The sequence below is a fragment of the Leptosomus discolor genome, chromosome Z (genome assembly GCF_034619465.1).
Source record: "Leptosomus discolor isolate bLepDis1 chromosome Z, bLepDis1.hap2, whole genome shotgun sequence".
Classification (NCBI taxonomy): domain Eukaryota; kingdom Metazoa; phylum Chordata; class Aves; order Leptosomiformes; family Leptosomidae; genus Leptosomus; species Leptosomus discolor.
In genome coordinates, this window is record NC_141419.1 from 77,968,200 (window position 1) to 78,103,910 (window position 135,711).

A 135,711-nucleotide genomic window follows, 5' to 3' on the forward strand; every position below is an offset into this window, starting at 1 on the left:
GACAACTGAAGGCATCCTGTTAGCACCCCTGTTTGAGCAGTACCCAGGCAGTCAGGCACAGAGCTGGTATGTAGCAGAAGTCACTAGTTCAACTGCAATCAGGAGAAGTCAGGGAAATCTCTGGACCAATCTGGTGCTCTGAAGAGTATTTCGTGGGTAATATAAGCACGTGCAAGTGAGAAGCTTTGAGATTATAAAGGGAATTTGCGCTTTGGCACATTTCTGTGGAAGAAAGAAAGTAGGCGTTTAGTGTTTAAAATGAAGTTTCTTACCTAGGAACACCAGTAAAAGGTGGCTAAGAGCTGCTGGGGTTAATTGTCACAGAAGGAGACGAAGTTAGTCGAGCAGGACCTACCTGCCTTTCATACACCCCTGCTGACTGGGCCCGATCACCTGCTTGTCCCGTACGTGCCGTGCGATGGCACTCAAGATGACCTTCCCCGGCCCCGAGGTCAGGCTGACAGGCTCCCTGGACTCCCTGGATCCTCCTTCCGGCCCTTCTTGTGGATGGGCGTCACATTTGCCTGCTTCCAGTCCACCGGGACCCCCTGGGACATCTGTAGCGAGCGTTGGTCCCCCCACCCTCACCCCCTGAACTCATGGCAACATTAGCCTGCTGGGAGACAGTCAGCACACGAGATATGACTCGGTCCCACCTCGTCGTTAGGCGTAAAATTAGTCTTTAGAATCCTCTGGTTTAGAGGAAGAGAATTTCAACTCTCTGCGTGGCTCAACGGGCCTGGACCTCTCTCCTCCCCAGGCAAGGACGCCTCTTTGGTAAGACTTGTGCCTCCGCCTCTGTCACGTTTTACCCAGGAACTACTAACTCGAGCTCGATTTTTGCAGTAAGTGTGTTTATCAAGGGCAATTCCAAACTTCTTCTTCTAACTGTTGACTTAATAACTTACCTATCTTTGCAACTTTGCGAACCTGCCTTACTGAAAGACCTAGGCAGGACTGTGAAACAGGCAAACGTTGACTCTGACGAGTGGCTACACACGTACAATCCTTACTCATAAACCATTGAGCAAGTCTGAGACTAGGACTGGATCTTCCTCTCGGAAGGCATTTGGACAGTAAGGAGGTCCTCTCTGAAGGTCGTGGCGCCACAGGAGGGCTTCCCTTACCCCTCTCCTTTCTCTGTATCCTTAATCATAAACCGTTGACCAGGCCTGGGGCTAAGGCTGAATCTAGGCATACCCAGGCACCTCTCTGAGAAGGAGTTTAGAGAGCAAGGGGGACCACTGTGAGCCTCGTGACTCAAAGGGAGCGTCTCCTTACTCCTTGTATTCCCAGACATGAACCACGGAGCAGTTCAACGGGAGGGCCTCCCTCAACCACCTGTCCAAGCGAGTTGCCCTTTTACGCGACAGGGCGGGAAGGGAGCCTCGTCCCGTCTCCCGCCGCCCTTCCTCTGCCCCACGGTGTTAACAGGACCCACAGTGGGTGCACCGCGTCCCTTGAGTCCCGCAGCCCAGGGCCGTGGCACTGCCACTGCTAGTACCAGACTGCAGGCCCTGTAGGGAGTTTGCAAGGCCTCTGGGTGGAGGAGGTAGTAGGGCCCAGTGGACCCGTGAGGTAACGGTGGGCGTAGCACCAGGAGAAGGGGGAGAAAGCAGCACGGGTGGGGACAGCGATGCCACCTGCATCGTTAGGAACGCTGGGCCTTTTTGTGCAGTTTTCCTGCCTTTCTTTTATTGCAAAATAATTAGATTTAGGGGGCCGGCCAGGATCTCCTGTGGGCCAGCCTGAGCCCCAGCTGCCGGCCTGGACGTGGTTTGGCCAGCCCCTGAGGCACCCTGCCAGTGTCACCGACAGCGGGGTGGCTTCTTGCGGTGCTGGGAGGGGTCCTCAGGGCTGCTGGCCCTCCTCTTCGGGGCTCGCCGGGTCCCGCCAGGGGACCGTGGACTGTCCCGGCTGGCAGTGGAAGGCCCGGGCACAGCCTCCTCCGGGTCCTGCTGTGGCTCTTCTGCCTCCCCACGGGTGGGAATGGGGGTGTTGGGGGGGCTCCTGCGACCTCGCTGGAGGGCTGGGCTGTGGGCAGGAGACCCCCTTTGGGAGGCAGCGGGGCCGGCAGCATCCTGGGGGCTGCCGTCCTGCCCCCCGGCCGCACCGGCGTCCTGGAGGCCCAGCCGACGTCGGGCCCGCCCGCTGCACCGGCGCACGATGGTGGCGACGAGCTGGTGGACAAAGCTCCTCGTGCGCCTGCCCAGGGTGTCCCGCAGCAGCTGGATCAGAGCCTCCTCATCCAGGCCAAAGTAGCGCAGCGTGGAAAGGACGAGGCTCTGCGCTGCCGCTGCTTCCTGGGCATCCTCGAAGAGCTGCCCCAGCTCCTGATGCAGCCAGGGCAGCAGGGGGTGGAGGACAGCGCGGTACGTGCGGAAGATGGACGCCCAGACGCACGCGTAGAAGCCGCCCACTGGAGCCATGGGCGGCGGCCCCGCAGCTGGTGGCCGGGCTGCAGCTGGCTGTCCCGGCGCTCCTCCTGTCGGCTGGACGACGACTGATGGTGCTGCAGGCGGTGGGATGTCACGCTCCTGAAAGTCGTCGTCCGCCCGCACCGAGTGCACGATGGAGCTCGCCCTCCTCTTGCAGAGGGGGCACTCGGGCTTGCTCTCAACCCACCGCGCGATGCACGGGTAGCAGAACGGGTGGAGGCAGGGCATCACGAAGCTGGCCTCCTCCCAGCTGTCCAGGCATATTGGACAGCGGTTGTCCAGCTCCGCGGCCATGCTCTCCACGTGCTGCGGTGGGCTGAGGGGAGCTGGGGATGTCGAGCTGCTCCCTCTCACCGGCGCTGCAGCAGCGGGGGTCACGCTAGAAAAGGAAGGGCGGCCACAGTCTTTGGCTGCTCCAGGGAGGGGTGGAAGAAACGTCCAGGCCCCTCAAGAAAGCAGCCCTCTCGGCTCCCCGGGGTGCGGTTTCCCCGCACGGAGCTCACCTCTGCTGCTGCGAGCGCGCCTCCGGAGTGCCCCGGCTGCCGGAAGCAGACGGGGCCGGGGAAAACCCTCCGATGGCTCTGGGGTCGGGCACTGAGAGTTGCCGTGAAGAACTCCCCGAGCACGACCTCAGCACCAGCACCAGCCTCGCTCGACACTCCAACCTCACGTACTCGCTCAGCTGGAGTGCGGGCACGAGCCAGCTGGGTGAGACTCGGCACCCGGCTATAAGCAGCGAGGGGTGTGTGGTCACAATGCGTCACCCGGCAATGTCGTCGTCCAGTGCATGGTGAACATAAAATCAAAGAATCATGGAACGGTTTGGCTTGGAAGGGACCTCAAAGATGATCTAGTTCCAAGCCCCCTGCCACGGCAGGGACACCTGCCACGAGAGCAGGTTGCTCACGGCTCCATCCAGCCTGGCCTTGAACACTTCCAGGGATGGAGCATCCCCAGCGTCCTTAGGCAACCTGTTCCAGCGTCTCACCACCCTCAGGGTGGAGATCTTCTTCCTCATATCTAGTCTGACCCTGCCCTCTCCCAGCTTCCTCGTCCGATCACTGCAGGCCCTGGTAAAAAGTCCCTGCCCCACCTTCTTGTGGGCCCCCTTCAGGTACTGGAAGGCCGCTAGAAGGTCTCCCCGGAGCCTTCTCTTTTCCAGGCTGAACAAGCCCAACTCTCTCAGCCTGTCCTCGTAGGAAAGGTGTTCCAACTCTCTGACCGCCTTGGTAGCCCTCCTCTGCACTCGCTCCAGCAGCTCCATGTCTTTCTTGTGTTGGGGGCTCCAGAGCTGGACGCACTATTCCAGGTGGGGTCTCACGAGGGGAGGGCAGGGCAGAGCAGAGGGGCAGAATCACCTCCCTCGGCCTGCTGGCCACACATCTTTTGATGCAGCCCAGGATACGGTTGGCTTTCCGCGCTGCTCACGTTCATGTCACGGTCCATCCCTGGGTGACATGAGAACCCATCGCTCGGGGACGTCACCGTCCATCGCTTGGGAACATGAAAATGGGCCGTCCTCACGTGCAGCACTCGCACATTTTCTCGGTTTGAGGCTGGGCCGGCCACTAACGAATGACAGACGCTCTCTACTAACCCCTCTCCCCTCCCAAAAGGGAAAAGGAAAGAGAACAAGAGGACAAGAGAGAGAGACTTTACGGTTTGGAAAAGAAAACGAAAACAGCTTTAATGAAACAATAACAATAAAAGAATAAGGAATAATAAGAATAAGGAAATATTGAAATATATACAATATGTACAAATATACGTAAAACCAATACCGAACCCAACTCCCCCCACCCTGATGACGATACGTCACCACCACGCTGCAGGGCTGGCACTGGGGCAGTCCCAGGCTGGACTCGGCAGCAGACAGGGACGGGATGCAGGAGCTGGACTCAGGCACTGGATTCAGGGATGCACGGATCGGGATCGACGACAGAAGAACAGGCAGAGTCCTCCTCAGATGTCGGCCATCGAAGAAGAGAGGAAGAGAGACCAAGAGAGCGAGACCCTCGTGATCTCTCAGCTTTATACTGAATATGACGTCTATGGGACGGAATACTCTGTTGGTCAGGTTTGGGTCACCTGTCCAGTTCGCTCCTCCCTGTAGGCGCGACCCTTTTCACTCCCGGCTCCCCGACACGGAGTACAAGATTTAGCAGTGACCTTGGTCGCCATAAGAACAAGTATAAGCAAGGGCCCCTCTGCACACCGTTCCTTGGTACGAGCTATAAACATCAGGCCTTATCACTGCTGGGAGCAGTCGCTGTCTGGAAATATGTGCTGCTGTTAGTTAGAGGAGACTTAGCTGAAAAGTTAAAGCACTAAACCAGAATTAGTTCTGATTTAGCCCAAACCAGAACACACATGTACCTGGCGTTGCTGCAACACCACTGCCCACTCCATCCCCCATCTCTCGTCTTGTGCTCGGCATCGGTGTTTCACAGCGGTCACTGGGGCCTCGGTCACGTCTTCCCGGAGCCCCGTCAGGTCGCTCTGGCGGTGGCTGACAGCTCCAGGCTTATGTGGCAGGAGGGTTCCTTTGGTAAGTGACACCTCGTGCCTCCCTGGGAGGCTGCAGGACAAAGGCCCACGGGCTCTCCCCACAGCCCGGCACTGCTGGCCAGCCCTCTGGGCTCCCCTGCTGCCTCCTCCCCCGGCGGCTCACAGGCAGCACGTGGCTCGCTCTTGGGGATCTTGTTCTACCCGGAGGGGAATCAAAGCGTATGGCTGCCTGCAGCCCCAAGCCCTGGGTGTCCCTTTGCTGCGAGCCCTGAGGAGCGTCCGCCAAGGTGTTCTGCAGGGAGAGGACAACTGAAGGCATCCTGTTAGCACCCCTGTTTGAGCAGTACCCAGGCAGTCAGGCACAGAGCTGGTATGTAGCAGAAGTCACTAGTTCAACTGCAATCAGGAGAAGTCAGGGAAATCTCTGGACCAATCTGGTGCTCTGAAGAGTATTTCGTGGGTAATATAAGCACGTGCAAGTGAGAAGCTTTGAGATTATAAAGGGAATTTGCGCTTTGGCACATTTCTGTGGAAGAAAGAAAGTAGGCGTTTAGTGTTTAAAATGAAGTTTCTTACCTAGGAACACCAGTAAAAGGTGGCTAAGAGCTGCTGGGGTTAATTGTCACAGAAGGAGACGAAGTTAGTCGAGCAGGACCTACCTGCCTTTCATACACCCCTGCTGACTGGGCCCGATCACCTGCTTGTCCCGTACGTGCCGTGCGATGGCACTCAAGATGACCTTCCCCGGCCCCGAGGTCAGGCTGACAGGCTCCCTGGACTCCCTGGATCCTCCTTCCGGCCCTTCTTGTGGATGGGCGTCACATTTGCCTGCTTCCAGTCCACCGGGACCCCCTGGGACATCTGTAGCGAGCGTTGGTCCCCCCACCCTCACCCCCTGAACTCATGGCAACATTAGCCTGCTGGGAGACAGTCAGCACACGAGATATGACTCGGTCCCACCTCGTCGTTAGGCGTAAAATTAGTCTTTAGAATCCTCTGGTTTAGAGGAAGAGAATTTCAACTCTCTGCGTGGCTCAACGGGCCTGGACCTCTCTCCTCCCCAGGCAGGGACGCCTCTTTGGTAAGACTTGTGCCTCCGCCTCTGTCACGTTTTACCCAGGAACTACTAACTCGAGCTCGATTTTTGCAGTAAGTGTGTTTATCAAGGGCAATTCCAAACTTCTTCTTCTAACTGTTGACTTAATAACTTACCTATCTTTGCAACTTTGCGAACCTGCCTTACTGAAAGACCTAGGCAGGACTGTGAAACAGGCAAACGTTGACTCTGACGAGTGGCTACACACGTACAATCCTTACTCATAAACCATTGAGCAAGTCTGAGACTAGGACTGGATCTTCCTCTCGGAAGGCATTTGGACAGTAAGGAGGTCCTCTCTGAAGGTCGTGGCGCCACAGGAGGGCTTCCCTTACCCCTCTCCTTTCTCTGTATCCTTAATCATAAACCGTTGACCAGGCCTGGGGCTAAGGCTGAATCTAGGCATACCCAGGCACCTCTCTGAGAAGGAGTTTAGAGAGCAAGGGGGACCACTGTGAGCCTCGTGACTCAAAGGGAGCGTCTCCTTACTCCTTGTATTCCCAGACATGAACCACGGAGCAGTTCAACGGGAGGGCCTCCCTCAACCACCTGTCCAAGCGAGTTGCCCTTTTACGCGACAGGGCGGGAAGGGAGCCTCGTCCCGTCTCCCGCCGCCCTTCCTCTGCCCCACGGTGTTAACAGGACCCACAGTGGGTGCACCGCGTCCCTTGAGTCCCGCAGCCCAGGGCCGTGGCACTGCCACTGCTAGTACCAGACTGCAGGCCCTGTAGGGAGTTTGCAAGGCCTCTGGGTGGAGGAGGTAGTAGGGCCCAGCGGACCCGTGAGGTAACGGTGGGCGTAGCACCAGGAGAAGGGGGAGAAAGCAGCACGGGTGGGGACAGCGATGCCACCTGCATCGTTAGGAACGCTGGGCCTTTTTGTGCAGTTTTCCTGCCTTTCTTTTATTGCAAAATAATTAGATTTAGGGGGCCGGCCAGGATCTCCTGGGGGCCAGCCTGAGCCCCAGCTGCCGGCCTGGACGTGGTTTGGCCAGCCCCTGAGGCACCCTGCCAGTGTCACCGACAGCGGGGTGGCTTCTTGCGGTGCTGGGAGGGGTCCTCAGGGCTGCTGGCCCTCCTCTTCGGGGCTCGCCGGGTCCCGCCAGGGGACCGTGGACTGTCCCGGCTGGCAGTGGAAGGCCCGGGCACAGCCTCCTCCGGGTCCTGCTGTGGCTCTTCTGCCTCCCCACGGGTGGGAATGGGGGTGTTGGGGGGGCTCCTGCGACCTCGCTGGAGGGCTGGGCTGTGGGCAGGAGACCCCCTTTGGGAGGCAGCGGGGCCGGCAGCATCCTGGGGGCTGCCGTCCTGCCCCCCGGCCGCACCGGCGTCCTGGAGGCCCAGCCGACGTCGGGCCCGCCCGCTGCACCGGCGCACGATGGTGGCGACGAGCTGGTGGACAAAGCTCCTCGTGCGCCTGCCCAGGGTGTCCCGCAGCAGCTGGATCAGAGCCTCCTCATCCAGGCCAAAGTAGCGCAGCGTGGAAAGGACGAGGCTCTGCGCTGCCGCTGCTTCCTGGGCATCCTCGAAGAGCTGCCCCAGCTCCTGATGCAGCCAGGGCAGCAGGGGGTGGAGGACAGCGCGGTACGTGCGGAAGATGGACGCCCAGACGCACGCGTAGAAGCCGCCCACTGGAGCCATGGGCGGCGGCCCCGCAGCTGGTGGCCGGGCTGCAGCTGGCTGTCCCGGCGCTCCTCCTGTCGGCTGGACGACGACTGATGGTGCTGCAGGCGGTGGGATGTCACGCTCCTGAAAGTCGTCGTCCGCCCGCACCGAGTGCACGATGGAGCTCGTCCTCCTCTTGCAGAGGGGGCACTCGGGCTTGCTCTCAACCCACCGCGCGATGCACGGGTAGCAGAACGGGTGGAGGCAGGGCATCACGAAGCTGGCCTCCTCCCAGCTGTCCAGGCATATTGGACAGCGGTTGTCCAGCTCCGCGGCCATGCTCTCCACGTGCTGCGGTGGGCTGAGGGGAGCTGGGGATGTCGAGCTGCTCCCTCTCACCGGCGCTGCAGCAGCGGGGGTCACGCTAGAAAAGGAAGGGCGGCCACAGTCTTTGGCTGCTCCAGGGAGGGGTGGAAGAAACGTCCAGGCCCCTCAAGAAAGCAGCCCTCTCGGCTCCCCGGGGTGCGGTTTCCCCGCACGGAGCTCACCTCTGCTGCTGCGAGCGCGCCTCCGGAGTGCCCCGGCTGCCGGAAGCAGACGGGGCCGGGGAAAACCCTCCGATGGCTCTGGGGTCGGGCACTGAGAGTTGCCGTGAAGAACTCCCCGAGCACGACCTCAGCACCAGCACCAGCCTCGCTCGACACTCCAACCTCACGTACTCGCTCAGCTGGAGTGCGGGCACGAGCCAGCTGGGTGAGACTCGGCACCCGGCTATAAGCAGCGAGGGGTGTGTGGTCACAATGCGTCACCCGGCAACGTCGTCGTCCAGTGCATGGTGAACATAAAATCAAAGAATCATGGAACGGTTTGGCTTGGAAGGGACCTCAAAGATGATCTAGTTCCAAGCCCCCTGCCACGGCAGGGACACCTGCCACGAGAGCAGGTTGCTCACGGCTCCATCCAGCCTGGCCTTGAACACTTCCAGGGATGGAGCATCCCCAGCGTCCTTAGGCAACCTGTTCCAGCGTCTCACCACCCTCAGGGTGGAGATCTTCTTCCTCATATCTAGTCTGACCCTGCCCTCTCCCAGCTTCCTCGTCCGATCACTGCAGGCCCTGGTAAAAAGTCCCTGCCCCACCTTCTTGTGGGCCCCCTTCAGGTACTGGAAGGCCGCTAGAAGGTCTCCCCGGAGCCTTCTCTTTTCCAGGCTGAACAAGCCCAACTCTCTCAGCCTGTCCTCGTAGGAAAGGTGTTCCAACTCTCTGACCGCCTTGGTAGCCCTCCTCTGCACTCGCTCCAGCAGCTCCATGTCTTTCTTGTGTTGGGGGCTCCAGAGCTGGACGCACTATTCCAGGTGGGGTCTCACGAGGGGAGGGCAGGGCAGAGCAGAGGGGCAGAATCACCTCCCTCGGCCTGCTGGCCACACATCTTTTGATGCAGCCCAGGATACGGTTGGCTTTCCGCGCTGCTCACGTTCATGTCACGGTCCATCCCTGGGTGACATGAGAACCCATCGCTCGGGGACGTCACCGTCCATCGCTTGGGAACATGAAAATGGGCCGTCCTCACGTGCAGCACTCGCACATTTTCTCGGTTTGAGGCTGGGCCGGCCACTAACGAATGACAGACGCTCTCTACTAACCCCTCTCCCCTCCCAAAAGGGAAAAGGAAAGAGAACAAGAGGACAAGAGAGAGAGACTTTACGGTTTGGAAAAGAAAACGAAAACAGCTTTAATGAAACAATAACAATAAAAGAATAAGGAATAATAAGAATAAGGAAATATTGAAATATATACAATATGTACAAATATACGTAAAACCAATACCGAACCCAACTCCCCCCACCCTGATGACGATACGTCACCACCACGCTGCAGGGCTGGCACTGGGGCAGTCCCAGGCTGGACTCGGCAGCAGACAGGGACGGGATGCAGGAGCTGGACTCAGGCACTGGATTCAGGGATGCACGGATCGGGATCGACGACAGAAGAACAGGCAGAGTCCTCCTCAGATGTCGGCCATCGAAGAAGAGAGGAAGAGAGACCAAGAGAGCGAGACCCTCGTGATCTCTCAGCTTTATACTGAATATGACGTCTATGGGACGGAATACTCTGTTGGTCAGGTTTGGGTCACCTGTCCAGTTCGCTCCTCCCTGTAGGCGCGACCCTTTTCACTCCCGGCTCCCCGACACGGAGTACAAGATTTAGCAGTGACCTTGGTCGCCATAAGAACAAGTATAAGCAAGGGCCCCTCTGCACACCGTTCCTTGGTACGAGCTATAAACATCAGGCCTTATCACTGCTGGGAGCAGTCGCTGTCTGGAAATATGTGCTGCTGTTAGTTAGAGGAGACTTAGCTGAAAAGTTAAAGCACTAAACCAGAATTAGTTCTGATTTAGCCCAAACCAGAACACACATGTACCTGGCGTTGCTGCAACACCACTGCCCACTCCATCCCCCATCTCTCGTCTTGTGCTCGGCATCGGTGTTTCACAGCGGTCACTGGGGCCTCGGTCACGTCTTCCCGGAGCCCCGTCAGGTCGCTCTGGCGGTGGCTGACAGCTCCAGGCTTATGTGGCAGGAGGGTTCCTTTGGTAAGTGACACCTCGTGCCTCCCTGGGAGGCTGCAGGACAAAGGCCCACGGGCTCTCCGCACAGCCCGGCACTGCTGGCCAGCCCTCTGGGCTCCCCTGCTGCCTCCTCCCCCGGCGGCTCACAGGCAGCACGTGGCTCGCTCTTGGGGATCTTGTTCTAACCCGGAGGGGAATCAAAGCGTATGGCTGCCTGCAGCCCCAAGCCCTGGGTGTCCCTTTGCTGCGAGCCCTGAGGAGCGTCCGCCAAGGTGTTCTGCAGGGAGAGGACAACTGAAGGCATCCTGTTAGCACCCCTGTTTGAGCAGTACCCAGGCAGTCAGGCACAGAGCTGGTATGTAGCAGAAGTCACTAGTTCAACTGCAATCAGGAGAAGTCAGGGAAATCTCTGGACCAATCTGGTGCTCTGAAGAGTATTTCGTGGGTAATATAAGCACGTGCAAGTGAGAAGCTTTGAGATTATAAAGGGAATTTGCGCTTTGGCACATTTCTGTGGAAGAAAGAAAGTAGGCGTTTAGTGTTTAAAATGAAGTTTCTTACCTAGGAACACCAGTAAAAGGTGGCTAAGAGCTGCTGGGGTTAATTGTCACAGAAGGAGACGAAGTTAGTCGAGCAGGACCTACCTGCCTTTCATACACCCCTGCTGACTGGGCCCGATCACCTGCTTGTCCCGTACGTGCCGTGCGATGGCACTCAAGATGACCTTCCCCGGCCCCGAGGTCAGGCTGACAGGCTCCCTGGACTCCCTGGATCCTCCTTCCGGCCCTTCTTGTGGATGGGCGTCACATTTGCCTGCTTCCAGTCCACCGGGACCCCCTGGGACATCTGTAGCGAGCGTTGGTCCCCCCACCCTCACCCCCTGAACTCATGGCAACATTAGCCTGCTGGGAGACAGTCAGCACACGAGATATGACTCGGTCCCACCTCGTCGTTAGGCGTAAAATTAGTCTTTAGAATCCTCTGGTTTAGAGGAAGAGAATTTCAACTCTCTGCGTGGCTCAACGGGCCTGGACCTCTCTCCTCCCCAGGCAGGGACGCCTCTTTGGTAAGACTTGTGCCTCCGCCTCTGTCACGTTTTACCCAGGAACTACTAACTCGAGCTCGATTTTTGCAGTAAGTGTGTTTATCAAGGGCAATTCCAAACTTCTTCTTCTAACTGTTGACTTAATAACTTACCTATCTTTGCAACTTTGCGAACCTGCCTTACTGAAAGACCTAGGCAGGACTGTGAAACAGGCAAACGTTGACTCTGACGAGTGGCTACACACGTACAATCCTTACTCATAAACCATTGAGCAAGTCTGAGACTAGGACTGGATCTTCCTCTCGGAAGGCATTTGGACAGTAAGGAGGTCCTCTCTGAAGGTCGTGGCGCCACAGGAGGGCTTCCCTTACCCCTCTCCTTTCTCTGTATCCTTAATCATAAACCGTTGACCAGGCCTGGGGCTAAGGCTGAATCTAGGCATACCCAGGCACCTCTCTGAGAAGGAGTTTAGAGAGCAAGGGGGACCACTGTGAGCCTCGTGACTCAAAGGGAGCGTCTCCTTACTCCTTGTATTCCCAGACATGAACCACGGAGCAGTTCAACGGGAGGGCCTCCCTCAACCACCTGTCCAAGCGAGTTGCCCTTTTACGCGACAGGGCGGGAAGGGAGCCTCGTCCCGTCTCCCGCCGCCCTTCCTCTGCCCCACGGTGTTAACAGGACCCACAGTGGGTGCACCGCGTCCCTTGAGTCCCGCAGCCCAGGGCCGTGGCACTGCCACTGCTAGTACCAGACTGCAGGCCCTGTAGGGAGTTTGCAAGGCCTCTGGGTGGAGGAGGTAGTAGGGCCCAGCGGACCCGTGAGGTAACGGTGGGCGTAGCACCAGGAGAAGGGGGAGAAAGCAGCACGGGTGGGGACAGCGATGCCACCTGCATCGTTAGGAACGCTGGGCCTTTTTGTGCAGTTTTCCTGCCTTTCTTTTATTGCAAAATAATTAGATTTAGGGGGCCGGCCAGGATCTCCTGGGGGCCAGCCTGAGCCCCAGCTGCCGGCCTGGACGTGGTTTGGCCAGCCCCTGAGGCACCCTGCCAGTGTCACCGACAGCGGGGTGGCTTCTTGCGGTGCTGGGAGGGGTCCTCAGGGCTGCTGGCCCTCCTCTTCGGGGCTCGCCGGGTCCCGCCAGGGGACCGTGGACTGTCCCGGCTGGCAGTGGAAGGCCCGGGCACAGCCTCCTCCGGGTCCTGCTGTGGCTCTTCTGCCTCCCCACGGGTGGGAATGGGGGTGTTGGGGGGGCTCCTGCGACCTCGCTGGAGGGCTGGGCTGTGGGCAGGAGACCCCCTTTGGGAGGCAGCGGGGCCGGCAGCATCCTGGGGGCTGCCGTCCTGCCCCCCGGCCGCACCGGCGTCCTGGAGGCCCAGCCGACGTCGGGCCCGCCCGCTGCACCGGCGCACGATGGTGGCGACGAGCTGGTGGACAAAGCTCCTCGTGCGCCTGCCCAGGGTGTCCCGCAGCAGCTGGATCAGAGCCTCCTCATCCAGGCCAAAGTAGCGCAGCGTGGAAAGGACGAGGCTCTGCGCTGCCGCTGCTTCCTGGGCATCCTCGAAGAGCTGCCCCAGCTCCTGATGCAGCCAGGGCAGCAGGGGGTGGAGGACAGCGCGGTACGTGCGGAAGATGGACGCCCAGACGCACGCGTAGAAGCCGCCCACTGGAGCCATGGGCGGCGGCCCCGCAGCTGGTGGCCGGGCTGCAGCTGGCTGTCCCGGCGCTCCTCCTGTCGGCTGGACGACGACTGATGGTGCTGCAGGCGGTGGGATGTCACGCTCCTGAAAGTCGTCGTCCGCCCGCACCGAGTGCACGATGGAGCTCGCCCTCCTCTTGCAGAGGGGGCACTCGGGCTTGCTCTCAACCCACCGCGCGATGCACGGGTAGCAGAACGGGTGGAGGCAGGGCATCACGAAGCTGGCCTCCTCCCAGCTGTCCAGGCATATTGGACAGCGGTTGTCCAGCTCCGCGGCCATGCTCTCCACGTGCTGCGGTGGGCTGAGGGGAGCTGGGGATGTCGAGCTGCTCCCTCTCACCGGCGCTGCAGCAGCGGGGGTCACGCTAGAAAAGGAAGGGCGGCCACAGTCTTTGGCTGCTCCAGGGAGGGGTGGAAGAAACGTCCAGGCCCCTCAAGAAAGCAGCCCTCTCGGCTCCCCGGGGTGCGGTTTCCCCGCACGGAGCTCACCTCTGCTGCTGCGAGCGCGCCTCCGGAGTGCCCCGGCTGCCGGAAGCAGACGGGGCCGGGGAAAACCCTCCGATGGCTCTGGGGTCGGGCACTGAGAGTTGCCGTGAAGAACTCCCCGAGCACGACCTCAGCACCAGCACCAGCCTCGCTCGACACTCCAACCTCACGTACTCGCTCAGCTGGAGTGCGGGCACGAGCCAGCTGGGTGAGACTCGGCACCCGGCTATAAGCAGCGAGGGGTGTGTGGTCACAATGCGTCACCCGGCAACGTCGTCGTCCAGTGCATGGTGAACATAAAATCAAAGAATCATGGAACGGTTTGGCTTGGAAGGGACCTCAAAGATGATCTAGTTCCAAGCCCCCTGCCACGGCAGGGACACCTGCCACGAGAGCAGGTTGCTCACGGCTCCATCCAGCCTGGCCTTGAACACTTCCAGGGATGGAGCATCCCCAGCGTCCTTAGGCAACCTGTTCCAGCGTCTCACCACCCTCAGGGTGGAGATCTTCTTCCTCATATCTAGTCTGACCCTGCCCTCTCCCAGCTTCCTCGTCCGATCACTGCAGGCCCTGGTAAAAAGTCCCTGCCCCACCTTCTTGTGGGCCCCCTTCAGGTACTGGAAGGCCGCTAGAAGGTCTCCCCGGAGCCTTCTCTTTTCCAGGCTGAACAAGCCCAACTCTCTCAGCCTGTCCTCGTAGGAAAGGTGTTCCAACTCTCTGACCGCCTTGGTAGCCCTCCTCTGCACTCGCTCCAGCAGCTCCATGTCTTTCTTGTGTTGGGGGCTCCAGAGCTGGACGCACTATTCCAGGTGGGGTCTCACGAGGGGAGGGCAGGGCAGAGCAGAGGGGCAGAATCACCTCCCTCGGCCTGCTGGCCACACATCTTTTGATGCAGCCCAGGATACGGTTGGCTTTCCGCGCTGCTCACGTTCATGTCACGGTCCATCCCTGGGTGACATGAGAACCCATCGCTCGGGGACGTCACCGTCCATCGCTTGGGAACATGAAAATGGGCCGTCCTCACGTGCAGCACTCGCACATTTTCTCGGTTTGAGGCTGGGCCGGCCACTAACGAATGACAGACGCTCTCTACTAACCCCTCTCCCCTCCCAAAAGGGAAAAGGAAAGAGAACAAGAGGACAAGAGAGAGAGACTTTACGGTTTGGAAAAGAAAACGAAAACAGCTTTAATGAAACAATAACAATAAAAGAATAAGGAATAATAAGAATAAGGAAATATTGAAATATATACAATATGTACAAATATACGTAAAACCAATACCGAACCCAACTCCCCCCACCCTGATGACGATACGTCACCACCACGCTGCAGGGCTGGCACTGGGGCAGTCCCAGGCTGGACTCGGCAGCAGACAGGGACGGGATGCAGGAGCTGGACTCAGGCACTGGATTCAGGAATGCACGGATCGGGATCGATGACAAAAGAACAGGCAGAGTCCTCCTCAGATGTCGGCCATCGAAGAAGAGAGGAAGAGAGACCAAGAGAGCGAGACCCTCGTGATCTCTCAGCTTTACACTGAATATGACGTCTATGGGACGGAATACTCTGTTGGTCAGGTTTGGGTCACCTGTCCAGTTCGCTCCTCCCTGTAGGCGCGACCCTTTTCACTCCCGGCTCCCCGACACGGAGTACAAGATTTAGCAGTGACCTTGGTCGCCATAAGAACAAGTATAAGCAAGGGCCCCTCTGCACACCGTTCCTTGGTACGAGCTATAAACATCAGGCCTTATCACTGCTGGGAGCAGTCGCTGTCTGGAAATATGTGCTGCTGTTAGTTAGAGGAGACTTAGCTGAAAAGTTAAAGCACTAAACCAGAATTAGTTCTGATTTAGCCCAAACCAGAACACACATGTACCTGGCGTTGCTGCAACACCACTGCCCACTCCATCCCCCATCTCTCGTCTTGTGCTCGGCATCGGTGTTTCACAGCGGTCACTGGGGCCTCGGTCACGTCTTCCCGGAGCCCCGTCAGGTCGCTCTGGCGGTGGCTGACAGCTCCAGGCTTATGTGGCAGGAGGGTTCCTTTGGTAAGTGACACCTCGTGCCTCCCTGGGAGGCTGCAGGACAAAGGCCCACGGGCTCTCCGCACAGCCCGGCACTGCTGGCCAGCCCTCTGGGCTCCCCTGCTGCCTCCTCCCCCGGCGGCTCACAGGCAGCACGTGGCTCGCTCTTGGGGATCTTGTTCTAACCCGGAGGGGAATCAAAGCGTATGGCTGCCTGCAGCCCCAAGCCCTGGGTGTCCCTTTGCTGCGAGCCCTGAGGAGCGTCCGCCAAGGTGTTCTGCAGGGAGAGGACAACTGAAGGCATCCTGTTAGCACCCCTGTTTGAGCAGTACCCAGGCAGTCAGGCACAGAGCTGGTATGTAGCAGAAGTCACTAGTTCAACTGCAATCAGGAGAAGTCAGGGAAATCTCTGGACCAATCTGGTGCTCTGAAGAGTATTTCGTGGGTAATATAAGCACGTGCAAGTGAGAAGCTTTGAGATTATAAAGGGAATTTGCGCTTTGGCACATTTCTGTGGAAGAAAGAAAGTAGGCGTTTAGTGTTTAAAATGAAGTTTCTTACCTAGGAACACCAGTAAAAGGTGGCTAAGAGCTGCTGGGGTTAATTGTCACAGAAGGAGACGAAGTTAGTCGAGCAGGACCTACCTGCCTTTCATACACCCCTGCTGACTGGGCCCGATCACCTGCTTGTCCCGTACGTGCCGTGCGATGGCACTCAAGATGACCTTCCCCGGCCCCGAGGTCAGGCTGACAGGCTCCCTGGACTCCCTGGATCCTCCTTCCGGCCCTTCTTGTGGATGGGCGTCACATTTGCCTGCTTCCAGTCCACCGGGACCCCCTGGGACATCTGTAGCGAGCGTTGGTCCCCCCACCCTCACCCCCTGAACTCATGGCAACATTAGCCTGCTGGGAGACAGTCAGCACACGAGATATGACTCGGTCCCACCTCGTCGTTAGGCGTAAAATTAGTCTTTAGAATCCTCTGGTTTAGAGGAAGAGAATTTCAACTCTCTGCGTGGCTCAACGGGCCTGGACCTCTCTCCTCCCCAGGCAGGGACGCCTCTTTGGTAAGACTTGTGCCTCCGCCTCTGTCACGTTTTACCCAGGAACTACTAACTCGAGCTCGATTTTTGCAGTAAGTGTGTTTATCAAGGGCAATTCCAAACTTCTTCTTCTAACTGTTGACTTAATAACTTACCTATCTTTGCAACTTTGCGAACCTGCCTTACTGAAAGACCTAGGCAGGACTGTGAAACAGGCAAACGTTGACTCTGACGAGTGGCTACACACGTACAATCCTTACTCATAAACCATTGAGCAAGTCTGAGACTAGGACTGGATCTTCCTCTCGGAAGGCATTTGGACAGTAAGGAGGTCCTCTCTGAAGGTCGTGGCGCCACAGGAGGGCTTCCCTTACCCCTCTCCTTTCTCTGTATCCTTAATCATAAACCGTTGACCAGGCCTGGGGCTAAGGCTGAATCTAGGCATACCCAGGCACCTCTCTGAGAAGGAGTTTAGAGAGCAAGGGGGACCACTGTGAGCCTCGTGACTCAAAGGGAGCGTCTCCTTACTCCTTGTATTCCCAGACATGAACCACGGAGCAGTTCAACGGGAGGGCCTCCCTCAACCACCTGTCCAAGCGAGTTGCCCTTTTACGCGACAGGGCGGGAAGGGAGCCTCGTCCCGTCTCCCGCCGCCCTTCCTCTGCCCCACGGTGTTAACAGGACCCACAGTGGGTGCACCGCGTCCCTTGAGTCCCGCAGCCCAGGGCCGTGGCACTGCCACTGCTAGTACCAGACTGCAGGCCCTGTAGGGAGTTTGCAAGGCCTCTGGGTGGAGGAGGTAGTAGGGCCCAGCGGACCCGTGAGGTAACGGTGGGCGTAGCACCAGGAGAAGGGGGAGAAAGCAGCACGGGTGGGGACAGCGATGCCACCTGCATCGTTAGGAACGCTGGGCCTTTTTGTGCAGTTTTCCTGCCTTTCTTTTATTGCAAAATAATTAGATTTAGGGGGCCGGCCAGGATCTCCTGTGGGCCAGCCTGAGCCCCAGCTGCCGGCCTGGACGTGGTTTGGCCAGCCCCTGAGGCACCCTGCCAGTGTCACCGACAGCGGGGTGGCTTCTTGCGGTGCTGGGAGGGGTCCTCAGGGCTGCTGGCCCTCCTCTTCGGGGCTCGCCGGGTCCCGCCAGGGGACCGTGGACTGTCCCGGCTGGCAGTGGAAGGCCCGGGCACAGCCTCCTCCGGGTCCTGCTGTGGCTCTTCTGCCTCCCCACGGGTGGGAATGGGGGTGTTGGGGGGGCTCCTGCGACCTCGCTGGAGGGCTGGGCTGTGGGCAGGAGACCCCCTTTGGGAGGCAGCGGGGCCGGCAGCATCCTGGGGGCTGCCGTCCTGCCCCCCGGCCGCACCGGCGTCCTGGAGGCCCAGCCGACGTCGGGCCCGCCCGCTGCACCGGCGCACGATGGTGGCGACGAGCTGGTGGACAAAGCTCCTCGTGCGCCTGCCCAGGGTGTCCCGCAGCAGCTGGATCAGAGCCTCCTCATCCAGGCCAAAGTAGCGCAGCGTGGAAAGGACGAGGCTCTGCGCTGCCGCTGCTTCCTGGGCATCCTCGAAGAGCTGCCCCAGCTCCTGATGCAGCCAGGGCAGCAGGGGGTGGAGGACAGCGCGGTACGTGCGGAAGATGGACGCCCAGACGCACGCGTAGAAGCCGCCCACTGGAGCCATGGGCGGCGGCCCCGCAGCTGGTGGCCGGGCTGCAGCTGGCTGTCCCGGCGCTCCTCCTGTCGGCTGGACGACGACTGATGGTGCTGCAGGCGGTGGGATGTCACGCTCCTGAAAGTCGTCGTCCGCCCGCACCGAGTGCACGATGGAGCTCGCCCTCCTCTTGCAGAGGGGGCACTCGGGCTTGCTCTCAACCCACCGCGCGATGCACGGGTAGCAGAACGGGTGGAGGCAGGGCATCACGAAGCTGGCCTCCTCCCAGCTGTCCAGGCATATTGGACAGCGGTTGTCCAGCTCCGCGGCCATGCTCTCCACGTGCTGCGGTGGGCTGAGGGGAGCTGGGGATGTCGAGCTGCTCCCTCTCACCGGCGCTGCAGCAGCGGGGGTCACGCTAGAAAAGGAAGGGCGGCCACAGTCTTTGGCTGCTCCAGGGAGGGGTGGAAGAAACGTCCAGGCCCCTCAAGAAAGCAGCCCTCTCGGCTCCCCGGGGTGCGGTTTCCCCGCACGGAGCTCACCTCTGCTGCTGCGAGCGCGCCTCCGGAGTGCCCCGGCTGCCGGAAGCAGACGGGGCCGGGGAAAACCCTCCGATGGCTCTGGGGTCGGGCACTGAGAGTTGCCGTGAAGAACTCCCCGAGCACGACCTCAGCACCAGCACCAGCCTCGCTCGACACTCCAACCTCACGTACTCGCTCAGCTGGAGTGCGGGCACGAGCCAGCTGGGTGAGACTCGGCACCCGGCTATAAGCAGCGAGGGGTGTGTGGTCACAATGCGTCACCCGGCAACGTCGTCGTCCAGTGCATGGTGAACATAAAATCAAAGAATCATGGAACGGTTTGGCTTGGAAGGGACCTCAAAGATGATCTAGTTCCAAGCCCCCTGCCACGGCAGGGACACCTGCCACGAGAGCAGGTTGCTCACGGCTCCATCCAGCCTGGCCTTGAACACTTCCAGGGATGGAGCATCCCCAGCGTCCTTAGGCAACCTGTTCCAGCGTCTCACCACCCTCAGGGTGGAGATCTTCTTCCTCATATCTAGTCTGACCCTGCCCTCTCCCAGCTTCCTCGTCCGATCACTGCAGGCCCTGGTAAAAAGTCCCTGCCCCACCTTCTTGTAGGCCCCCCTCAGGTACTGGAAGGCCGCTAGAAGGTCTCCCCGGAGCCTTCTCTTTTCCAGGCTGAACAAGCCCAACTCTCTCAGCCTGTCCTCGTAGGAAAGGTGTTCCAACTCTCTGACCACCTTGGTAGCCCTCCTCTGCACTCGCTCCAGCAGCTCCATGTCTTTCTTGTGTTGGGGGCTCCAGAGCTGGACGCACTATTCCAGGTGGGGTCTCACGAGGGGAGGGCAGGGCAGAGCAGAGGGGCAGAATCACCTCCCTCGGCCTGCTGGCCACACATCTTTTGATGCAGCCCAGGATACGGTTGGCTTTCCGCGCTGCTCACGTTCATGTCACGGTCCATCCCTGGGTGACATGAGAACCCATCGCTCGGGGACGTCACCGTCCATCGCTTGGGAACATGAAAATGGGCCGTCCTCACGTGCAGCACTCGCACATTTTCTCGGTTTGAGGCTGGGCCGGCCACTAACGAATGACAGACGCTCTCTACTAACCCCTCTCCCCTCCCAAAAGGGAAAAGGAAAGAGAACAAGAGGACAAGAGAGAGAGACTTTACGGTTTGGAAAAGAAAACGAAAACAGCTTTAATGAAACAATAACAATAAAAGAATAAGGAATAATAAGAATAAGGAAATATTGAAATATATACAATATGTACAAATATATGTAAAACCAATACCGAACCCAACTCCCCCCACCCTGATGACGATACGTCACCACCACGCTGCAGGGCTGGCACTGGGGCAGTCCCAGGCTGGACTCGGCAGCAGACAGGGACGGGATGCAGGAGCTGGACTCAGGCACTGGATTCAGGGATGCACGGATCGGGATCGATGACAGAAGAACAGGCAGAGTCCTCCTCAGATGTCGGCCATCGAAGAAGAGAGGAAGAGAGACCAAGAGAGCGAGACCCTCGTGATCTCTTAGCTTTACACTGAATATGACGTCTATGGGACGGAATACTCTGTTGGTCAGGTTTGGGTCACCTGTCCAGTTCGCTCCTCCGTGTAGGCGCGACCCTTTTCTCTCCCGGCTCCCCGACACGGAGTACAAGATTTAGCAGTGACCTTGGTCGCCATAAGAACAAGTATAAGCAAGGGCCCCTCTGCACACCGTTCCTTGGTACGAGCTATAAACATCAGGCCTTATCACTGCTGGGAGCAGTCGCTGTCTGGAAATATGTGCTGCTGTTAGTTAGAGGAGACTTAGCTGAAAAGTTAAAGCACTAAACCAGAATTAGTTCTGATTTAGCCCAAACCAGAACACACATGTACCTGGCGTTGCTGCAACACCACTGCCCACTCCATCCCCCATCTCTCGTCTTGTGCTCGGCATCGGTGTTTCACAGCGGTCACTGGGGCCTCGGTCACGTCTTCCCGGAGCCCCGTCAGGTCGCTCTGGCGGTGGCTGACAGCTCCAGGCTTATGTGGCAGGAGGGTTCCTTTGGTAAGTGACACCTCGTGCCTCCCTGGGAGGCTGCAGGACAAAGGCCCACGGGCTCTCCGCACAGCCCGGCACTGCTGGCCAGCCCTCTGGGCTCCCCTGCTGCCTCCTCCCCCGGCGGCTCACAGGCAGCACGTGGCTCGCTCTTGGGGATCTTGTTCTAACCCGGAGGGGAATCAAAGCGTATGGCTGCCTGCAGCCCCAAGCCCTGGGTGTCCCTTTGCTGCGAGCCCTGAGGAGCGTCCGCCAAGGTGTTCTGCAGGGAGAGGACAACTGAAGGCATCCTGTTAGCACCCCTGTTTGAGCAGTACCCAGGCAGTCAGGCACAGAGCTGGTATGTAGCAGAAGTCACTAGTTCAACTGCAATCAGGAGAAGTCAGGGAAATCTCTGGACCAATCTGGTGCTCTGAAGAGTATTTCGTGGGTAATATAAGCACGTGCAAGTGAGAAGCTTTGAGATTATAAAGGGAATTTGCGCTTTGGCACATTTCTGTGGAAGAAAGAAAGTAGGCGTTTAGTGTTTAAAATGAAGTTTCTTACCTAGGAACACCAGTAAAAGGTGGCTAAGAGCTGCTGGGGTTAATTGTCACAGAAGGAGACGAAGTTAGTCGAGCAGGACCTACCTGCCTTTCATACACCCCTGCTGACTGGGCCCGATCACCTGCTTGTCCCGTACGTGCCGTGCGATGGCACTCAAGATGACCTTCCCCGGCCCCGAGGTCAGGCTGACAGGCTCCCTGGACTCCCTGGATCCTCCTTCCGGCCCTTCTTGTGGATGGGCGTCACATTTGCCTGCTTCCAGTCCACCGGGACCCCCTGGGACATCTGTAGCGAGCGTTGGTCCCCCCACCCTCACCCCCTGAACTCATGGCAACATTAGCCTGCTGGGAGACAGTCAGCACACGAGATATGACTCGGTCCCACCTCGTCGTTAGGCGTAAAATTAGTCTTTAGAATCCTCTGGTTTAGAGGAAGAGAATTTCAACTCTCTGCGTGGCTCAACGGGCCTGGACCTCTCTCCTCCCCAGGCAGGGACGCCTCTTTGGGAAGACTTGTGCCTCCGCCTCTGTCACGTTTTACCCAGGAACTACTAACTCGAGCTCGATTTTTGCAGTAAGTGTGTTTATCAAGGGCAATTCCAAACTTCTTCTTCTAACTGTTGACTTAATAACTTACCTATCTTTGCAACTTTGCGAACCTGCCTTACTGAAAGACCTAGGCAGGACTGTGAAACAGGCAAACGTTGACTCTGACGAGTGGCTACACACGTACAATCCTTACTCATAAACCATTGAGCAAGTCTGAGACTAGGACTGGATCTTCCTCTCGGAAGGCATTTGGACAGTAAGGAGGTCCTCTCTGAAGGTCGTGGCGCCACAGGAGGGCTTCCCTTACCCCTCTCCTTTCTCTGTATCCTTAATCATAAACCGTTGACCAGGCCTGGGGCTAAGGCTGAATCTAGGCATACCCAGGCACCTCTCTGAGAAGGAGTTTAGAGAGCAAGGGGGACCACTGTGAGCCTCGTGACTCAAAGGGAGCGTCTCCTTACTCCTTGTATTCCCAGACATGAACCACGGAGCAGTTCAACGGGAGGGCCTCCCTCAACCACCTGTCCAAGCGAGTTGCCCTTTTACGCGACAGGGCGGGAAGGGAGCCTCGTCCCGTCTCCCGCCGCCCTTCCTCTGCCCCACGGTGTTAACAGGACCCACAGTGGGTGCACCGCGTCCCTTGAGTCCCGCAGCCCAGGGCCGTGGCACTGCCACTGCTAGTACCAGACTGCAGGCCCTGTAGGGAGTTTGCAAGGCCTCTGGGTGGAGGAGGTAGTAGGGCCCAGCGGACCCGTGAGGTAACGGTGGGCGTAGCACCAGGAGAAGGGGGAGAAAGCAGCACGGGTGGGGACAGCGATGCCACCTGCATCGTTAGGAACGCTGGGCCTTTTTGTGCAGTTTTCCTGCCTTTCTTTTATTGCAAAATAATTAGATTTAGGGGGCCGGCCAGGATCTCCTGTGGGCCAGCCTGAGCCCCAGCTGCCGGCCTGGACGTGGTTTGGCCAGCCCCTGAGGCACCCTGCCAGTGTCACCGACAGCGGGGTGGCTTCTTGCGGTGCTGGGAGGGGTCCTCAGGGCTGCTGGCCCTCCTCTTCGGGGCTCGCCGGGTCCCGCCAGGGGACCGTGGACTGTCCCGGCTGGCAGTGGAAGGCCCGGGCACAGCCTCCTCCGGGTCCTGCTGTGGCTCTTCTGCCTCCCCACGGGTGGGAATGGGGGTGTTGGGGGGGCTCCTGCGACCTCGCTGGAGGGCTGGGCTGTGGGCAGGAGACCCCCTTTGGGAGGCAGCGGGGCCGGCAGCATCCTGGGGGCTGCCGTCCTGCCCCCCGGCCGCACCGGCGTCCTGGAGGCCCAGCCGACGTCGGGCCCGCCCGCTGCACCGGCGCACGATGGTGGCGACGAGCTGGTGGACAAAGCTCCTCGTGCGCCTGCCCAGGGTGTCCCGCAGCAGCTGGATCAGAGCCTCCTCATCCAGGCCAAAGTAGCGCAGCGTGGAAAGGACGAGGCTCTGCGCTGCCGCTGCTTCCTGGGCATCCTCGAAGAGCTGCCCCAGCTCCTGATGCAGCCAGGGCAGCAGGGGGTGGAGGACAGCGCGGTACGTGCGGAAGATGGACGCCCAGACGCACGCGTAGAAGCCGCCCACTGGAGCCATGGGCGGCGGCCCCGCAGCTGGTGGCCGGGCTGCAGCTGGCTGTCCCGGTGCTCCTCCTGTCGGCTGGACGACGACTGATGGTGCTGCAGGCGGTGGGATGTCACGCTCCTGAAAGTCGTCGTCCGCCCGCACCGAGTGCACGATGGAGCTCGCCCTCCTCTTGCAGAGGGGGCACTCGGGCTTGCTCTCAACCCACCGCGCGATGCACGGGTAGCAGAACGGGTGGAGGCAGGGCATCACGAAGCTGGCCTCCTCCCAGCTGTCCAGGCATATTGGACAGCGGTTGTCCAGCTCCGCGGCCATGCTCTCCACGTGCTGCGGTGGGCTGAGGGGAGCTGGGGATGTCGAGCTGCTCCCTCTCACCGGCGCTGCAGCAGCGGGGGTCACGCTAGAAAAGGAAGGGCGGCCACAGTCTTTGGCTGCTCCAGGGAGGGGTGGAAGAAACGTCCAGGCCCCTCAAGAAAGCAGCCCTCTCGGCTCCCCGGGGTGCGGTTTCCCCGCACGGAGCTCACCTCTGCTGCTGCGAGCGCGCCTCCGGAGTGCCCCGGCTGCCGGAAGCAGACGGGGCCGGGGAAAACCCTCCGATGGCTCTGGGGTCGGGCACTGAGAGTTGCCGTGAAGAACTCCCCGAGCACGACCTCAGCACCAGCACCAGCCTCGCTCGACACTCCAACCTCACGTACTCGCTCAGCTGGAGTGCGGGCACGAGCCAGCTGGGTGAGACTCGGCACCCGGCTATAAGCAGCGAGGGGTGTGTGGTCACAATGCGTCACCCGGCAACGTCGTCGTCCAGTGCATGGTGAACATAAAATCAAAGAATCATGGAACGGTTTGGCTTGGAAGGGACCTCAAAGATGATCTAGTTCCAAGCCCCCTGCCACGGCAGGGACACCTGCCACGAGAGCAGGTTGCTCACGGCTCCATCCAGCCTGGCCTTGAACACTTCCAGGGATGGAGCATCCCCAGCGTCCTTAGGCAACCTGTTCCAGCGTCTCACCACCCTCAGGGTGGAGATCTTCTTCCTCATATCTAGTCTGACCCTGCCCTCTCCCAGCTTCCTCGTCCGATCACTGCAGGCCCTGGTAAAAAGTCCCTGCCCCACCTTCTTGTGGGCCCCCTTCAGGTACTGGAAGGCCGCTAGAAGGTCTCCCCGGAGCCTTCTCTTTTCCAGGCTGAACAAGCCCAACTCTCTCAGCCTGTCCTCGTAGGAAAGGTGTTCCAACTCTCTGACCGCCTTGGTAGCCCTCCTCTGCACTCGCTCCAGCAGCTCCATGTCTTTCTTGTGTTGGGGGCTCCAGAGCTGGACGCACTATTCCAGGTGGGGTCTCACGAGGGGAGGGCAGGGCAGAGCAGAGGGGCAGAATCACCTCCCTCGGCCTGCTGGCCACACATCTTTTGATGCAGCCCAGGATACGGTTGGCTTTCCGCGCTGCTCACGTTCATGTCACGGTCCATCCCTGGGTGACATGAGAACCCATCGCTCGGGGACGTCACCGTCCATCGCTTGGGAACATGAAAATGGGCCGTCCTCACGTGCAGCACTCGCACATTTTCTCGGTTTGAGGCTGGGCCGGCCACTAACGAATGACAGACGCTCTCTACTAACCCCTCTCCCCTCCCAAAAGGGAAAAGGAAAGAGAACAAGAGGACAAGAGAGAGAGACTTTACGGTTTGGAAAAGAAAACGAAAACAGCTTTAATGAAACAATAACAATAAAAGAATAAGGAATAATAAGAATAAGGAAATATTGAAATATATACAATATGTACAAATATATGTAAAACCAATACCGAACCCAACTCCCCCCACCCTGATGACGATACGTCACCACCACGCTGCAGGGCTGGCACTGGGGCAGTCCCAGGCTGGACTCGGCAGCAGACAGGGACGGGATGCAGGAGCTGGACTCAGGCACTGGATTCAGGGATGCACGGATCGGGATCGATGACAGAAGAACAGGCAGAGTCCTCCTCAGATGTCGGCCATCGAAGAAGAGAGGAAGAGAGACCAAGAGAGCGAGACCCTCGTGATCTCTCAGCTTTACACTGAATATGACGTCTATGGGACGGAATACTCTGTTGGTCAGGTTTGGGTCACCTGTCCAGTTCGCTCCTCCGTGTAGGCGCGACCCTTTTCTCTCCCGGCTCCCCGACACGGAGTACAAGATTTAGCAGTGACCTTGGTCGCCATAAGAACAAGTATAAGCAAGGGCCCCTCTGCACACCGTTCCTTGGTACGAGCTATAAACATCAGGCCTTATCACTGCTGGGAGCAGTCGCTGTCTGGAAATATGTGCTGCTGTTAGTTAGAGGAGACTTAGCTGAAAAGTTAAAGCACTAAACCAGAATTAGTTCTGATTTAGCCCAAACCAGAACACACATGTACCTGGCGTTGCTGCAACACCACTGCCCACTCCATCCCCCATCTCTCGTCTTGTGCTCGGCATCGGTGTTTCACAGCGGTCACTGGGGCCTCGGTCACGTCTTCCCGGAGCCCCGTCAGGTCGCTCTGGCGGTGGCTGACAGCTCCAGGCTTATGTGGCAGGAGGGTTCCTTTGGTAAGTGACACCTCGTGCCTCCCTGGGAGGCTGCAGGACAAAGGCCCACGGGCTCTCCGCACAGCCCGGCACTGCTGGCCAGCCCTCTGGGCTCCCCTGCTGCCTCCTCCCCCGGCGGCTCACAGGCAGCACGTGGCTCGCTCTTGGGGATCTTGTTCTAACCCGGAGGGGAATCAAAGCGTATGGCTGCCTGCAGCCCCAAGCCCTGGGTGTCCCTTTGCTGCGAGCCCTGAGGAGCGTCCGCCAAGGTGTTCTGCAGGGAGAGGACAACTGAAGGCATCCTGTTAGCACCCCTGTTTGAGCAGTACCCAGGCAGTCAGGCACAGAGCTGGTATGTAGCAGAAGTCACTAGTTCAACTGCAATCAGGAGAAGTCAGGGAAATCTCTGGACCAATCTGGTGCTCTGAAGAGTATTTCGTGGGTAATATAAGCACGTGCAAGTGAGAAGCTTTGAGATTATAAAGGGAATTTGCGCTTTGGCACATTTCTGTGGAAGAAAGAAAGTAGGCGTTTAGTGTTTAAAATGAAGTTTCTTACCTAGGAACACCAGTAAAAGGTGGCTAAGAGCTGCTGGGGTTAATTGTCACAGAAGGAGACGAAGTTAGTCGAGCAGGACCTACCTGCCTTTCATACACCCCTGCTGACTGGGCCCGATCACCTGCTTGTCCCGTACGTGCCGTGCGATGGCACTCAAGATGACCTTCCCCGGCCCCGAGGTCAGGCTGACAGGCTCCCTGGACTCCCTGGATCCTCCTTCCGGCCCTTCTTGTGGATGGGCGTCACATTTGCCTGCTTCCAGTCCACCGGGACCCCCTGGGACATCTGTAGCGAGCGTTGGTCCCCCCACCCTCACCCCCTGAACTCATGGCAACATTAGCCTGCTGGGAGACAGTCAGCACACGAGATATGACTCGGTCCCACCTCGTCGTTAGGCGTAAAATTAGTCTTTAGAATCCTCTGGTTTAGAGGAAGAGAATTTCAACTCTCTGCGTGGCTCAACGGGCCTGGACCTCTCTCCTCCCCAGGCAGGGACGCCTCTTTGGGAAGACTTGTGCCTCCGCCTCTGTCACGTTTTACCCAGGAACTACTAACTCGAGCTCGATTTTTGCAGTAAGTGTGTTTATCAAGGGCAATTCCAAACTTCTTCTTCTAACTGTTGACTTAATAACTTACCTATCTTTGCAACTTTGCGAACCTGCCTTACTGAAAGACCTAGGCAGGACTGTGAAACAGGCAAACGTTGACTCTGACGAGTGGCTACACACGTACAATCCTTACTCATAAACCATTGAGCAAGTCTGAGACTAGGACTGGATCTTCCTCTCGGAAGGCATTTGGACAGTAAGGAGGTCCTCTCTGAAGGTCGTGGCGCCACAGGAGGGCTTCCCTTACCCCTCTCCTTTCTCTGTATCCTTAATCATAAACCGTTGACCAGGCCTGGGGCTAAGGCTGAATCTAGGCATACCCAGGCACCTCTCTGAGAAGGAGTTTAGAGAGCAAGGGGGACCACTGTGAGCCTCGTGACTCAAAGGGAGCGTCTCCTTACTCCTTGTATTCCCAGACATGAACCACGGAGCAGTTCAACGGGAGGGCCTCCCTCAACCACCTGTCCAAGCGAGTTGCCCTTTTACGCGACAGGGCGGGAAGGGAGCCTCGTCCCGTCTCCCGCCGCCCTTCCTCTGCCCCACGGTGTTAACAGGACCCACAGTGGGTGCACCGCGTCCCTTGAGTCCCGCAGCCCAGGGCCGTGGCACTGCCACTGCTAGTACCAGACTGCAGGCCCTGTAGGGAGTTTGCAAGGCCTCTGGGTGGAGGAGGTAGTAGGGCCCAGCGGACCCGTGAGGTAACGGTGGGCGTAGCACCAGGAGAAGGGGGAGAAAGCAGCACGGGTGGGGACAGCGATGCCACCTGCATCGTTAGGAACGCTGGGCCTTTTTGTGCAGTTTTCCTGCCTTTCTTTTATTGCAAAATAATTAGATTTAGGGGGCCGGCCAGGATCTCCTGTGGGCCAGCCTGAGCCCCAGCTGCCGGCCTGGACGTGGTTTGGCCAGCCCCTGAGGCACCCTGCCAGTGTCACCGACAGCGGGGTGGCTTCTTGCGGTGCTGGGAGGGGTCCTCAGGGCTGCTGGCCCTCCTCTTCGGGGCTCGCCGGGTCCCGCCAGGGGACCGTGGACTGTCCCGGCTGGCAGTGGAAGGCCCGGGCACAGCCTCCTCCGGGTCCTGCTGTGGCTCTTCTGCCTCCCCACGGGTGGGAATGGGGGTGTTGGGGGGGCTCCTGCGACCTCGCTGGAGGGCTGGGCTGTGGGCAGGAGACCCCCTTTGGGAGGCAGCGGGGCCGGCAGCATCCTGGGGGCTGCCGTCCTGCCCCCCGGCCGCACCGGCGTCCTGGAGGCCCAGCCGACGTCGGGCCCGCCCGCTGCACCGGCGCACGATGGTGGCGACGAGCTGGTGGACAAAGCTCCTCGTGCGCCTGCCCAGGGTGTCCCGCAGCAGCTGGATCAGAGCCTCCTCATCCAGGCCAAAGTAGCGCAGCGTGGAAAGGACGAGGCTCTGCGCTGCCGCTGCTTCCTGGGCATCCTCGAAGAGCTGCCCCAGCTCCTGATGCAGCCAGGGCAGCAGGGGGTGGAGGACAGCGCGGTACGTGCGGAAGATGGACGCCCAGACGCACGCGTAGAAGCCGCCCACTGGAGCCATGGGCGGCGGCCCCGCAGCTGGTGGCCGGGCTGCAGCTGGCTGTCCCGGCGCTCCTCCTGTCGGCTGGACGACGACTGATGGTGCTGCAGGCGGTGGGATGTCACGCTCCTGAAAGTCGTCGTCCGCCCGCACCGAGTGCACGATGGAGCTCGCCCTCCTCTTGCAGAGGGGGCACTCGGGCTTGCTCTCAACCCACCGCGCGATGCACGGGTAGCAGAACGGGTGGAGGCAGGGCATCACGAAGCTGGCCTCCTCCCAGCTGTCCAGGCATATTGGACAGCGGTTGTCCAGCTCCGCGGCCATGCTCTCCACGTGCTGCGGTGGGCTGAGGGGAGCTGGGGATGTCGAGCTGCTCCCTCTCACCGGCGCTGCAGCAGCGGGGGTCACGCTAGAAAAGGAAGGGCGGCCACAGTCTTTGGCTGCTCCAGGGAGGGGTGGAAGAAACGTCCAGGCCCCTCAAGAAAGCAGCCCTCTCGGCTCCCCGGGGTGCGGTTTCCCTGCACGGAGCTCACCTCTGCTGCTGCGAGCGCGCCTCCGGAGTGCCCCGGCTGCCGGAAGCAGACGGGGCCGGGGAAAACCCTCCGATGGCTCTGGGGTCGGGCACTGAGAGTTGCCGTGAAGAACTCCCCGAGCACGACCTCAGCACCAGCACCAGCCTCGCTCGACACTCCAACCTCACGTACTCGCTCAGCTGGAGTGCGGGCACGAGCCAGCTGGGTGAGACTCGGCACCCGGCTATAAGCAGCGAGGGGTGTGTGGTCACAATGCGTCACCCGGCAACGTCGTCGTCCAGTGCATGGTGAACATAAAATCAAAGAATCATGGAACGGTTTGGCTTGGAAGGGACCTCAAAGATGATCTAGTTCCAAGCCCCCTGCCACGGCAGGGACACCTGCCACGAGAGCAGGTTGCTCACGGCTCCATCCAGCCTGGCCTTGAACACTTCCAGGGATGGAGCATCCCCAGCGTCCTTAGGCAACCTGTTCCAGCGTCTCACCACCCTCAGGGTGGAGATCTTCTTCCTCATATCTAGTCTGACCCTGCCCTCTCCCAGCTTCCTCGTCCGATCACTGCAGGCCCTGGTAAAAAGTCCCTGCCCCACCTTCTTGTGGGCCCCCTTCAGGTACTGGAAGGCCGCTAGAAGGTCTCCCCGGAGCCTTCTCTTTTCCAGGCTGAACAAGCCCAACTCTCTCAGCCTGTCCTCGTTGGAAAGGTGTTCCAACTCTCTGACCACCTTGGTAGCCCTCCTCTGCACTCGCTCCAGCAGCTCCATGTCTTTCTTGTGTTGGGGGCTCCAGAGCTGGACGCACTATTCCAGGTGGGGTCTCACGAGGGGAGGGCAGGGCAGAGCAGAGGGGCAGAATCACCTCCCTCGGCCTGCTGGCCACACATCTTTTGATGCAGCCCAGGATACGGTTGGCTTTCCGCGCTGCTCACGTTCATGTCACGGTCCATCCCTGGGTGACATGAGAACCCATCGCTCGGGGACGTCACCGTCCATCGCTTGGGAACATGAAAATGGGCCGTCCTCACGTGCAGCACTCGCACATTTTCTCGGTTTGAGGCTGGGCCGGCCACTAACGAATGACAGACGCTCTCTACTAACCCCTCTCCCCTCCCAAAAGGGAAAAGGAAAGAGAACAAGAGGACAAGAGAGAGAGACTTTACGGTTTGGAAAAGAAAACGAAAACAGCTTTAATGAAACAATAACAATAAAAGAATAAGGAATAATAAGAATAAGGAAATATTGAAATATATACAATATGTACAAATATATGTAAAACCAATACCGAACCCAACTCCCCCCACCCTGATGACGATACGTCACCACCACGCTGCAGGGCTGGCACTGGGGCAGTCCCAGGCTGGACTCGGCAGCAGACAGGGACGGGATGCAGGAGCTGGACTCAGGCACTGGATTCAGGGATGCACGGATCGGGATCGATGACAGAAGAACAGGCAGAGTCCTCCTCAGATGTCGGCCATCGAAGAAGAGAGGAAGAGAGACCAAGAGAGCGAGACCCTCGTGATCTCTCAGCTTTACACTGAATATGACGTCTATGGGACGGAATACTCTGTTGGTCAGGTTTGGGTCACCTGTCCAGTTCGCTCCTCCGTGTAGGCGCGACCCTTTTCTCTCCCGGCTCCCCGACACGGAGTACAAGATTTAGCAGTGACCTTGGTCGCCATAAGAACAAGTATAAGCAAGGGCCCCTCTGCACACCGTTCCTTGGTACGAGCTATAAACATCAGGCCTTATCACTGCTGGGAGCAGTCGCTGTCTGGAAATATGTGCTGCTGTTAGTTAGAGGAGACTTAGCTGAAAAGTTAAAGCACTAAACCAGAATTAGTTCTGATTTAGCCCAAACCAGAACACACATGTACCTGGCGTTGCTGCAACACCACTGCCCACTCCATCCCCCATCTCTCGTCTTGTGCTCGGCATCGGTGTTTCACAGCGGTCACTGGGGCCTCGGTCACGTCTTCCCGGAGCCCCGTCAGGTCGCTCTGGCGGTGGCTGACAGCTCCAGGCTTATGTGGCAGGAGGGTTCCTTTGGTAAGTGACACCTCGTGCCTCCCTGGGAGGCTGCAGGACAAAGGCCCACGGGCTCTCCGCACAGCCCGGCACTGCTGGCCAGCCCTCTGGGCTCCCCTGCTGCCTCCTCCCCCGGCGGCTCACAGGCAGCACGTGGCTCGCTCTTGGGGATCTTGTTCTAACCCGGAGGGGAATCAAAGCGTATGGCTGCCTGCAGCCCCAAGCCCTGGGTGTCCCTTTGCTGCGAGCCCTGAGGAGCGTCCGCCAAGGTGTTCTGCAGGGAGAGGACAACTGAAGGCATCCTGTTAACACCCCTGTTTGAGCAGTACCCAGGCAGTCAGGCACAGAGCTGGTATGTAGCAGAAGTCACTAGTTCAACTGCAATCAGGAGAAGTCAGGGAAATCTCTGGACTAATCTGGTGCTCTGAAGAGTATTTCGTGGGTAATATAAGCACGTGCAAGTGAGAAGCTTTGAGATTATAAAGGGAATTTGCGCTTTGGCACATTTCTGTGGAAGAAAGAAAGTAGGCGTTTAGTGTTTAAAATGAAGTTTCTTACCTAGGAACACCAGTAAAAGGTGGCTAAGAGCTGCTGGGGTTAATTGTCACAGAAGGAGACGAAGTTAGTCGAGCAGGACCTACCTGCCTTTCATACACCCCTGCTGACTGGGCCCGATCACCTGCTTGTCCCGTACGTGCCGTGCGATGGCACTCAAGATGACCTTCCCCGGCCCCGAGGTCAGGCTGACAGGCTCCCTGGACTCCCTGGATCCTCCTTCCGGCCCTTCTTGTGGATGGGCGTCACATTTGCCTGCTTCCAGTCCACCGGGACCCCCTGGGACATCTGTAGCGAGCGTTGGTCCCCCCACCCTCACCCCCTGAACTCATGGCAACATTAGCCTGCTGGGAGACAGTCAGCACACGAGATATGACTCGGTCCCACCTCGTCGTTAGGCGTAAAATTAGTCTTTAGAATCCTCTGGTTTAGAGGAAGAGAATTTCAACTCTCTGCGTGGCTCAACGGGCCTGGACCTCTCTCCTCCCCAGGCAGGGACGCCTCTTTGGTAAGACTTGTGCCTCCGCCTCTGTCACGTTTTACCCAGGAACTACTAACTCGAGCTCGATTTTTGCAGTAAGTGTGTTTATCAAGGGCAATTCCAAACTTCTTCTTCTAACTGTTGACTTAATAACTTACCTATCTTTGCAACTTTGCGAACCTGCCTTACTGAAAGACCTAGGCAGGACTGTGAAACAGGCAAACGTTGACTCTGACGAGTGGCTACACACGTACAATCCTTACTCATAAACCATTGAGCAAGTCTGAGACTAGGACTGGATCTTCCTCTCGGAAGGCATTTGGACAGTAAGGAGGTCCTCTCTGAAGGTCGTGGCGCCACAGGAGGGCTTCCCTTACCCCTCTCCTTTCTCTGTATCCTTAATCATAAACCGTTGACCAGGCCTGGGGCTAAGGCTGAATCTAGGCATACCCAGGCACCTCTCTGAGAAGGAGTTTAGAGAGCAAGGGGGACCACTGTGAGCCTCGTGACTCAAAGGGAGCGTCTCCTTACTCCTTGTATTCCCAGACATGAACCACGGAGCAGTTCAACGGGAGGGCCTCCCTCAACCACCTGTCCAAGCGAGTTGCCCTTTTACGCGACAGGGCGGGAAGGGAGCCTCGTCCCGTCTCCCGCCGCCCTTCCTCTGCCCCACGGTGTTAACAGGACCCACAGTGGGTGCACCGCGTCCCTTGAGTCCCGCAGCCCAGGGCCGTGGCACTGCCACTGCTAGTACCAGACTGCAGGCCCTGTAGGGAGTTTGCAAGGCCTCTGGGTGGAGGAGGTAGTAGGGCCCAGCGGACCCGTGAGGTAACGGTGGGCGTAGCACCAGGAGAAGGGGGAGAAAGCAGCACGGGTGGGGACAGCGATGCCACCTGCATCGTTAGGAACGCTGGGCCTTTTTGTGCAGTTTTCCTGCCTTTCTTTTATTGCAAAATAATTAGATTTAGGGGGCCGGCCAGGATCTCCTGTGGGCCAGCCTGAGCCCCAGCTGCCGGCCTGGACGTGGTTTGGCCAGCCCCTGAGGCACCCTGCCAGTGTCACCGACAGCGGGGTGGCTTCTTGCGGTGCTGGGAGGGGTCCTCAGGGCTGCTGGCCCTCCTCTTCGGGGCTCGCCGGGTCCCGCCAGGGGACCGTGGACTGTCCCGGCTGGCAGTGGAAGGCCCGGGCACAGCCTCCTCCGGGTCCTGCTGTGGCTCTTCTGCCTCCCCACGGGTGGGAATGGGGGTGTTGGGGGGGCTCCTGCGACCTCGCTGGAGGGCTGGGCTGTGGGCAGGAGACCCCCTTTGGGAGGCAGCGGGGCCGGCAGCATCCTGGGGGCTGCCGTCCTGCCCCCCGGCCGCACCGGCGTCCTGGAGGCCCAGCCGACGTCGGGCCCGCCCGCTGCACCGGCGCACGATGGTGGCGACGAGCTGGTGGACAAAGCTCCTCGTGCGCCTGCCCAGGGTGTCCCGCAGCAGCTGGATCAGAGCCTCCTCATCCAGGCCAAAGTAGCGCAGCGTGGAAAGGACGAGGCTCTGCGCTGCCGCTGCTTCCTGGGCATCCTCGAAGAGCTGCCCCAGCTCCTGATGCAGCCAGGGCAGCAGGGGGTGGAGGACAGCGCGGTACGTGCGGAAGATGGACGCCCAGACGCACGCGTAGAAGCCGCCCACTGGAGCCATGGGCGGCGGCCCCGCAGCTGGTGGCCGGGCTGCAGCTGGCTGTCCCGGCGCTCCTCCTGTCGGCTGGACGACGACTGATGGTGCTGCAGGCGGTGGGATGTCACGCTCCTGAAAGTCGTCGTCCGCCCGCACCGAGTGCACGATGGAGCTCGCCCTCCTCTTGCAGAGGGGGCACTCGGGCTTGCTCTCAACCCACCGCGCGATGCACGGGTAGCAGAACGGGTGGAGGCAGGGCATCACGAAGCTGGCCTCCTCCCAGCTGTCCAGGCATATTGGACAGCGGTTGTCCAGCTCCGCGGCCATGCTCTCCACGTGCTGCGGTGGGCTGAGGGGAGCTGGGGATGTCGAGCTGCTCCCTCTCACCGGCGCTGCAGCAGCGGGGGTCACGCTAGAAAAGGAAGGGTGGCCACAGTCTTTGGCTGCTCCAGGGAGGGGTGGAAGAAACGTCCAGGCCCCTCAAGAAAGCAGCCCTCTCGGCTCCCCGGGGTGCGGTTTCCCCGCACGGAGCTCACCTCTGCTGCTGCGAGCGCGCCTCCGGAGTGCCCCGGCTGCCGGAAGCAGACGGGGCCGGGGAAAACCCTCCGATGGCTCTGGGGTCGGGCACTGAGAGTTGCCGTGAAGAACTCCCCGAGCACGACCTCAGCACCAGCACCAGCCTCGCTCGACACTCCAACCTCACGTACTCGCTCAGCTGGAGTGCGGGCACGAGCCAGCTGGGTGAGACTCGGCACCCGGCTATAAGCAGCGAGGGGTGTGTGGTCACAATGCGTCACCCGGCAACGTCGTCGTCCAGTGCATGGTGAACATAAAATCAAAGAATCATGGAACGGTTTGGCTTGGAAGGGACCTCAAAGATGATCTAGTTCCAAGCCCCCTGCCACGGCAGGGACACCTGCCACGAGAGCAGGTTGCTCACGGCTCCATCCAGCCTGGCCTTGAACACTTCCAGGGATGGAGCATCCCCAGCGTCCTTAGGCAACCTGTTCCAGCGTCTCACCACCCTCAGGGTGGAGATCTTCTTCCTCATATCTAGTCTGACCCTGCCCTCTCCCAGCTTCCTCGTCCGATCACTGCAGGCCCTGGTAAAAAGTCCCTGCCCCACCTTCTTGTGGGCCCCCTTCAGGTACTGGAAGGCCGCTAGAAGGTCTCCCCGGAGCCTTCTCTTTTCCAGGCTGAACAAGCCCAACTCTCTCAGCCTGTCCTCGTTGGAAAGGTGTTCCAACTCTCTGACCGCCTTGGTAGCCCTCCTCTGCACTCGCTCCAGCAGCTCCATGTCTTTCTTGTGTTGGGGGCTCCAGAGCTGGACGCACTATTCCAGGTGGGGTCTCACGAGGGGAGGGCAGGGCAGAGCAGAGGGGCAGAATCACCTCCCTCGGCCTGCTGGCCACACATCTTTTGATGCAGCCCAGGATACGGTTGGCTTTCCGCGCTGCTCACGTTCATGTCACGGTCCATCCCTGGGTGACATGAGAACCCATCGCTCGGGGACGTCACCGTCCATCGCTTGGGAACATGAAAATGGGCCGTCCTCACGTGCAGCACTCGCACATTTTCTCGGTTTGAGGCTGGGCCGGCCACTAACGAATGACAGACGCTCTCTACTAACCCCTCTCCCCTCCCAAAAGGGAAAAGGAAAGAGAACAAGAGGACAAGAGAGAGAGACTTTACGGTTTGGAAAAGAAAACGAAAACAGCTTTAATGAAACAATAACAATAAAAGAATAAGGAATAATAAGAATAAGGAAATATTGAAATATATACAATATGTACAAATATATGTAAAACCAATACCGAACCCAACTCCCCCCACCCTGATGACGATACGTCACCACCACGCTGCAGGGCTGGCACTGGGGCAGTCCCAGGCTGGACTCGGCAGCAGACAGGGACGGGATGCAGGAGCTGGACTCAGGCACTGGATTCAGGGATGCACGGATCGGGATCGATGACAGAAGAACAGGCAGAGTCCTCCTCAGATGTCGGCCATCGAAGAAGAGAGGAAGAGAGACCAAGAGAGCGAGACCCTCGTGATCTCTCAGCTTTACACTGAATATGACGTCTATGGGACGGAATACTCTGTTGGTCAGGTTTGGGTCACCTGTCCAGTTCGCTCCTCCGTGTAGGCGCGACCCTTTTCTCTCCCGGCTCCCCGACACGGAGTACAAGATTTAGCAGTGACCTTGGTCGCCATAAGAACAAGTATAAGCAAGGGCCCCTCTGCACACCGTTCCTTGGTACGAGCTATAAACATCAGGCCTTATCACTGCTGGGAGCAGTCGCTGTCTGGAAATATGTGCTGCTGTTAGTTAGAGGAGACTTAGCTGAAAAGTTAAAGCACTAAACCAGAATTAGTTCTGATTTAGCCCAAACCAGAACACACATGTACCTGGCGTTGCTGCAACACCACTGCCCACTCCATCCCCCATCTCTCGTCTTGTGCTCGGCATCGGTGTTTCACAGCGGTCACTGGGGCCTCGGTCACGTCTTCCCGGAGCCCCGTCAGGTCGCTCTGGCGGTGGCTGACAGCTCCAGGCTTATGTGGCAGGAGGGTTCCTTTGGTAAGTGACACCTCGTGCCTCCCTGGGAGGCTGCAGGACAAAGGCCCACGGGCTCTCCGCACAGCCCGGCACTGCTGGCCAGCCCTCTGGGCTCCCCTGCTGCCTCCTCCCCCGGCGGCTCACAGGCAGCACGTGGCTCGCTCTTGGGGATCTTGTTCTAACCCGGAGGGGAATCAAAGCGTATGGCTGCCTGCAGCCCCAAGCCCTGGGTGTCCCTTTGCTGCGAGCCCTGAGGAGCGTCCGCCAAGGTGTTCTGCAGGGAGAGGACAACTGAAGGCATCCTGTTAGCACCCCTGTTTGAGCAGTACCCAGGCAGTCAGGCACAGAGCTGGTATGTAGCAGAAGTCACTAGTTCAACTGCAATCAGGAGAAGTCAGGGAAATCTCTGGACCAATCTGGTGCTCTGAAGAGTATTTCGTGGGTAATATAAGCACGTGCAAGTGAGAAGCTTTGAGATTATAAAGGGAATTTGCGCTTTGGCACATTTCTGTGGAAGAAAGAAAGTAGGCGTTTAGTGTTTAAAATGAAGTTTCTTACCTAGGAACACCAGTAAAAGGTGGCTAAGAGCTGCTGGGGTTAATTGTCACAGAAGGAGACGAAGTTAGTCGAGCAGGACCTACCTGCCTTTCATACACCCCTGCTGACTGGGCCCGATCACCTGCTTGTCCCGTACGTGCCGTGCGATGGCACTCAAGATGACCTTCCCCGGCCCCGAGGTCAGGCTGACAGGCTCCCTGGACTCCCTGGATCCTCCTTCCGGCCCTTCTTGTGGATGGGCGTCACATTTGCCTGCTTCCAGTCCACCGGGACCCCCTGGGACATCTGTAGCGAGCGTTGGTCCCCCCACCCTCACCCCCTGAACTCATGGCAACATTAGCCTGCTGGGAGACAGTCAGCACACGAGATATGACTCGGTCCCACCTCGTCGTTAGGCGTAAAATTAGTCTTTAGAATCCTCTGGTTTAGAGGAAGAGAATTTCAACTCTCTGCGTGGCTCAACGGGCCTGGACCTCTCTCCTCCCCAGGCAGGGACGCCTCTTTGGTAAGACTTGTGCCTCCGCCTCTGTCACGTTTTACCCAGGAACTACTAACTCGAGCTCGATTTTTGCAGTAAGTGTGTTTATCAAGGGCAATTCCAAACTTCTTCTTCTAACTGTTGACTTAATAACTTACCTATCTTTGCAACTTTGCGAACCTGCCTTACTGAAAGACCTAGGCAGGACTGTGAAACAGGCAAACGTTGACTCTGACGAGTGGCTACACACGTACAATCCTTACTCATAAACCATTGAGCAAGTCTGAGACTAGGACTGGATCTTCCTCTCGGAAGGCATTTGGACAGTAAGGAGGTCCTCTCTGAAGGTCGTGGCGCCACAGGAGGGCTTCCCTTACCCCTCTCCTTTCTCTGTATCCTTAATCATAAACCGTTGACCAGGCCTGGGGCTAAGGCTGAATCTAGGCATACCCAGGCACCTCTCTGAGAAGGAGTTTAGAGAGCAAGGGGGACCACTGTGAGCCTCGTGACTCAAAGGGAGCGTCTCCTTACTCCTTGTATTCCCAGACATGAACCACGGAGCAGTTCAACGGGAGGGCCTCCCTCAACCACCTGTCCAAGCGAGTTGCCCTTTTACGCGACAGGGCGGGAAGGGAGCCTCGTCCCGTCTCCCGCCGCCCTTCCTCTGCCCCACGGTGTTAACAGGACCCACAGTGGGTGCACCGCGTCCCTTGAGTCCCGCAGCCCAGGGCCGTGGCACTGCCACTGCTAGTACCAGACTGCAGGCCCTGTAGGGAGTTTGCAAGGCCTCTGGGTGGAGGAGGTAGTAGGGCCCAGCGGACCCGTGAGGTAACGGTGGGCGTAGCACCAGGAGAAGGGGGAGAAAGCAGCACGGGTGGGGACAGCGATGCCACCTGCATCGTTAGGAACGCTGGGCCTTTTTGTGCAGTTTTCCTGCCTTTCTTTTATTGCAAAATAATTAGATTTAGGGGGCCGGCCAGGATCTCCTGTGGGCCAGCCTGAGCCCCAGCTGCCGGCCTGGACGTGGTTTGGCCAGCCCCTGAGGCACCCTGCCAGTGTCACCGACAGCGGGGTGGCTTCTTGCGGTGCTGGGAGGGGTCCTCAGGGCTGCTGGCCCTCCTCTTCGGGGCTCGCCGGGTCCCGCCAGGGGACCGTGGACTGTCCCGGCTGGCAGTGGAAGGCCCGGGCACAGCCTCCTCCGGGTCCTGCTGTGGCTCTTCTGCCTCCCCACGGGTGGGAATGGGGGTGTTGGGGGGGCTCCTGCGACCTCGCTGGAGGGCTGGGCTGTGGGCAGGAGACCCCCTTTGGGAGGCAGCGGGGCCGGCAGCATCCTGGGGGCTGCCGTCCTGCCCCCCGGCCGCACCGGCGTCCTGGAGGCCCAGCCGACGTCGGGCCCGCCCGCTGCACCGGCGCACGATGGTGGCGACGAGCTGGTGGACAAAGCTCCTCGTGCGCCTGCCCAGGGTGTCCCGCAGCAGCTGGATCAGAGCCTCCTCATCCAGGCCAAAGTAGCGCAGCGTGGAAAGGACGAGGCTCTGCGCTGCCGCTGCTTCCTGGGCATCCTCGAAGAGCTGCCCCAGCTCCTGATGCAGCCAGGACAGCAGGGGGTGGAGGACAGCGCGGTACGTGCGGAAGATGGACGCCCAGACGCACGCGTAGAAGCCGCCCACTGGAGCCATGGGCGGCGGCCCCGCAGCTGGTGGCCGGGCTGCAGCTGGCTGTCCCGGCGCTCCTCCTGTCGGCTGGACGACGACTGATGGTGCTGCAGGCGGTGGGATGTCACGCTCCTGAAAGTCGTCGTCCGCCCGCACCGAGTGCACGATGGAGCTCGCCCTCCTCTTGCAGAGGGGGCACTCGGGCTTGCTCTCAACCCACCGCGCGATGCACGGGTAGCAGAACGGGTGGAGGCAGGGCATCACGAAGCTGGCCTCCTCCCAGCTGTCCAGGCATATTGGACAGCGGTTGTCCAGCTCCGCGGCCATGCTCTCCACGTGCTGCGGTGGGCTGAGGGGAGCTGGGGATGTCGAGCTGCTCCCTCTCACCGGCGCTGCAGCAGCGGGGGTCACGCTAGAAAAGGAAGGGTGGCCACAGTCTTTGGCTGCTCCAGGGAGGGGTGGAAGAAACGTCCAGGCCCCTCAAGAAAGCAGCCCTCTCGGCTCCCCGGGGTGCGGTTTCCCCGCACGGAGCTCACCTCTGCTGCTGCGAGCGCGCCTCCGGAGTGCCCCGGCTGCCGGAAGCAGACGGGGCCGGGGAAAACCCTCCGATGGCTCTGGGGTCGGGCACTGAGAGTTGCCGTGAAGAACTCCCCGAGCACGACCTCAGCACCAGCACCAGCCTCGCTCGACACTCCAACCTCACGTACTCGCTCAGCTGGAGTGCGGGCACGAGCCAGCTGGGTGAGACTCGGCACCCGGCTATAAGCAGCGAGGGGTGTGTGGTCACAATGCGTCACCCGGCAACGTCGTCGTCCAGTGCATGGTGAACATAAAATCAAAGAATCATGGAACGGTTTGGCTTGGAAGGGACCTCAAAGATGATCTAGTTCCAAGCCCCCTGCCACGGCAGGGACACCTGCCACGAGAGCAGGTTGCTCACGGCTCCATCCAGCCTGGCCTTGAACACTTCCAGGGATGGAGCATCCCCAGCGTCCTTAGGCAACCTGTTCCAGCGTCTCACCACCCTCAGGGTGGAGATCTTCTTCCTCATATCTAGTCTGACCCTGCCCTCTCCCAGCTTCCTCGTCCGATCACTGCAGGCCCTGGTAAAAAGTCCCTGCCCCACCTTCTTGTAGGCCCCCCTCAGGTACTGGAAGGCCGCTAGAAGTTCTCCCCGGAGCCTTCTCTTTTCCAGGCTGAACAAGCCCAACTCTCTCAGCCTGTCCTCGTAGGAAAGGTGTTCCAACTCTCTGACCACCTTGGTAGCCCTCCTCTGCACTCGCTCCAGCAGCTCCATGTCTTTCTTGTGTTGGGGGCTCCAGAGCTGGACGCACTATTCCAGGTGGGGTCTCACGAGGGGAGGGCAGGGCAGAGCAGAGGGGCAGAATCACCTCCCTCGGCCTGCTGGCCACACATCTTTTGATGCAGCCCAGGATACGGTTGGCTTTCCGCGCTGCTCACGTTCATGTCACGGTCCATCCCTGGGTGACATGAGAACCCATCGCTCGGGGACGTCACCGTCCATCGCTTGGGAACATGAAAATGGGCCGTCCTCACGTGCAGCACTCGCACATTTTCTCGGTTTGAGGCTGGGCCGGCCACTAACGAATGACAGACGCTCTCTACTAACCCCTCTCCCCTCCCAAAAGGGAAAAGGAAAGAGAACAAGAGGACAAGAGAGAGAGACTTTACGGTTTGGAAAAGAAAACGAAAACAGCTTTAATGAAACAATAACAATAAAAGAATAAGGAATAATAAGAATAAGGAAATATTGAAATATATACAATATGTACAAATATATGTAAAACCAATACCGAACCCAACTCCCCCCACCCTGATGACGATACGTCACCACCACGCTGCAGGGCTGGCACTGGGGCAGTCCCAGGCTGGACTCGGCAGCAGACAGGGACGGGATGCAGGAGCTGGACTCAGGCACTGGATTCAGGGATGCACGGATCGGGATCGACGACAGAAGAACAGGCAGAGTCCTCCTCAGATGTCGGCCATCGAAGAAGAGAGGAAGAGAGACCAAGAGAGCGAGACCCTCGTGATCTCTCAGCTTTACACTGAATATGACGTCTATGGGACGGAATACTCTGTTGGTCAGGTTTGGGTCACCTGTCCAGTTCGCTCCTCCGTGTAGGCGCGACCCTTTTCTCTCCCGGCTCCCCGACACGGAGTACAAGATTTAGCAGTGACCTTGGTCGCCATAAGAACAAGTATAAGCAAGGGCCCCTCTGCACACCGTTCCTTGGTACGAGCTATAAACATCAGGCCTTATCACTGCTGGGAGCAGTCGCTGTCTGGAAATATGTGCTGCTGTTAGTTAGAGGAGACTTAGCTGAAAAGTTAAAGCACTAAACCAGAATTAGTTCTGATTTAGCCCAAACCAGAACACACATGTACCTGGCGTTGCTGCAACACCACTGCCCACTCCATCCCCCATCTCTCGTCTTGTGCTCGGCATCGGTGTTTCACAGCGGTCACTGGGGCCTCGGTCACGTCTTCCCGGAGCCCCGTCAGGTCGCTCTGGCGGTGGCTGACAGCTCCAGGCTTATGTGGCAGGAGGGTTCCTTTGGTAAGTGACACCTCGTGCCTCCCTGGGAGGCTGCAGGACAAAGGCCCACGGGCTCTCCGCACAGCCCGGCACTGCTGGCCAGCCCTCTGGGCTCCCCTGCTGCCTCCTCCCCCGGCGGCTCACAGGCAGCACGTGGCTCGCTCTTGGGGATCTTGTTCTAACCCGGAGGGGAATCAAAGCGTATGGCTGCCTGCAGCCCCAAGCCCTGGGTGTCCCTTTGCTGCGAGCCCTGAGGAGCGTCCGCCAAGGTGTTCTGCAGGGAGAGGACAACTGAAGGCATCCTGTTAGCACCCCTGTTTGAGCAGTACCCAGGCAGTCAGGCACAGAGCTGGTATGTAGCAGAAGTCACTAGTTCAACTGCAATCAGGAGAAGTCAGGGAAATCTCTGGACCAATCTGGTGCTCTGAAGAGTATTTCGTGGGTAATATAAGCACGTGCAAGTGAGAAGCTTTGAGATTATAAAGGGAATTTGCGCTTTGGCACATTTCTGTGGAAGAAAGAAAGTAGGCGTTTAGTGTTTAAAATGAAGTTTCTTACCTAGGAACACCAGTAAAAGGTGGCTAAGAGCTGCTGGGGTTAATTGTCACAGAAGGAGACGAAGTTAGTCGAGCAGGACCTACCTGCCTTTCATACACCCCTGCTGACTGGGCCCGATCACCTGCTTGTCCCGTACGTGCCGTGCGATGGCACTCAAGATGACCTTCCCCGGCCCCGAGGTCAGGCTGACAGGCTCCCTGGACTCCCTGGATCCTCCTTCCGGCCCTTCTTGTGGATGGGCGTCACATTTGCCTGCTTCCAGTCCACCGGGACCCCCTGGGACATCTGTAGAGAGCGTTGGTCCCCCCACCCTCACCCCCTGAACTCATGGCAACATTAGCCTGCTGGGAGACAGTCAGCACACGAGATATGACTCGGTCCCACCTCGTCGTTAGGCGTAAAATTAGTCTTTAGAATCCTCTGGTTTAGAGGAAGAGAATTTCAACTCCCTGCGTGGCTCAACGGGCCTGGACCTCTCTCCTCCCCAGGCAGGGACGCCTCTTTGGTAAGACTTGTGCCTCCGCCTCTGTCACGTTTTACCCAGGAACTACTAACTCGAGCTCGATTTTTGCAGTAAGTGTGTTTATCAAGGGCAATTCCAAACTTCTTCTTCTAACTGTTGACTTAATAACTTACCTATCTTTGCAACTTTGCGAACCTGCCTTACTGAAAGACCTAGGCAGGACTGTGAAACAGGCAAACGTTGACTCTGACGAGTGGCTACACACGTACAATCCTTACTCATAAACCATTGAGCAAGTCTGAGACTAGGACTGGATCTTCCTCTCGGAAGGCATTTGGACAGTAAGGAGGTCCTCTCTGAAGGTCGTGGCGCCACAGGAGGGCTTCCCTTACCCCTCTCCTTTCTCTGTATCCTTAATCATAAACCGTTGACCAGGCCTGGGGCTAAGGCTGAATCTAGGCATACCCAGGCACCTCTCTGAGAAGGAGTTTAGAGAGCAAGGGGGACCACTGTGAGCCTCGTGACTCAAAGGGAGCGTCTCCTTACTCCTTGTATTCCCAGACATGAACCACGGAGCAGTTCAACGGGAGGGCCTCCCTCAACCACCTGTCCAAGCGAGTTGCCCTTTTACGCGACAGGGCGGGAAGGGAGCCTCGTCCCGTCTCCCGCCGCCCTTCCTCTGCCCCACGGTGTTAACAGGACCCACAGTGGGTGCACCGCGTCCCTTGAGTCCCGCAGCCCAGGGCCGTGGCACTGCCACTGCTAGTACCAGACTGCAGGCCCTGTAGGGAGTTTGCAAGGCCTCTGGGTGGAGGAGGTAGTAGGGCCCAGCGGACCCGTGAGGTAACGGTGGGCGTAGCACCAGGAGAAGGGGGAGAAAGCAGCACGGGTGGGGACAGCGATGCCACCTGCATCGTTAGGAACGCTGGGCCTTTTTGTGCAGTTTTCCTGCCTTTCTTTTATTGCAAAATAATTAGATTTAGGGGGCCGGCCAGGATCTCCTGTGGGCCAGCCTGAGCCCCAGCTGCCGGCCTGGACGTGGTTTGGCCAGCCCCTGAGGCACCCTGCCAGTGTCACCGACAGCGGGGTGGCTTCTTGCGGTGCTGGGAGGGGTCCTCAGGGCTGCTGGCCCTCCTCTTCGGGGCTCGCCGGGTCCCGCCAGGGGACCGTGGACTGTCCCGGCTGGCAGTGGAAGGCCCGGGCACAGCCTCCTCCGGGTCCTGCTGTGGCTCTTCTGCCTCCCCACGGGTGGGAATGGGGGTGTTGGGGGGGCTCCTGCGACCTCGCTGGAGGGCTGGGCTGTGGGCAGGAGACCCCCTTTGGGAGGCAGCGGGGCCGGCAGCATCCTGGGGGCTGCCGTCCTGCCCCCCGGCCGCACCGGCGTCCTGGAGGCCCAGCCGACGTCGGGCCCGCCCGCTGCACCGGCGCACGATGGTGGCGACGAGCTGGTGGACAAAGCTCCTCGTGCGCCTGCCCAGGGTGTCCCGCAGCAGCTGGATCAGAGCCTCCTCATCCAGGCCAAAGTAGCGCAGCGTGGAAAGGACGAGGCTCTGCGCTGCCGCTGCTTCCTGGGCATCCTCGAAGAGCTGCCCCAGCTCCTGATGCAGCCAGGGCAGCAGGGGGTGGAGGACAGCGCGGTACGTGCGGAAGATGGACGCCCAGACGCACGCGTAGAAGCCGCCCACTGGAGCCATGGGCGGCGGCCCCGCAGCTGGTGGCCGGGCTGCAGCTGGCTGTCCCGGCGCTCCTCCTGTCGGCTGGACGACGACTGATGGTGCTGCAGGCGGTGGGATGTCACGCTCCTGAAAGTCGTCGTCCGCCCGCACCGAGTGCACGATGGAGCTCGCCCTCCTCTTGCAGAGGGGGCACTCGGGCTTGCTCTCAACCCACCGCGCGATGCACGGGTAGCAGAACGGGTGGAGGCAGGGCATCACGAAGCTGGCCTCCTCCCAGCTGTCCAGGCATATTGGACAGCGGTTGTCCAGCTCCGCGGCCATGCTCTCCACGTGCTGCGGTGGGCTGAGGGGAGCTGGGGAAGTCGAGCTGCTCCCTCTCACCGGCGCTGCAGCAGCGGGGGTCACGCTAGAAAAGGAAGGGCGGCCACAGTCTTTGGCTGCTCCAGGGAGGGGTGGAAGAAACGTCCAGGCCCCTCAAGAAAGCAGCCCTCTCGGCTCCCCGGGGTGCGGTTTCCCCGCACGGAGCTCACCTCTGCTGCTGCGAGCGCGCCTCCGGAGTGCCCCGGCTGCCGGAAGCAGACGGGGCCAGGGAAAACCCTCCGATGGCTCTGGGGTCGGGCACTGAGAGTTGCCGTGAAGAACTCCCCGAGCACGACCTCAGCACCAGCACCAGCCTCGCTCGACACTCCAACCTCACGTACTCGCTCAGCTGGAGTGCGGGCACGAGCCAGCTGGGTGAGACTCGGCACCCGGCTATAAGCAGCGAGGGGTGTGTGGTCACAATGCGTCACCCGGCAACGTCGTCGTCCAGTGCATGGTGAACATAAAATCAAAGAATCATGGAACGGTTTGGCTTGGAAGGGACCTCAAAGATGATCTAGTTCCAAGCCCCCTGCCACGGCAGGGACACCTGCCACGAGAGCAGGTTGCTCACGGCTCCATCCAGCCTGGCCTTGAACACTTCCAGGGATGGAGCATCCCCAGCGTCCTTAGGCAACCTGTTCCAGCGTCTCACCACCCTCAGGGTGGAGATCTTCTTCCTCATATCTAGTCTGACCCTGCCCTCTCCCAGCTTCCTCGTCCGATCACTGCAGGCCCTGGTAAAAAGTCCCTGCCCCACCTTCTTGTAGGCCCCCCTCAGGTACTGGAAGGCCGCTAGAAGGTCTCCCCGGAGCCTTCTCTTTTCCAGGCTGAACAAGCCCAACTCTCTCAGCCTGTCCTCGTAGGAAAGGTGTTCCAACTCTCTGACCACCTTGGTAGCCCTCCTCTGCACTCGCTCCAGCAGCTCCATGTCTTTCTTGTGTTGGGGGCTCCAGAGCTGGACGCACTATTCCAGGTGGGGTCTCACGAGGGGAGGGCAGGGCAGAGCAGAGGGGCAGAATCACCTCCCTCGGCCTGCTGGCCACACATCTTTTGATGCAGCCCAGGATACGGTTGGCTTTCCGCGCTGCTCACGTTCATGTCACGGTCCATCCCTGGGTGACATGAGAACCCATCGCTCGGGGACGTCACCGTCCATCGCTTGGGAACATGAAAATGGGCCGTCCTCACGTGCAGCACTCGCACATTTTCTCGGTTTGAGGCTGGGCCGGCCACTAACGAATGACAGACGCTCTCTACTAACCCCTCTCCCCTCCCAAAAGGGAAAAGGAAAGAGAACAAGAGGACAAGAGAGAGAGACTTTACGGTTTGGAAAAGAAAACGAAAACAGCTTTAATGAAACAATAACAATAAAAGAATAAGGAATAATAAGAATAAGGAAATATTGAAATATATACAATATGTACAAATATACGTAAAACCAATACCGAACCCAACTCCCCCCACCCTGATGACGATACGTCACCACCACGCTGCAGGGCTGGCACTGGGGCAGTCCCAGGCTGGACTCGGCAGCAGACAGGGACGGGATGCAGGAGCTGGACTCAGGCACTGGATTCAGGGATGCACGGATCGGGATCGACGACAGAAGAACAGGCAGAGTCCTCCTCAGATGTCGGCCATCGAAGAAGAGAGGAAGAGAGACCAAGAGAGCGAGACCCTCGTGATCTCTCAGCTTTACACTGAATATGACGTCTATGGGACGGAATACTCTGTTGGTCAGGTTTGGGTCACCTGTCCAGTTCGCTCCTCCGTGTAGGCGCGACCCTTTTCTCTCCCGGCTCCCCGACACGGAGTACAAGATTTAGCAGTGACCTTGGTCGCCATAAGAACAAGTATAAGCAAGGGCCCCTCTGCACACCGTTCCTTGGTACGAGCTATAAACATCAGGCCTTATCACTGCTGGGAGCAGTCGCTGTCTGGAAATATGTGCTGCTGTTAGTTAGAGGAGACTTAGCTGAAAAGTTAAAGCACTAAACCAGAATTAGTTCTGATTTAGCCCAAACCAGAACACACATGTACCTGGCGTTGCTGCAACACCACTGCCCACTCCATCCCCCATCTCTCGTCTTGTGCTCGGCATCGGTGTTTCACAGCGGTCACTGGGGCCTCGGTCACGTCTTCCCGGAGCCCCGTCAGGTCGCTCTGGCGGTGGCTGACAGCTCCAGGCTTATGTGGCAGGAGGGTTCCTTTGGTAAGTGACACCTCGTGCCTCCCTGGGAGGCTGCAGGACAAAGGCCCACGGGCTCTCCGCACAGCCCGGCACTGCTGGCCAGCCCTCTGGGCTCCCCTGCTGCCTCCTCCCCCGGCGGCTCACAGGCAGCACGTGGCTCGCTCTTGGGGATCTTGTTCTAACCCGGAGGGGAATCAAAGCGTATGGCTGCCTGCAGCCCCAAGCCCTGGGTGTCCCTTTGCTGCGAGCCCTGAGGAGCGTCCGCCAAGGTGTTCTGCAGGGAGAGGACAACTGAAGGCATCCTGTTAGCACCCCTGTTTGAGCAGTACCCAGGCAGTCAGGCACAGAGCTGGTATGTAGCAGAAGTCACTAGTTCAACTGCAATCAGGAGAAGTCAGGGAAATCTCTGGACCAATCTGGTGCTCTGAAGAGTATTTCGTGGGTAATATAAGCACGTGCAAGTGAGAAGCTTTGAGATTATAAAGGGAATTTGCGCTTTGGCACATTTCTGTGGAAGAAAGAAAGTAGGCGTTTAGTGTTTAAAATGAAGTTTCTTACCTAGGAACACCAGTAAAAGGTGGCTAAGAGCTGCTGGGGTTAATTGTCACAGAAGGAGACGAAGTTAGTCGAGCAGGACCTACCTGCCTTTCATACACCCCTGCTGACTGGGCCCGATCACCTGCTTGTCCCGTACGTGCCGTGCGATGGCACTCAAGATGACCTTCCCCGGCCCCGAGGTCAGGCTGACAGGCTCCCTGGACTCCCTGGATCCTCCTTCCGGCCCTTCTTGTGGATGGGCGTCACATTTGCCTGCTTCCAGTCCACCGGGACCCCCTGGGACATCTGTAGCGAGCGTTGGTCCCCCCACCCTCACCCCCTGAACTCATGGCAACATTAGCCTGCTGGGAGACAGTCAGCACACGAGATATGACTCGGTCCCACCTCGTCGTTAGGCGTAAAATTAGTCTTTAGAATCCTCTGGTTTAGAGGAAGAGAATTTCAACTCTCTGCGTGGCTCAACGGGCCTGGACCTCTCTCCTCCCCAGGCAGGGACGCCTCTTTGGGAAGACTTGTGCCTCCGCCTCTGTCACGTTTTACCCAGGAACTACTAACTCGAGCTCGATTTTTGCAGTAAGTGTGTTTATCAAGGGCAATTCCAAACTTCTTCTTCTAACTGTTGACTTAATAACTTACCTATCTTTGCAACTTTGCGAACCTGCCTTACTGAAAGACCTAGGCAGGACTGTGAAACAGGCAAACGTTGACTCTGACGAGTGGCTACACACGTACAATCCTTACTCATAAACCATTGAGCAAGTCTGAGACTAGGACTGGATCTTCCTCTCGGAAGGCATTTGGACAGTAAGGAGGTCCTCTCTGAAGGTCGTGGCGCCACAGGAGGGCTTCCCTTACCCCTCTCCTTTCTCTGTATCCTTAATCATAAACCGTTGACCAGGCCTGGGGCTAAGGCTGAATCTAGGCATACCCAGGCACCTCTCTGAGAAGGAGTTTAGAGAGCAAGGGGGACCACTGTGAGCCTCGTGACTCAAAGGGAGCGTCTCCTTACTCCTTGTATTCCCAGACATGAACCACGGAGCAGTTCAACGGGAGGGCCTCCCTCAACCACCTGTCCAAGCGAGTTGCCCTTTTACGCGACAGGGCGGGAAGGGAGCCTCGTCCCGTCTCCCGCCGCCCTTCCTCTGCCCCACGGTGTTAACAGGACCCACAGTGGGTGCACCGCGTCCCTTGAGTCCCGCAGCCCAGGGCCGTGGCACTGCCACTGCTAGTACCAGACTGCAGGCCCTGTAGGGAGTTTGCAAGGCCTCTGGGTGGAGGAGGTAGTAGGGCCCAGCGGACCCGTGAGGTAACGGTGGGCGTAGCACCAGGAGAAGGGGGAGAAAGCAGCACGGGTGGGGACAGCGATGCCACCTGCATCGTTAGGAACGCTGGGCCTTTTTGTGCAGTTTTCCTGCCTTTCTTTTATTGCAAAATAATTAGATTTAGGGGGCCGGCCAGGATCTCCTGTGGGCCAGCCTGAGCCCCAGCTGCCGGCCTGGACGTGGTTTGGCCAGCCCCTGAGGCACCCTGCCAGTGTCACCGACAGCGGGGTGGCTTCTTGCGGTGCTGGGAGGGGTCCTCAGGGCTGCTGGCCCTCCTCTTCGGGGCTCGCCGGGTCCCGCCAGGGGACCGTGGACTGTCCCGGCTGGCAGTGGAAGGCCCGGGCACAGCCTCCTCCGGGTCCTGCTGTGGCTCTTCTGCCTCCCCACGGGTGGGAATGGGGGTGTTGGGGGGGCTCCTGCGACCTCGCTGGAGGGCTGGGCTGTGGGCAGGAGACCCCCTTTGGGAGGCAGCGGGGCCGGCAGCATCCTGGGGGCTGCCGTCCTGCCCCCCAGCCGCACCGGCGTCCTGGAGGCCCAGCCGACGTCGGGCCCGCCCGCTGCACCGGCGCACGATGGTGGCGACGAGCTGGTGGACAAAGCTCCTCGTGCGCCTGCCCAGGGTGTCCCGCAGCAGCTGGATCAGAGCCTCCTCATCCAGGCCAAAGTAGCGCAGCGTGGAAAGGACGAGGCTCTGCGCTGCCGCTGCTTCCTGGGCATCCTCGAAGAGCTGCCCCAGCTCCTGATGCAGCCAGGGCAGCAGGGGGTGGAGGACAGCGCGGTACGTGCGGAAGATGGACGCCCAGACGCACGCGTAGAAGCCGCCCACTGGAGCCATGGGCGGCGGCCCCGCAGCTGGTGGCCGGGCTGCAGCTGGCTGTCCCGGCGCTCCTCCTGTCGGCTGGACGACGACTGATGGTGCTGCAGGCGGTGGGATGTCACGCTCCTGAAAGTCGTCGTCCGCCCGCACCGAGTGCACGATGGAGCTCGCCCTCCTCTTGCAGAGGGGGCACTCGGGCTTGCTCTCAACCCACCGCGCGATGCACGGGTAGCAGAACGGGTGGAGGCAGGGCATCACGAAGCTGGCCTCCTCCCAGCTGTCCAGGCATATTGGACAGCGGTTGTCCAGCTCCGCGGCCATGCTCTCCACGTGCTGCGGTGGGCTGAGGGGAGCTGGGGATGTCGAGCTGCTCCCTCTCACCGGCGCTGCAGCAGCGGGGGTCACGCTAGAAAAGGAAGGGCGGCCACAGTCTTTGGCTGCTCCAGGGAGGGGTGGAAGAAACGTCCAGGCCCCTCAAGAAAGCAGCCCTCTCGGCTCCCCGGGGTGCGGTTTCCCCGCACGGAGCTCACCTCTGCTGCTGCGAGCGCGCCTCCGGAGTGCCCCGGCTGCCGGAAGCAGACGGGGCCGGGGAAAACCCTCCGATGGCTCTGGGGTCGGGCACTGAGAGTTGCCGTGAAGAACTCCCCGAGCACGACCTCAGCACCAGCACCAGCCTCGCTCGACACTCCAACCTCACGTACTCGCTCAGCTGGAGTGCGGGCACGAGCCAGCTGGGTGAGACTCGGCACCCGGCTATAAGCAGCGAGGGGTGTGTGGTCACAATGCGTCACCCGGCAACGTCGTCGTCCAGTGCTTGGTGAACATAAAATCAAAGAATCATGGAACGGTTTGGCTTGGAAGGGACCTCAAAGATGATCTAGTTCCAAGCCCCCTGCCACGGCAGGGACACCTGCCACGAGAGCAGGTTGCTCACGGCTCCATCCAGCCTGGCCTTGAACACTTCCAGGGATGGAGCATCCCCAGCGTCCTTAGGCAACCTGTTCCAGCGTCTCACCACCCTCAGGGTGGAGATCTTCTTCCTCATATCTAGTCTGACCCTGCCCTCTCCCAGCTTCCTCGTCCGATCACTGCAGGCCCTGGTAAAAAGTCCCTGCCCCACCTTCTTGTAGGCCCCCCTCAGGTACTGGAAGGCCGCTAGAAGGTCTCCCCGGAGCCTTCTCTTTTCCAGGCTGAACAAGCCCAACTCTCTCAGCCTGTCCTCGTAGGAAAGGTGTTCCAACTCTCTGACCACCTTGGTAGCCCTCCTCTGCACTCGCTCCAGCAGCTCCATGTCTTTCTTGTGTTGGGGGCTCCAGAGCTGGACGCACTATTCCAGGTGGGGTCTCACGAGGGGAGGGCAGGGCAGAGCAGAGGGGCAGAATCACCTCCCTCGGCCTGCTGGCCACACATCTTTTGATGCAGCCCAGGATACGGTTGGCTTTCCGCGCTGCTCACGTTCATGTCACGGTCCATCCCTGGGTGACATGAGAACCCATCGCTCGGGGACGTCACCGTCCATCGCTTGGGAACATGAAAATGGGCCGTCCTCACGTGCAGCACTCGCACATTTTCTCGGTTTGAGGCTGGGCCGGCCACTAACGAATGACAGACGCTCTCTACTAACCCCTCTCCCCTCCCAAAAGGGAAAAGGAAAGAGAACAAGAGGACAAGAGAGAGAGACTTTACGGTTTGGAAAAGAAAACGAAAACAGCTTTAATGAAACAATAACAATAAAAGAATAAGGAATAATAAGAATAAGGAAATATTGAAATATATACAATATGTACAAATATATGTAAAACCAATACCGAACCCAACTCCCCCCACCCTGATGACGATACGTCACCACCACGCTGCAGGGCTGGCACTGGGGCAGTCCCAGGCTGGACTCGGCAGCAGACAGGGACGGGATGCAGGAGCTGGACTCAGGCACTGGATTCAGGGATGCACGGATCGGGATCGATGACAGAAGAACAGGCAGAGTCCTCCTCAGATGTCGGCCATCGAAGAAGAGAGGAAGAGAGACCAAGAGAGCGAGACCCTCGTGATCTCTCAGCTTTACACTGAATATGACGTCTATGGGACGGAATACTCTGTTGGTCAGGTTTGGGTCACCTGTCCAGTTCGCTCCTCCGTGTAGGCGCGACCCTTTTCTCTCCCGGCTCCCCGACACGGAGTACAAGATTTAGCAGTGACCTTGGTCGCCATAAGAACAAGTATAAGCAAGGGCCCCTCTGCACACCGTTCCTTGGTACGAGCTATAAACATCAGGCCTTATCACTGCTGGGAGCAGTCGCTGTCTGGAAATATGTGCTGCTGTTAGTTAGAGGAGACTTAGCTGAAAAGTTAAAGCACTAAACCAGAATTAGTTCTGATTTAGCCCAAACCAGAACACACATGTACCTGGTGTTGCTGCAACACCACTGCCCACTCCATCCCCCATCTCTTGTCTTGTGCTCGGCATCGGTGTTTCACAGCGGTCACTGGGGCCTCGGTCACGTCTTCCCGGAGCCCCGTCAGGTCGCTCTGGCGGTGGCTGACAGCTCCAGGCTTATGTGGCAGGAGGGTTCCTTTGGTAAGTGACACCTCGTGCCTCCCTGGGAGGCTGCAGGACAAAGGCCCACGGGCTCTCCGCACAGCCCGGCACTGCTGGCCAGCCCTCTGGGCTCCCCTGCTGCCTCCTCCCCCGGCGGCTCACAGGCAGCACGTGGCTCGCTCTTGGGGATCTTGTTCTACCCGGAGGGGAATCAAAGCGTATGGCTGCCTGCAGCCCCAAGCCCTGGGTGTCCCTTTGCTGCGAGCCCTGAGGAGCGTCCGCCAAGGTGTTCTGCAGGGAGAGGACAACTGAAGGCATCCTGTTAGCACCCCTGTTTGAGCAGTACCCAGGCAGTCAGGCACAGAGCTGGTATGTAGCAGAAGTCACTAGTTCAACTGCAATCAGGAGAAGTCAGGGAAATCTCTGGACCAATCTGGTGCTCTGAAGAGTATTTCGTGGGTAATATAAGCACGTGCAAGTGAGAAGCTTTGAGATTATAAAGGGAATTTGCGCTTTGGCACATTTCTGTGGAAGAAAGAAAGTAGGCGTTTAGTGTTTAAAATGAAGTTTCTTACCTAGGAACACCAGTAAAAGGTGGCTAAGAGCTGCTGGGGTTAATTGTCACAGAAGGAGACGAAGTTAGTCGAGCAGGACCTACCTGCCTTTCATACACCCCTGCTGACTGGGCCCGATCACCTGCTTGTCCCGTACGTGCCGTGCGATGGCACTCAAGATGACCTTCCCCGGCCCCGAGGTCAGGCTGACAGGCTCCCTGGACTCCCTGGATCCTCCTTCCGGCCCTTCTTGTGGATGGGCGTCACATTTGCCTGCTTCCAGTCCACCGGGACCCCCTGGGACATCTGTAGCGAGCGTTGGTCCCCCCACCCTCACCCCCTGAACTCATGGCAACATTAGCCTGCTGGGAGACAGTCAGCACACGAGATATGACTCGGTCCCACCTCGTCGTTAGGCGTAAAATTAGTCTTTAGAATCCTCTGGTTTAGAGGAAGAGAATTTCAACTCTCTGCGTGGCTCAACGGGCCTGGACCTCTCTCCTCCCCAGGCAGGGACGCCTCTTTGGTAAGACTTGTGCCTCCGCCTCTGTCACGTTTTACCCAGGAACTACTAACTCGAGCTCGATTTTTGCAGTAAGTGTGTTTATCAAGGGCAATTCCAAACTTCTTCTTCTAACTGTTGACTTAATAACTTACCTATCTTTGCAACTTTGCGAACCTGCCTTACTGAAAGACCTAGGCAGGACTGTGAAACAGGCAAACGTTGACTCTGACGAGTGGCTACACACGTACAATCCTTACTCATAAACCATTGAGCAAGTCTGAGACTAGGACTGGATCTTCCTCTCGGAAGGCATTTGGACAGTAAGGAGGTCCTCTCTGAAGGTCGTGGCGCCACAGGAGGGCTTCCCTTACCCCTCTCCTTTCTCTGTATCCTTAATCATAAACCGTTGACCAGGCCTGGGGCTAAGGCTGAATCTAGGCATACCCAGGCACCTCTCTGAGAAGGAGTTTAGAGAGCAAGGGGGACCACTGTGAGCCTCGTGACTCAAAGGGAGCGTCTCCTTACTCCTTGTATTCCCAGACATGAACCACGGAGCAGTTCAACGGGAGGGCCTCCCTCAACCACCTGTCCAAGCGAGTTGCCCTTTTACGCGACAGGGCGGGAAGGGAGCCTCGTCCCGTCTCCCGCCGCCCTTCCTCTGCCCCACGGTGTTAACAGGACCCACAGTGGGTGCACCGCGTCCCTTGAGTCCCGCAGCCCAGGGCCGTGGCACTGCCACTGCTAGTACCAGACTGCAGGCCCTGTAGGGAGTTTGCAAGGCCTCTGGGTGGAGGAGGTAGTAGGGCCCAGCGGACCCGTGAGGTAACGGTGGGCGTAGCACCAGGAGAAGGGGGAGAAAGCAGCACGGGTGGGGACAGCGATGCCACCTGCATCGTTAGGAACGCTGGGCCTTTTTGTGCAGTTTTCCTGCCTTTCTTTTATTGCAAAATAATTAGATTTAGGGGGCCGGCCAGGATCTCCTGGGGGCCAGCCTGAGCCCCAGCTGCCGGCCTGGACGTGGTTTGGCCAGCCCCTGAGGCACCCTGCCAGTGTCACCGACAGCGGGGTGGCTTCTTGCGGTGCTGGGAGGGGTCCTCAGGGCTGCTGGCCCTCCTCTTCGGGGCTCGCCGGGTCCCGCCAGGGGACCGTGGACTGTCCCGGCTGGCAGTGGAAGGCCCGGGCACAGCCTCCTCCGGGTCCTGCTGTGGCTCTTCTGCCTCCCCACGGGTGGGAATGGGGGTGTTGGGGGGGCTCCTGCGACCTCGCTGGAGGGCTGGGCTGTGGGCAGGAGACCCCCTTTGGGAGGCAGCGGGGCCGGCAGCATCCTGGGGGCTGCCGTCCTGCCCCCCGGCCGCACCGGCGTCCTGGAGGCCCAGCCGACGTCGGGCCCGCCCGCTGCACCGGCGCATGATGGTGGCGACGAGCTGGTGGACAAAGCTCCTCGTGCGCCTGCCCAGGGTGTCCCGCAGCAGCTGGATCAGAGCCTCCTCATCCAGGCCAAAGTAGCGCAGCGTGGAAAGGACGAGGCTCTGCGCTGCCGCTGCTTCCTGGGCATCCTCGAAGAGCTGCCCCAGCTCCTGATGCAGCCAGGGCAGCAGGGGGTGGAGGACAGCGCGGTACGTGCGGAAGATGGACGCCCAGACGCAGGCGTAGAAGCCGCCCACTGGAGCCATGGGCGGCGGCCCCGCAGCTGGTGGCCGGGCTGCAGCTGGCTGTCCCGGCGCTCCTCCTGTCGGCTGGACGACGACTGATGGTGCTGCAGGCGGTGGGATGTCACGCTCCTGAAAGTCGTCGTCCGCCCGCACCGAGTGCACGATGGAGCTCGCCCTCCTCTTGCAGAGGGGGCACTCGGGCTTGCTCTCAACCCACCGCGCGATGCACGGGTAGCAGAACGGGTGGAGGCAGGGCATCACGAAGCTGGCCTCCTCCCAGCTGTCCAGGCATATTGGACAGCGGTTGTCCAGCTCCGCGGCCATGCTCTCCACGTGCTGCGGTGGGCTGAGGGGAGCTGGGGATGTCGAGCTGCTCCCTCTCACCGGCGCTGCAGCAGCGGGGGTCACGCTAGAAAAGGAAGGGCGGCCACAGTCTTTGGCTGCTCCAGGGAGGGGTGGAAGAAACGTCCAGGCCCCTCAAGAAAGCAGCCCTCTCGGCTCCCCGGGGTGCGGTTTCCCCGCACGGAGCTCACCTCTGCTGCTGCGAGCGCGCCTCCGGAGTGCCCCGGCTGCCGGAAGCAGACGGGGCCGGGGAAAACCCTCCGATGGCTCTGGGGTCGGGCACTGAGAGTTGCCGTGAAGAACTCCCCGAGCACGACCTCAGCACCAGCACCAGCCTCGCTCGACACTCCAACCTCACGTACTCGCTCAGCTGGAGTGCGGGCACGAGCCAGCTGGGTGAGACTCGGCACCCGGCTATAAGCAGCGAGGGGTGTGTGGTCACAATGCGTCACCCGGCAACGTCGTCGTCCAGTGCATGGTGAACATAAAATCAAAGAATCATGGAACGGTTTGGCTTGGAAGGGACCTCAAAGATGAACTAGTTCCAAGCCCCCTGCCACGGCAGGGACACCTGCCACGAGAGCAGGTTGCTCACGGCTCCATCCAGCCTGGCCTTGAACACTTCCAGGGATGGAGCATCCCCAGCGTCCTTAGGCAACCTGTTCCAGCGTCTCACCACCCTCAGGGTGGAGATCTTCTTCCTCATATCTAGTCTGACCCTGCCCTCTCCCAGCTTCCTCGTCCGATCACTGCAGGCCCTGGTAAAAAGTCCCTGCCCCACCTTCTTGTGGGCCCCCTTCAGGTACTGGAAGGCCGCTAGAAGGTCTCCCCGGAGCCTTCTCTTTTCCAGGCTGAACAAGCCCAACTCTCTCAGCCTGTCCTCGTAGGAAAGGTGTTCCAACTCTCTGACCGCCTTGGTAGCCCTCCTCTGCACTCGCTCCAGCAGCTCCATGTCTTTCTTGTGTTGGGGGCTCCAGAGCTGGACGCACTATTCCAGGTGGGGTCTCACGAGGGGAGGGCAGGGCAGAGCAGAGGGGCAGAATCACCTCCCTCGGCCTGCTGGCCACACATCTTTTGATGCAGCCCAGGATACGGTTGGCTTTCCGCGCTGCTCACGTTCATGTCACGGTCCATCCCTGGGTGACATGAGAACCCATCGCTCGGGGACGTCACCGTCCATCGCTTGGGAACATGAAAATGGGCCGTCCTCACGTGCAGCACTCGTACATTTTCTCGGTTTGAGGCTGGGCCGGCCACTAACGAATGACAGACGCTCTCTACTAACCCCTCTCCCCTCCCAAAAGGGAAAAGGAAAGAGAACAAGAGGACAAGAGAGAGAGACTTTACGGTTTGGAAAAGAAAACGAAAACAGCTTTAATGAAACAATAACAATAAAAGAATAAGGAATAATAAGAATAAGGAAATATTGAAATATATACAATATGTACAAATATATGTAAAACCAATACCGAACCCAACTCCCCCCACCCTGATGACAATACGTCACCACCACGCTGCAGGGCTGGCACTGGGGCAGTCCCAGGCTGGACTCGGCAGCAGACAGGGATAGGATGCAGGAGCTGGACTCAGGCACTGGATTCAGGGATGCACGGATCGGGATCGACGACAGAAGAACAGGCAGAGTCCTCCTCAGATGTCGGCCATCGAAGAAGAGAGGAAGAGAGACCAAGAGAGCGAGACCCTCGTGATCTCTCAGCTTTACACTGAATATGACGTCTATGGGACGGAATACTCTGTTGGTCAGGTTTGGGTCACCTGTCCAGTTCGCTCCTCCCTGTAGGCGCGACCCTTTTCACTCCCGGCTCCCCGACACGGAGTACAAGATTTAGCAGTGACCTTGGTCGCCATAAGAACAAGTATAAGCAAGGGCCCCTCTGCACACCGTTCCTTGGTACGAGCTATAAACATCAGGCCTTATCACTGCTGGGAGCAGTCGCTGTCTGGAAATATGTGCTGCTGTTAGTTAGAGGAGACTTAGCTGAAAAGTTAAAGCACTAAACCAGAATTAGTTCTGATTTAGCCCAAACCAGAACACACATGTACCTGGCGTTGCTGCAACACCACTGCCCACTCCATCCCCCATCTCTCGTCTTGTGCTCGGCATCGGTGTTTCACAGCGGTCACTGGGGCCTCGGTCACGTCTTCCCGGAGCCCCGTCAGGTCGCTCTGGCGGTGGCTGACAGCTCCAGGCTTATGTGGCAGGAGGGTTCCTTTGGTAAGTGACACCTCGTGCCTCCCTGGGAGGCTGCAGGACAAAGGCCCACGGGCTCTCCGCACAGCCCGGCACTGCTGGCCAGCCCTCTGGGCTCCCCTGCTGCCTCCTCCCCCGGCGGCTCACAGGCAGCACGTGGCTCGCTCTTGGGGATCTTGTTCTACCCGGAGGGGAATCAAAGCGTATGGCTGCCTGCAGCCCCAAGCCCTGGGTGTCCCTTTGCTGCGAGCCCTGAGGAGCGTCCGCCAAGGTGTTCTGCAGGGAGAGGACAACTGAAGGCATCCTGTTAGCACCCCTGTTTGAGCAGTACCCAGGCAGTCAGGCACAGAGCTGGTATGTAGCAGAAGTCACTAGTTCAACTGCAATCAGGAGAAGTCAGGGAAATCTCTGGACCAATCTGGTGCTCTGAAGAGTATTTCGTGGGTAATATAAGCACGTGCAAGTGAGAAGCTTTGAGATTATAAAGGGAATTTGCGCTTTGGCACATTTCTGTGGAAGAAAGAAAGTAGGCGTTTAGTGTTTAAAATGAAGTTTCTTACCTAGGAACACCAGTAAAAGGTGGCTAAGAGCTGCTGGGGTTAATTGTCACAGAAGGAGACGAAGTTAGTCGAGCAGGACCTACCTGCCTTTCATACACCCCTGCTGACTGGGCCCGATCACCTGCTTGTCCCGTACGTGCCGTGCGATGGCACTCAAGATGACCTTCCCCGGCCCCGAGGTCAGGCTGACAGGCTCCCTGGACTCCCTGGATCCTCCTTCCGGCCCTTCTTGTGGATGGGCGTCACATTTGCCTGCTTCCAGTCCACCGGGACCCCCTGGGACATCTGTAGCGAGCGTTGGTCCCCCCACCCTCACCCCCTGAACTCATGGCAACATTAGCCTGCTGGGAGACAGTCAGCACACGAGATATGACTCGGTCCCACCTCGTCGTTAGGCGTAAAATTAGTCTTTAGAATCCTCTGGTTTAGAGGAAGAGAATTTCAACTCTCTGCGTGGCTCAACGGGCCTGGACCTCTCTCCTCCCCAGGCAGGGACGCCTCTTTGGTAAGACTTGTGCCTCCGCCTCTGTCACGTTTTACCCAGGAACTACTAACTCGAGCTCGATTTTTGCAGTAAGTGTGTTTATCAAGGGCAATTCCAAACTTCTTCTTCTAACTGTTGACTTAATAACTTACCTATCTTTGCAACTTTGCGAACCTGCCTTACTGAAAGACCTAGGCAGGACTGTGAAACAGGCAAACGTTGACTCTGACGAGTGGCTACACACGTACAATCCTTACTCATAAACCATTGAGCAAGTCTGAGACTAGGACTGGATCTTCCTCTCGGAAGGCATTTGGACAGTAAGGAGGTCCTCTCTGAAGGTCGTGGCGCCACAGGAGGGCTTCCCTTACCCCTCTCCTTTCTCTGTATCCTTAATCATAAACCGTTGACCAGGCCTGGGGCTAAGGCTGAATCTAGGCATACCCAGGCACCTCTCTGAGAAGGAGTTTAGAGAGCAAGGGGGACCACTGTGAGCCTCGTGACTCAAAGGGAGCGTCTCCTTACTCCTTGTATTCCCAGACATGAACCACGGAGCAGTTCAACGGGAGGGCCTCCCTCAACCACCTGTCCAAGCGAGTTGCCCTTTTACGCGACAGGGCGGGAAGGGAGCCTCGTCCCGTCTCCCGCCGCCCTTCCTCTGCCCCACGGTGTTAACAGGACCCACAGTGGGTGCACCGCGTCCCTTGAGTCCCGCAGCCCAGGGCCGTGGCACTGCCACTGCTAGTACCAGACTGCAGGCCCTGTAGGGAGTTTGCAAGGCCTCTGGGTGGAGGAGGTAGTAGGGCCCAGCGGACCCGTGAGGTAACGGTGGGCGTAGCACCAGGAGAAGGGGGAGAAAGCAGCACGGGTGGGGACAGCGATGCCACCTGCATCGTTAGGAACGCTGGGCCTTTTTGTGCAGTTTTCCTGCCTTTCTTTTATTGCAAAATAATTAGATTTAGGGGGCCGGCCAGGATCTCCTGGGGGCCAGCCTGAGCCCCAGCTGCCGGCCTGGACGTGGTTTGGCCAGCCCCTGAGGCACCCTGCCAGTGTCACCGACAGCGGGGTGGCTTCTTGCGGTGCTGGGAGGGGTCCTCAGGGCTGCTGGCCCTCCTCTTCGGGGCTCGCCGGGTCCCGCCAGGGGACCGTGGACTGTCCCGGCTGGCAGTGGAAGGCCCGGGCACAGCCTCCTCCGGGTCCTGCTGTGGCTCTTCTGCCTCCCCACGGGTGGGAATGGGGGTGTTGGGGGGGCTCCTGCGACCTCGCTGGAGGGCTGGGCTGTGGGCAGGAGACCCCCTTTGGGAGGCAGCGGGGCCGGCAGCATCCTGGGGGCTGCCGTCCTGCCCCCCGGCCGCACCGGCGTCCTGGAGGCCCAGCCGACGTCGGGCCCGCCCGCTGCACCGGCGCACGATGGTGGCGACGAGCTGGTGGACAAAGCTCCTCGTGCGCCTGCCCAGGGTGTCCCGCAGCAGCTGGATCAGAGCCTCCTCATCCAGGCCAAAGTAGCGCAGCGTGGAAAGGACGAGGCTCTGCGCTGCCGCTGCTTCCTGGGCATCCTCGAAGAGCTGCCCCAGCTCCTGATGCAGCCAGGGCAGCAGGGGGTGGAGGACAGCGCGGTACGTGCGGAAGATGGACGCCCAGACGCACGCGTAGAAGCCGCCCACTGGAGCCATGGGCGGCGGCCCCGCAGCTGGTGGCCGGGCTGCAGCTGGCTGTCCCGGCGCTCCTCCTGTCGGCTGGACGACGACTGATGGTGCTGCAGGCGGTGGGATGTCACGCTCCTGAAAGTCGTCGTCCGCCCGCACCGAGTGCACGATGGAGCTCGCCCTCCTCTTGCAGAGGGGGCACTCGGGCTTGCTCTCAACCCACCGCGCGATGCACGGGTAGCAGAACGGGTGGAGGCAGGGCATCACGAAGCTGGCCTCCTCCCAGCTGTCCAGGCATATTGGACAGCGGTTGTCCAGCTCCGCGGCCATGCTCTCCACGTGCTGCGGTGGGCTGAGGGGAGCTGGGGATGTCGAGCTGCTCCCTCTCACCGGCGCTGCAGCAGCGGGGGTCACGCTAGAAAAGGAAGGGCGGCCACAGTCTTTGGCTGCTCCAGGGAGGGGTGGAAGAAACGTCCAGGCCCCTCAAGAAAGCAGCCCTCTCGGCTCCCCGGGGTGCGGTTTCCCCGCACGGAGCTCACCTCTGCTGCTGCGAGCGCGCCTCCGGAGTGCCCCGGCTGCCGGAAGCAGACGGGGCCGGGGAAAACCCTCCGATGGCTCTGGGGTCGGGCACTGAGAGTTGCCGTGAAGAACTCCCCGAGCACGACCTCAGCACCAGCACCAGCCTCGCTCAACACTCCAACCTCACGTACTCGCTCAGCTGGAGTGCGGGCACGAGCCAGCTGGGTGAGACTCGGCACCCGGCTATAAGCAGCGAGGGGTGTGTGGTCACAATGCGTCACCCGGCAACGTCGTCGTCCAGTGCATGGTGAACATAAAATCAAAGAATCATGGAACGGTTTGGCTTGGAAGGGACCTCAAAGATGATCTAGTTCCAAGCCCCCTGCCACGGCAGGGACACCTGCCACGAGAGCAGGTTGCTCACGGCTCCATCCAGCCTGGCCTTGAACACTTCCAGGGATGGAGCATCCCCAGCGTCCTTAGGCAACCTGTTCCAGCGTCTCACCACCCTCAGGGTGGAGATCTTCTTCCTCATATCTAGTCTGACCCTGCCCTCTCCCAGCTTCCTCGTCCGATCACTGCAGGCCCTGGTAAAAAGTCCCTGCCCCACCTTCTTGTAGGCCCCCCTCAGGTACTGGAAGGCCGCTAGAAGGTCTCCCCGGAGCCTTCTCTTTTCCAGGCTGAACAAGCCCAACTCTCTCAGCCTGTCCTCGTAGGAAAGGTGTTCCAACTCTCTGACCACCTTGGTAGCCCTCCTCTGCACTCGCTCCAGCAGCTCCATGTCTTTCTTGTGTTGGGGGCTCCAGAGCTGGACGCACTATTCCAGGTGGGGTCTCACGAGGGGAGGGCAGGGCAGAGCAGAGGGGCAGAATCACCTCCCTCGGCCTGCTGGCCACACATCTTTTGATGCAGCCCAGGATACGGTTGGCTTTCCGCGCTGCTCACGTTCATGTCACGGTCCATCCCTGGGTGACATGAGAACCCATCGCTCGGGGACGTCACCGTCCATCGCTTGGGAACATGAAAATGGGCCGTCCTCACGTGCAGCACTCGCACATTTTCTCGGTTTGAGGCTGGGCCGGCCACTAACGAATGACAGACGCTCTCTACTAACCCCTCTCCCCTCCCAAAAGGGAAAAGGAAAGAGAACAAGAGGACAAGAGAGAGAGACTTTACGGTTTGGAAAAGAAAACGAAAACAGCTTTAATGAAACAATAACAATAAAAGAATAAGGAATAATAAGAATAAGGAAATATTGAAATATATACAATATGTACAAATATACGTAAAACCAATACCGAACCCAACTCCCCCCACCCTGATGACGATACGTCACCACCACGCTGCAGGGCTGGCACTGGGGCAGTCCCAGGCTGGACTCGGCAGCAGACAGGGACGGGATGCAGGAGCTGGACTCAGGCACTGGATTCAGGGATGCACGGATCGGGATCGACGACAGAAGAACAGGCAGAGTCCTCCTCAGATGTCGGCCATCGAAGAAGAGAGGAAGAGAGACCAAGAGAGCGAGACCCTCGTGATCTCTCAGCTTTACACTGAATATGACGTCTATGGGACGGAATACTCTGTTGGTCAGGTTTGGGTCACCTGTCCAGTTCGCTCCTCCGTGTAGGCGCGACCCTTTTCTCTCCCGGCTCCCCGACACGGAGTACAAGATTTAGCAGTGACCTTGGTCGCCATAAGAACAAGTATAAGCAAGGGCCCCTCTGCACACCGTTCCTTGGTACGAGCTATAAACATCAGGCCTTATCACTGCTGGGAGCAGTCGCTGTCTGGAAATATGTGCTGCTGTTAGTTAGAGGAGACTTAGCTGAAAAGTTAAAGCACTAAACCAGAATTAGTTCTGATTTAGCCCAAACCAGAACACACATGTACCTGGCGTTGCTGCAACACCACTGCCCACTCCATCCCCCATCTCTCGTCTTGTGCTCGGCATCGGTGTTTCACAGCGGTCACTGGGGCCTCGGTCACGTCTTCCCGGAGCCCCGTCAGGTCGCTCTGGCGGTGGCTGACAGCTCCAGGCTTATGTGGCAGGAGGGTTCCTTTGGTAAGTGACACCTCGTGCCTCCCTGGGAGGCTGCAGGACAAAGGCCCACGGGCTCTCCGCACAGCCCGGCACTGCTGGCCAGCCCTCTGGGCTCCCCTGCTGCCTCCTCCCCCGGCGGCTCACAGGCAGCACGTGGCTCGCTCTTGGGGATCTTGTTCTAACCCGGAGGGGAATCAAAGCGTATGGCTGCCTGCAGCCCCAAGCCCTGGGTGTCCCTTTGCTGCGAGCCCTGAGGAGCGTCCGCCAAGGTGTTCTGCAGGGAGAGGACAACTGAAGGCATCCTGTTAGCACCCCTGTTTGAGCAGTACCCAGGCAGTCAGGCACAGAGCTGGTATGTAGCAGAAGTCACTAGTTCAACTGCAATCAGGAGAAGTCAGGGAAATCTCTGGACCAATCTGGTGCTCTGAAGAGTATTTCGTGGGTAATATAAGCACGTGCAAGTGAGAAGCTTTGAGATTATAAAGGGAATTTGCGCTTTGGCACATTTCTGTGGAAGAAAGAAAGTAGGCGTTTAGTGTTTAAAATGAAGTTTCTTACCTAGGAACACCAGTAAAAGGTGGCTAAGAGCTGCTGGGGTTAATTGTCACAGAAGGAGACGAAGTTAGTCGAGCAGGACCTACCTGCCTTTCATACACCCCTGCTGACTGGGCCCGATCACCTGCTTGTCCCGTACGTGCCGTGCGATGGCACTCAAGATGACCTTCCCCGGCCCCGAGGTCAGGCTGACAGGCTCCCTGGACTCCCTGGATCCTCCTTCCGGCCCTTCTTGTGGATGGGCGTCACATTTGCCTGCTTCCAGTCCACCGGGACCCCCTGGGACATCTGTAGCGAGCGTTGGTCCCCCCACCCTCACCCCCTGAACTCATGGCAACATTAGCCTGCTGGGAGACAGTCAGCACACGAGATATGACTCGGTCCCACCTCGTCGTTAGGCGTAAAATTAGTCTTTAGAATCCTCTGGTTTAGAGGAAGAGAATTTCAACTCTCTGCGTGGCTCAACGGGCCTGGACCTCTCTCCTCCCCAGGCAGGGACGCCTCTTTGGTAAGACTTGTGCCTCCGCCTCTGTCACGTTTTACCCAGGAACTACTAACTCGAGCTCGATTTTTGCAGTAAGTGTGTTTATCAAGGGCAATTCCAAACTTCTTCTTCTAACTGTTGACTTAATAACTTACCTATCTTTGCAACTTTGCGAACCTGCCTTACTGAAAGACCTAGGCAGGACTGTGAAACAGGCAAACGTTGACTCTGACGAGTGGCTACACACGTACAATCCTTACTCATAAACCATTGAGCAAGTCTGAGACTAGGACTGGATCTTCCTCTCGGAAGGCATTTGGACAGTAAGGAGGTCCTCTCTGAAGGTCGTGGCGCCACAGGAGGGCTTCCCTTACCCCTCTCCTTTCTCTGTATCCTTAATCATAAACCGTTGACCAGGCCTGGGGCTAAGGCTGAATCTAGGCATACCCAGGCACCTCTCTGAGAAGGAGTTTAGAGAGCAAGGGGGACCACTGTGAGCCTCGTGACTCAAAGGGAGCGTCTCCTTACTCCTTGTATTCCCAGACATGAACCACGGAGCAGTTCAACGGGAGGGCCTCCCTCAACCACCTGTCCAAGCGAGTTGCCCTTTTACGCGACAGGGCGGGAAGGGAGCCTCGTCCCGTCTCCCGCCGCCCTTCCTCTGCCCCACGGTGTTAACAGGACCCACAGTGGGTGCACCGCGTCCCTTGAGTCCCGCAGCCCAGGGCCGTGGCACTGCCACTGCTAGTACCAGACTGCAGGCCCTGTAGGGAGTTTGCAAGGCCTCTGGGTGGAGGAGGTAGTAGGGCCCAGCGGACCCGTGAGGTAACGGTGGGCGTAGCACCAGGAGAAGGGGGAGAAAGCAGCACGGGTGGGGACAGCGATGCCACCTGCATCGTTAGGAACGCTGGGCCTTTTTGTGCAGTTTTCCTGCCTTTCTTTTATTGCAAAATAATTAGATTTAGGGGGCCGGCCAGGATCTCCTGGGGGCCAGCCTGAGCCCCAGCTGCCGGCCTGGACGTGGTTTGGCCAGCCCCTGAGGCACCCTGCCAGTGTCACCGACAGCGGGGTGGCTTCTTGCGGTGCTGGGAGGGGTCCTCAGGGCTGCTGGCCCTCCTCTTCGGGGCTCGCCGGGTCCCGCCAGGGGACCGTGGACTGTCCCGGCTGGCAGTGGAAGGCCCGGGCACAGCCTCCTCCGGGTCCTGCTGTGGCTCTTCTGCCTCCCCACGGGTGGGAATGGGGGTGTTGGGGGGGCTCCTGCGACCTCGCTGGAGGGCTGGGCTGTGGGCAGGAGACCCCCTTTGGGAGGCAGCGGGGCCGGCAGCATCCTGGGGGCTGCCGTCCTGCCCCCCGGCCGCACCGGCGTCCTGGAGGCCCAGCCGACGTCGGGCCCGCCCGCTGCACCGGCGCACGATGGTGGCGACGAGCTGGTGGACAAAGCTCCTCGTGCGCCTGCCCAGGGTGTCCCGCAGCAGCTGGATCAGAGCCTCCTCATCCAGGCCAAAGTAGCGCAGCGTGGAAAGGACGAGGCTCTGCGCTGCCGCTGCTTCCTGGGCATCCTCGAAGAGCTGCCCCAGCTCCTGATGCAGCCAGGGCAGCAGGGGGTGGAGGACAGCGCGGTACGTGCGGAAGATGGACGCCCAGACGCACGCGTAGAAGCCGCCCACTGGAGCCATGGGCGGCGGCCCCGCAGCTGGTGGCCGGGCTGCAGCTGGCTGTCCCGGCGCTCCTCCTGTCGGCTGGACGACGACTGATGGTGCTGCAGGCGGTGGGATGTCACGCTCCTGAAAGTCGTCGTCCGCCCGCACCGAGTGCACGATGGAGCTCGCCCTCCTCTTGCAGAGGGGGCACTCGGGCTTGCTCTCAACCCACCGCGCGATGCACGGGTAGCAGAACGGGTGGAGGCAGGGCATCACGAAGCTGGCCTCCTCCCAGCTGTCCAGGCATATTGGACAGCGGTTGTCCAGCTCCGCGGCCATGCTCTCCACGTGCTGCGGTGGGCTGAGGGGAGCTGGGGATGTCGAGCTGCTCCCTCTCACCGGCGCTGCAGCAGCGGGGGTCACGCTAGAAAAGGAAGGGCGGCCACAGTCTTTGGCTGCTCCAGGGAGGGGTGGAAGAAACGTCCAGGCCCCTCAAGAAAGCAGCCCTCTCGGCTCCCCGGGGTGCGGTTTCCCCGCACGGAGCTCACCTCTGCTGCTGCGAGCGCGCCTCCGGAGTGCCCCGGCTGCCGGAAGCAGACGGGGCCGGGGAAAACCCTCCGATGGCTCTGGGGTCGGGCACTGAGAGTTGCCGTGAAGAACTCCCCGAGCACGACCTCAGCACCAGCACCAGCCTCGCTCGACACTCCAACCTCACGTACTCGCTCAGCTGGAGTGCGGGCACGAGCCAGCTGGGTGAGACTCGGCACCCGGCTATAAGCAGCGAGGGGTGTGTGGTCACAATGCGTCACCCGGCAACGTCGTCGTCCAGTGCATGGTGAACATAAAATCAAAGAATCATGGAACGGTTTGGCTTGGAAGGGACCTCAAAGATGATCTAGTTCCAAGCCCCCTGCCACGGCAGGGACACCTGCCACGAGAGCAGGTTGCTCACGGCTCCATCCAGCCTGGCCTTGAACACTTCCAGGGATGGAGCATCCCCAGCGTCCTTAGGCAACCTGTTCCAGCGTCTCACCACCCTCAGGGTGGAGATCTTCTTCCTCATATCTAGTCTGACCCTGCCCTCTCCCAGCTTCCTCGTCCGATCACTGCAGGCCCTGGTAAAAAGTCCCTGCCCCACCTTCTTGTAGGCCCCCCTCAGGTACTGGAAGGCCGCTAGAAGGTCTCCCCGGAGCCTTCTCTTTTCCAGGCTGAACAAGCCCAACTCTCTCAGCCTGTCCTCGTAGGAAAGGTGTTCCAACTCTCTGACCACCTTGGTAGCCCTCCTCTGCACTCGCTCCAGCAGCTCCATGTCTTTCTTGTGTTGGGGGCTCCAGAGCTGGACGCACTATTCCAGGTGGGGTCTCACGAGGGGAGGGCAGGGCAGAGCAGAGGGGCAGAATCACCTCCCTCGGCCTGCTGGCCACACATCTTTTGATGCAGCCCAGGATACGGTTGGCTTTCCGCGCTGCTCACGTTCATGTCACGGTCCATCCCTGGGTGACATGAGAACCCATCGCTCGGGGACGTCACCGTCCATCGCTTGGGAACATGAAAATGGGCCGTCCTCACGTGCAGCACTCGCACATTTTCTCGGTTTGAGGCTGGGCCGGCCACTAACGAATGACAGACGCTCTCTACTAACCCCTCTCCCCTCCCAAAAGGGAAAAGGAAAGAGAACAAGAGGACAAGAGAGAGAGACTTTACGGTTTGGAAAAGAAAACGAAAACAGCTTTAATGAAACAATAACAATAAAAGAATAAGGAATAATAAGAATAAGGAAATATTGAAATATATACAATATGTACAAATATATGTAAAACCAATACCGAACCCAACTCCCCCCACCCTGATGACGATACGTCACCACCACGCTGCAGGGCTGGCACTGGGGCAGTCCCAGGCTGGACTCGGCAGCAGACAGGGACGGGATGCAGGAGCTGGACTCAGGCACTGGATTCAGGGATGCACGGATCGGGATCGACGACAGAAGAACAGGCAGAGTCCTCCTCAGATGTCGGCCATCGAAGAAGAGAGGAAGAGAGACCAAGAGAGCGAGACCCTCGTGATCTCTCAGCTTTACACTGAATATGACGTCTATGGGACGGAATACTCTGTTGGTCAGGTTTGGGTCACCTGTCCAGTTCGCTCCTCCGTGTAGGCGCGACCCTTTTCTCTCCCGGCTCCCCGACACGGAGTACAAGATTTAGCAGTGACCTTGGTCGCCATAAGAACAAGTATAAGCAAGGGCCCCTCTGCACACCGTTCCTTGGTACGAGCTATAAACATCAGGCCTTATCACTGCTGGGAGCAGTCGCTGTCTGGAAATATGTGCTGCTGTTAGTTAGAGGAGACTTAGCTGAAAAGTTAAAGCACTAAACCAGAATTAGTTCTGATTTAGCCCAAACCAGAACACACATGTACCTGGCGTTGCTGCAACACCACTGCCCACTCCATCCCCCATCTCTCGTCTTGTGCTCGGCATCGGTGTTTCACAGCGGTCACTGGGGCCTCGGTCACGTCTTCCCGGAGCCCCGTCAGGTCGCTCTGGCGGTGGCTGACAGCTCCAGGCTTATGTGGCAGGAGGGTTCCTTTGGTAAGTGACACCTCGTGCCTCCCTGGGAGGCTGCAGGACAAAGGCCCACGGGCTCTCCGCACAGCCCGGCACTGCTGGCCAGCCCTCTGGGCTCCCCTGCTGCCTCCTCCCCCGGCGGCTCACAGGCAGCACGTGGCTCGCTCTTGGGGATCTTGTTCTAACCCGGAGGGGAATCAAAGCGTATGGCTGCCTGCAGCCCCAAGCCCTGGGTGTCCCTTTGCTGCGAGCCCTGAGGAGCGTCCGCCAAGGTGTTCTGCAGGGAGAGGACAACTGAAGGCATCCTGTTAGCACCCCTGTTTGAGCAGTACCCAGGCAGTCAGGCACAGAGCTGGTATGTAGCAGAAGTCACTAGTTCAACTGCAATCAGGAGAAGTCAGGGAAATCTCTGGACCAATCTGGTGCTCTGAAGAGTATTTCGTGGGTAATATAAGCACGTGCAAGTGAGAAGCTTTGAGATTATAAAGGGAATTTGCGCTTTGGCACATTTCTGTGGAAGAAAGAAAGTAGGCGTTTAGTGTTTAAAATGAAGTTTCTTACCTAGGAACACCAGTAAAAGGTGGCTAAGAGCTGCTGGGGTTAATTGTCACAGAAGGAGACGAAGTTAGTCGAGCAGGACCTACCTGCCTTTCATACACCCCTGCTGACTGGGCCCGATCACCTGCTTGTCCCGTACGTGCCGTGCGATGGCACTCAAGATGACCTTCCCCGGCCCCGAGGTCAGGCTGACAGGCTCCCTGGACTCCCTGGATCCTCCTTCCGGCCCTTCTTGTGGATGGGCGTCACATTTGCCTGCTTCCAGTCCACCGGGACCCCCTGGGACATCTGTAGCGAGCGTTGGTCCCCCCACCCTCACCCCCTGAACTCATGGCAACATTAGCCTGCTGGGAGACAGTCAGCACACGAGATATGACTCGGTCCCACCTCGTCGTTAGGCGTAAAATTAGTCTTTAGAATCCTCTGGTTTAGAGGAAGAGAATTTCAACTCTCTGCGTGGCTCAACGGGCCTGGACCTCTCTCCTCCCCAGGCAGGGACGCCTCTTTGGTAAGACTTGTGCCTCCGCCTCTGTCACGTTTTACCCAGGAACTACTAACTCGAGCTCGATTTTTGCAGTAAGTGTGTTTATCAAGGGCAATTCCAAACTTCTTCTTCTAACTGTTGACTTAATAACTTACCTATCTTTGCAACTTTGCGAACCTGCCTTACTGAAAGACCTAGGCAGGACTGTGAAACAGGCAAACGTTGACTCTGACGAGTGGCTACACACGTACAATCCTTACTCATAAACCATTGAGCAAGTCTGAGACTAGGACTGGATCTTCCTCTCGGAAGGCATTTGGACAGTAAGGAGGTCCTCTCTGAAGGTCGTGGCGCCACAGGAGGGCTTCCCTTACCCCTCTCCTTTCTCTGTATCCTTAATCATAAACCGTTGACCAGGCCTGGGGCTAAGGCTGAATCTAGGCATACCCAGGCACCTCTCTGAGAAGGAGTTTAGAGAGCAAGGGGGACCACTGTGAGCCTCGTGACTCAAAGGGAGCGTCTCCTTACTCCTTGTATTCCCAGACATGAACCACGGAGCAGTTCAACGGGAGGGCCTCCCTCAACCACCTGTCCAAGCGAGTTGCCCTTTTACGCGACAGGGCGGGAAGGGAGCCTCGTCCCGTCTCCCGCCGCCCTTCCTCTGCCCCACGGTGTTAACAGGACCCACAGTGGGTGCACCGCGTCCCTTGAGTCCCGCAGCCCAGGGCCGTGGCACTGCCACTGCTAGTACCAGACTGCAGGCCCTGTAGGGAGTTTGCAAGGCCTCTGGGTGGAGGAGGTAGTAGGGCCCAGCGGACCCGTGAGGTAACGGTGGGCGTAGCACCAGGAGAAGGGGGAGAAAGCAGCACGGGTGGGGACAGCGATGCCACCTGCATCGTTAGGAACGCTGGGCCTTTTTGTGCAGTTTTCCTGCCTTTCTTTTATTGCAAAATAATTAGATTTAGGGGGCCGGCCAGGATCTCCTGTGGGCCAGCCTGAGCCCCAGCTGCCGGCCTGGACGTGGTTTGGCCAGCCCCTGAGGCACCCTGCCAGTGTCACCGACAGCGGGGTGGCTTCTTGCGGTGCTGGGAGGGGTCCTCAGGGCTGCTGGCCCTCCTCTTCGGGGCTCGCCGGGTCCCGCCAGGGGACCGTGGACTGTCCCGGCTGGCAGTGGAAGGCCCGGGCACAGCCTCCTCCAGGTCCTGCTGTGGCTCTTCTGCCTCCCCACGGGTGGGAATGGGGGTGTTGGGGGGGCTCCTGCGACCTCGCTGGAGGGCTGGGCTGTGGGCAGGAGACCCCCTTTGGGAGGCAGCGGGGCCGGCAGCATCCTGGGGGCTGCCGTCCTGCCCCCCGGCCGCACCGGCGTCCTGGAGGCCCAGCCGACGTCGGGCCCGCCCGCTGCACCGGCGCACGATGGTGGCGACGAGCTGGTGGACAAAGCTCCTCGTGCGCCTGCCCAGGGTGTCCCGCAGCAGCTGGATCAGAGCCTCCTCATCCAGGCCAAAGTAGCGCAGCGTGGAAAGGACGAGGCTCTGCGCTGCCGCTGCTTCCTGGGCATCCTCGAAGAGCTGCCCCAGCTCCTGATGCAGCCAGGGCAGCAGGGGGTGGAGGACAGCGCGGTACGTGCGGAAGATGGACGCCCAGACGCACGCGTAGAAGCCGCCCACTGGAGCCATGGGCGGCGGCCCCGCAGCTGGTGGCCGGGCTGCAGCTGGCTGTCCCGGCGCTCCTCCTGTCGGCTGGACGACGACTGATGGTGCTGCAGGCGGTGGGATGTCACGCTCCTGAAAGTCGTCGTCCGCCCGCACCGAGTGCACGATGGAGCTCGCCCTCCTCTTGCAGAGGGGGCACTCGGGCTTGCTCTCAACCCACCGCGCGATGCACGGGTAGCAGAACGGGTGGAGGCAGGGCATCACGAAGCTGGCCTCCTCCCAGCTGTCCAGGCATATTGGACAGCGGTTGTCCAGCTCCGCGGCCATGCTCTCCACGTGCTGCGGTGGGCTGAGGGGAGCTGGGGATGTCGAGCTGCTCCCTCTCACCGGCGCTGCAGCAGCGGGGGTCACGCTAGAAAAGGAAGGGCGGCCACAGTCTTTGGCTGCTCCAGGGAGGGGTGGAAGAAACGTCCAGGCCCCTCAAGAAAGCAGCCCTCTCGGCTCCCCGGGGTGCGGTTTCCCCGCACGGAGCTCACCTCTGCTGCTGCGAGCGCGCCTCCGGAGTGCCCCGGCTGCCGGAAGCAGACGGGGCTGGGGAAAACCCTCCGATGGCTCTGGGGTCGGGCACTGAGAGTTGCCGTGAAGAACTCCCCGAGCACGACCTCAGCACCAGCACCAGCCTCGCTCGACACTCCAACCTCACGTACTCGCTCAGCTGGAGTGCGGGCACGAGCCAGCTGGGTGAGACTCGGCACCCGGCTATAAGCAGCGAGGGGTGTGTGGTCACAATGCGTCACCCGGCAACGTCGTCGTCCAGTGCATGGTGAACATAAAATCAAAGAATCATGGAACGGTTTGGCTTGGAAGGGACCTCAAAGATGATCTAGTTCCAAGCCCCCTGCCACGGCAGGGACACCTGCCACGAGAGCAGGTTGCTCACGGCTCCATCCAGCCTGGCCTTGAACACTTCCAGGGATGGAGCATCCCCAGCGTCCTTAGGCAACCTGTTCCAGCGTCTCACCACCCTCAGGGTGGAGATCTTCTTCCTCATATCTAGTCTGACCCTGCCCTCTCCCAGCTTCCTCGTCCGATCACTGCAGGCCCTGGTAAAAAGTCCCTGCCCCACCTTCTTGTGGGCCCCCTTCAGGTACTGGAAGGCCGCTAGAAGGTCTCCCCGGAGCCTTCTCTTTTCCAGGCTGAACAAGCCCAACTCTCTCAGCCTGTCCTCGTTGGAAAGGTGTTCCAACTCTCTGACCGCCTTGGTAGCCCTCCTCTGCACTCGCTCCAGCAGCTCCATGTCTTTCTTGTGTTGGGGGCTCCAGAGCTGGACGCACTATTCCAGGTGGGGTCTCACGAGGGGAGGGCAGGGCAGAGCAGAGGGGCAGAATCACCTCCCTCGGCCTGCTGGCCACACATCTTTTGATGCAGCCCAGGATACGGTTGGCTTTCCGCGCTGCTCACGTTCATGTCACGGTCCATCCCTGGGTGACATGAGAACCCATCGCTCGGGGACGTCACCGTCCATCGCTTGGGAACATGAAAATGGGCCGTCCTCACGTGCAGCACTCGCACATTTTCTCGGTTTGAGGCTGGGCCGGCCACTAACGAATGACAGACGCTCTCTACTAACCCCTCTCCCCTCCCAAAAGGGAAAAGGAAAGAGAACAAGAGGACAAGAGAGAGAGACTTTACGGTTTGGAAAAGAAAACGAAAACAGCTTTAATGAAACAATAACAATAAAAGAATAAGGAATAATAAGAATAAGGAAATATTGAAATATATACAATATGTACAAATATATGTAAAACCAATACCGAACCCAACTCCCCCCACCCTGATGACGATACGTCACCACCACGCTGCAGGGCTGGCACTGGGGCAGTCCCAGGCTGGACTCGGCAGCAGACAGGGACGGGATGCAGGAGCTGGACTCAGGCACTGGATTCAGGGATGCACGGATCGGGATCGACGACAGAAGAACAGGCAGAGTCCTCCTCAGATGTCGGCCATCGAAGAAGAGAGGAAGAGAGACCAAGAGAGCGAGACCCTCGTGATCTCTCAGCTTTATACTGAATATGACGTCTATGGGACGGAATACTCTGTTGGTCAGGTTTGGGTCACCTGTCCAGTTCGCTCCTCCCTGTAGGCGCGACCCTTTTCACTCCCGGCTCCCCGACACGGAGTACAAGATTTAGCAGTGACCTTGGTCGCCATAAGAACAAGTATAAGCAAGGGCCCCTCTGCACACCGTTCCTTGGTACGAGCTATAAACATCAGGCCTTATCACTGCTGGGAGCAGTCGCTGTCTGGAAATATGTGCTGCTGTTAGTTAGAGGAGACTTAGCTGAAAAGTTAAAGCACTAAACCAGAATTAGTTCTGATTTAGCCCAAACCAGAACACACATGTACCTGGTGTTGCTGCAACACCACTGCCCACTCCATCCCCCATCTCTCGTCTTGTGCTCGGCATCGGTGTTTCACAGCGGTCACTGGGGCCTCGGTCACGTCTTCCCGGAGCCCCGTCAGGTCGCTCTGGCGGTGGCTGACAGCTCCAGGCTTATGTGGCAGGAGGGTTCCTTTGGTAAGTGACACCTCGTGCCTCCCTGGGAGGCTGCAGGACAAAGGCCCACGGGCTCTCCCCACAGCCCGGCACTGCTGGCCAGCCCTCTGGGCTCCCCTGCTGCCTCCTCCCCCGGCGGCTCACAGGCAGCACGTGGCTCGCTCTTGGGGATCTTGTTCTACCCGGAGGGGAATCAAAGCGTATGGCTGCCTGCAGCCCCAAGCCCTGGGTGTCCCTTTGCTGCGAGCCCTGAGGAGCGTCCGCCAAGGTGTTCTGCAGGGAGAGGACAACTGAAGGCATCCTGTTAGCACCCCTGTTTGAGCAGTACCCAGGCAGTCAGGCACAGAGCTGGTATGTAGCAGAAGTCACTAGTTCAACTGCAATCAGGAGAAGTCAGGGAAATCTCTGGACCAATCTGGTGCTCTGAAGAGTATTTCGTGGGTAATATAAGCACGTGCAAGTGAGAAGCTTTGAGATTATAAAGGGAATTTGCGCTTTGGCACATTTCTGTGGAAGAAAGAAAGTAGGCGTTTAGTGTTTAAAATGAAGTTTCTTACCTAGGAACACCAGTAAAAGGTGGCTAAGAGCTGCTGGGGTTAATTGTCACAGAAGGAGACGAAGTTAGTCGAGCAGGACCTACCTGCCTTTCATACACCCCTGCTGACTGGGCCCGATCACCTGCTTGTCCCGTACGTGCCGTGCGATGGCACTCAAGATGACCTTCCCCGGCCCCGAGGTCAGGCTGACAGGCTCCCTGGACTCCCTGGATCCTCCTTCCGGCCCTTCTTGTGGATGGGCGTCACATTTGCCTGCTTCCAGTCCACCGGGACCCCCTGGGACATCTGTAGCGAGCGTTGGTCCCCCCACCCTCACCCCCTGAACTCATGGCAACATTAGCCTGCTGGGAGACAGTCAGCACAAGAGATATGACTCGGTCCCACCTCGTCGTTAGGCGTAAAATTAGTCTTTAGAATCCTCTGGTTTAGAGGAAGAGAATTTCAACTCTCTGCGTGGCTCAACGGGCCTGGACCTCTCTCCTCCCCAGGCAGGGACGCCTCTTTGGTAAGACTTGTGCCTCCGCCTCTGTCACGTTTTACCCAGGAACTACTAACTCGAGCTCGATTTTTGCAGTAAGTGTGTTTATCAAGGGCAATTCCAAACTTCTTCTTCTAACTGTTGACTTAATAACTTACCTATCTTTGCAACTTTGCGAACCTGCCTTACTGAAAGACCTAGGCAGGACTGTGAAACAGGCAAACGTTGACTCTGACGAGTGGCTACACACGTACAATCCTTACTCATAAACCATTGAGCAAGTCTGAGACTAGGACTGGATCTTCCTCTCGGAAGGCATTTGGACAGTAAGGAGGTCCTCTCTGAAGGTCGTGGCGCCACAGGAGGGCTTCCCTTACCCCTCTCCTTTCTCTGTATCCTTAATCATAAACCGTTGACCAGGCCTGGGGCTAAGGCTGAATCTAGGCATACCCAGGCACCTCTCTGAGAAGGAGTTTAGAGAGCAAGGGGGACCACTGTGAGCCTCGTGACTCAAAGGGAGCGTCTCCTTACTCCTTGTATTCCCAGACATGAACCACGGAGCAGTTCAACGGGAGGGCCTCCCTCAACCACCTGTCCAAGCGAGTTGCCCTTTTACGCGACAGGGCGGGAAGGGAGCCTCGTCCCGTCTCCCGCCGCCCTTCCTCTGCCCCACGGTGTTAACAGGACCCACAGTGGGTGCACCGCGTCCCTTGAGTCCCGCAGCCCAGGGCCGTGGCACTGCCACTGCTAGTACCAGACTGCAGGCCCTGTAGGGAGTTTGCAAGGCCTCTGGGTGGAGGAGGTAGTAGGGCCCAGCGGACCCGTGAGGTAACGGTGGGCGTAGCACCAGGAGAAGGGGGAGAAAGCAGCACGGGTGGGGACAGCGATGCCACCTGCATCGTTAGGAACGCTGGGCCTTTTTGTGCAGTTTTCCTGCCTTTCTTTTATTGCAAAATAATTAGATTTAGGGGGCCGGCCAGGATCTCCTGTGGGCCAGCCTGAGCCCCAGCTGCCGGCCTGGACGTGGTTTGGCCAGCCCCTGAGGCACCCTGCCAGTGTCACCGACAGCGGGGTGGCTTCTTGCGGTGCTGGGAGGGGTCCTCAGGGCTGCTGGCCCTCCTCTTCGGGGCTCGCCGGGTCCCGCCAGGGGACCGTGGACTGTCCCGGCTGGCAGTGGAAGGCCCGGGCACAGCCTCCTCCGGGTCCTGCTGTGACTCTTCTGCCTCCCCACGGGTGGGAATGGGGGTGTTGGGGGGGCTCCTGCGACCTCGCTGGAGGGCTGGGCTGTGGGCAGGAGACCCCCTTTGGGAGGCAGCGGGGCCGGCAGCATCCTGGGGGCTGCCGTCCTGCCCCCCAGCCGCACCGGCGTCCTGGAGGCCCAGCCGACGTCGGGCCCGCCCGCTGCACCGGCGCACGATGGTGGCGACGAGCTGGTGGACAAAGCTCCTCGTGCGCCTGCCCAGGGTGTCCCGCAGCAGCTGGATCAGAGCCTCCTCATCCAGGCCAAAGTAGCGCAGCGTGGAAAGGACGAGGCTCTGCGCTGCCGCTGCTTCCTGGGCATCCTCGAAGAGCTGCCCCAGCTCCTGATGCAGCCAGGGCAGCAGGGGGTGGAGGACAGCGCGGTACGTGCGGAAGATGGACGCCCAGACGCACGCGTAGAAGCCGCCCACTGGAGCCATGGGCGGCGGCCCCGCAGCTGGTGGCCGGGCTGCAGCTGGCTGTCCCGGCGCTCCTCCTGTCGGCTGGACGACGACTGATGGTGCTGCAGGCGGTGGGATGTCACGCTCCTGAAAGTCGTCGTCCGCCCGCACCGAGTGCACGATGGAGCTCGCCCTCCTCTTGCAGAGGGGGCACTCGGGCTTGCTCTCAACCCACCGCGCGATGCACGGGTAGCAGAACGGGTGGAGGCAGGGCATCACGAAGCTGGCCTCCTCCCAGCTGTCCAGGCATATTGGACAGCGGTTGTCCAGCTCCGCGGCCATGCTCTCCACGTGCTGCGGTGGGCTGAGGGGAGCTGGGGATGTCGAGCTGCTCCCTCTCACCGGCGCTGCAGCAGCGGGGGTCACGCTAGAAAAGGAAGGGCGGCCACAGTCTTTGGCTGCTCCAGGGAGGGGTGGAAGAAACGTCCAGGCCCCTCAAGAAAGCAGCCCTCTCGGCTCCCCGGGGTGCGGTTTCCCCGCACGGAGCTCACCTCTGCTGCTGCGAGCGCACCTCCGGAGTGCCCCGGCTGCCGGAAGCAGACGGGGCCGGGGAAAACCCTCCGATGGCTCTGGGGTCGGGCACTGAGAGTTGCCGTGAAGAACTCCCCGAGCACGACCTCAGCACCAGCACCAGCCTCGCTCGACACTCCAACCTCACGTACTCGCTCAGCTGGAGTGCGGGCACGAGCCAGCTGGGTGAGACTCGGCACCCGGCTATAAGCAGCGAGGGGTGTGTGGTCACAATGCGTCACCCGGCAACGTCGTCGTCCAGTGCATGGTGAACATAAAATCAAAGAATCATGGAACGGTTTGGCTTGGAAGGGACCTCAAAGATGATCTAGTTCCAAGCCCCCTGCCACGGCAGGGACACCTGCCACGAGAGCAGGTTGCTCACGGCTCCATCCAGCCTGGCCTTGAACACTTCCAGGGATGGAGCATCCCCAGCGTCCTTAGGCAACCTGTTCCAGCGTCTCACCACCCTCAGGGTGGAGATCTTCTTCCTCATATCTAGTCTGACCCTGCCCTCTCCCAGCTTCCTCGTCCGATCACTGCAGGCCCTGGTAAAAAGTCCCTGCCCCACCTTCTTGTGGGCCCCCTTCAGGTACTGGAAGGCCGCTAGAAGGTCTCCCCGGAGCCTTCTCTTTTCCAGGCTGAACAAGCCCAACTCTCTCAGCCTGTCCTCGTAGGAAAGGTGTTCCAACTCTCTGACCGCCTTGGTAGCCCTCCTCTGCACTCGCTCCAGCAGCTCCATGTCTTTCTTGTGTTGGGGGCTCCAGAGCTGGACGCACTATTCCAGGTGGGGTCTCACGAGGGGAGGGCAGGGCAGAGCAGAGGGGCAGAATCACCTCCCTCGGCCTGCTGGCCACACATCTTTTGATGCAGCCCAGGATACGGTTGGCTTTCCGCGCTGCTCACGTTCATGTCACGGTCCATCCCTGGGTGACATGAGAACCCATCGCTCGGGGACGTCACCGTCCATCGCTTGGGAACATGAAAATGGGCCGTCCTCACGTGCAGCACTCGCACATTTTCTCGGTTTGAGGCTGGGCCGGCCACTAACGAATGACAGACGCTCTCTACTAACCCCTCTCCCCTCCCAAAAGGGAAAAGGAAAGAGAACAAGAGGACAAGAGAGAGAGACTTTACGGTTTGGAAAAGAAAACGAAAACAGCTTTAATGAAACAATAACAATAAAAGAATAAGGAATAATAAGAATAAGGAAATATTGAAATATATACAATATGTACAAATATACGTAAAACCAATACCAAACCCAACTCCCCCCACCCTGATGACGATACGTCACCACCACGCTGCAGGGCTGGCACTGGGGCAGTCCCAGGCTGGACTCGGCAGCAGACAGGGACGGGATGCAGGAGCTGGACTCAGGCACTGGATTCAGGGATGCACGGATCGGGATCGACGACAGAAGAACAGGCAGAGTCCTCCTCAGATGTCGGCCATCGAAGAAGAGAGGAAGAGAGACCAAGAGAGCGAGACCCTCGTGATCTCTCAGCTTTATACTGAATATGACGTCTATGGGACGGAATACTCTGTTGGTCAGGTTTGGGTCACCTGTCCAGTTCGCTCCTCCCTGTAGGCGCGACCCTTTTCACTCCCGGCTCCCCGACACGGAGTACAAGATTTAGCAGTGACCTTGGTCGCCATAAGAACAAGTATAAGCAAGGGCCCCTCTGCACACCGTTCCTTGGTACGAGCTATAAACATCAGGCCTTATCACTGCTGGGAGCAGTCGCTGTCTGGAAATATGTGCTGCTGTTAGTTAGAGGAGACTTAGCTGAAAAGTTAAAGCACTAAACCAGAATTAGTTCTGATTTAGCCCAAACCAGAACACACATGTACCTGGCGTTGCTGCAACACCACTGCCCACTCCATCCCCCATCTCTCGTCTTGTGCTCGGCATCGGTGTTTCACAGCGGTCACTGGGGCCTCGGTCACGTCTTCCCGGAGCCCCGTCAGGTCGCTCTGGCGGTGGCTGACAGCTCCAGGCTTATGTGGCAGGAGGGTTCCTTTGGTAAGTGACACCTCGTGCCTCCCTGGGAGGCTGCAGGACAAAGGCCCACGGGCTCTCCCCACAGCCCGGCACTGCTGGCCAGCCCTCTGGGCTCCCCTGCTGCCTCCTCCCCCGGCGGCTCACAGGCAGCACGTGGCTCGCTCTTGGGGATCTTGTTCTACCCGGAGGGGAATCAAAGCGTATGGCTGCCTGCAGCCCCAAGCCCTGGGTGTCCCTTTGCTGCGAGCCCTGAGGAGCGTCCGCCAAGGTGTTCTGCAGGGAGAGGACAACTGAAGGCATCCTGTTAGCACCCCTGTTTGAGCAGTACCCAGGCAGTCAGGCACAGAGCTGGTATGTAGCAGAAGTCACTAGTTCAACTGCAATCAGGAGAAGTCAGGGAAATCTCTGGACCAATCTGGTGCTCTGAAGAGTATTTCGTGGGTAATATAAGCACGTGCAAGTGAGAAGCTTTGAGATTATAAAGGGAATTTGCGCTTTGGCACATTTCTGTGGAAGAAAGAAAGTAGGCGTTTAGTGTTTAAAATGAAGTTTCTTACCTAGGAACACCAGTAAAAGGTGGCTAAGAGCTGCTGGGGTTAATTGTCACAGAAGGAGACGAAGTTAGTCGAGCAGGACCTACCTGCCTTTCATACACCCCTGCTGACTGGGCCCGATCACCTGCTTGTCCCGTACGTGCCGTGCGATGGCACTCAAGATGACCTTCCCCGGCCCCGAGGTCAGGCTGACAGGCTCCCTGGACTCCCTGGATCCTCCTTCCGGCCCTTCTTGTGGATGGGCGTCACATTTGCCTGCTTCCAGTCCACCGGGACCCCCTGGGACATCTGTAGCGAGCGTTGGTCCCCCCACCCTCACCCCCTGAACTCATGGCAACATTAGCCTGCTGGGAGACAGTCAGCACACGAGATATGACTCGGTCCCACCTCGTCGTTAGGCGTAAAATTAGTCTTTAGAATCCTCTGGTTTAGAGGAAGAGAATTTCAACTCTCTGCGTGGCTCAACGGGCCTGGACCTCTCTCCTCCCCAGGCAGGGACGCCTCTTTGGTAAGACTTGTGCCTCCGCCTCTGTCACGTTTTACCCAGGAACTACTAACTCGAGCTCGATTTTTGCAGTAAGTGTGTTTATCAAGGGCAATTCCAAACTTCTTCTTCTAACTGTTGACTTAATAACTTACCTATCTTTGCAACTTTGCGAACCTGCCTTACTGAAAGACCTAGGCAGGACTGTGAAACAGGCAAACGTTGACTCTGACGAGTGGCTACACACGTACAATCCTTACTCATAAACCATTGAGCAAGTCTGAGACTAGGACTGGATCTTCCTCTCGGAAGGCATTTGGACAGTAAGGAGGTCCTCTCTGAAGGTCGTGGCGCCACAGGAGGGCTTCCCTTACCCCTCTCCTTTCTCTGTATCCTTAATCATAAACCGTTGACCAGGCCTGGGGCTAAGGCTGAATCTAGGCATACCCAGGCACCTCTCTGAGAAGGAGTTTAGAGAGCAAGGGGGACCACTGTGAGCCTCGTGACTCAAAGGGAGCGTCTCCTTACTCCTTGTATTCCCAGACATGAACCACGGAGCAGTTCAACGGGAGGGCCTCCCTCAACCACCTGTCCAAGCGAGTTGCCCTTTTACGCGACAGGGCGGGAAGGGAGCCTCGTCCCGTCTCCCGCCGCCCTTCCTCTGCCCCACGGTGTTAACAGGACCCACAGTGGGTGCACCGCGTCCCTTGAGTCCCGCAGCCCAGGGCCGTGGCACTGCCACTGCTAGTACCAGACTGCAGGCCCTGTAGGGAGTTTGCAAGGCCTCTGGGTGGAGGAGGTAGTAGGGCCCAGCGGACCCGTGAGGTAACGGTGGGCGTAGCACCAGGAGAAGGGGGAGAAAGCAGCACGGGTGGGGACAGCGATGCCACCTGCATCGTTAGGAACGCTGGGCCTTTTTGTGCAGTTTTCCTGCCTTTCTTTTATTGCAAAATAATTAGATTTAGGGGGCCGGCCAGGATCTCCTGTGGGCCAGCCTGAGCCCCAGCTGCCGGCCTGGACGTGGTTTGGCCAGCCCCTGAGGCACCCTGCCAGTGTCACCGACAGCGGGGTGGCTTCTTGCGGTGCTGGGAGGGGTCCTCAGGGCTGCTGGCCCTCCTCTTCGGGGCTCGCCGGGTCCCGCCAGGGGACCGTGGACTGTCCCGGCTGGCAGTGGAAGGCCCGGGCACAGCCTCCTCCGGGTCCTGCTGTGGCTCTTCTGCCTCCCCACGGGTGGGAATGGGGGTGTTGGGGGGGCTCCTGCGACCTCGCTGGAGGGCTGGGCTGTGGGCAGGAGACCCCCTTTGGGAGGCAGCGGGGCCGGCAGCATCCTGGGGGCTGCCGTCCTGCCCCCCGGCCGCACCGGCGTCCTGGAGGCCCAGCCGACGTCGGGCCCGCCCGCTGCACCGGCGCACGATGGTGGCGACGAGCTGGTGGACAAAGCTCCTCGTGCGCCTGCCCAGGGTGTCCCGCAGCAGCTGGATCAGAGCCTCCTCATCCAGGCCAAAGTAGCGCAGCGTGGAAAGGACGAGGCTCTGCGCTGCCGCTGCTTCCTGGGCATCCTCGAAGAGCTGCCCCAGCTCCTGATGCAGCCAGGGCAGCAGGGGGTGGAGGACAGCGCGGTACGTGCGGAAGATGGACGCCCAGACGCACGCGTAGAAGCCGCCCACTGGAGCCATGGGCGGCGGCCCCGCAGCTGGTGGCCGGGCTGCAGCTGGCTGTCCCGGCGCTCCTCCTGTCGGCTGGACGACGACTGATGGTGCTGCAGGCGGTGGGATGTCACGCTCCTGAAAGTCGTCGTCCGCCCGCACCGAGTGCACGATGGAGCTCGCCCTCCTCTTGCAGAGGGGGCACTCGGGCTTGCTCTCAACCCACCGCGCGATGCACGGGTAGCAGAACGGGTGGAGGCAGGGCATCACGAAGCTGGCCTCCTCCCAGCTGTCCAGGCATATTGGACAGCGGTTGTCCAGCTCCGCGGCCATGCTCTCCACGTGCTGCGGTGGGCTGAGGGGAGCTGGGGATGTCGAGCTGCTCCCTCTCACCGGCGCTGCAGCAGCGGGGGTCACGCTAGAAAAGGAAGGGCGGCCACAGTCTTTGGCTGCTCCAGGGAGGGGTGGAAGAAACGTCCAGGCCCCTCAAGAAAGCAGCCCTCTCGGCTCCCCGGGGTGCGGTTTCCCCGCACGGAGCTCACCTCTGCTGCTGCGAGCGCACCTCCGGAGTGCCCCGGCTGCCGGAAGCAGACGGGGCCGGGGAAAACCCTCCGATGGCTCTGGGGTCGGGCACTGAGAGTTGCCGTGAAGAACTCCCCGAGCACGACCTCAGCACCAGCACCAGCCTCGCTCGACACTCCAACCTCACGTACTCGCTCAGCTGGAGTGCGGGCACGAGCCAGCTGGGTGAGACTCGGCACCCGGCTATAAGCAGCGAGGGGTGTGTGGTCACAATGCGTCACCCGGCAACGTCGTCGTCCAGTGCATGGTGAACATAAAATCAAAGAATCATGGAACGGTTTGGCTTGGAAGGGACCTCAAAGATGATCTAGTTCCAAGCCCCCTGCCACGGCAGGGACACCTGCCACGAGAGCAGGTTGCTCACGGCTCCATCCAGCCTGGCCTTGAACACTTCCAGGGATGGAGCATCCCCAGCGTCCTTAGGCAACCTGTTCCAGCGTCTCACCACCCTCAGGGTGGAGATCTTCTTCCTCATATCTAGTCTGACCCTGCCCTCTCCCAGCTTCCTCGTCCGATCACTGCAGGCCCTGGTAAAAAGTCCCTGCCCCACCTTCTTGTGGGCCCCCTTCAGGTACTGGAAGGCCGCTAGAAGGTCTCCCCGGAGCCTTCTCTTTTCCAGGCTGAACAAGCCCAACTCTCTCAGCCTGTCCTCGTAGGAAAGGTGTTCCAACTCTCTGACCACCTTGGTAGCCCTCCTCTGCACTCGCTCCAGCAGCTCCATGTCTTTCTTGTGTTGGGGGCTCCAGAGCTGGACGCACTATTCCAGGTGGGGTCTCACGAGGGGAGGGCAGGGCAGAGCAGAGGGGCAGAATCACCTCCCTCGGCCTGCTGGCCACACATCTTTTGATGCAGCCCAGGATACGGTTGGCTTTCCGCGCTGCTCACGTTCATGTCACGGTCCATCCCTGGGTGACATGAGAACCCATCGCTCGGGGACGTCACCGTCCATCGCTTGGGAACATGAAAATGGGCCGTCCTCACGTGCAGCACTCGCACATTTTCTTGGTTTGAGGCTGGGCCGGCCACTAACGAATGACAGACGCTCTCTACTAACCCCTCTCCCCTCCCAAAAGGGAAAAGGAAAGAGAACAAGAGGACAAGAGAGAGAGACTTTACGGTTTGGAAAAGAAAACGAAAACAGCTTTAATGAAACAATAACAATAAAAGAATAAGGAATAATAAGAATAAGGAAATATTGAAATATATACAATATGTACAAATATACGTAAAACCAATACCAAACCCAACTCCCCCCACCCTGATGACGATACGTCACCACCACGCTGCAGGGCTGGCACTGGGGCAGTCCCAGGCTGGACTCGGCAGCAGACAGGGACGGGATGCAGGAGCTGAACTCAGGCACTGGATTCAGGGATGCACGGATCGGGATCGACGACAGAAGAACAGGCAGAGTCCTCCTCAGATGTCGGCCATCGAAGAAGAGAGGAAGAGAGACCAAGAGAGCGAGACCCTCGTGATCTCTCAGCTTTATACTGAATATGACGTCTATGGGACGGAATACTCTGTTGGTCAGGTTTGGGTCACCTGTCCAGTTCGCTCCTCCCTGTAGGCGCGACCCTTTTCACTCCCGGCTCCCCGACACGGAGTACAAGATTTAGCAGTGACCTTGGTCGCCATAAGAACAAGTATAAGCAAGGGCCCCTCTGCACACCGTTCCTTGGTACGAGCTATAAACATCAGGCCTTATCACTGCTGGGAGCAGTCGCTGTCTGGAAATATGTGCTGCTGTTAGTTAGAGGAGACTTAGCTGAAAAGTTAAAGCACTAAACCAGAATTAGTTCTGATTTAGCCCAAACCAGAACACACATGTACCTGGCGTTGCTGCAACACCACTGCCCACTCCATCCCCCATCTCTCGTCTTGTGCTCGGCATCGGTGTTTCACAGCGGTCACTGGGGCCTCGGTCACGTCTTCCCGGAGCCCCGTCAGGTCGCTCTGGCGGTGGCTGACAGCTCCAGGCTTATGTGGCAGGAGGGTTCCTTTGGTAAGTGACACCTCGTGCCTCCCTGGGAGGCTGCAGGACAAAGGCCCACGGGCTCTCCCCACAGCCCGGCACTGCTGGCCAGCCCTCTGGGCTCCCCTGCTGCCTCCTCCCCCGGCGGCTCACAGGCAGCACGTGGCTCGCTCTTGGGGATCTTGTTCTACCCGGAGGGGAATCAAAGCGTATGGCTGCCTGCAGCCCCAAGCCCTGGGTGTCCCTTTGCTGCGAGCCCTGAGGAGCGTCCGCCAAGGTGTTCTGCAGGGAGAGGACAACTGAAGGCATCCTGTTAGCACCCCTGTTTGAGCAGTACCCAGGCAGTCAGGCACAGAGCTGGTATGTAGCAGAAGTCACTAGTTCAACTGCAATCAGGAGAAGTCAGGGAAATCTCTGGACCAATCTGGTGCTCTGAAGAGTATTTCGTGGGTAATATAAGCACGTGCAAGTGAGAAGCTTTGAGATTATAAAGGGAATTTGCGCTTTGGCACATTTCTGTGGAAGAAAGAAAGTAGGCGTTTAGTGTTTAAAATGAAGTTTCTTACCTAGGAACACCAGTAAAAGGTGGCTAAGAGCTGCTGGGGTTAATTGTCACAGAAGGAGACGAAGTTAGTCGAGCAGGACCTACCTGCCTTTCATACACCCCTGCTGACTGGGCCCGATCACCTGCTTGTCCCGTACGTGCCGTGCGATGGCACTCAAGATGACCTTCCCCGGCCCCGAGGTCAGGCTGACAGGCTCCCTGGACTCCCTGGATCCTCCTTCCGGCCCTTCTTGTGGATGGGCGTCACATTTGCCTGCTTCCAGTCCACCGGGACCCCCTGGGACATCTGTAGCGAGCGTTGGTCCCCCCACCCTCACCCCCTGAACTCATGGCAACATTAGCCTGCTGGGAGACAGTCAGCACACGAGATATGACTCGGTCCCACCTCGTCGTTAGGCGTAAAATTAGTCTTTAGAATCCTCTGGTTTAGAGGAAGAGAATTTCAACTCTCTGCGTGGCTCAACGGGCCTGGACCTCTCTCCTCCCCAGGCAGGGACGCCTCTTTGGTAAGACTTGTGCCTCCGCCTCTGTCACGTTTTACCCAGGAACTACTAACTCGAGCTCGATTTTTGCAGTAAGTGTGTTTATCAAGGGCAATTCCAAACTTCTTCTTCTAACTGTTGACTTAATAACTTACCTATCTTTGCAACTTTGCGAACCTGCCTTACTGAAAGACCTAGGCAGGACTGTGAAACAGGCAAACGTTGACTCTGACGAGTGGCTACACACGTACAATCCTTACTCATAAACCATTGAGCAAGTCTGAGACTAGGACTGGATCTTCCTCTCGGAAGGCATTTGGACAGTAAGGAGGTCCTCTCTGAAGGTCGTGGCGCCACAGGAGGGCTTCCCTTACCCCTCTCCTTTCTCTGTATCCTTAATCATAAACCGTTGACCAGGCCTGGGGCTAAGGCTGAATCTAGGCATACCCAGGCACCTCTCTGAGAAGGAGTTTAGAGAGCAAGGGGGACCACTGTGAGCCTCGTGACTCAAAGGGAGCGTCTCCTTACTCCTTGTATTCCCAGACATGAACCACGGAGCAGTTCAACGGGAGGGCCTCCCTCAACCACCTGTCCAAGCGAGTTGCCCTTTTACGCGACAGGGCGGGAAGGGAGCCTCGTCCCGTCTCCCGCCGCCCTTCCTCTGCCCCACGGTGTTAACAGGACCCACAGTGGGTGCACCGCGTCCCTTGAGTCCCGCAGCCCAGGGCCGTGGCACTGCCACTGCTAGTACCAGACTGCAGGCCCTGTAGGGAGTTTGCAAGGCCTCTGGGTGGAGGAGGTAGTAGGGCCCAGCGGACCCGTGAGGTAACGGTGGGCGTAGCACCAGGAGAAGGGGGAGAAAGCAGCACGGGTGGGGACAGCGATGCCACCTGCATCGTTAGGAACGCTGGGCCTTTTTGTGCAGTTTTCCTGCCTTTCTTTTATTGCAAAATAATTAGATTTAGGGGGCCGGCCAGGATCTCCTGTGGGCCAGCCTGAGCCCCAGCTGCCGGCCTGGACGTGGTTTGGCCAGCCCCTGAGGCACCCTGCCAGTGTCACCGACAGCGGGGTGGCTTCTTGCGGTGCTGGGAGGGGTCCTCAGGGCTGCTGGCCCTCCTCTTCGGGGCTCGCCGGGTCCCGCCAGGGGACCGTGGACTGTCCCGGCTGGCAGTGGAAGGCCCGGGCACAGCCTCCTCCGGGTCCTGCTGTGGCTCTTCTGCCTCCCCACGGGTGGGAATGGGGGTGTTGGGGGGGCTCCTGCGACCTCGCTGGAGGGCTGGGCTGTGGGCAGGAGACCCCCTTTGGGAGGCAGCGGGGCCGGCAGCATCCTGGGGGCTGCCGTCCTGCCCCCCGGCCGCACCGGCGTCCTGGAGGCCCAGCCGACGTCGGGCCCGCCCGCTGCACCGGCGCACGATGGTGGCGACGAGCTGGTGGACAAAGCTCCTCGTGCGCCTGCCCAGGGTGTCCCGCAGCAGCTGGATCAGAGCCTCCTCATCCAGGCCAAAGTAGCGCAGCGTGGAAAGGACGAGGCTCTGCGCTGCCGCTGCTTCCTGGGCATCCTCGAAGAGCTGCCCCAGCTCCTGATGCAGCCAGGGCAGCAGGGGGTGGAGGACAGCGCGGTACGTGCGGAAGATGGACGCCCAGACGCACGCGTAGAAGCCGCCCACTGGAGCCATGGGCGGCGGCCCCGCAGCTGGTGGCCGGGCTGCAGCTGGCTGTCCCGGCGCTCCTCCTGTCGGCTGGACGACGACTGATGGTGCTGCAGGCGGTGGGATGTCACGCTCCTGAAAGTCGTCGTCCGCCCGCACCGAGTGCACGATGGAGCTCGCCCTCCTCTTGCAGAGGGGGCACTCGGGCTTGCTCTCAACCCACCGCGCGATGCACGGGTAGCAGAACGGGTGGAGGCAGGGCATCACGAAGCTGGCCTCCTCCCAGCTGTCCAGGCATATTGGACAGCGGTTGTCCAGCTCCGCGGCCATGCTCTCCACGTGCTGCAGTGGGCTGAGGGGAGCTGGGGATGTCGAGCTGCTCCCTCTCACCGGCGCTGCAGCAGCGGGGGTCACGCTAGAAAAGGAAGGGCGGCCACAGTCTTTGGCTGCTCCAGGGAGGGGTGGAAGAAACGTCCAGGCCCCTCAAGAAAGCAGCCCTCTCGGCTCCCCGGGGTGCGGTTTCCCCGCACGGAGCTCACCTCTGCTGCTGCGAGCGCGCCTCCGGAGTGCCCCGGCTGCCGGAAGCAGACGGGGCCGGGGAAAACCCTCCGATGGCTCTGGGGTCGGGCACTGAGAGTTGCCGTGAAGAACTCCCCGAGCACGACCTCAGCACCAGCACCAGCCTCGCTCGACACTCCAACCTCACGTACTCGCTCAGCTGGAGTGCGGGCACGAGCCAGCTGGGTGAGACTCGGCACCCGGCTATAAGCAGCGAGGGGTGTGTGGTCACAATGCGTCACCCGGCAACGTCGTCGTCCAGTGCATGGTGAACATAAAATCAAAGAATCATGGAACGGTTTGGCTTGGAAGGGACCTCAAAGATGATCTAGTTCCAAGCCCCCTGCCACGGCAGGGACACCTGCCACGAGAGCAGGTTGCTCACGGCTCCATCCAGCCTGGCCTTGAACACTTCCAGGGATGGAGCATCCCCAGCGTCCTTAGGCAACCTGTTCCAGCGTCTCACCACCCTCAGGGTGGAGATCTTCTTCCTCATATCTAGTCTGACCCTGCCCTCTCCCAGCTTCCTCGTCCGATCACTGCAGGCCCTGGTAAAAAGTCCCTGCCCCACCTTCTTGTGGGCCCCCTTCAGGTACTGGAAGGCCGCTAGAAGGTCTCCCCGGAGCCTTCTCTTTTCCAGGCTGAACAAGCCCAACTCTCTCAGCCTGTCCTCGTAGGAAAGGTGTTCCAACTCTCTGACCGCCTTGGTAGCCCTCCTCTGCACTCGCTCCAGCAGCTCCATGTCTTTCTTGTGTTGGGGGCTCCAGAGCTGGATGCACTATTCCAGGTGGGGTCTCACGAGGGGAGGGCAGGGCAGAGCAGAGGGGCAGAATCACCTCCCTCGGCCTGCTGGCCACACATCTTTTGATGCAGCCCAGGATACGGTTGGCTTTCCGCGCTGCTCACGTTCATGTCACGGTCCATCCCTGGGTGACATGAGAACCCATCGCTCGGGGACGTCACCGTCCATCGCTTGGGAACATGAAAATGGGCCGTCCTCACGTGCAGCACTCGCACATTTTCTCGGTTTGAGGCTGGGCCGGCCACTAACGAATGACAGACGCTCTCTACTACCCCCTCTCCCCTCCCAAAAGGGAAAAGGAAAGAGAACAAGAGGACAAGAGAGAGAGACTTTACGGTTTGGAAAAGAAAACGAAAACAGCTTTAATGAAATAATAACAATAAAAGAATAAGGAATAATAAGAATAAGGAAATATTGAAATATATACAATATGTACAAATATATGTAAAACCAATACCGAACCCAACTCCCCCCACCCTGATGACGATACGTCACCACCACGCTGCAGGGCTGGCACTGGGGCAGTCCCAGGCTGGACTCGGCAGCAGACAGGGACGGGATGCAGGAGCTGGACTCAGGCACTGGATTCAGGGATGCACGGATCGGGATCGACGACAGAAGAACAGGCAGAGTCCTCCTCAGATGTCGGCCATCGAAGAAGAGAGGAAGAGAGACCAAGAGAGCGAGACCCTCGTGATCTCTCAGCTTTACACTGAATATGACGTCTATGGGACGGAATACTCTGTTGGTCAGGTTTGGGTCACCTGTCCAGTTCGCTCCTCCCTGTAGGCGCGACCCTTTTCACTCCCGGCTCCCCGACACGGAGTACAAGATTTAGCAGTGACCTTGGTCGCCATAAGAACAAGTATAAGCAAGGGCCCCTCTGCACACCGTTCCTTGGTACGAGCTATAAACATCAGGCCTTATCACTGCTGGGAGCAGTCGCTGTCTGGAAATATGTGCTGCTGTTAGTTAGAGGAGACTTAGCTGAAAAGTTAAAGCACTAAACCAGAATTAGTTCTGATTTAGCCCAAACCAGAACACACATGTACCTGGCGTTGCTGCAACACCACTGCCCACTCCATCCCCCATCTCTCGTCTTGTGCTCGGCATCGGTGTTTCACAGCGGTCACTGGGGCCTCGGTCACGTCTTCCCGGAGCCCCGTCAGGTCGCTCTGGCGGTGGCTGACAGCTCCAGGCTTATGTGGCAGGAGGGTTCCTTTGGTAAGTGACACCTCGTGCCTCCCTGGGAGGCTGCAGGACAAAGGCCCACGGGCTCTCCCCACAGCCCGGCACTGCTGGCCAGCCCTCTGGGCTCCCCTGCTGCCTCCTCCCCCGGCGGCTCACAGGCAGCACGTGGCTCGCTCTTGGGGATCTTGTTCTACCCGGAGGGGAATCAAAGCGTATGGCTGCCTGCAGCCCCAAGCCCTGGGTGTCCCTTTGCTGCGAGCCCTGAGGAGCGTCCGCCAAGGTGTTCTGCAGGGAGAGGACAACTGAAGGCATCCTGTTAGCACCCCTGTTTGAGCAGTACCCAGGCAGTCAGGCACAGAGCTGGTATGTAGCAGAAGTCACTAGTTCAACTGCAATCAGGAGAAGTCAGGGAAATCTCTGGACCAATCTGGTGCTCTGAAGAGTATTTCGTGGGTAATATAAGCACGTGCAAGTGAGAAGCTTTGAGATTATAAAGGGAATTTGCGCTTTGGCACATTTCTGTGGAAGAAAGAAAGTAGGCGTTTAGTGTTTAAAATGAAGTTTCTTACCTAGGAACACCAGTAAAAGGTGGCTAAGAGCTGCTGGGGTTAATTGTCACAGAAGGAGACGAAGTTAGTCGAGCAGGACCTACCTGCCTTTCATACACCCCTGCTGACTGGGCCCGATCACCTGCTTGTCCCGTACGTGCCGTGCGATGGCACTCAAGATGACCTTCCCCGGCCCCGAGGTCAGGCTGACAGGCTCCCTGGACTCCCTGGATCCTCCTTCCGGCCCTTCTTGTGGATGGGCGTCACATTTGCCTGCTTCCAGTCCACCGGGACCCCCTGGGACATCTGTAGCGAGCGTTGGTCCCCCCACCCTCACCCCCTGAACTCATGGCAACATTAGCCTGCTGGGAGACAGTCAGCACAAGAGATATGACTCGGTCCCACCTCGTCGTTAGGCGTAAAATTAGTCTTTAGAATCCTCTGGTTTAGAGGAAGAGAATTTCAACTCTCTGCGTGGCTCAACGGGCCTGGACCTCTCTCCTCCCCAGGCAGGGACGCCTCTTTGGTAAGACTTGTGCCTCCGCCTCTGTCACGTTTTACCCAGGAACTACTAACTCGAGCTCGATTTTTGCAGTAAGTGTGTTTATCAAGGGCAATTCCAAACTTCTTCTTCTAACTGTTGACTTAATAACTTACCTATCTTTGCAACTTTGCGAACCTGCCTTACTGAAAGACCTAGGCAGGACTGTGAAACAGGCAAACGTTGACTCTGACGAGTGGCTACACACGTACAATCCTTACTCATAAACCATTGAGCAAGTCTGAGACTAGGACTGGATCTTCCTCTCGGAAGGCATTTGGACAGTAAGGAGGTCCTCTCTGAAGGTCGTGGCGCCACAGGAGGGCTTCCCTTACCCCTCTCCTTTCTCTGTATCCTTAATCATAAACCGTTGACCAGGCCTGGGGCTAAGGCTGAATCTAGGCATACCCAGGCACCTCTCTGAGAAGGAGTTTAGAGAGCAAGGGGGACCACTGTGAGCCTCGTGACTCAAAGGGAGCGTCTCCTTACTCCTTGTATTCCCAGACATGAACCACGGAGCAGTTCAACGGGAGGGCCTCCCTCAACCACCTGTCCAAGCGAGTTGCCCTTTTACGCGACAGGGCGGGAAGGGAGCCTCGTCCCGTCTCCCGCCGCCCTTCCTCTGCCCCACGGTGTTAACAGGACCCACAGTGGGTGCACCGCGTCCCTTGAGTCCCGCAGCCCAGGGCCGTGGCACTGCCACTGCTAGTACCAGACTGCAGGCCCTGTAGGGAGTTTGCAAGGCCTCTGGGTGGAGGAGGTAGTAGGGCCCAGCGGACCCGTGAGGTAACGGTGGGCGTAGCACCAGGAGAAGGGGGAGAAAGCAGCACGGGTGGGGACAGCGATGCCACCTGCATCGTTAGGAACGCTGGGCCTTTTTGTGCAGTTTTCCTGCCTTTCTTTTATTGCAAAATAATTAGATTTAGGGGGCCGGCCAGGATCTCCTGTGGGCCAGCCTGAGCCCCAGCTGCCGGCCTGGACGTGGTTTGGCCAGCCCCTGAGGCACCCTGCCAGTGTCACCGACAGCGGGGTGGCTTCTTGCGGTGCTGGGAGGGGTCCTCAGGGCTGCTGGCCCTCCTCTTCGGGGCTCGCCGGGTCCCGCCAGGGGACCGTGGACTGTCCCGGCTGGCAGTGGAAGGCCCGGGCACAGCCTCCTCCGGGTCCTGCTGTGGCTCTTCTGCCTCCCCACGGGTGGGAATGGGGGTGTTGGGGGGGCTCCTGCGACCTCGCTGGAGGGCTGGGCTGTGGGCAGGAGACCCCCTTTGGGAGGCAGCGGGGCCGGCAGCATCCTGGGGGCTGCCGTCCTGCCCCCCGGCCGCACCGGCGTCCTGGAGGCCCAGCCGACGTCGGGCCCGCCCGCTGCACCGGCGCACGATGGTGGCGACGAGCTGGTGGACAAAGCTCCTCGTGCGCCTGCCCAGGGTGTCCCGCAGCAGCTGGATCAGAGCCTCCTCATCCAGGCCAAAGTAGCGCAGCGTGGAAAGGACGAGGCTCTGCGCTGCCGCTGCTTCCTGGGCATCCTCGAAGAGCTGCCCCAGCTCCTGATGCAGCCAGGGCAGCAGGGGGTGGAGGACAGCGCGGTACGTGCGGAAGATGGACGCCCAGACGCACGCGTAGAAGCCGCCCACTGGAGCCATGGGCGGCGGCCCCGCAGCTGGTGGCCGGGCTGCAGCTGGCTGTCCCGGCGCTCCTCCTGTCGGCTGGACGACGACTGATGGTGCTGCAGGCGGTGGGATGTCACGCTCCTGAAAGTCGTCGTCCGCCCGCACCGAGTGCACGATGGAGCTCGCCCTCCTCTTGCAGAGGGGGCACTCGGGCTTGCTCTCAACCCACCGCGCGATGCACGGGTAGCAGAACGGGTGGAGGCAGGGCATCACGAAGCTGGCCTCCTCCCAGCTGTCCAGGCATATTGGACAGCGGTTGTCCAGCTCCGCGGCCATGCTCTCCACGTGCTGCAGTGGGCTGAGGGGAGCTGGGGATGTCGAGCTGCTCCCTCTCACCGGCGCTGCAGCAGCGGGGGTCACGCTAGAAAAGGAAGGGCGGCCACAGTCTTTGGCTGCTCCAGGGAGGGGTGGAAGAAACGTCCAGGCCCCTCAAGAAAGCAGCCCTCTCGGCTCCCCGGGGTGCGGTTTCCCCGCACGGAGCTCACCTCTGCTGCTGCGAGCGCGCCTCCGGAGTGCCCCGGCTGCCGGAAGCAGACGGGGCCGGGGAAAACCCTCCGATGGCTCTGGGGTCGGGCACTGAGAGTTGCCGTGAAGAACTCCCCGAGCACGACCTCAGCACCAGCACCAGCCTCGCTCGACACTCCAACCTCACGTACTCGCTCAGCTGGAGTGCGGGCACGAGCCAGCTGGGTGAGACTCGGCACCCGGCTATAAGCAGCGAGGGGTGTGTGGTCACAATGCGTCACCCGGCAACGTCGTCGTCCAGTGCATGGTGAACATAAAATCAAAGAATCATGGAACGGTTTGGCTTGGAAGGGACCTCAAAGATGATCTAGTTCCAAGCCCCCTGCCACGGCAGGGACACCTGCCACGAGAGCAGGTTGCTCACGGCTCCATCCAGCCTGGCCTTGAACACTTCCAGGGATGGAGCATCCCCAGCGTCCTTAGGCAACCTGTTCCAGCGTCTCACCACCCTCAGGGTGGAGATCTTCTTCCTCATATCTAGTCTGACCCTGCCCTCTCCCAGCTTCCTCGTCCGATCACTGCAGGCCCTGGTAAAAAGTCCCTGCCCCACCTTCTTGTGGGCCCCCTTCAGGTACTGGAAGGCCGCTAGAAGGTCTCCCCGGAGCCTTCTCTTTTCCAGGCTGAACAAGCCCAACTCTCTCAGCCTGTCCTCGTAGGAAAGGTGTTCCAACTCTCTGACCGCCTTGGTAGCCCTCCTCTGCACTCGCTCCAGCAGCTCCATGTCTTTCTTGTGTTGGGGGCTCCAGAGCTGGATGCACTATTCCAGGTGGGGTCTCACGAGGGGAGGGCAGGGCAGAGCAGAGGGGCAGAATCACCTCCCTCGGCCTGCTGGCCACACATCTTTTGATGCAGCCCAGGATACGGTTGGCTTTCCGCGCTGCTCACGTTCATGTCACGGTCCATCCCTGGGTGACATGAGAACCCATCGCTCGGGGACGTCACCGTCCATCGCTTGGGAACATGAAAATGGGCCGTCCTCACGTGCAGCACTCGCACATTTTCTCGGTTTGAGGCTGGGCCGGCCACTAACGAATGACAGACGCTCTCTACTACCCCCTCTCCCCTCCCAAAAGGGAAAAGGAAAGAGAACAAGAGGACAAGAGAGAGAGACTTTACGGTTTGGAAAAGAAAACGAAAACAGCTTTAATGAAATAATAACAATAAAAGAATAAGGAATAATAAGAATAAGGAAATATTGAAATATATACAATATGTACAAATATATGTAAAACCAATACCGAACCCAACTCCCCCCACCCTGATGACGATACGTCACCACCACGCTGCAGGGCTGGCACTGGGGCAGTCCCAGGCTGGACTCGGCAGCAGACAGGGACGGGATGCAGGAGCTGGACTCAGGCACTGGATTCAGGGATGCACGGATCGGGATCGACGACAGAAGAACAGGCAGAGTCCTCCTCAGATGTCGGCCATCGAAGAAGAGAGGAAGAGAGACCAAGAGAGCGAGACCCTCGTGATCTCTCAGCTTTATACTGAATATGACGTCTATGGGACGGAATACTCTGTTGGTCAGGTTTGGGTCACCTGTCCAGTTCGCTCCTCCCTGTAGGCGCGACCCTTTTCACTCCCGGCTCCCCGACACGGAGTACAAGATTTAGCAGTGACCTTGGTCGCCATAAGAACAAGTATAAGCAAGGGCCCCTCTGCACACCGTTCCTTGGTACGAGCTATAAACATCAGGCCTTATCACTGCTGGGAGCAGTCGCTGTCTGGAAATATGTGCTGCTGTTAGTTAGAGGAGACTTAGCTGAAAAGTTAAAGCACTAAACCAGAATTAGTTCTGATTTAGCCCAAACCAGAACACACATGTACCTGGCGTTGCTGCAACACCACTGCCCACTCCATCCCCCATCTCTCGTCTTGTGCTCGGCATCGGTGTTTCACAGCGGTCACTGGGGCCTCGGTCACGTCTTCCCGGAGCCCCGTCAGGTCGCTCTGGCGGTGGCTGACAGCTCCAGGCTTATGTGGCAGGAGGGTTCCTTTGGTAAGTGACACCTCGTGCCTCCCTGGGAGGCTGCAGGACAAAGGCCCACGGGCTCTCCCCACAGCCCGGCACTGCTGGCCAGCCCTCTGGGCTCCCCTGCTGCCTCCTCCCCCGGCGGCTCACAGGCAGCACGTGGCTCGCTCTTGGGGATCTTGTTCTACCCGGAGGGGAATCAAAGCGTATGGCTGCCTGCAGCCCCAAGCCCTGGGTGTCCCTTTGCTGCGAGCCCTGAGGAGCGTCCGCCAAGGTGTTCTGCAGGGAGAGGACAACTGAAGGCATCCTGTTAGCACCCCTGTTTGAGCAGTACCCAGGCAGTCAGGCACAGAGCTGGTATGTAGCAGAAGTCACTAGTTCAACTGCAATCAGGAGAAGTCAGGGAAATCTCTGGACCAATCTGGTGCTCTGAAGAGTATTTCGTGGGTAATATAAGCACGTGCAAGTGAGAAGCTTTGAGATTATAAAGGGAATTTGCGCTTTGGCACATTTCTGTGGAAGAAAGAAAGTAGGCGTTTAGTGTTTAAAATGAAGTTTCTTACCTAGGAACACCAGTAAAAGGTGGCTAAGAGCTGCTGGGGTTAATTGTCACAGAAGGAGACGAAGTTAGTCGAGCAGGACCTACCTGCCTTTCATACACCCCTGCTGACTGGGCCCGATCACCTGCTTGTCCCGTACGTGCCGTGCGATGGCACTCAAGATGACCTTCCCCGGCCCCGAGGTCAGGCTGACAGGCTCCCTGGACTCCCTGGATCCTCCTTCCGGCCCTTCTTGTGGATGGGCGTCACATTTGCCTGCTTCCAGTCCACCGGGACCCCCTGGGACATCTGTAGCGAGCGTTGGTCCCCCCACCCTCACCCCCTGAACTCATGGCAACATTAGCCTGCTGGGAGACAGTCAGCACAAGAGATATGACTCGGTCCCACCTCGTCGTTAGGCGTAAAATTAGTCTTTAGAATCCTCTGGTTTAGAGGAAGAGAATTTCAACTCTCTGCGTGGCTCAACGGGCCTGGACCTCTCTCCTCCCCAGGCAGGGACGCCTCTTTGGTAAGACTTGTGCCTCCGCCTCTGTCACGTTTTACCCAGGAACTACTAACTCGAGCTCGATTTTTGCAGTAAGTGTGTTTATCAAGGGCAATTCCAAACTTCTTCTTCTAACTGTTGACTTAATAACTTACCTATCTTTGCAACTTTGCGAACCTGCCTTACTGAAAGACCTAGGCAGGACTGTGAAACAGGCAAACGTTGACTCTGACGAGTGGCTACACACGTACAATCCTTACTCATAAACCATTGAGCAAGTCTGAGACTAGGACTGGATCTTCCTCTCGGAAGGCATTTGGACAGTAAGGAGGTCCTCTCTGAAGGTCGTGGCGCCACAGGAGGGCTTCCCTTACCCCTCTCCTTTCTCTGTATCCTTAATCATAAACCGTTGACCAGGCCTGGGGCTAAGGCTGAATCTAGGCATACCCAGGCACCTCTCTGAGAAGGAGTTTAGAGAGCAAGGGGGACCACTGTGAGCCTCGTGACTCAAAGGGAGCGTCTCCTTACTCCTTGTATTCCCAGACATGAACCACGGAGCAGTTCAACGGGAGGGCCTCCCTCAACCACCTGTCCAAGCGAGTTGCCCTTTTACGCGACAGGGCGGGAAGGGAGCCTCGTCCCGTCTCCCGCCGCCCTTCCTCTGCCCCACGGTGTTAACAGGACCCACAGTGGGTGCACCGCGTCCCTTGAGTCCCGCAGCCCAGGGCCGTGGCACTGCCACTGCTAGTACCAGACTGCAGGCCCTGTAGGGAGTTTGCAAGGCCTCTGGGTGGAGGAGGTAGTAGGGCCCAGCGGACCCGTGAGGTAACGGTGGGCGTAGCACCAGGAGAAGGGGGAGAAAGCAGCACGGGTGGGGACAGCGATGCCACCTGCATCGTTAGGAACGCTGGGCCTTTTTGTGCAGTTTTCCTGCCTTTCTTTTATTGCAAAATAATTAGATTTAGGGGGCCGGCCAGGATCTCCTGGGGGCCAGCCTGAGCCCCAGCTGCCGGCCTGGACGTGGTTTGGCCAGCCCCTGAGGCACCCTGCCAGTGTCACCGACAGCGGGGTGGCTTCTTGCGGTGCTGGGAGGGGTCCTCAGGGCTGCTGGCCCTCCTCTTCGGGGCTCGCCGGGTCCCGCCAGGGGACCGTGGACTGTCCCGGCTGGCAGTGGAAGGCCCGGGCACAGCCTCCTCCGGGTCCTGCTGTGGCTCTTCTGCCTCCCCACGGGTGGGAATGGGGGTGTTGGGGGGGCTCCTGCGACCTCGCTGGAGGGCTGGGCTGTGGGCAGGAGACCCCCTTTGGGAGGCAGCGGGGCCGGCAGCATCCTGGGGGCTGCCGTCCTGCCCCCCGGCCGCACCGGCGTCCTGGAGGCCCAGCCGACGTCGGGCCCGCCCGCTGCACCGGCGCACGATGGTGGCGACGAGCTGGTGGACAAAGCTCCTCGTGCGCCTGCCCAGGGTGTCCCGCAGCAGCTGGATCAGAGCCTCCTCATCCAGGCCAAAGTAGCGCAGCGTGGAAAGGACGAGGCTCTGCGCTGCCGCTGCTTCCTGGGCATCCTCGAAGAGCTGCCCCAGCTCCTGATGCAGCCAGGGCAGCAGGGGGTGGAGGACAGCGCGGTACGTGCGGAAGATGGACGCCCAGACGCACGCGTAGAAGCCGCCCACTGGAGCCATGGGCGGCGGCCCCGCAGCTGGTGGCCGGGCTGCAGCTGGCTGTCCCGGCGCTCCTCCTGTCGGCTGGACGACGACTGATGGTGCTGCAGGCGGTGGGATGTCACGCTCCTGAAAGTCGTCGTCCGCCCGCACCGAGTGCACGATGGAGCTCGCCCTCCTCTTGCAGAGGGGGCACTCGGGCTTGCTCTCAACCCACCGCGCGATGCACGGGTAGCAGAACGGGTGGAGGCAGGGCATCACGAAGCTGGCCTCCTCCCAGCTGTCCAGGCATATTGGACAGCGGTTGTCCAGCTCCGCGGCCATGCTCTCCACGTGCTGCGGTGGGCTGAGGGGAGCTGGGGATGTCGAGCTGCTCCCTCTCACCGGCGCTGCAGCAGCGGGGGTCACGCTAGAAAAGGAAGGGCGGCCACAGTCTTTGGCTGCTCCAGGGAGGGGTGGAAGAAACGTCCAGGCCCCTCAAGAAAGCAGCCCTCTCGGCTCCCCGGGGTGCGGTTTCCCCGCACGGAGCTCACCTCTGCTGCTGCGAGCGCGCCTCCGGAGTGCCCCGGCTGCCGGAAGCAGACGGGGCCGGGGAAAACCCTCCGATGGCTCTGGGGTCGGGCACTGAGAGTTGCCGTGAAGAACTCCCCGAGCACGACCTCAGCACCAGCACCAGCCTCGCTCGACACTCCAACCTCACGTACTCGCTCAGCTGGAGTGCGGGCACGAGCCAGCTGGGTGAGACTCGGCACCCGGCTATAAGCAGCGAGGGGTGTGTGGTCACAATGCGTCACCCGGCAACGTCGTCGTCCAGTGCATGGTGAACATAAAATCAAAGAATCATGGAACGGTTTGGCTTGGAAGGGACCTCAAAGATGATCTAGTTCCAAGCCCCCTGCCACGGCAGGGACACCTGCCACGAGAGCAGGTTGCTCACGGCTCCATCCAGCCTGGCCTTGAACACTTCCAGGGATGGAGCATCCCCAGCGTCCTTAGGCAACCTGTTCCAGCGTCTCACCACCCTCAGGGTGGAGATCTTCTTCCTCATATCTAGTCTGACCCTGCCCTCTCCCAGCTTCCTCGTCCGATCACTGCAGGCCCTGGTAAAAAGTCCCTGCCCCACCTTCTTGTGGGCCCCCTTCAGGTACTGGAAGGCCGCTAGAAGGTCTCCCCGGAGCCTTCTCTTTTCCAGGCTGAACAAGCCCAACTCTCTCAGCCTGTCCTCGTTGGAAAGGTGTTCCAACTCTCTGACCGCCTTGGTAGCCCTCCTCTGCACTCGCTCCAGCAGCTCCATGTCTTTCTTGTGTTGGGGGCTCCAGAGCTGGACGCACTATTCCAGGTGGGGTCTCACGAGGGGAGGGCAGGGCAGAGCAGAGGGGCAGAATCACCTCCCTCGGCCTGCTGGCCACACATCTTTTGATGCAGCCCAGGATACGGTTGGCTTTCCGCGCTGCTCACGTTCATGTCACGGTCCATCCCTGGGTGACATGAGAACCCATCGCTCGGGGACGTCACCGTCCATCGCTTGGGAACATGAAAATGGGCCGTCCTCACGTGCAGCACTCGCACATTTTCTCGGTTTGAGGCTGGGCCGGCCACTAACGAATGACAGACGCTCTCTACTAACCCCTCTCCCCTCCCAAAAGGGAAAAGGAAAGAGAACAAGAGGACAAGAGAGAGAGACTTTACGGTTTGGAAAAGAAAACGAAAACAGCTTTAATGAAACAATAACAATAAAAGAATAAGGAATAATAAGAATAAGGAAATATTGAAATATATACAATATGTACAAATATATGTAAAACCAATACCGAACCCAACTCCCCCCACCCTGATGACGATACGTCACCACCACGCTGCAGGGCTGGCACTGGGGCAGTCCCAGGCTGGACTCGGCAGCAGACAGGGACGGGATGCAGGAGCTGGACTCAGGCACTGGATTCAGGGATGCACGGATCGGGATCGACGACAGAAGAACAGGCAGAGTCCTCCTCAGATGTCGGCCATCGAAGAAGAGAGGAAGAGAGACCAAGAGAGCGAGACCCTCGTGATCTCTCAGCTTTATACTGAATATGACGTCTATGGGACGGAATACTCTGTTGGTCAGGTTTGGGTCACCTGTCCAGTTCGCTCCTCCCTGTAGGCGCGTGTCCTGGGTTACAGTGTAAAATGTGCCAAAAGAAAAAAATATATTCTATTACCATCTTCAGGAGCTGTTGAGACCAGGTGGGGCGGTGCTCCCTGCCTCCCCCCCTCTGGACTATCTCCTGTCAATGGGCACAACAATGCCTTATCGCCTGACCCATCGGTAACTCGCTCCTGGGCTATCTCCCGTTAATGGCCCATCAAGGAACTGCCTCACGACTCCCCATCCCATTGTGAGATACTCCGCCCGGGGAGGGGGGGGGAAGGAGCCAAGCAGTCCATGCCAAATAAAAACGGAGATTTTGAACACGCTAGGCGCCTTTCTTCCACTGGATTCCCAGAGGAGCTTTTCCCCCCACCTGAGTTCCAGAGGACGAGAGCTACCTGCCGACCACTGGACCTTCGGAGGAAGACCAGACTCTTTTACCTGATTGCTGCTTCCACAGAACTACACCCATCACTTCAGGAGGACTGCAGCCAGCATCTTATCGGACTGCTACTGCCACCCTAACAGGGTGTCAGGTTGTATTCCTGACTCTGTCAGTGTAAACCAGTGGGTTGTTTGTTTTTTCCCTGCCTTGTGTTATATATATATATATATATTAGTAAAGAACTGTTATTCCTATTCCCCATATCTTTGCCTGAAGGCCCGTTAATTTCAAAATTATAATAGTTTGGAGGGAAGGGGGTTGCACTCTCCATTTCAAGGGAGGCTCCTGCCTTCCTCCACAGACACCTGTCTTTTTCAAACCAAGACAGATTTTGGCGCCCAACGTGGGGCTCGAGGGCATCGAGAGATAAAAGGAATAACGGTTCTTGTGCGTTGGATATAGATTCCTTGTTAAGTGGCATCATGTGGGCTAGCTTATCCCGATTCGTGTGGCATGTGGTGGTGGCTGTATTTCTCCCATTTGCAGGCCCTTATCTAAACATGGGTCCTATAACTAAGGCTACCGTGACTGTTATCCAGTTTGTTTTATGGATTAATAAGGTGAGGAATTCATGGCTTATTAACTTCCTCTGGAAGGCGGGCACATGGATTCGGAGCTATCAAACACTAAATGTATGCTTTTGGGGTTACTTTAATAATGGTACCTACTGTGAGGAAATGACACCGGGAGAAACTTTCTCCCAACCCCTAACCCAGCTCTTTGGGTCTACTCCACCAGTTTTCGAAGGATTCAGAGCTTTCCTAAGTGCTAATGATATCATACAGTGGCTGGTGTTGCTGATAATCCTGTTTTATTCAGTATTCAGAGATCAGGGGAGATTGGCTTGGATAACTACCCTGACTAGGAATGCTGCTCCAGAATCTGACCCTGCCTCACAGCTCACATCAGAAATGAACCACTCGGATTGGGTGAAGGAGATACGTGAGATGGGCCAGATGCTGAAGGAGTGCATTCTCTCAGCTGCTGGGAATCCCTCCTCCTGCCTTGAAGAGGGAGAGTCTAATGGTGCAGCAGTAGAACCCACAGACGTTACAACCGTCCAGGTTCCAGCTGAAACGCAAGGGCAGTCAGAGCCAGCAGCAGTCGCCCCTGTGGAAACGAGGAAATCTAAGATGAAATCAGACCACTCAGTTAAGAAAGGAGGGCCCTCAGAACCTGCAGGCGAGCCAGTGGTTGAGATAATCACAGAGTCCCTGACGTACGACAGTCTCCGTAATCTGCACAAAGACATCGTACGGCGGGGGCGTGAGGCTTTTACAACCTGGTTACTTCGGGTCTGGGATCTTATGGGTACGGGTGTGCAACTGGATGGCAGTGAGGCAAGGAATTTGGGACCCTTGACTCAGGACTCAGGTGTCAATCTGGTATTTGTAAGGGAGCCAGGGACCCTTTCCCTCTGGGAGCGGCTTTTAATGAGTGTGAGAGAGAGGTTTGTCCACAGAGAGAGAATGCAGGAGCACCATCATAGAATGCGCTGGAAGACCCTTGAGGAAGGGATCCAGCAGCTGAGAGAAGTGGCAGTATTGGAGGTACTCTTTGGGAGGGATGGACAGCATGGTAATGACCCTGACAAAGTCAGGTGCACAGGGCAAATGTTGTGGAATCTGGCAACTCTAGGGCCATCCGAATACTCCACCTTCATTGCAATGATTAATGCAGATAACGACCGAGAGACAGTGGGTTCTGTCACGAGCAAGCTTAGAAATTTTGAAAGCATGATCAATGGCCCAATGCAGGCTAACGTTTCTGCTGTGATTAAGAGCCTACAAGAGGAGATGAGGGAAATAAAGCAGGAGGTGAGGAGGAGCAGTTCCCATTTGGCACCGGTACAAGTCACAGGCCCCAAAGTCGGAGCCCAACGTCCCCCAGCTAGAGGGAGAGGGTACACCCCACGAGCTGAGCTATGGTACTTCCTGCGCGACCATGGGGAAGACATGGGAAGGTGGGATGGGAAACCCACTTCTGTCCTGGCAGCACGGGTGCGTCAACTCAAGGAGGGAAACACTAACCGGGGGAGTAACACTAAAGTGAAGGTAGCCTCAACCTCCCAGGACCGAGCTGCCAGATATTACAGAAGGGAGGATGATCTGACAGATCCCCTTGAAGGAACCTCTAGTATGTATGTCCAGGAAGGGAATGGTAACCAGTGCTAGAGGGGCCCTGCCTCTAGCCAGGGAGAGGCACGGGAAAACCGGATATTTTGGACGGTGTGGATCCGATGGCCTGGCACGTCAGAGCCACAAAAATACAAAGCGTTAGTTGATACTGGTGCGCAGTGTACCCTAATGCCATCGGGACATGTGGGGGCAGAACCTGTTTCCATTGCCGGGGTAACGGGGGGATCGCAGCAATTGACTCTGTTGGAAGCCGAGGTGAGCCTTACTGGGAAGGAGTGGCAGAAACATCCGATTGTGACTGGCCCAGAGGCCCCGTGTATTCTGGGCATAGACTTCCTCCGGAATGGCTATTACAAGGACCCAAAAGGTCTCAGGTGGGCATTTGGGATAGCTGCTGTGGAGGCAGAGAGCATTAGGCAATTGAACACCTTGCCCGGACTATCAGAAAACCCATCTGCAGTAGGACTCTTGAAGGTGGAAGAGCAACAAGTGCCAATTGCCACCTCGACAGTGCACCGCCGGCAGTATCGGACGAATCGAGATGCCGTGATCCCCATCCACAAAATGATCCGCGAGCTGGAGAGTCAAGGGGTGGTCAGCAAGACCCACTCACCCTTCAACAGCCCCATTTGGCCTGTGCGCAAGTCTGACGGAGAATGGAGATTGACTGTGGACTATCGTGGCTTGAATGAAGTGACTCCACCGTTGAGCGCTGCCGTGCCGGACATGCTGGAACTCCAGTACGAGCTGGAGTCCAAGGCAGCAAAGTGGTATGCCACTATTGACATTGCCAATGCTTTTTTCTCCATTCCTCTGGCAGCAGAATGTAGGCCTCAGTTTGCCTTCACCTGGAGGGGCGTACAGTACACCTGGAACCGACTGCCCCAGGGGTGGAAGCACAGTCCCACCATCTGCCATGGACTGATCCAGGCTGCACTGGAAAAGGGTGAAGCTCCGGAACATCTGCAGTACATCGATGACATCATTGTGTGGGGGAACACAGCAAAGGAAGTATTTGGGAAAGGAGAGAAGATCATCCAGATTCTCCTGGAAGCTGGTTTTGCCATCAAGAAGAGCAAAGTCAAGGGACCTGCCCGAGAGATCCAGTTCCTGGGGGTAAAGTGGCAAGACGGACGGCGTCAGATCCCCACCGAGGTCATCAATAAGATCACTGCGATGTCTCCACCAACCAGCAAGAAGGAAACACAGGCTTTCCTAGGCGCCATAGGTTTTTGGAGAATGCACATTCCTGAGTACAGCCAGATCGTGAGCCCTCTGTACCTGGTTACCCGCAAGAAGAACAATTTCCACTGGGGCCCTGAACAGCAACAAGCTTTTGCCCAAATCAAGCGGGAGATCGCTCATGCGCTAGCCCTTGGCCCAGTCAGGACGGGACCAGAGGTGAGGAACGTGCTCTACTCTGCGGCCGGGAACAATGGTTTGTCCTGGAGCCTTTGGCAGAAGGTGCCTGGAGAGACTCGTGGCCGACCACTGGGATTCTGGAGTCGAAGTTATAGAGGGTCTGAGGCCAACTACACTCCCACAGAGAAGGAAATCCTAGCAGCCTATGAAGGAGTCCAAGCTGCCTCGGAAGTGATTGGCACCGAAGCACAACTCCTCCTGGCACCCCGACTACCGGTGCTGGGGTGGATGTTTAAAGGAAAGGTTCCCTCCACCCACCACGCCACTGACGCCACATGGAGCAAATGGATTGCCCTCATCACACAGCGCGCCCGTATTGGAAACCCAAATCGCCCTGGGATTTTGGAGATAATTACGAACTGGCCGGAAGGTGAAGACTTTGGCCTCACTGACGAAGAGGAGCAGGAACAAGTGATGCGGGCTGAAGAAGCTCCACCGTACAACCAACTACCAGCAGAGGAAACACGATATGCTCTTTTCACTGACGGTTCCTGTCGCATCGTAGGGATGAACCGGAAGTGGAAAGCAGCCGTATGGAGCCCCACACGACAGGTCGCACAAGCTACTGAAGGAGAAGGTGGATCAAGTCAACTTGCTGAACTCAAAGCCGTTCAACTGGCCCTGGACATTGCTGAAAGAGAGAAGTGGCCAAAGCTCTACCTTTATACTGATTCATGGATGGTAGCCAATGCTCTGTGGGGCTGGCTGGAAAGGTGGAAAAAGGCCAACTGGCAGCGTAGGGGAAAACCAATTTGGGCTGCTGATGAGTGGAAAGATATTGCCACTCGGGTAAAGAAGCTACCTGTGAGGGTCCGTCATGTAGATGCTCATGTCCCCAGGAGTCGGGCTAACGAAGAACATCGTAACAATGAACAGGTAGATCAGGCTGCAAAAATAGAGGTGTCCCAGATAGACTTAGATTGGCAACATAAAGGAGAGTTGTTCTTAGCTCGATGGGCCCATGATGCCTCAGGCCATCAAGGCAGAGAGGCCACTTATAAATGGGCACGGGACCGAGGGGTGGATCTAACCATGAACAGTATCTCCCAGGTTATCCAAGACTGTGAGACCTGCGCTGCAATCAAGCAGGCCAAGCGGGTGAAGCCTCTGTGGTACGGTGGACGATGGTCGAAGTACAGGTATGGGGAAGCCTGGCAAATTGACTACATCACTCTTCCCCAAACCCGTCAAGGCAAGCGATACGTGCTGACCATGGTGGAAGCAACCACTGGGTGGCTGGAGACCTACCCTGTGCCTCATGCTACTGCCCGGAACACCATCTTGGGCCTGGAAAAGCAAGTTCTTTGGAGACATGGCACCCCTGAGAGAATCGAGTCAGACAACGGGACACATTTCAAGAACAGCCTCATAAGCACTTGGGCCAGAGAACATGGAATCGAATGGATATATCATATCCCTTATCATGCACCAGCTGCCGGGAAAGTTGAACGGTGCAACGGGCTACTTAAGACTACCCTAAAAGCACTTGGAGGGGGGACTTTCAAAAATTGGGAACTGAACTTAGCAAAGGCCACCTGGATGGTCAATACCCGAGGGTCCATCAATCGAGCTGGTCCCGCCCAGTCTGGACCCTTGCACACAGTGGACGGAGATAAAGTCCCTGTGGTACACACGAGAGGTATGTTAGGAAAGACTGTTTGGATTAATCCCACATCAGGCAAAGGCACACCCCTCCGTGGGGTTGTTTTTGCTCAAGGACCTGGTTACACTTGGTGGGTAATGCAGAAAAATGGGGAAACCCGTTGTGTACCACAAGGAGACCTAATTTTAAGTGAGAACTCTGTGTAAGGTTTCATTGTGTATATATGTATATATGTATCTGTAAGGGGGCATTGGGTTGGGTATGGTGTAGATGGTAATAGAATAAGGGGTGGATTATGTCCTGGGTTACAGTGTAAAATGTGCCAAAAGAAAAAAATATATTCTATTACCATCTTCAGGAGCTGTTGAGACCAGGTGGGGCGGTGCTCCCTGCCTCCCCCCCTCTGGACTATCTCCTGTCAATGGGCACAACAATGCCTTATCGCCTGACCCATCGGTAACTCGCTCCTGGGCTATCTCCCGTTAATGGCCCATCAAGGAACTGCCTCACGACTCCCCATCCCATTGTGAGATACTCCGCCCGGGGAGGGGGGGGGGAAGGAGCCAAGCAGTCCATGCCAAATAAAAACGGAGATTTTGAACACGCTAGGCGCCTTTCTTCCACTGGATTCCCAGAGGAGCTTTTCCCCCCACCTGAGTTCCAGAGGACGAGAGCTACCTGCCGACCACTGGACCTTCGGAGGAAGACCAGACTCTTTTACCTGATTGCTGCTTCCACAGAACTACACCCATCACTTCAGGAGGACTGCAGCCAGCATCTTATCGGACTGCTACTGCCACCCTAACAGGGTGTCAGGTTGTATTCCTGACTCTGTCAGTGTAAACCAGTGGGTTGTTTGTTTTTTCCCTGCCTTGTGTTATATATATATATATATATTAGTAAAGAACTGTTATTCCTATTCCCCATATCTTTGCCTGAAGGCCCGTTAATTTCAAAATTATAATAGTTTGGAGGGAAGGGGGTTGCACTCTCCATTTCAAGGGAGGCTCCTGCCTTCCTCCACAGACACCTGTCTTTTTCAAACCAAGACAGCGCGACCCTTTTCACTCCCGGCTCCCCGACACGGAGTACAAGATTTAGCAGTGACCTTGGTCGCCATAAGAACAAGTATAAGCAAGGGCCCCTCTGCACACCGTTCCTTGGTACGAGCTATAAACATCAGGCCTTATCACTGCTGGGAGCAGTCGCTGTCTGGAAATATGTGCTGCTGTTAGTTAGAGGAGACTTAGCTGAAAAGTTAAAGCACTAAACCAGAATTAGTTCTGATTTAGCCCAAACCAGAACACACATGTACCTGGCGTTGCTGCAACACCACTGCCCACTCCATCCCCCATCTCTCGTCTTGTGCTCGGCATCGGTGTTTCACAGCGGTCACTGGGGCCTCGGTCACGTCTTCCCGGAGCCCCGTCAGGTCGCTCTGGCGGTGGCTGACAGCTCCAGGCTTATGTGGCAGGAGGGTTCCTTTGGTAAGTGACACCTCGTGCCTCCCTGGGAGGCTGCAGGACAAAGGCCCACGGGCTCTCCCCACAGCCCGGCACTGCTGGCCAGCCCTCTGGGCTCCCCTGCTGCCTCCTCCCCCGGCGGCTCACAGGCAGCACGTGGCTCGCTCTTGGGGATCTTGTTCTACCCGGAGGGGAATCAAAGCGTATGGCTGCCTGCAGCCCCAAGCCCTGGGTGTCCCTTTGCTGCGAGCCCTGAGGAGCGTCCGCCAAGGTGTTCTGCAGGGAGAGGACAACTGAAGGCATCCTGTTAGCACCCCTGTTTGAGCAGTACCCAGGCAGTCAGGCACAGAGCTGGTATGTAGCAGAAGTCACTAGTTCAACTGCAATCAGGAGAAGTCAGGGAAATCTCTGGACCAATCTGGTGCTCTGAAGAGTATTTCGTGGGTAATATAAGCACGTGCAAGTGAGAAGCTTTGAGATTATAAAGGGAATTTGCGCTTTGGCACATTTCTGTGGAAGAAAGAAAGTAGGCGTTTAGTGTTTAAAATGAAGTTTCTTACCTAGGAACACCAGTAAAAGGTGGCTAAGAGCTGCTGGGGTTAATTGTCACAGAAGGAGACGAAGTTAGTCGAGCAGGACCTACCTGCCTTTCATACACCCCTGCTGACTGGGCCCGATCACCTGCTTGTCCCGTACGTGCCGTGCGATGGCACTCAAGATGACCTTCCCCGGCCCCGAGGTCAGGCTGACAGGCTCCCTGGACTCCCTGGATCCTCCTTCCGGCCCTTCTTGTGGATGGGCGTCACATTTGCCTGCTTCCAGTCCACCGGGACCCCCTGGGACATCTGTAGCGAGCGTTGGTCCCCCCACCCTCACCCCCTGAACTCATGGCAACATTAGCCTGCTGGGAGACAGTCAGCACACGAGATATGACTCGGTCCCACCTCGTCGTTAGGCGTAAAATTAGTCTTTAGAATCCTCTGGTTTAGAGGAAGAGAATTTCAACTCTCTGCGTGGCTCAACGGGCCTGGACCTCTCTCCTCCCCAGGCAGGGACGCCTCTTTGGTAAGACTTGTGCCTCCGCCTCTGTCACGTTTTACCCAGGAACTACTAACTCGAGCTCGATTTTTGCAGTAAGTGTGTTTATCAAGGGCAATTCCAAACTTCTTCTTCTAACTGTTGACTTAATAACTTACCTATCTTTGCAACTTTGCGAACCTGCCTTACTGAAAGACCTAGGCAGGACTGTGAAACAGGCAAACGTTGACTCTGACGAGTGGCTACACACGTACAATCCTTACTCATAAACCATTGAGCAAGTCTGAGACTAGGACTGGATCTTCCTCTCGGAAGGCATTTGGACAGTAAGGAGGTCCTCTCTGAAGGTCGTGGCGCCACAGGAGGGCTTCCCTTACCCCTCTCCTTTCTCTGTATCCTTAATCATAAACCGTTGACCAGGCCTGGGGCTAAGGCTGAATCTAGGCATACCCAGGCACCTCTCTGAGAAGGAGTTTAGAGAGCAAGGGGGACCACTGTGAGCCTCGTGACTCAAAGGGAGCGTCTCCTTACTCCTTGTATTCCCAGACATGAACCACGGAGCAGTTCAACGGGAGGGCCTCCCTCAACCACCTGTCCAAGCGAGTTGCCCTTTTACGCGACAGGGCGGGAAGGGAGCCTCGTCCCGTCTCCCGCCGCCCTTCCTCTGCCCCACGGTGTTAACAGGACCCACAGTGGGTGCACCGCGTCCCTTGAGTCCCGCAGCCCAGGGCCGTGGCACTGCCACTGCTAGTACCAGACTGCAGGCCCTGTAGGGAGTTTGCAAGGCCTCTGGGTGGAGGAGGTAGTAGGGCCCAGCGGACCCGTGAGGTAACGGTGGGCGTAGCACCAGGAGAAGGGGGAGAAAGCAGCACGGGTGGGGACAGCGATGCCACCTGCATCGTTAGGAACGCTGGGCCTTTTTGTGCAGTTTTCCTGCCTTTCTTTTATTGCAAAATAATTAGATTTAGGGGGCCGGCCAGGATCTCCTGTGGGCCAGCCTGAGCCCCAGCTGCCGGCCTGGACGTGGTTTGGCCAGCCCCTGAGGCACCCTGCCAGTGTCACCGACAGCGGGGTGGCTTCTTGCGGTGCTGGGAGGGGTCCTCAGGGCTGCTGGCCCTCCTCTTCGGGGCTCGCCGGGTCCCGCCAGGGGACCGTGGACTGTCCCGGCTGGCAGTGGAAGGCCCGGGCACAGCCTCCTCCGGGTCCTGCTGTGGCTCTTCTGCCTCCCCACGGGTGGGAATGGGGGTGTTGGGGGGGCTCCTGCGACCTCGCTGGAGGGCTGGGCTGTGGGCAGGAGACCCCCTTTGGGAGGCAGCGGGGCCGGCAGCATCCTGGGGGCTGCCGTCCTGCCCCCCGGCCGCACCGGCGTCCTGGAGGCCCAGCCGACGTCGGGCCCGCCCGCTGCACCGGCGCACGATGGTGGCGACGAGCTGGTGGACAAAGCTCCTCGTGCGCCTGCCCAGGGTGTCCCGCAGCAGCTGGATCAGAGCCTCCTCATCCAGGCCAAAGTAGCGCAGCGTGGAAAGGACGAGGCTCTGCGCTGCCGCTGCTTCCTGGGCATCCTCGAAGAGCTGCCCCAGCTCCTGATGCAGCCAGGGCAGCAGGGGGTGGAGGACAGCGCGGTACGTGCGGAAGATGGACGCCCAGACGCACGCGTAGAAGCCGCCCACTGGAGCCATGGGCGGCGGCCCCGCAGCTGGTGGCCGGGCTGCAGCTGGCTGTCCCGGCGCTCCTCCTGTCGGCTGGACGACGACTGATGGTGCTGCAGGCGGTGGGATGTCACGCTCCTGAAAGTCGTCGTCCGCCCGCACCGAGTGCACGATGGAGCTCGCCCTCCTCTTGCAGAGGGGGCACTCGGGCTTGCTCTCAACCCACCGCGCGATGCACGGGTAGCAGAACGGGTGGAGGCAGGGCATCACGAAGCTGGCCTCCTCCCAGCTGTCCAGGCATATTGGACAGCGGTTGTCCAGCTCCGCGGCCATGCTCTCCACGTGCTGCGGTGGGCTGAGGGGAGCTGGGGATGTCGAGCTGCTCCCTCTCACCGGCGCTGCAGCAGCGGGGGTCACGCTAGAAAAGGAAGGGCGGCCACAGTCTTTGGCTGCTCCAGGGAGGGGTGGAAGAAACGTCCAGGCCCCTCAAGAAAGCAGCCCTCTCGGCTCCCCGGGGTGCGGTTTCCCCGCACGGAGCTCACCTCTGCTGCTGCGAGCGCGCCTCCGGAGTGCCCCGGCTGCCGGAAGCAGACGGGGCCGGGGAAAACCCTCCGATGGCTCTGGGGTCGGGCACTGAGAGTTGCCGTGAAGAACTCCCCGAGCACGACCTCAGCACCAGCACCAGCCTCGCTCGACACTCCAACCTCACGTACTCGCTCAGCTGGAGTGCGGGCACGAGCCAGCTGGGTGAGACTCGGCACCCGGCTATAAGCAGCGAGGGGTGTGTGGTCACAATGCGTCACCCGGCAACGTCGTCGTCCAGTGCATGGTGAACATAAAATCAAAGAATCATGGAACGGTTTGGCTTGGAAGGGACCTCAAAGATGATCTAGTTCCAAGCCCCCTGCCACGGCAGGGACACCTGCCACGAGAGCAGGTTGCTCACGGCTCCATCCAGCCTGGCCTTGAACACTTCCAGGGATGGAGCATCCCCAGCGTCCTTAGGCAACCTGTTCCAGCGTCTCACCACCCTCAGGGTGGAGATCTTCTTCCTCATATCTAGTCTGACCCTGCCCTCTCCCAGCTTCCTCGTCCGATCACTGCAGGCCCTGGTAAAAAGTCCCTGCCCCACCTTCTTGTGGGCCCCCTTCAGGTACTGGAAGGCCGCTAGAAGGTCTCCCCGGAGCCTTCTCTTTTCCAGGCTGAACAAGCCCAACTCTCTCAGCCTGTCCTCGTAGGAAAGGTGTTCCAACTCTCTGACCGCCTTGGTAGCCCTCCTCTGCACTCGCTCCAGCAGCTCCATGTCTTTCTTGTGTTGGGGGCTCCAGAGCTGGACGCACTATTCCAGGTGGGGTCTCACGAGGGGAGGGCAGGGCAGAGCAGAGGGGCAGAATCACCTCCCTCGGCCTGCTGGCCACACATCTTTTGATGCAGCCCAGGATACGGTTGGCTTTCCGCGCTGCTCACGTTCATGTCACGGTCCATCCCTGGGTGACATGAGAACCCATCGCTCGGGGACGTCACCGTCCATCGCTTGGGAACATGAAAATGGGCCGTCCTCACGTGCAGCACTCGCACATTTTCTCGGTTTGAGGCTGGGCCGGCCACTAACGAATGACAGACGCTCTCTACTACCCCCTCTCCCCTCCCAAAAGGGAAAAGGAAAGAGAACAAGAGGACAAGAGAGAGAGACTTTACGGTTTGGAAAAGAAAACGAAAACAGCTTTAATGAAACAATAACAATAAAAGAATAAGGAATAATAAGAATAAGGAAATATTGAAATATATACAATACGTACAAATATACGTAAAACCAATACCGAACCCAACTCCCCCCACCCTGATGACGATACGTCACCACCACGCTGCAGGGCTGGCACTGGGGCAGTCCCAGGCTGGACTCGGCAGCAGACAGGGACGGGATGCAGGAGCTGGACTCAGGCACTGGATTCAGGGATGCACGGATCGGGATCGACGACAGAAGAACAGGCAGAGTCCTCCTCAGATGTCGGCCATCGAAGAAGAGAGGAAGAGAGACCAAGAGAGCGAGACCCTCGTGATCTCTCAGCTTTATACTGAATATGACGTCTATGGGACGGAATACTCTGTTGGTCAGGTTTGGGTCACCTGTCCAGTTCGCTCCTCCCTGTAGGCGCGACCCTTTTCACTCCCGGCTCCCCGACACGGAGTACAAGATTTAGCAGTGACCTTGGTCGCCATAAGAACAAGTATAAGCAAGGGCCCCTCTGCACACCGTTCCTTGGTACGAGCTATAAACATCAGGCCTTATCACTGCTGGGAGCAGTCGCTGTCTGGAAATATGTGCTGCTGTTAGTTAGAGGAGACTTAGCTGAAAAGTTAAAGCACTAAACCAGAATTAGTTCTGATTTAGCCCAAACCAGAACACACATGTACCTGGCGTTGCTGCAACACCACTGCCCACTCCATCCCCCATCTCTCGTCTTGTGCTCGGCATCGGTGTTTCACAGCGGTCACTGGGGCCTCGGTCACGTCTTCCCGGAGCCCCGTCAGGTCGCTCTGGCGGTGGCTGACAGCTCCAGGCTTATGTGGCAGGAGGGTTCCTTTGGTAAGTGACACCTCGTGCCTCCCTGGGAGGCTGCAGGACAAAGGCCCACGGGCTCTCCCCACAGCCCGGCACTGCTGGCCAGCCCTCTGGGCTCCCCTGCTGCCTCCTCCCCCGGCGGCTCACAGGCAGCACGTGGCTCGCTCTTGGGGATCTTGTTCTACCCGGAGGGGAATCAAAGCGTATGGCTGCCTGCAGCCCCAAGCCCTGGGTGTCCCTTTGCTGCGAGCCCTGAGGAGCGTCCGCCAAGGTGTTCTGCAGGGAGAGGACAACTGAAGGCATCCTGTTAGCACCCCTGTTTGAGCAGTACCCAGGCAGTCAGGCACAGAGCTGGTATGTAGCAGAAGTCACTAGTTCAACTGCAATCAGGAGAAGTCAGGGAAATCTCTGGACCAATCTGGTGCTCTGAAGAGTATTTCGTGGGTAATATAAGCACGTGCAAGTGAGAAGCTTTGAGATTATAAAGGGAATTTGCGCTTTGGCACATTTCTGTGGAAGAAAGAAAGTAGGCGTTTAGTGTTTAAAATGAAGTTTCTTACCTAGGAACACCAGTAAAAGGTGGCTAAGAGCTGCTGGGGTTAATTGTCACAGAAGGAGACGAAGTTAGTCGAGCAGGACCTACCTGCCTTTCATACACCCCTGCTGACTGGGCCCGATCACCTGCTTGTCCCGTACGTGCCGTGCGATGGCACTCAAGATGACCTTCCCCGGCCCCGAGGTCAGGCTGACAGGCTCCCTGGACTCCCTGGATCCTCCTTCCGGCCCTTCTTGTGGATGGGCGTCACATTTGCCTGCTTCCAGTCCACCGGGACCCCCTGGGACATCTGTAGCGAGCGTTGGTCCCCCCACCCTCACCCCCTGAACTCATGGCAACATTAGCCTGCTGGGAGACAGTCAGCACACGAGATATGACTCGGTCCCACCTCGTCGTTAGGCGTAAAATTAGTCTTTAGAATCCTCTGGTTTAGAGGAAGAGAATTTCAACTCTCTGCGTGGCTCAACGGGCCTGGACCTCTCTCCTCCCCAGGCAGGGACGCCTCTTTGGTAAGACTTGTGCCTCCGCCTCTGTCACGTTTTACCCAGGAACTACTAACTCGAGCTCGATTTTTGCAGTAAGTGTGTTTATCAAGGGCAATTCCAAACTTCTTCTTCTAACTGTTGACTTAATAACTTACCTATCTTTGCAACTTTGCGAACCTGCCTTACTGAAAGACCTAGGCAGGACTGTGAAACAGGCAAACGTTGACTCTGACGAGTGGCTACACACGTACAATCCTTACTCATAAACCATTGAGCAAGTCTGAGACTAGGACTGGATCTTCCTCTCGGAAGGCATTTGGACAGTAAGGAGGTCCTCTCTGAAGGTCGTGGCGCCACAGGAGGGCTTCCCTTACCCCTCTCCTTTCTCTGTATCCTTAATCATAAACCGTTGACCAGGCCTGGGGCTAAGGCTGAATCTAGGCATACCCAGGCACCTCTCTGAGAAGGAGTTTAGAGAGCAAGGGGGACCACTGTGAGCCTCGTGACTCAAAGGGAGCGTCTCCTTACTCCTTGTATTCCCAGACATGAACCACGGAGCAGTTCAACGGGAGGGCCTCCCTCAACCACCTGTCCAAGCGAGTTGCCCTTTTACGCGACAGGGCGGGAAGGGAGCCTCGTCCCGTCTCCCGCCGCCCTTCCTCTGCCCCACGGTGTTAACAGGACCCACAGTGGGTGCACCGCGTCCCTTGAGTCCCGCAGCCCAGGGCCGTGGCACTGCCACTGCTAGTACCAGACTGCAGGCCCTGTAGGGAGTTTGCAAGGCCTCTGGGTGGAGGAGGTAGTAGGGCCCAGCGGACCCGTGAGGTAACGGTGGGCGTAGCACCAGGAGAAGGGGGAGAAAGCAGCACGGGTGGGGACAGCGATGCCACCTGCATCGTTAGGAACGCTGGGCCTTTTTGTGCAGTTTTCCTGCCTTTCTTTTATTGCAAAATAATTAGATTTAGGGGGCCGGCCAGGATCTCCTGTGGGCCAGCCTGAGCCCCAGCTGCCGGCCTGGACGTGGTTTGGCCAGCCCCTGAGGCACCCTGCCAGTGTCACCGACAGCGGGGTGGCTTCTTGCGGTGCTGGGAGGGGTCCTCAGGGCTGCTGGCCCTCCTCTTCGGGGCTCGCCGGGTCCCGCCAGGGGACCGTGGACTGTCCCGGCTGGCAGTGGAAGGCCCGGGCACAGCCTCCTCCGGGTCCTGCTGTGGCTCTTCTGCCTCCCCACGGGTGGGAATGGGGGTGTTGGGGGGGCTCCTGCGACCTCGCTGGAGGGCTGGGCTGTGGGCAGGAGACCCCCTTTGGGAGGCAGCGGGGCCGGCAGCATCCTGGGGGCTGCCGTCCTGCCCCCCGGCCGCACCGGCGTCCTGGAGGCCCAGCCGACGTCGGGCCCGCCCGCTGCACCGGCGCACGATGGTGGCGACGAGCTGGTGGACAAAGCTCCTCGTGCGCCTGCCCAGGGTGTCCCGCAGCAGCTGGATCAGAGCCTCCTCATCCAGGCCAAAGTAGCGCAGCGTGGAAAGGACGAGGCTCTGCGCTGCCGCTGCTTCCTGGGCATCCTCGAAGAGCTGCCCCAGCTCCTGATGCAGCCAGGGCAGCAGGGGGTGGAGGACAGCGCGGTACGTGCGGAAGATGGACGCCCAGACGCACGCGTAGAAGCCGCCCACTGGAGCCATGGGCGGCGGCCCCGCAGCTGGTGGCCGGGCTGCAGCTGGCTGTCCCGGCGCTCCTCCTGTCGGCTGGACGACGACTGATGGTGCTGCAGGCGGTGGGATGTCACGCTCCTGAAAGTCGTCGTCCGCCCGCACCGAGTGCACGATGGAGCTCGCCCTCCTCTTGCAGAGGGGGCACTCGGGCTTGCTCTCAACCCACCGCGCGATGCACGGGTAGCAGAACGGGTGGAGGCAGGGCATCACGAAGCTGGCCTCCTCCCAGCTGTCCAGGCATATTGGACAGCGGTTGTCCAGCTCCGCGGCCATGCTCTCCACGTGCTGCGGTGGGCTGAGGGGAGCTGGGGATGTCGAGCTGCTCCCTCTCACCGGCGCTGCAGCAGCGGGGGTCACGCTAGAAAAGGAAGGGCGGCCACAGTCTTTGGCTGCTCCAGGGAGGGGTGGAAGAAACGTCCAGGCCCCTCAAGAAAGCAGCCCTCTCGGCTCCCCGGGGTGCGGTTTCCCCGCACGGAGCTCACCTCTGCTGCTGCGAGCGCGCCTCCGGAGTGCCCCGGCTGCCGGAAGCAGACGGGGCCGGGGAAAACCCTCCGATGGCTCTGGGGTCGGGCACTGAGAGTTGCCGTGAAGAACTCCCCGAGCACGACCTCAGCACCAGCACCAGCCTCGCTCGACACTCCAACCTCACGTACTCGCTCAGCTGGAGTGCGGGCACGAGCCAGCTGGGTGAGACTCGGCACCCGGCTATAAGCAGCGAGGGGTGTGTGGTCACAATGCGTCACCCGGCAACGTCGTCGTCCAGTGCATGGTGAACATAAAATCAAAGAATCATGGAACGGTTTGGCTTGGAAGGGACCTCAAAGATGATCTAGTTCCAAGCCCCCTGCCACGGCAGGGACACCTGCCACGAGAGCAGGTTGCTCACGGCTCCATCCAGCCTGGCCTTGAACACTTCCAGGGATGGAGCATCCCCAGCGTCCTTAGGCAACCTGTTCCAGCGTCTCACCACCCTCAGGGTGGAGATCTTCTTCCTCATATCTAGTCTGACCCTGCCCTCTCCCAGCTTCCTCGTCCGATCACTGCAGGCCCTGGTAAAAAGTCCCTGCCCCACCTTCTTGTGGGCCCCCTTCAGGTACTGGAAGGCCGCTAGAAGGTCTCCCCGGAGCCTTCTCTTTTCCAGGCTGAACAAGCCCAACTCTCTCAGCCTGTCCTCGTAGGAAAGGTGTTCCAACTCTCTGACCGCCTTGGTAGCCCTCCTCTGCACTCGCTCCAGCAGCTCCATGTCTTTCTTGTGTTGGGGGCTCCAGAGCTGGATGCACTATTCCAGGTGGGGTCTCACGAGGGGAGGGCAGGGCAGAGCAGAGGGGCAGAATCACCTCCCTCGGCCTGCTGGCCACACATCTTTTGATGCAGCCCAGGATACGGTTGGCTTTCCGCGCTGCTCACGTTCATGTCACGGTCCATCCCTGGGTGACATGAGAACCCATCGCTCGGGGACGTCACCGTCCATCGCTTGGGAACATGAAAATGGGCCGTCCTCACGTGCAGCACTCGCACATTTTCTCGGTTTGAGGCTGGGCCGGCCACTAACGAATGACAGACGCTCTCTACTACCCCCTCTCCCCTCCCAAAAGGGAAAAGGAAAGAGAACAAGAGGACAAGAGAGAGAGACTTTACGGTTTGGAAAAGAAAACGAAAACAGCTTTAATGAAATAATAACAATAAAAGAATAAGGAATAATAAGAATAAGGAAATATTGAAATATATACAATATGTACAAATATATGTAAAACCAATACCGAACCCAACTCCCCCCACCCTGATGACGATACGTCACCACCACGCTGCAGGGCTGGCACTGGGGCAGTCCCAGGCTGGACTCGGCAGCAGACAGGGACGGGATGCAGGAGCTGGACTCAGGCACTGGATTCAGGGATGCACGGATCGGGATCGACGACAGAAGAACAGGCAGAGTCCTCCTCAGATGTCGGCCATCGAAGAAGAGAGGAAGAGAGACCAAGAGAGCGAGACCCTCGTGATCTCTCAGCTTTACACTGAATATGACGTCTATGGGACGGAATACTCTGTTGGTCAGGTTTGGGTCACCTGTCCAGTTCGCTCCTCCCTGTAGGCGCGACCCTTTTCACTCCCGGCTCCCCGACACGGAGTACAAGATTTAGCAGTGACCTTGGTCGCCATAAGAACAAGTATAAGCAAGGGCCCCTCTGCACACCGTTCCTTGGTACGAGCTATAAACATCAGGCCTTATCACTGCTGGGAGCAGTCGCTGTCTGGAAATATGTGCTGCTGTTAGTTAGAGGAGACTTAGCTGAAAAGTTAAAGCACTAAACCAGAATTAGTTCTGATTTAGCCCAAACCAGAACACACATGTACCTGGCGTTGCTGCAACACCACTGCCCACTCCATCCCCCATCTCTCGTCTTGTGCTCGGCATCGGTGTTTCACAGCGGTCACTGGGGCCTCGGTCACGTCTTCCCGGAGCCCCGTCAGGTCGCTCTGGCGGTGGCTGACAGCTCCAGGCTTATGTGGCAGGAGGGTTCCTTTGGTAAGTGACACCTCGTGCCTCCCTGGGAGGCTGCAGGACAAAGGCCCACGGGCTCTCCCCACAGCCCGGCACTGCTGGCCAGCCCTCTGGGCTCCCCTGCTGCCTCCTCCCCCGGCGGCTCACAGGCAGCACGTGGCTCGCTCTTGGGGATCTTGTTCTACCCGGAGGGGAATCAAAGCGTATGGCTGCCTGCAGCCCCAAGCCCTGGGTGTCCCTTTGCTGCGAGCCCTGAGGAGCGTCCGCCAAGGTGTTCTGCAGGGAGAGGACAACTGAAGGCATCCTGTTAGCACCCCTGTTTGAGCAGTACCCAGGCAGTCAGGCACAGAGCTGGTATGTAGCAGAAGTCACTAGTTCAACTGCAATCAGGAGAAGTCAGGGAAATCTCTGGACCAATCTGGTGCTCTGAAGAGTATTTCGTGGGTAATATAAGCACGTGCAAGTGAGAAGCTTTGAGATTATAAAGGGAATTTGCGCTTTGGCACATTTCTGTGGAAGAAAGAAAGTAGGCGTTTAGTGTTTAAAATGAAGTTTCTTACCTAGGAACACCAGTAAAAGGTGGCTAAGAGCTGCTGGGGTTAATTGTCACAGAAGGAGACGAAGTTAGTCGAGCAGGACCTACCTGCCTTTCATACACCCCTGCTGACTGGGCCCGATCACCTGCTTGTCCCGTACGTGCCGTGCGATGGCACTCAAGATGACCTTCCCCGGCCCCGAGGTCAGGCTGACAGGCTCCCTGGACTCCCTGGATCCTCCTTCCGGCCCTTCTTGTGGATGGGCGTCACATTTGCCTGCTTCCAGTCCACCGGGACCCCCTGGGACATCTGTAGCGAGCGTTGGTCCCCCCACCCTCACCCCCTGAACTCATGGCAACATTAGCCTGCTGGGAGACAGTCAGCACACGAGATATGACTCGGTCCCACCTCGTCGTTAGGCGTAAAATTAGTCTTTAGAATCCTCTGGTTTAGAGGAAGAGAATTTCAACTCTCTGCGTGGCTCAACGGGCCTGGACCTCTCTCCTCCCCAGGCAGGGACGCCTCTTTGGTAAGACTTGTGCCTCCGCCTCTGTCACGTTTTACCCAGGAACTACTAACTCGAGCTCGATTTTTGCAGTAAGTGTGTTTATCAAGGGCAATTCCAAACTTCTTCTTCTAACTGTTGACTTAATAACTTACCTATCTTTGCAACTTTGCGAACCTGCCTTACTGAAAGACCTAGGCAGGACTGTGAAACAGGCAAACGTTGACTCTGACGAGTGGCTACACACGTACAATCCTTACTCATAAACCATTGAGCAAGTCTGAGACTAGGACTGGATCTTCCTCTCGGAAGGCATTTGGACAGTAAGGAGGTCCTCTCTGAAGGTCGTGGCGCCACAGGAGGGCTTCCCTTACCCCTCTCCTTTCTCTGTATCCTTAATCATAAACCGTTGACCAGGCCTGGGGCTAAGGCTGAATCTAGGCATACCCAGGCACCTCTCTGAGAAGGAGTTTAGAGAGCAAGGGGGACCACTGTGAGCCTCGTGACTCAAAGGGAGCGTCTCCTTACTCCTTGTATTCCCAGACATGAACCACGGAGCAGTTCAACGGGAGGGCCTCCCTCAACCACCTGTCCAAGCGAGTTGCCCTTTTACGCGACAGGGCGGGAAGGGAGCCTCGTCCCGTCTCCCGCCGCCCTTCCTCTGCCCCACGGTGTTAACAGGACCCACAGTGGGTGCACCGCGTCCCTTGAGTCCCGCAGCCCAGGGCCGTGGCACTGCCACTGCTAGTACCAGACTGCAGGCCCTGTAGGGAGTTTGCAAGGCCTCTGGGTGGAGGAGGTAGTAGGGCCCAGCGGACCCGTGAGGTAACGGTGGGCGTAGCACCAGGAGAAGGGGGAGAAAGCAGCACGGGTGGGGACAGCGATGCCACCTGCATCGTTAGGAACGCTGGGCCTTTTTGTGCAGTTTTCCTGCCTTTCTTTTATTGCAAAATAATTAGATTTAGGGGGCCGGCCAGGATCTCCTGTGGGCCAGCCTGAGCCCCAGCTGCCGGCCTGGACGTGGTTTGGCCAGCCCCTGAGGCACCCTGCCAGTGTCACCGACAGCGGGGTGGCTTCTTGCGGTGCTGGGAGGGGTCCTCAGGGCTGCTGGCCCTCCTCTTCGGGGCTCGCCGGGTCCCGCCAGGGGACCGTGGACTGTCCCGGCTGGCAGTGGAAGGCCCGGGCACAGCCTCCTCCGGGTCCTGCTGTGGCTCTTCTGCCTCCCCACGGGTGGGAATGGGGGTGTTGGGGGGGCTCCTGCGACCTCGCTGGAGGGCTGGGCTGTGGGCAGGAGACCCCCTTTGGGAGGCAGCGGGGCCGGCAGCATCCTGGGGGCTGCCGTCCTGCCCCCCGGCCGCACCGGCGTCCTGGAGGCCCAGCCGACGTCGGGCCCGCCCGCTGCACCGGCGCACGATGGTGGCGACGAGCTGGTGGACAAAGCTCCTCGTGCGCCTGCCCAGGGTGTCCCGCAGCAGCTGGATCAGAGCCTCCTCATCCAGGCCAAAGTAGCGCAGCGTGGAAAGGACGAGGCTCTGCGCTGCCGCTGCTTCCTGGGCATCCTCGAAGAGCTGCCCCAGCTCCTGATGCAGCCAGGGCAGCAGGGGGTGGAGGACAGCGCGGTACGTGCGGAAGATGGACGCCCAGACGCACGCGTAGAAGCCGCCCACTGGAGCCATGGGCGGCGGCCCCGCAGCTGGTGGCCGGGCTGCAGCTGGCTGTCCCGGCGCTCCTCCTGTCGGCTGGACGACGACTGATGGTGCTGCAGGCGGTGGGATGTCACGCTCCTGAAAGTCGTCGTCCGCCCGCACCGAGTGCACGATGGAGCTCGCCCTCCTCTTGCAGAGGGGGCACTCGGGCTTGCTCTCAACCCACCGCGCGATGCACGGGTAGCAGAACGGGTGGAGGCAGGGCATCACGAAGCTGGCCTCCTCCCAGCTGTCCAGGCATATTGGACAGCGGTTGTCCAGCTCCGCGGCCATGCTCTCCACGTGCTGCGGTGGGCTGAGGGGAGCTGGGGATGTCGAGCTGCTCCCTCTCACCGGCGCTGCAGCAGCGGGGGTCACGCTAGAAAAGGAAGGGCGGCCACAGTCTTTGGCTGCTCCAGGGAGGGGTGGAAGAAACGTCCAGGCCCCTCAAGAAAGCAGCCCTCTCGGCTCCCCGGGGTGCGGTTTCCCCGCACGGAGCTCACCTCTGCTGCTGCGAGCGCGCCTCCGGAGTGCCCCGGCTGCCGGAAGCAGACGGGGCCGGGGAAAACCCTCCGATGGCTCTGGGGTCGGGCACTGAGAGTTGCCGTGAAGAACTCCCCGAGCACGACCTCAGCACCAGCACCAGCCTCGCTCGACACTCCAACCTCACGTACTCGCTCAGCTGGAGTGCGGGCACGAGCCAGCTGGGTGAGACTCGGCACCCGGCTATAAGCAGCGAGGGGTGTGTGGTCACAATGCGTCACCCGGCAACGTCGTCGTCCAGTGCATGGTGAACATAAAATCAAAGAATCATGGAACGGTTTGGCTTGGAAGGGACCTCAAAGATGATCTAGTTCCAAGCCCCCTGCCACGGCAGGGACACCTGCCACGAGAGCAGGTTGCTCACGGCTCCATCCAGCCTGGCCTTGAACACTTCCAGGGATGGAGCATCCCCAGCGTCCTTAGGCAACCTGTTCCAGCGTCTCACCACCCTCAGGGTGGAGATCTTCTTCCTCATATCTAGTCTGACCCTGCCCTCTCCCAGCTTCCTCGTCCGATCACTGCAGGCCCTGGTAAAAAGTCCCTGCCCCACCTTCTTGTGGGCCCCCTTCAGGTACTGGAAGGCCGCTAGAAGGTCTCCCCGGAGCCTTCTCTTTTCCAGGCTGAACAAGCCCAACTCTCTCAGCCTGTCCTCGTAGGAAAGGTGTTCCAACTCTCTGACCGCCTTGGTAGCCCTCCTCTGCACTCGCTCCAGCAGCTCCATGTCTTTCTTGTGTTGGGGGCTCCAGAGCTGGACGCACTATTCCAGGTGGGGTCTCACGAGGGGAGGGCAGGGCAGAGCAGAGGGGCAGAATCACCTCCCTCGGCCTGCTGGCCACACATCTTTTGATGCAGCCCAGGATACGGTTGGCTTTCCGCGCTGCTCACGTTCATGTCACGGTCCATCCCTGGGTGACATGAGAACCCATCGCTCGGGGACGTCACCGTCCATCGCTTGGGAACATGAAAATGGGCCGTCCTCACGTGCAGCACTCGCACATTTTCTCGGTTTGAGGCTGGGCCGGCCACTAACGAATGACAGATGCTCTCTACTAACCCCTCTCCCCTCCCAAAAGGGAAAAGGAAAGAGAACAAGAGGACAAGAGAGAGAGACTTTACGGTTTGGAAAAGAAAACGAAAACAGCTTTAATGAAACAATAACAATAAAAGAATAAGGAATAATAAGAATAAGGAAATATTGAAATATATACAATATGTACAAATATACGTAAAACCAATACCGAACCCAACTCCCCCCACCCTGATGACGATACGTCACCACCACGCTGCAGGGCTGGCACTGGGGCAGTCCCAGGCTGGACTCGGCAGCAGACAGGGACGGGATGCAGGAGCTGGACTCAGGCACTGGATTCAGGGATGCACGGATCGGGATCGACGACAGAAGAACAGGCAGAGTCCTCCTCAGATGTCGGCCATCGAAGAAGAGAGGAAGAGAGACCAAGAGAGCGAGACCCTCGTGATCTCTCAGCTTTATACTGAATATGACGTCTATGGGACGGAATACTCTGTTGGTCAGGTTTGGGTCACCTGTCCAGTTCGCTCCTCCCTGTAGGCGCGACCCTTTTCACTCCCGGCTCCCCGACACGGAGTACAAGATTTAGCAGTGACCTTGGTCGCCATAAGAACAAGTATAAGCAAGGGCCCCTCTGCACACCGTTCCTTGGTACGAGCTATAAACATCAGGCCTTATCACTGCTGGGAGCAGTCGCTGTCTGGAAATATGTGCTGCTGTTAGTTAGAGGAGACTTAGCTGAAAAGTTAAAGCACTAAACCAGAATTAGTTCTGATTTAGCCCAAACCAGAACACACATGTACCTGGCGTTGCTGCAACACCACTGCCCACTCCATCCCCCATCTCTCGTCTTGTGCTCGGCATCGGTGTTTCACAGCGGTCACTGGGGCCTCGGTCACGTCTTCCCGGAGCCCCGTCAGGTCGCTCTGGCGGTGGCTGACAGCTCCAGGCTTATGTGGCAGGAGGGTTCCTTTGGTAAGTGACACCTCGTGCCTCCCTGGGAGGCTGCAGGACAAAGGCCCACGGGCTCTCCCCACAGCCCGGCACTGCTGGCCAGCCCTCTGGGCTCCCCTGCTGCCTCCTCCCCCGGCGGCTCACAGGCAGCACGTGGCTCGCTCTTGGGGATCTTGTTCTACCCGGAGGGGAATCAAAGCGTATGGCTGCCTGCAGCCCCAAGCCCTGGGTGTCCCTTTGCTGCGAGCCCTGAGGAGCGTCCGCCAAGGTGTTCTGCAGGGAGAGGACAACTGAAGGCATCCTGTTAGCACCCCTGTTTGAGCAGTACCCAGGCAGTCAGGCACAGAGCTGGTATGTAGCAGAAGTCACTAGTTCAACTGCAATCAGGAGAAGTCAGGGAAATCTCTGGACCAATCTGGTGCTCTGAAGAGTATTTCGTGGGTAATATAAGCACGTGCAAGTGAGAAGCTTTGAGATTATAAAGGGAATTTGCGCTTTGGCACATTTCTGTGGAAGAAAGAAAGTAGGCGTTTAGTGTTTAAAATGAAGTTTCTTACCTAGGAACACCAGTAAAAGGTGGCTAAGAGCTGCTGGGGTTAATTGTCACAGAAGGAGACGAAGTTAGTCGAGCAGGACCTACCTGCCTTTCATACACCCCTGCTGACTGGGCCCGATCACCTGCTTGTCCCGTACGTGCCGTGCGATGGCACTCAAGATGACCTTCCCCGGCCCCGAGGTCAGGCTGACAGGCTCCCTGGACTCCCTGGATCCTCCTTCCGGCCCTTCTTGTGGATGGGCGTCACATTTGCCTGCTTCCAGTCCACCGGGACCCCCTGGGACATCTGTAGCGAGCGTTGGTCCCCCCACCCTCACCCCCTGAACTCATGGCAACATTAGCCTGCTGGGAGACAGTCAGCACACGAGATATGACTCGGTCCCACCTCGTCGTTAGGCGTAAAATTAGTCTTTAGAATCCTCTGGTTTAGAGGAAGAGAATTTCAACTCTCTGCGTGGCTCAACGGGCCTGGACCTCTCTCCTCCCCAGGCAGGGACGCCTCTTTGGTAAGACTTGTGCCTCCGCCTCTGTCACGTTTTACCCAGGAACTACTAACTCGAGCTCGATTTTTGCAGTAAGTGTGTTTATCAAGGGCAATTCCAAACTTCTTCTTCTAACTGTTGACTTAATAACTTACCTATCTTTGCAACTTTGCGAACCTGCCTTACTGAAAGACCTAGGCAGGACTGTGAAACAGGCAAACGTTGACTCTGACGAGTGGCTACACACGTACAATCCTTACTCATAAACCATTGAGCAAGTCTGAGACTAGGACTGGATCTTCCTCTCGGAAGGCATTTGGACAGTAAGGAGGTCCTCTCTGAAGGTCGTGGCGCCACAGGAGGGCTTCCCTTACCCCTCTCCTTTCTCTGTATCCTTAATCATAAACCGTTGACCAGGCCTGGGGCTAAGGCTGAATCTAGGCATACCCAGGCACCTCTCTGAGAAGGAGTTTAGAGAGCAAGGGGGACCACTGTGAGCCTCGTGACTCAAAGGGAGCGTCTCCTTACTCCTTGTATTCCCAGACATGAACCACGGAGCAGTTCAACGGGAGGGCCTCCCTCAACCACCTGTCCAAGCGAGTTGCCCTTTTACGCGACAGGGCGGGAAGGGAGCCTCGTCCCGTCTCCCGCCGCCCTTCCTCTGCCCCACGGTGTTAACAGGACCCACAGTGGGTGCACCGCGTCCCTTGAGTCCCGCAGCCCAGGGCCGTGGCACTGCCACTGCTAGTACCAGACTGCAGGCCCTGTAGGGAGTTTGCAAGGCCTCTGGGTGGAGGAGGTAGTAGGGCCCAGCGGACCCGTGAGGTAACGGTGGGCGTAGCACCAGGAGAAGGGGGAGAAAGCAGCACGGGTGGGGACAGCGATGCCACCTGCATCGTTAGGAACGCTGGGCCTTTTTGTGCAGTTTTCCTGCCTTTCTTTTATTGCAAAATAATTAGATTTAGGGGGCCGGCCAGGATCTCCTGTGGGCCAGCCTGAGCCCCAGCTGCCGGCCTGGACGTGGTTTGGCCAGCCCCTGAGGCACCCTGCCAGTGTCACCGACAGCGGGGTGGCTTCTTGCGGTGCTGGGAGGGGTCCTCAGGGCTGCTGGCCCTCCTCTTCGGGGCTCGCCGGGTCCCGCCAGGGGACCGTGGACTGTCCCGGCTGGCAGTGGAAGGCCCGGGCACAGCCTCCTCCGGGTCCTGCTGTGGCTCTTCTGCCTCCCCACGGGTGGGAATGGGGGTGTTGGGGGGGCTCCTGCGACCTCGCTGGAGGGCTGGGCTGTGGGCAGGAGACCCCCTTTGGGAGGCAGCGGGGCCGGCAGCATCCTGGGGGCTGCCGTCCTGCCCCCCGGCCGCACCGGCGTCCTGGAGGCCCAGCCGACGTCGGGCCCGCCCGCTGCACCGGCGCACGATGGTGGCGACGAGCTGGTGGACAAAGCTCCTCGTGCGCCTGCCCAGGGTGTCCCGCAGCAGCTGGATCAGAGCCTCCTCATCCAGGCCAAAGTAGCGCAGCGTGGAAAGGACGAGGCTCTGCGCTGCCGCTGCTTCCTGGGCATCCTCGAAGAGCTGCCCCAGCTCCTGATGCAGCCAGGGCAGCAGGGGGTGGAGGACAGCGCGGTACGTGCGGAAGATGGACGCCCAGACGCACGCGTAGAAGCCGCCCACTGGAGCCATGGGCGGCGGCCCCGCAGCTGGTGGCCGGGCTGCAGCTGGCTGTCCCGGCGCTCCTCCTGTCGGCTGGACGACGACTGATGGTGCTGCAGGCGGTGGGATGTCACGCTCCTGAAAGTCGTCGTCCGCCCGCACCGAGTGCACGATGGAGCTCGCCCTCCTCTTGCAGAGGGGGCACTCGGGCTTGCTCTCAACCCACCGCGCGATGCACGGGTAGCAGAACGGGTGGAGGCAGGGCATCACGAAGCTGGCCTCCTCCCAGCTGTCCAGGCATATTGGACAGCGGTTGTCCAGCTCCGCGGCCATGCTCTCCACGTGCTGCGGTGGGTTGAGGGGAGCTGGGGATGTCGAGCTGCTCCCTCTCACCGGCGCTGCAGCAGCGGGGGTCACGCTAGAAAAGGAAGGGCGGCCACAGTCTTTGGCTGCTCCAGGGAGGGGTGGAAGAAACGTCCAGGCCCCTCAAGAAAGCAGCCCTCTCGGCTCCCCGGGGTGCGGTTTCCCCGCACGGAGCTCACCTCTGCTGCTGCGAGCGCGCCTCCGGAGTGCCCCGGCTGCCGGAAGCAGACGGGGCCGGGGAAAACCCTCCGATGGCTCTGGGGTCGGGCACTGAGAGTTGCCGTGAAGAACTCCCCGAGCACGACCTCAGCACCAGCACCAGCCTCGCTCGACACTCCAACCTCACGTACTCGCTCAGCTGGAGTGCGGGCACGAGCCAGCTGGGTGAGACTCGGCACCCGGCTATAAGCAGCGAGGGGTGTGTGGTCACAATGCGTCACCCGGCAACGTCGTCGTCCAGTGCATGGTGAACATAAAATCAAAGAATCATGGAACGGTTTGGCTTGGAAGGGACCTCAAAGATGATCTAGTTCCAAGCCCCCTGCCACGGCAGGGACACCTGCCACAAGAGCAGGTTGCTCACGGCTCCATCCAGCCTGGCCTTGAACACTTCCAGGGATGGAGCATCCCCAGCGTCCTTAGGCAACCTGTTCCAGCGTCTCACCACCCTCAGGGTGGAGATCTTCTTCCTCATATCTAGTCTGACCCTGCCCTCTCCCAGCTTCCTCGTCCGATCACTGCAGGCCCTGGTAAAAAGTCCCTGCCCCACCTTCTTGTGGGCCCCCTTCAGGTACTGGAAGGCCGCTAGAAGGTCTCCCCGGAGCCTTCTCTTTTCCAGGCTGAACAAGCCCAACTCTCTCAGCCTGTCCTCGTAGGAAAGGTGTTCCAACTCTCTGACCGCCTTGGTAGCCCTCCTCTGCACTCGCTCCAGCAGCTCCATGTCTTTCTTGTGTTGGGGGCTCCAGAGCTGGACGCACTATTCCAGGTGGGGTCTCACGAGGGGAGGGCAGGGCAGAGCAGAGGGGCAGAATCACCTCCCTCGGCCTGCTGGCCACACATCTTTTGATGCAGCCCAGGATACGGTTGGCTTTCCGCGCTGCTCACGTTCATGTCACGGTCCATCCCTGGGTGACATGAGAACCCATCGCTCGGGGACGTCACCGTCCATCGCTTGGGAACATGAAAATGGGCCGTCCTCACGTGCAGCACTCGCACATTTTCTCGGTTTGAGGCTGGGCCGGCCACTAACGAATGACAGACGCTCTCTACTAACCCCTCTCCCCTCCCAAAAGGGAAAAGGAAAGAGAACAAGAGGACAAGAGAGAGAGACTTTACGGTTTGGAAAAGAAAACGAAAACAGCTTTAATGAAACAATAACAATAAAAGAATAAGGAATAATAAGAATAAGGAAATATTGAAATATATACAATATGTACAAATATACGTAAAACCAATACCGAACCCAACTCCCCCCACCCTGATGACGATACGTCACCACCACGCTGCAGGGCTGGCACTGGGGCAGTCCCAGGCTGGACTCGGCAGCAGACAGGGACGGGATGCAGGAGCTGGACTCAGGCACTGGATTCAGGGATGCACGGATCGGGATCGACGACAGAAGAACAGGCAGAGTCCTCCTCAGATGTCGGCCATCGAAGAAGAGAGGAAGAGAGACCAAGAGAGCGAGACCCTCGTGATCTCTCAGCTTTATACTGAATATGACGTCTATGGGACGGAATACTCTGTTGGTCAGGTTTGGGTCACCTGTCCAGTTCGCTCCTCCCTGTAGGCGCGACCCTTTTCACTCCCGGCTCCCCGACACGGAGTACAAGATTTAGCAGTGACCTTGGTCGCCATAAGAACAAGTATAAGCAAGGGCCCCTCTGCACACCGTTCCTTGGTACGAGCTATAAACATCAGGCCTTATCACTGCTGGGAGCAGTCGCTGTCTGGAAATATGTGCTGCTGTTAGTTAGAGGAGACTTAGCTGAAAAGTTAAAGCACTAAACCAGAATTAGTTCTGATTTAGCCCAAACCAGAACACACATGTACCTGGCGTTGCTGCAACACCACTGCCCACTCCATCCCCCATCTCTCGTCTTGTGCTCGGCATCGGTGTTTCACAGCGGTCACTGGGGCCTCGGTCACGTCTTCCCGGAGCCCCGTCAGGTCGCTCTGGCGGTGGCTGACAGCTCCAGGCTTATGTGGCAGGAGGGTTCCTTTGGTAAGTGACACCTCGTGCCTCCCTGGGAGGCTGCAGGACAAAGGCCCACGGGCTCTCCCCACAGCCCGGCACTGCTGGCCAGCCCTCTGGGCTCCCCTGCTGCCTCCTCCCCCGGCGGCTCACAGGCAGCACGTGGCTCGCTCTTGGGGATCTTGTTCTACCCGGAGGGGAATCAAAGCGTATGGCTGCCTGCAGCCCCAAGCCCTGGGTGTCCCTTTGCTGCGAGCCCTGAGGAGCGTCCGCCAAGGTGTTCTGCAGGGAGAGGACAACTGAAGGCATCCTGTTAGCACCCCTGTTTGAGCAGTACCCAGGCAGTCAGGCACAGAGCTGGTATGTAGCAGAAGTCACTAGTTCAACTGCAATCAGGAGAAGTCAGGGAAATCTCTGGACCAATCTGGTGCTCTGAAGAGTATTTCGTGGGTAATATAAGCACGTGCAAGTGAGAAGCTTTGAGATTATAAAGGGAATTTGCGCTTTGGCACATTTCTGTGGAAGAAAGAAAGTAGGCGTTTAGTGTTTAAAATGAAGTTTCTTACCTAGGAACACCAGTAAAAGGTGGCTAAGAGCTGCTGGGGTTAATTGTCACAGAAGGAGACGAAGTTAGTCGAGCAGGACCTACCTGCCTTTCATACACCCCTGCTGACTGGGCCCGATCACCTGCTTGTCCCGTACGTGCCGTGCGATGGCACTCAAGATGACCTTCCCCGGCCCCGAGGTCAGGCTGACAGGCTCCCTGGACTCCCTGGATCCTCCTTCCGGCCCTTCTTGTGGATGGGCGTCACATTTGCCTGCTTCCAGTCCACCGGGACCCCCTGGGACATCTGTAGCGAGCGTTGGTCCCCCCACCCTCACCCCCTGAACTCATGGCAACATTAGCCTGCTGGGAGACAGTCAGCACACGAGATATGACTCGGTCCCACCTCGTCGTTAGGCGTAAAATTAGTCTTTAGAATCCTCTGGTTTAGAGGAAGAGAATTTCAACTCTCTGCGTGGCTCAACGGGCCTGGACCTCTCTCCTCCCCAGGCAGGGACGCCTCTTTGGTAAGACTTGTGCCTCCGCCTCTGTCACGTTTTACCCAGGAACTACTAACTCGAGCTCGATTTTTGCAGTAAGTGTGTTTATCAAGGGCAATTCCAAACTTCTTCTTCTAACTGTTGACTTAATAACTTACCTATCTTTGCAACTTTGCGAACCTGCCTTACTGAAAGACCTAGGCAGGACTGTGAAACAGGCAAACGTTGACTCTGACGAGTGGCTACACACGTACAATCCTTACTCATAAACCATTGAGCAAGTCTGAGACTAGGACTGGATCTTCCTCTCGGAAGGCATTTGGACAGTAAGGAGGTCCTCTCTGAAGGTCGTGGCGCCACAGGAGGGCTTCCCTTACCCCTCTCCTTTCTCTGTATCCTTAATCATAAACCGTTGACCAGGCCTGGGGCTAAGGCTGAATCTAGGCATACCCAGGCACCTCTCTGAGAAGGAGTTTAGAGAGCAAGGGGGACCACTGTGAGCCTCGTGACTCAAAGGGAGCGTCTCCTTACTCCTTGTATTCCCAGACATGAACCACGGAGCAGTTCAACGGGAGGGCCTCCCTCAACCACCTGTCCAAGCGAGTTGCCCTTTTACGCGACAGGGCGGGAAGGGAGCCTCGTCCCGTCTCCCGCCGCCCTTCCTCTGCCCCACGGTGTTAACAGGACCCACAGTGGGTGCACCGCGTCCCTTGAGTCCCGCAGCCCAGGGCCGTGGCACTGCCACTGCTAGTACCAGACTGCAGGCCCTGTAGGGAGTTTGCAAGGCCTCTGGGTGGAGGAGGTAGTAGGGCCCAGCGGACCCGTGAGGTAACGGTGGGCGTAGCACCAGGAGAAGGGGGAGAAAGCAGCACGGGTGGGGACAGCGATGCCACCTGCATCGTTAGGAACGCTGGGCCTTTTTGTGCAGTTTTCCTGCCTTTCTTTTATTGCAAAATAATTAGATTTAGGGGGCCGGCCAGGATCTCCTGGGGGCCAGCCTGAGCCCCAGCTGCCGGCCTGGACGTGGTTTGGCCAGCCCCTGAGGCACCCTGCCAGTGTCACCGACAGCGGGGTGGCTTCTTGCGGTGCTGGGAGGGGTCCTCAGGGCTGCTGGCCCTCCTCTTCGGGGCTCGCCGGGTCCTGCCAGGGGACCGTGGACTGTCCCGGCTGGCAGTGGAAGGCCCGGGCACAGCCTCCTCCGGGTCCTGCTGTGGCTCTTCTGCCTCCCCACGGGTGGGAATGGGGGTGTTGGGGGGGCTCCTGCGACCTCGCTGGAGGGCTGGGCTGTGGGCAGGAGACCCCCTTTGGGAGGCAGCGGGGCCGGCAGCATCCTGGGGGCTGCCGTCCTGCCCCCCGGCCGCACCGGCGTCCTGGAGGCCCAGCCGACGTCGGGCCCGCCCGCTGCACCGGCGCACGATGGTGGCGACGAGCTGGTGGACAAAGCTCCTCGTGCGCCTGCCCAGGGTGTCCCGCAGCAGCTGGATCAGAGCCTCCTCATCCAGGCCAAAGTAGCGCAGCGTGGAAAGGACGAGGCTCTGCGCTGCCGCTGCTTCCTGGGCATCCTCGAAGAGCTGCCCCAGCTCCTGATGCAGCCAGGGCAGCAGGGGGTGGAGGACAGCGCGGTACGTGCGGAAGATGGACGCCCAGACGCACGCGTAGAAGCCGCCCACTGGAGCCATGGGCGGCGGCCCCGCAGCTGGTGGCCGGGCTGCAGCTGGCTGTCCCGGCGCTCCTCCTGTCGGCTGGACGACGACTGATGGTGCTGCAGGCGGTGGGATGTCACGCTCCTGAAAGTCGTCGTCCGCCCGCACCGAGTGCACGATGGAGCTCGCCCTCCTCTTGCAGAGGGGGCACTCGGGCTTGCTCTCAACCCACCGCGCGATGCACGGGTAGCAGAACGGGTGGAGGCAGGGCATCACGAAGCTGGCCTCCTCCCAGCTGTCCAGGCATATTGGACAGCGGTTGTCCAGCTCCGCGGCCATGCTCTCCACGTGCTGCGGTGGGCTGAGGGGAGCTGGGGATGTCGAGCTGCTCCCTCTCACCGGCGCTGCAGCAGCGGGGGTCACGCTAGAAAAGGAAGGGCGGCCACAGTCTTTGGCTGCTCCAGGGAGGGGTGGAAGAAACGTCCAGGCCCCTCAAGAAAGCAGCCCTCTCGGCTCCCCGGGGTGCGGTTTCCCCGCACGGAGCTCACCTCTGCTGCTGCGAGCGCGCCTCCGGAGTGCCCCGGCTGCCGGAAGCAGACGGGGCCGGGGAAAACCCTCCGATGGCTCTGGGGTCGGGCACTGAGAGTTGCCGTGAAGAACTCCCCGAGCACGACCTCAGCACCAGCACCAGCCTCGCTCGACACTCCAACCTCACGTACTCGCTCAGCTGGAGTGCGGGCACGAGCCAGCTGGGTGAGACTCGGCACCCGGCTATAAGCAGCGAGGGGTGTGTGGTCACAATGCGTCACCCGGCAACGTCGTCGTCCAGTGCATGGTGAACATAAAATCAAAGAATCATGGAACGGTTTGGCTTGGAAGGGACCTCAAAGATGATCTAGTTCCAAGCCCCCTGCCACGGCAGGGACACCTGCCACGAGAGCAGGTTGCTCACGGCTCCATCCAGCCTGGCCTTGAACACTTCCAGGGATGGAGCATCCCCAGCGTCCTTAGGCAACCTGTTCCAGCGTCTCACCACCCTCAGGGTGGAGATCTTCTTCCTCATATCTAGTCTGACCCTGCCCTCTCCCAGCTTCCTCGTCCGATCACTGCAGGCCCTGGTAAAAAGTCCCTGCCCCACCTTCTTGTGGGCCCCCTTCAGGTACTGGAAGGCCGCTAGAAGGTCTCCCCGGAGCCTTCTCTTTTCCAGGCTGAACAAGCCCAACTCTCTCAGCCTGTCCTCGTAGGAAAGGTGTTCCAACTCTCTGACCGCCTTGGTAGCCCTCCTCTGCACTCGCTCCAGCAGCTCCATGTCTTTCTTGTGTTGGGGGCTCCAGAGCTGGACGCACTATTCCAGGTGGGGTCTCACGAGGGGAGGGCAGGGCAGAGCAGAGGGGCAGAATCACCTCCCTCGGCCTGCTGGCCACACATCTTTTGATGCAGCCCAGGATACGGTTGGCTTTCCGCGCTGCTCACGTTCATGTCACGGTCCATCCCTGGGTGACATGAGAACCCATCGCTCGGGGACGTCACCGTCCATCGCTTGGGAACATGAAAATGGGCCGTCCTCACGTGCAGCACTCGCACATTTTCTCGGTTTGAGGCTGGGCCGGCCACTAACGAATGACAGACGCTCTCTACTAACCCCTCTCCCCTCCCAAAAGGGAAAAGGAAAGAGAACAAGAGGACAAGAGAGAGAGACTTTACGGTTTGGAAAAGAAAACGAAAACAGCTTTAATGAAACAATAACAATAAAAGAATAAGGAATAATAAGAATAAGGAAATATTGAAATATATACAATATGTACAAATATACGTAAAACCAATACCGAACCCAACTCCCCCCACCCTGATGACGATACGTCACCACCACGCTGCAGGGCTGGCACTGGGGCAGTCCCAGGCTGGACTCGGCAGCAGACAGGGACGGGATGCAGGAGCTGGACTCAGGCACTGGATTCAGGGATGCACGGATCGGGATCGACGACAGAAGAACAGGCAGAGTCCTCCTCAGATGTCGGCCATCGAAGAAGAGAGGAAGAGAGACCAAGAGAGCGAGACCCTCGTGATCTCTCAGCTTTATACTGAATATGACGTCTATGGGACGGAATACTCTGTTGGTCAGGTTTGGGTCACCTGTCCAGTTCGCTCCTCCCTGTAGGCGCGACCCTTTTCACTCCCGGCTCCCCGACACGGAGTACAAGATTTAGCAGTGACCTTGGTCGCCATAAGAACAAGTATAAGCAAGGGCCCCTCTGCACACCGTTCCTTGGTACGAGCTATAAACATCAGGCCTTATCACTGCTGGGAGCAGTCGCTGTCTGGAAATATGTGCTGCTGTTAGTTAGAGGAGACTTAGCTGAAAAGTTAAAGCACTAAACCAGAATTAGTTCTGATTTAGCCCAAACCAGAACACACATGTACCTGGCGTTGCTGCAACACCACTGCCCACTCCATCCCCCATCTCTCGTCTTGTGCTCGGCATCGGTGTTTCACAGCGGTCACTGGGGCCTCGGTCACGTCTTCCCGGAGCCCCGTCAGGTCGCTCTGGCGGTGGCTGACAGCTCCAGGCTTATGTGGCAGGAGGGTTCCTTTGGTAAGTGACACCTCGTGCCTCCCTGGGAGGCTGCAGGACAAAGGCCCACGGGCTCTCCCCACAGCCCGGCACTGCTGGCCAGCCCTCTGGGCTCCCCTGCTGCCTCCTCCCCCGGCGGCTCACAGGCAGCACGTGGCTCGCTCTTGGGGATCTTGTTCTACCCGGAGGGGAATCAAAGCGTATGGCTGCCTGCAGCCCCAAGCCCTGGGTGTCCCTTTGCTGCGAGCCCTGAGGAGCGTCCGCCAAGGTGTTCTGCAGGGAGAGGACAACTGAAGGCATCCTGTTAGCACCCCTGTTTGAGCAGTACCCAGGCAGTCAGGCACAGAGCTGGTATGTAGCAGAAGTCACTAGTTCAACTGCAATCAGGAGAAGTCAGGGAAATCTCTGGACCAATCTGGTGCTCTGAAGAGTATTTCGTGGGTAATATAAGCACGTGCAAGTGAGAAGCTTTGAGATTATAAAGGGAATTTGCGCTTTGGCACATTTCTGTGGAAGAAAGAAAGTAGGCGTTTAGTGTTTAAAATGAAGTTTCTTACCTAGGAACACCAGTAAAAGGTGGCTAAGAGCTGCTGGGGTTAATTGTCACAGAAGGAGACGAAGTTAGTCGAGCAGGACCTACCTGCCTTTCATACACCCCTGCTGACTGGGCCTGATCACCTGCTTGTCCCGTACGTGCCGTGCGATGGCACTCAAGATGACCTTCCCCGGCCCCGAGGTCAGGCTGACAGGCTCCCTGGACTCCCTGGATCCTCCTTCCGGCCCTTCTTGTGGATGGGCGTCACATTTGCCTGCTTCCAGTCCACCGGGACCCCCTGGGACATCTGTAGCGAGCGTTGGTCCCCCCACCCTCACCCCCGGAACTCATGGCAACATTAGCCTGCTGGGAGACAGTCAGCACACGAGATATGACTCGGTCCCACCTCGTCGTTAGGCGTAAAATTAGTCTTTAGAATCCTCTGGTTTAGAGGAAGAGAATTTCAACTCTCTGCGTGGCTCAACGGGCCTGGACCTCTCTCCTCCCCAGGCAGGGACGCCTCTTTGGTAAGACTTGTGCCTCCGCCTCTGTCACGTTTTACCCAGGAACTACTAACTCGAGCTCGATTTTTGCAGTAAGTGTGTTTATCAAGGGCAATTCCAAACTTCTTCTTCTAACTGTTGACTTAATAACTTACCTATCTTTGCAACTTTGCGAACCTGCCTTACTGAAAGACCTAGGCAGGACTGTGAAACAGGCAAACGTTGACTCTGACGAGTGGCTACACACGTACAATCCTTACTCATAAACCATTGAGCAAGTCTGAGACTAGGACTGGATCTTCCTCTCGGAAGGCATTTGGACAGTAAGGAGGTCCTCTCTGAAGGTCGTGGCGCCACAGGAGGGCTTCCCTTACCCCTCTCCTTTCTCTGTATCCTTAATCATAAACCGTTGACCAGGCCTGGGGCTAAGGCTGAATCTAGGCATACCCAGGCACCTCTCTGAGAAGGAGTTTAGAGAGCAAGGGGGACCACTGTGAGCCTCGTGACTCAAAGGGAGCGTCTCCTTACTCCTTGTATTCCCAGACATGAACCACGGAGCAGTTCAACGGGAGGGCCTCCCTCAACCACCTGTCCAAGCGAGTTGCCCTTTTACGCGACAGGGCGGGAAGGGAGCCTCGTCCCGTCTCCCGCCGCCCTTCCTCTGCCCCACGGTGTTAACAGGACCCACAGTGGGTGCACCGCGTCCCTTCAGCCACTGCTAGTACCAGACTGCAGGCCCTGTAGGGAGTTTGCAAGGCCTCTGGGTGGAGGAGGTAGTAGGGCCCAGCGGACCCGTGAGGTAACGGTGGGCGTAGCACCAGGAGAAGGGGGAGAAAGCAGCACGGGTGGGGACAGCGATGCCACCTGCATCGTTAGGAACGCTGGGCCTTTTTGTGCAGTTTTCCTGCCTTTCTTTTATTGCAAAATAATTAGATTTAGGGGGCCGGCCAGGATCTCCTGTGGGCCAGCCTGAGCCCCAGCTGCCGGCCTGGACGTGGTTTGGCCAGCCCCTGAGGCACCCTGCCAGTGTCACCGACAGCGGGGTGGCTTCTTGCGGTGCTGGGAGGGGTCCTCAGGGCTGCTGGCCCTCCTCTTCGGGGCTCGCCGGGTCCTGCCAGGGGACCGTGGACTGTCCCGGCTGGCAGTGGAAGGCCCGGGCACAGCCTCCTCCGGGTCCTGCTGTGGCTCTTCTGCCTCCCCACGGGTGGGAATGGGGGTGTTGGGGGGGCTCCTGCGACCTCGCTGGAGGGCTGGGCTGTGGGCAGGAGACCCCCTTTGGGAGGCAGCGGGGCCGGCAGAATCCTGGGGGCTGCCGTCCTGCCCCCCGGCCGCACCGGCGTCCTGGAGGCCCAGCCGACGTCGGGCCCGCCCGCTGCACCGGCGCACGATGGTGGCGACGAGCTGGTGGACAAAGCTCCTCGTGCGCCTGCCCAGGGTGTCCCGCAGCAGCTGGATCAGAGCCTCCTCATCCAGGCCAAAGTAGCGCAGCGTGGAAAGGACGAGGCTCTGCGCTGCCGCTGCTTCCTGGGCATCCTCGAAGAGCTGCCCCAGCTCCTGATGCAGCCAGGGCAGCAGGGGGTGGAGGACAGCGCGGTACGTGCGGAAGATGGACGCCCAGACGCACGCGTAGAAGCCGCCCACTGGAGCCATGGGCGGCGGCCCCGCAGCTGGTGGCCGGGCTGCAGCTGGCTGTCCCGGCGCTCCTCCTGTCGGCTGGATGACGACTGATGGTGCTGCAGGCGGTGGGATGTCACGCTCCTGAAAGTCGTCGTCCGCCCGCACCGAGTGCACGATGGAGCTCGCCCTCCTCTTGCAGAGGGGGCACTCGGGCTTGCTCTCAACCCACCGCGCGATGCACGGGTAGCAGAACGGGTGGAGGCAGGGCATCACGAAGCTGGCCTCCTCCCAGCTGTCCAGGCATATTGGACAGCGGTTGTCCAGCTCCGCGGCCATGCTCTCCACGTGCTGCGGTGGGCTGAGGGGAGCTGGGGATGTCGAGCTGCTCCCTCTCACCGGCGCTGCAGCAGCGGGGGTCACGCTAGAAAAGGAAGGGCGGCCACAGTCTTTGGCTGCTCCAGGGAGGGGTGGAAGAAACGTCCAGGCCCCTCAAGAAAGCAGCCCTCTCGGCTCCCCGGGGTGCGGTTTCCCCGCACGGAGCTCACCTCTGCTGCTGCGAGCGCGCCTCCGGAGTGCCCCGGCTGCCGGAAGCAGACGGGGCCGGGGAAAACCCTCCGATGGCTCTGGGGTCGGGCACTGAGAGTTGCCGTGAAGAACTCCCCGAGCACGACCTCAGCACCAGC

At 58.6% G+C, this 135,711-nt stretch overlaps 19 protein-coding genes across 19 annotated transcripts; all 19 read right to left on the bottom strand.

Annotated features, from left to right (window-relative positions):
• Positions 1-1,808: 1,808 nt before the first annotated feature.
• Positions 1,809-2,732, bottom strand: LOC147413321 (E3 ubiquitin-protein ligase Topors-like). Its single transcript, XM_086480134.1, has one exon. The coding sequence runs from the start codon at positions 2,730-2,732 to the stop codon at positions 1,809-1,811; it is 924 nt and encodes a 307-aa protein (XP_086336260.1).
• A 4,326-nt stretch (positions 2,733-7,058) lies between these two features.
• Positions 7,059-7,982, bottom strand: LOC147413322 (E3 ubiquitin-protein ligase Topors-like). Its single transcript, XM_086480135.1, has one exon. The coding sequence runs from the start codon at positions 7,980-7,982 to the stop codon at positions 7,059-7,061; it is 924 nt and encodes a 307-aa protein (XP_086336261.1).
• A 4,327-nt stretch (positions 7,983-12,309) lies between these two features.
• LOC147413323 (E3 ubiquitin-protein ligase Topors-like) lies at positions 12,310-13,233 on the bottom strand. Its single transcript, XM_086480136.1, has one exon. It carries the CDS (start codon positions 13,231-13,233, stop codon positions 12,310-12,312), a length of 924 nt encoding a protein of 307 aa, XP_086336262.1.
• Positions 13,234-17,560: 4,327 nt separating this feature from the next.
• LOC147413324 (E3 ubiquitin-protein ligase Topors-like) lies at positions 17,561-18,484 on the bottom strand. Its single transcript, XM_086480138.1, has one exon. The coding sequence runs from the start codon at positions 18,482-18,484 to the stop codon at positions 17,561-17,563; it is 924 nt and encodes a 307-aa protein (XP_086336264.1).
• Positions 18,485-22,811: 4,327 nt separating this feature from the next.
• Positions 22,812-23,735, bottom strand: LOC147413325 (E3 ubiquitin-protein ligase Topors-like). Its single transcript, XM_086480139.1, has one exon. It carries the CDS (start codon positions 23,733-23,735, stop codon positions 22,812-22,814), a length of 924 nt encoding a protein of 307 aa, XP_086336265.1.
• A 4,327-nt stretch (positions 23,736-28,062) lies between these two features.
• LOC147413326 (E3 ubiquitin-protein ligase Topors-like) lies at positions 28,063-28,986 on the bottom strand. Its single transcript, XM_086480141.1, has one exon. The coding sequence runs from the start codon at positions 28,984-28,986 to the stop codon at positions 28,063-28,065; it is 924 nt and encodes a 307-aa protein (XP_086336267.1).
• Positions 28,987-33,313: 4,327 nt separating this feature from the next.
• LOC147413327 (E3 ubiquitin-protein ligase Topors-like) lies at positions 33,314-34,237 on the bottom strand. Its single transcript, XM_086480142.1, has one exon. The coding sequence runs from the start codon at positions 34,235-34,237 to the stop codon at positions 33,314-33,316; it is 924 nt and encodes a 307-aa protein (XP_086336268.1).
• A 4,327-nt stretch (positions 34,238-38,564) lies between these two features.
• Positions 38,565-39,488, bottom strand: LOC147413328 (E3 ubiquitin-protein ligase Topors-like). The gene has a single exon (XM_086480143.1). The coding sequence runs from the start codon at positions 39,486-39,488 to the stop codon at positions 38,565-38,567; it is 924 nt and encodes a 307-aa protein (XP_086336269.1).
• Positions 39,489-43,815: 4,327 nt separating this feature from the next.
• On the bottom strand, positions 43,816-44,739 carry LOC147413329 (E3 ubiquitin-protein ligase Topors-like). Its single transcript, XM_086480144.1, has one exon. The coding sequence runs from the start codon at positions 44,737-44,739 to the stop codon at positions 43,816-43,818; it is 924 nt and encodes a 307-aa protein (XP_086336270.1).
• Positions 44,740-49,066: 4,327 nt separating this feature from the next.
• Positions 49,067-49,990, bottom strand: LOC147413330 (E3 ubiquitin-protein ligase Topors-like). Its single transcript, XM_086480146.1, has one exon. It carries the CDS (start codon positions 49,988-49,990, stop codon positions 49,067-49,069), a length of 924 nt encoding a protein of 307 aa, XP_086336272.1.
• Positions 49,991-59,566: 9,576 nt separating this feature from the next.
• Positions 59,567-60,490, bottom strand: LOC147413331 (E3 ubiquitin-protein ligase Topors-like). The gene has a single exon (XM_086480147.1). It carries the CDS (start codon positions 60,488-60,490, stop codon positions 59,567-59,569), a length of 924 nt encoding a protein of 307 aa, XP_086336273.1.
• A 4,327-nt stretch (positions 60,491-64,817) lies between these two features.
• Positions 64,818-65,741, bottom strand: LOC147413332 (E3 ubiquitin-protein ligase Topors-like). The gene has a single exon (XM_086480148.1). It carries the CDS (start codon positions 65,739-65,741, stop codon positions 64,818-64,820), a length of 924 nt encoding a protein of 307 aa, XP_086336274.1.
• Positions 65,742-70,068: 4,327 nt separating this feature from the next.
• LOC147413333 (E3 ubiquitin-protein ligase Topors-like) lies at positions 70,069-70,992 on the bottom strand. Its single transcript, XM_086480149.1, has one exon. It carries the CDS (start codon positions 70,990-70,992, stop codon positions 70,069-70,071), a length of 924 nt encoding a protein of 307 aa, XP_086336275.1.
• A 4,326-nt stretch (positions 70,993-75,318) lies between these two features.
• LOC147413334 (E3 ubiquitin-protein ligase Topors-like) lies at positions 75,319-76,242 on the bottom strand. Its single transcript, XM_086480150.1, has one exon. The coding sequence runs from the start codon at positions 76,240-76,242 to the stop codon at positions 75,319-75,321; it is 924 nt and encodes a 307-aa protein (XP_086336276.1).
• Positions 76,243-80,568: 4,326 nt separating this feature from the next.
• On the bottom strand, positions 80,569-81,492 carry LOC147413335 (E3 ubiquitin-protein ligase Topors-like). The gene has a single exon (XM_086480151.1). The coding sequence runs from the start codon at positions 81,490-81,492 to the stop codon at positions 80,569-80,571; it is 924 nt and encodes a 307-aa protein (XP_086336277.1).
• A 4,326-nt stretch (positions 81,493-85,818) lies between these two features.
• On the bottom strand, positions 85,819-86,742 carry LOC147413336 (E3 ubiquitin-protein ligase Topors-like). Its single transcript, XM_086480152.1, has one exon. It carries the CDS (start codon positions 86,740-86,742, stop codon positions 85,819-85,821), a length of 924 nt encoding a protein of 307 aa, XP_086336278.1.
• Positions 86,743-91,068: 4,326 nt separating this feature from the next.
• LOC147413337 (E3 ubiquitin-protein ligase Topors-like) lies at positions 91,069-91,992 on the bottom strand. The gene has a single exon (XM_086480153.1). The coding sequence runs from the start codon at positions 91,990-91,992 to the stop codon at positions 91,069-91,071; it is 924 nt and encodes a 307-aa protein (XP_086336279.1).
• Positions 91,993-96,318: 4,326 nt separating this feature from the next.
• On the bottom strand, positions 96,319-97,242 carry LOC147413338 (E3 ubiquitin-protein ligase Topors-like). The gene has a single exon (XM_086480154.1). It carries the CDS (start codon positions 97,240-97,242, stop codon positions 96,319-96,321), a length of 924 nt encoding a protein of 307 aa, XP_086336280.1.
• Positions 97,243-108,216: 10,974 nt separating this feature from the next.
• On the bottom strand, positions 108,217-109,140 carry LOC147413339 (E3 ubiquitin-protein ligase Topors-like). Its single transcript, XM_086480155.1, has one exon. It carries the CDS (start codon positions 109,138-109,140, stop codon positions 108,217-108,219), a length of 924 nt encoding a protein of 307 aa, XP_086336281.1.
• Positions 109,141-135,711: the final 26,571 nt, after the last annotated feature.

What these genes read in the sequence shown, in the direction of transcription:
- LOC147413321 (XM_086480134.1), bottom strand. Translation starts at nt 2,732, where the DNA reads ATGGCCGCGGAGCTGGACAACCGCTGTCCAATATGCCTGGACAGCTGG.
- LOC147413322 (XM_086480135.1), bottom strand. Translation starts at nt 7,982, where the DNA reads ATGGCCGCGGAGCTGGACAACCGCTGTCCAATATGCCTGGACAGCTGG.
- LOC147413323 (XM_086480136.1), bottom strand. Translation starts at nt 13,233, where the DNA reads ATGGCCGCGGAGCTGGACAACCGCTGTCCAATATGCCTGGACAGCTGG.
- LOC147413324 (XM_086480138.1), bottom strand. Translation starts at nt 18,484, where the DNA reads ATGGCCGCGGAGCTGGACAACCGCTGTCCAATATGCCTGGACAGCTGG.
- LOC147413325 (XM_086480139.1), bottom strand. Translation starts at nt 23,735, where the DNA reads ATGGCCGCGGAGCTGGACAACCGCTGTCCAATATGCCTGGACAGCTGG.
- LOC147413326 (XM_086480141.1), bottom strand. Translation starts at nt 28,986, where the DNA reads ATGGCCGCGGAGCTGGACAACCGCTGTCCAATATGCCTGGACAGCTGG.
- LOC147413327 (XM_086480142.1), bottom strand. Translation starts at nt 34,237, where the DNA reads ATGGCCGCGGAGCTGGACAACCGCTGTCCAATATGCCTGGACAGCTGG.
- LOC147413328 (XM_086480143.1), bottom strand. Translation starts at nt 39,488, where the DNA reads ATGGCCGCGGAGCTGGACAACCGCTGTCCAATATGCCTGGACAGCTGG.
- LOC147413329 (XM_086480144.1), bottom strand. Translation starts at nt 44,739, where the DNA reads ATGGCCGCGGAGCTGGACAACCGCTGTCCAATATGCCTGGACAGCTGG.
- LOC147413330 (XM_086480146.1), bottom strand. Translation starts at nt 49,990, where the DNA reads ATGGCCGCGGAGCTGGACAACCGCTGTCCAATATGCCTGGACAGCTGG.
- LOC147413331 (XM_086480147.1), bottom strand. Translation starts at nt 60,490, where the DNA reads ATGGCCGCGGAGCTGGACAACCGCTGTCCAATATGCCTGGACAGCTGG.
- LOC147413332 (XM_086480148.1), bottom strand. Translation starts at nt 65,741, where the DNA reads ATGGCCGCGGAGCTGGACAACCGCTGTCCAATATGCCTGGACAGCTGG.
- LOC147413333 (XM_086480149.1), bottom strand. Translation starts at nt 70,992, where the DNA reads ATGGCCGCGGAGCTGGACAACCGCTGTCCAATATGCCTGGACAGCTGG.
- LOC147413334 (XM_086480150.1), bottom strand. Translation starts at nt 76,242, where the DNA reads ATGGCCGCGGAGCTGGACAACCGCTGTCCAATATGCCTGGACAGCTGG.
- LOC147413335 (XM_086480151.1), bottom strand. Translation starts at nt 81,492, where the DNA reads ATGGCCGCGGAGCTGGACAACCGCTGTCCAATATGCCTGGACAGCTGG.
- LOC147413336 (XM_086480152.1), bottom strand. Translation starts at nt 86,742, where the DNA reads ATGGCCGCGGAGCTGGACAACCGCTGTCCAATATGCCTGGACAGCTGG.
- LOC147413337 (XM_086480153.1), bottom strand. Translation starts at nt 91,992, where the DNA reads ATGGCCGCGGAGCTGGACAACCGCTGTCCAATATGCCTGGACAGCTGG.
- LOC147413338 (XM_086480154.1), bottom strand. Translation starts at nt 97,242, where the DNA reads ATGGCCGCGGAGCTGGACAACCGCTGTCCAATATGCCTGGACAGCTGG.
- LOC147413339 (XM_086480155.1), bottom strand. Translation starts at nt 109,140, where the DNA reads ATGGCCGCGGAGCTGGACAACCGCTGTCCAATATGCCTGGACAGCTGG.